The sequence below is a fragment of the Cucumis melo genome, chromosome 12 (assembly GCF_025177605.1).
Source record: "Cucumis melo cultivar AY chromosome 12, USDA_Cmelo_AY_1.0, whole genome shotgun sequence".
In the NCBI taxonomy this organism is placed as follows: domain Eukaryota; kingdom Viridiplantae; phylum Streptophyta; class Magnoliopsida; order Cucurbitales; family Cucurbitaceae; genus Cucumis; species Cucumis melo.
Window position 1 is genome coordinate 25,107,947 of NC_066868.1, and position 141,787 is coordinate 25,249,733.

General features: G+C 31.9%; 15 protein-coding genes, 1 long non-coding RNA gene and 1 pseudogene across 42 annotated transcripts; 15 read left to right on the top strand and 2 right to left on the bottom strand.

Annotated features, from left to right (window-relative positions):
- The first annotated feature begins 338 nt into the window (after positions 1-338).
- LOC103485032 (caffeoylshikimate esterase-like) lies at positions 339-3,053 on the top strand. Its single transcript, XM_008442474.3, has 8 exons — positions 339-814; positions 895-930; positions 1,388-1,514; positions 1,612-1,758; positions 1,853-1,983; positions 2,170-2,307; positions 2,403-2,501; positions 2,590-3,053. Exons 1-8 carry the CDS (start codon positions 812-814, stop codon positions 2,860-2,862), a joined length of 954 nt encoding a protein of 317 aa, XP_008440696.1. The 5' UTR covers positions 339-811; the 3' UTR covers positions 2,863-3,053.
- Positions 3,054-9,915: 6,862 nt separating this feature from the next.
- On the top strand, positions 9,916-10,877 carry LOC103485022 (dirigent protein 9-like). The gene has a single exon (XM_008442462.3). It carries the CDS (start codon positions 9,986-9,988, stop codon positions 10,760-10,762), a length of 777 nt encoding a protein of 258 aa, XP_008440684.2. The 5' UTR covers positions 9,916-9,985; the 3' UTR covers positions 10,763-10,877.
- A 3,335-nt stretch (positions 10,878-14,212) lies between these two features.
- On the top strand, positions 14,213-17,416 carry LOC103485007 (ankyrin repeat-containing protein ITN1-like). The gene is made up of 4 exons (XM_008442444.3): positions 14,213-14,445; positions 14,813-15,271; positions 16,027-16,185; positions 16,284-17,416. The coding sequence occupies exons 1-4, from the start codon at positions 14,229-14,231 to the stop codon at positions 17,399-17,401; spliced, it is 1,953 nt and encodes a 650-aa protein (XP_008440666.2). The 5' UTR covers positions 14,213-14,228; the 3' UTR covers positions 17,402-17,416.
- Positions 17,417-22,804: 5,388 nt separating this feature from the next.
- Positions 22,805-26,267, top strand: LOC103485002 (ankyrin repeat-containing protein ITN1-like). The gene is made up of 4 exons (XM_008442430.3): positions 22,805-23,164; positions 23,505-23,993; positions 24,820-24,978; positions 25,079-26,267. Exons 1-4 carry the CDS (start codon positions 22,891-22,893, stop codon positions 26,185-26,187), a joined length of 2,031 nt encoding a protein of 676 aa, XP_008440652.2. The 5' UTR covers positions 22,805-22,890; the 3' UTR covers positions 26,188-26,267.
- A 378-nt stretch (positions 26,268-26,645) lies between these two features.
- On the top strand, positions 26,646-31,240 carry LOC103484989 (uncharacterized). 2 transcript variants are annotated; one of them, XM_008442409.3, is made up of 4 exons: positions 26,646-27,078; positions 28,365-28,829; positions 29,573-30,246; positions 30,495-31,240. In XM_008442409.3, exons 1-4 carry the CDS (start codon positions 26,892-26,894, stop codon positions 31,128-31,130), a joined length of 1,962 nt encoding a protein of 653 aa, XP_008440631.2. In that variant the 5' UTR covers positions 26,646-26,891; the 3' UTR covers positions 31,131-31,240. The 2 variants fall into 2 exon arrangements, with proteins under 2 accessions (XP_008440631.2, XP_008440640.2); XM_008442418.3 differs by having other exon boundaries at positions 26,668-27,078; positions 28,409-28,829.
- Positions 31,241-44,988: 13,748 nt separating this feature from the next.
- LOC103484946 (ankyrin repeat-containing protein At5g02620-like) lies at positions 44,989-49,552 on the top strand. 2 transcript variants are annotated; one of them, XM_008442358.3, is made up of 4 exons: positions 44,989-45,640; positions 47,248-47,709; positions 47,968-48,123; positions 48,260-49,552. In XM_008442358.3, the coding sequence occupies exons 1-4, from the start codon at positions 45,160-45,162 to the stop codon at positions 49,420-49,422; spliced, it is 2,262 nt and encodes a 753-aa protein (XP_008440580.2). In that variant the 5' UTR covers positions 44,989-45,159; the 3' UTR covers positions 49,423-49,552. The 2 variants fall into 2 exon arrangements, with proteins under 2 accessions (XP_008440580.2, XP_008440571.2); XM_008442349.3 differs by having other exon boundaries at positions 45,187-45,640; positions 47,215-47,709.
- Positions 49,553-53,232: 3,680 nt separating this feature from the next.
- On the top strand, positions 53,233-55,171 carry LOC103484963 (uncharacterized; annotated as a pseudogene).
- Positions 55,172-55,498: 327 nt separating this feature from the next.
- LOC127144297 (uncharacterized) lies at positions 55,499-56,982 on the top strand. Of its 2 annotated transcripts, none has more exons than XR_007815929.1 (2): positions 55,499-55,819; positions 56,308-56,982. It is a non-coding gene; the product is annotated as an uncharacterized LOC127144297 (long non-coding RNA). The 2 variants fall into 2 exon arrangements; XR_007815930.1 differs by having other exon boundaries at positions 56,321-56,982.
- A 1,384-nt stretch (positions 56,983-58,366) lies between these two features.
- On the top strand, positions 58,367-63,199 carry LOC103484975 (ankyrin repeat-containing protein ITN1-like). Of its 2 annotated transcripts, XM_017045462.2 has the most exons (6): positions 58,367-58,928; positions 60,633-61,091; positions 61,475-61,633; positions 61,773-62,000; positions 62,122-62,218; positions 62,488-63,199. In XM_017045462.2, the coding sequence occupies exons 1-6, from the start codon at positions 58,478-58,480 to the stop codon at positions 62,501-62,503; spliced, it is 1,410 nt and encodes a 469-aa protein (XP_016900951.2). In that variant the 5' UTR covers positions 58,367-58,477; the 3' UTR covers positions 62,504-63,199. The 2 variants fall into 2 exon arrangements, with proteins under 2 accessions (XP_016900951.2, XP_008440605.3); XM_008442383.3 differs by having other exon boundaries at positions 58,405-58,928; positions 61,773-62,218.
- A 1,393-nt stretch (positions 63,200-64,592) lies between these two features.
- Positions 64,593-66,086, top strand: LOC103484985 (uncharacterized). The gene has a single exon (XM_008442396.3). The coding sequence runs from the start codon at positions 64,885-64,887 to the stop codon at positions 65,845-65,847; it is 963 nt and encodes a 320-aa protein (XP_008440618.1). The 5' UTR covers positions 64,593-64,884; the 3' UTR covers positions 65,848-66,086.
- Positions 66,087-77,924: 11,838 nt separating this feature from the next.
- LOC103484937 (potassium transporter 11-like) lies at positions 77,925-85,669 on the top strand. 2 transcript variants are annotated; one of them, XM_008442338.3, is made up of 9 exons: positions 77,925-78,696; positions 78,830-79,316; positions 79,631-79,856; positions 80,370-80,615; positions 82,068-82,118; positions 82,236-82,496; positions 82,605-82,772; positions 83,636-83,890; positions 84,534-85,669. In XM_008442338.3, exons 2-9 carry the CDS (start codon positions 79,191-79,193, stop codon positions 85,574-85,576), a joined length of 2,376 nt encoding a protein of 791 aa, XP_008440560.1. In that variant the 5' UTR covers positions 77,925-78,696; positions 78,830-79,190; the 3' UTR covers positions 85,577-85,669. The 2 variants fall into 2 exon arrangements, with proteins under 2 accessions (XP_008440560.1, XP_050936029.1); XM_051080072.1 differs by lacking the exon at positions 77,925-78,696 and having other exon boundaries at positions 78,746-79,316.
- Positions 85,670-87,076: 1,407 nt separating this feature from the next.
- On the top strand, positions 87,077-92,622 carry LOC103484925 (potassium transporter 11-like). 4 transcript variants are annotated; one of them, XM_008442310.3, is made up of 9 exons: positions 87,077-87,432; positions 88,254-88,474; positions 88,582-88,807; positions 89,331-89,576; positions 89,932-89,982; positions 90,068-90,328; positions 90,408-90,575; positions 90,853-91,107; positions 91,537-92,622. In XM_008442310.3, the coding sequence occupies exons 2-9, from the start codon at positions 88,346-88,348 to the stop codon at positions 92,571-92,573; spliced, it is 2,373 nt and encodes a 790-aa protein (XP_008440532.2). In that variant the 5' UTR covers positions 87,077-87,432; positions 88,254-88,345; the 3' UTR covers positions 92,574-92,622. The 4 variants fall into 4 exon arrangements, with proteins under 4 accessions (XP_008440532.2, XP_050936030.1, XP_008440539.2 ...); XM_008442326.3 differs by lacking the exons at positions 87,077-87,432; positions 88,254-88,474 and adding an exon at positions 89,041-89,136 and having other exon boundaries at positions 88,673-88,807; XM_051080073.1 differs by lacking the exons at positions 88,254-88,474; positions 88,582-88,807 and having other exon boundaries at positions 87,091-87,432.
- A 130-nt stretch (positions 92,623-92,752) lies between these two features.
- On the bottom strand, positions 92,753-103,112 carry LOC103484857 (uncharacterized). 2 transcript variants are annotated; one of them, XM_008442179.3, is made up of 9 exons: positions 102,938-103,112; positions 98,495-101,614; positions 98,322-98,402; positions 97,223-97,375; positions 96,675-96,838; positions 96,432-96,579; positions 96,205-96,327; positions 93,561-93,648; positions 92,753-93,273 (listed from the first exon to the last, which is right to left on the bottom strand). In XM_008442179.3, the coding sequence occupies exons 2-9, from the start codon at positions 101,441-101,443 to the stop codon at positions 93,083-93,085; spliced, it is 3,897 nt and encodes a 1,298-aa protein (XP_008440401.1). In that variant the 5' UTR covers positions 101,444-101,614; positions 102,938-103,112; the 3' UTR covers positions 92,753-93,082. The 2 variants fall into 2 exon arrangements, 1 of the variants encoding a protein (XP_008440401.1); XR_007815931.1 differs by lacking the exons at positions 92,753-93,273; positions 93,561-93,648 and having other exon boundaries at positions 96,432-96,587; positions 102,938-103,097.
- A 929-nt stretch (positions 103,113-104,041) lies between these two features.
- On the top strand, positions 104,042-108,415 carry LOC103484865 (protein FAR1-RELATED SEQUENCE 1). Of its 10 annotated transcripts, none has more exons than XM_008442193.3 (8): positions 104,042-104,183; positions 104,813-107,096; positions 107,187-107,243; positions 107,334-107,399; positions 107,476-107,547; positions 107,893-107,952; positions 108,066-108,134; positions 108,256-108,415. In XM_008442193.3, exons 2-8 carry the CDS (start codon positions 104,922-104,924, stop codon positions 108,313-108,315), a joined length of 2,559 nt encoding a protein of 852 aa, XP_008440415.2. In that variant the 5' UTR covers positions 104,042-104,183; positions 104,813-104,921; the 3' UTR covers positions 108,316-108,415. The 10 variants fall into 10 exon arrangements, 5 of the variants coding, with proteins under 5 accessions (XP_008440415.2, XP_050936032.1, XP_008440423.2 ...); XM_051080075.1 differs by having other exon boundaries at positions 104,818-107,096; positions 108,047-108,134; XM_008442201.3 differs by having other exon boundaries at positions 104,818-107,096.
- Positions 108,416-111,225: 2,810 nt separating this feature from the next.
- On the top strand, positions 111,226-118,338 carry LOC103484902 (uncharacterized). 6 transcript variants are annotated; one of them, XM_051080078.1, is made up of 15 exons: positions 111,229-111,441; positions 111,571-111,651; positions 111,820-111,930; positions 112,794-112,966; positions 113,068-113,191; positions 113,593-113,668; positions 113,898-113,994; positions 114,375-114,477; positions 114,631-114,764; positions 115,301-115,478; positions 115,730-115,884; positions 116,719-116,928; positions 117,272-117,619; positions 117,703-117,829; positions 117,941-118,338. In XM_051080078.1, exons 4-15 carry the CDS (start codon positions 112,856-112,858, stop codon positions 118,090-118,092), a joined length of 1,815 nt encoding a protein of 604 aa, XP_050936035.1. In that variant the 5' UTR covers positions 111,229-111,441; positions 111,571-111,651; positions 111,820-111,930; positions 112,794-112,855; the 3' UTR covers positions 118,093-118,338. The 6 variants fall into 6 exon arrangements, with proteins under 6 accessions (XP_008440494.2, XP_050936035.1, XP_050936034.1 ...); XM_008442272.3 differs by lacking the exon at positions 111,820-111,930 and having other exon boundaries at positions 111,226-111,441; XM_051080077.1 differs by lacking the exon at positions 111,820-111,930 and having other exon boundaries at positions 111,571-111,759.
- A 972-nt stretch (positions 118,339-119,310) lies between these two features.
- LOC103484849 (uncharacterized) lies at positions 119,311-121,321 on the bottom strand. Of its 4 annotated transcripts, XM_051080083.1 has the most exons (4): positions 120,944-121,160; positions 120,597-120,631; positions 120,231-120,315; positions 119,311-120,150 (listed from the first exon to the last, which is right to left on the bottom strand). In XM_051080083.1, exon 4 carries the CDS (start codon positions 120,057-120,059, stop codon positions 119,415-119,417), a length of 645 nt encoding a protein of 214 aa, XP_050936040.1. In that variant the 5' UTR covers positions 120,060-120,150; positions 120,231-120,315; positions 120,597-120,631; positions 120,944-121,160; the 3' UTR covers positions 119,311-119,414. The 4 variants fall into 4 exon arrangements, with proteins under 4 accessions (XP_050936040.1, XP_050936041.1, XP_050936038.1 ...); XM_051080084.1 differs by lacking the exon at positions 120,597-120,631 and having other exon boundaries at positions 120,944-121,321; XM_051080081.1 differs by lacking the exon at positions 120,597-120,631 and having other exon boundaries at positions 120,231-120,310; positions 120,944-121,165.
- A 6,371-nt stretch (positions 121,322-127,692) lies between these two features.
- Positions 127,693-130,156, top strand: LOC103484844 (protein RGF1 INDUCIBLE TRANSCRIPTION FACTOR 1-like). The gene is made up of 4 exons (XM_051080085.1): positions 127,693-128,218; positions 128,468-128,542; positions 128,634-128,780; positions 129,409-130,156. Exons 1-4 carry the CDS (start codon positions 128,012-128,014, stop codon positions 129,751-129,753), a joined length of 774 nt encoding a protein of 257 aa, XP_050936042.1. The 5' UTR covers positions 127,693-128,011; the 3' UTR covers positions 129,754-130,156.
- The last annotated feature ends 11,631 nt before the right edge of the window (positions 130,157-141,787 follow it).

Sequence of the window (141,787 nt, forward strand, 5' to 3'; positions counted from 1 at the left end):
TAGCCACAAACAGTATAAAATTAAGCAGAAAAAGAAAGATGTCGGTGAAATAGTTTCTGTGCAACTTAAACGTGCCCATTAGTCAGCTTCTTTTAGAAGGCCCGAGAACATATAAATCTAATCAAAATGACCAAATTTTCCAAATCTTCTTCACGACATTAAATCCCAAATTAAATTAATCACTACCTATTATCCAAGTCACTGTCAATGTTGGCGGGCAGAGGCAGCTACGATTATTTATTTTCTTCTATCAGATCGATCATAATCATCAAAATATATCCCTATTCCTTGCCAAATTTAACTTCTTGCCACACTATTATTTTTTTTTTTTTTTTTTTTTTTGTGTTTATATCAACAAATGTCCCAACCAAAAAAGAAACGTAAACACACCAAATTATTCATGTAATACATTAGAAAACAAAACGAAGCAATCTCAAACTTATCCTAAAAAAACAAAAGAAAGAGAAAACTACAAAAGGCTAAAATTCATCACGGGAAATTTGGCATTAGTTAGAGGGTTGACAATGAAATCAGTGGCTCCCCAACACAATACAAAGTCCAACAACACAACTTGACATGCAAACGCACTCGCCTGCTCTCTTTGAATTTTCGAAGCATTTAAAGCTTTCCCACCCAATTATTCATTTTTCATTTTGTTAATTTATTTTCTTCAAAATCGCCTTTAATTTAAATAAATATCCATTCTTCTTCTTCTTCTTCTTCTTCCCTTTTCCTACATAAATATCTTTCCACCATTTTTTTCTCACTTCCACTTTCTGTCATCTTTGCTTCCACAGAGATATCCTTCTCCATGGTTTCTCTCTCTTTTTTCTGTATTCTCTCTCTCTCTCTCTCTCGTTTTTCTCTTTATGATTTTCTTTTAATATCTTGCAGGCTGCTCAACAACTAGATGGCCTCACCTATGAAGAGGTTAGCCATTAATTTTGTTTCGAAACGTGTTGAATTTGTTGTTTTTCTTAGTTTTTATTTCGAAATTATTTGTGTTTAGGATTTAGGAAGAGTATTGCAAATATATCTTTGAATTATGTGGTTTGTTTCTTTTCTGTTGTTTTTTTCTTTCTTTTTTTTTTTAAGATAGGTTTTTGTCATTTCAGTAAGATTAGTCTTCACTTTTAATAATAAGATGGGTGAAACGTTTTGTGTTAAATTATTGACAAAATGTTATGTTTATCATATATAAAGGCATGTTTGAAAAATGACTTTTTAAACATTTAGTGAATCATTTGATACTATCTTAAGACTTTTAGTTTTGAAGTAATTTCTAAATTCAATGGTCACGTAATCTCGACTAAAGTTTCTCAGTTTAAGATTTTTTTATTGGATGAGCCAATGATTTTAACTATTGATTTATTTATTAAATTTGCAGGAATTTATATTGAACTCACGTGGGATGAATCTTTTCACGTGCAAATGGCTTCCAAAGGATAAGGAACCAAAGGCTTTGATCTTCATCTGCCATGGCTATGCAATGGAATGCAGCATCACCATGAATAGTTAATTCCACATAAACCTATATCTCCTTCCACCAATTCCAAATATTCATACCAAATTAAAAAACTCAACAATTCTGTTCTTTGATTTGAATTATAGGCACAGCAGTTCGGCTTGCAAAGGCAGGTTTTGCTGTTTATGGTATCGATTACGAAGGCCATGGAAAATCAGATGGCTTGCAAGGCTATATTACAAGCTTTGATTTCGTAGTGGATGATTGCTCCAATTTCTTCACAGACATTTCTGGTATCTTCTCTATTCAAAAGATTCGATTTGTATTCGTTTTTATTGAAAATTTTTATATGGGTTTTCATTAAAAACAATGGTTTTCAATACCCAGAAAGGAAAGAAAACAGGAACAAAATGAGGTACCTATTAGGAGAGTCAATGGGAGGAGCAGTGGCTTTGTTATTGCATAGAAAAAAACCAGATTATTGGGATGGTGCTGTCTTGGTTGCACCTATGTGTAAGGTATGACCCAAATTTTCTGTTTCTATTTCAGAATGAAACCTTTCTTTTTTAATTCAAGTAAGGGTGAGAGATTTGATCCTTGGACCTTGGTCCTTAGTACATATACATACCCTACGAGTTAAGGTCTTATAGGCAAATCAAAATGTTTCTTCAATTTGAAGTTCAAAATTCCCCTGTTTTTGGCAGATTGCAGATGATGTTAAACCAAGTCCACTAGTTGTAAGTATACTGACAAAGCTTTGCAATTTTATACCCACATGGAAAATTGTTCCAACCCAAGATATCATTGATGTAGCTTTCAAAGTTCCTGAGATTAGACATCAGGTAAAATATTTTAATCTCCTCTGTTTTTATAAGAAATATAAAACGTGTTTATTACAACTCAACTCATATTGATCAATTCATGGTGAAATCAACAGATCAGAACTAATCCTTACTGTTACAAAGGGAAGCCTCGTTTGAACACTGGCCATGAACTCCTCAGGATCAGCTTAGATCTCGAGCAAAGACTCGATGAGGTTGGCAGTTTGAAAATGAATGAATGTCCAAACTGTTAAGTCGTTGGGTACATGGTGGTTTAACTGATGAGATATTTTCATTAAGCAGGTTTCGTTACCGTTTATAATCCTCCATGGAGAGGAAGATCGAGTGACTGATATGTCGGCGAGTGAGCAACTTTACGAGAAGGCGTCGAGCTGGGATAAGAGCTTGAAGAGATATCCAGAGATGTGGCATGGATTGTTGTATGGAGAGACAGATGAAAACATTGACGTTGTATTTGGAGACATAATTGCTTGGTTGGATGAAAGATGTGCTTTGGGAAATTCAAGGATCGAAAAACAGCTCAAGGCTGAATATGATGATCTCCAAACCAAATGATCTCAGAAATTCTTTAGTTGTGTATATGTTGTTTCTGATTGAGACCAAAGGTTCTTTTCTTATGTTTTATTTGTAAAGTGTTTACATATAAGGTGAAAACAACATGTAAAAGTAAAATGTGTAGAAAAAGTGAATGTGTACTATAGATTAAAGGAAGCTCATAAAAATATACATTATATTTGAAGGAGTAATTGGTGTAACTTATATGACTAAAAACTTCCAATTTTATGCCTTATTTATTATCTTATATAATGTAAAAATGAACCTAACTTAATTGATATTCAAATTTGCATAGGCACAAAATAATAATCACATTCATTCAATTCCATGGTTGCAATTTTTTTTACTTCCACTTGAATAATATTTTTTTAAAATATATTTAAAAATTAAAGTATGTTCTTTCTAACCATTTTTTATAGTCGTAAATATAGTAAGTATATTTAAAATAATTAAGTACATAGTAACATTTTAAAAAAAATATAAAAAAATCTATTAAATCGTTGATAGACTATGTTGTAAATGTTGATATATTACTAATAGATCATAGAAGTTTATCACTAATAGATTTTGTTATATTTGTAGTTTTTTAAAAATGTTATTATGTACTTAATTATTATTCGTAAAATTGCCGTAAGTCATAGTTACTCCTTCGTTTGTTTAAAATAATGTGTCATTATACAACATAATTGTCTCTTCTCTTAGACTTGAAACCTAAAATTGCCTAACAGTGTGCTATACCGTCGGTGGCTCTACATGACAATGTTTTTATATTCATTTAATTTAACAAATATTTTTGCAGCTTTTAGATCTAAAAAAATAATGTTTGTAATTAGTTGGAAGTCTATCTAATTGGAGGACAATAGTGTTTGTGGCCTTAGAAGGGATGATGGTCACTGGTATTTTCATATGAAGCAGCTCAAATTAACTCAATGAATTTAAATATTCAAAATTAAAGTTGTAGGTATTTTAGGGATCTTTTTAAATATATAAATAAAAGCAGCAAAATATTTACATTATATAAAACAAATTTGAAATTGAAAAAAACCACAAGCTCATAGTGAAAAATACAAAAAATGCTTCGTCAACAATGGACGTAATATATTTGATATGATCGTTTAGATTTTGTTATTGTTTGGTACAACATCGTTTAAATGATTCTTTTAAATTTTTGATATACAATTATTTAAAATTTGGTTAAACGATCGTTTAGATTTGGTACACGATCGACAATCAAATTTGAAAAAAATTTAAAAAAAAATACATCTTTTATATTTGATATATGATTTTGAACCAAATAACAGTTTGAAAATAAAAAAATATTGCAGTAGAACAAAAGAAAGACGAGGAAAAGAAAAAAATCACAAGAAGAAAGACAATGAAAAAGGAGGGAAAAACTATAATATTTTAAAAAAATAGCCAATTTGATGATTTTTTTCATTTTATTACTCGGGCCATAAGTATTTTGTTTATTTGTTATATTTATAAAAGTTAATCTTGCTTTTAATTATATGAATTTTTTTCTTTTTTAGGAAATTTGAAGCTTAATATAATGTTCCATTTTATATTTAACATTGATTCTCTTCCAAATTTCATCTTTATATTGCAATAGTTCCCTTTTTTTAAGATTCCATTTTATGTTTTTTTTCAATGAAATTACTAGTGAGCAAATGTATTAAGGGAATAATGACACAAAACACAAATACATCTATCAACTTATTAACAAATACTATTTTTTTAGACAAAGAAATAGATACACATCTTGTTCATCTCGGATGAACATCCAAACAGAGCAGACGAGAATGGATCACAATTGCTCTTATCATGAGTAGAGTAACCTACAAGGCTACCCAGATAAATCGAGCATGAATAAGACCTACTGAGAATATGTAACTTGACTTTGATCAACTCAAGTCAACTCGCTTCTTTACTCGAGAAGATTATTACCAATCAACTAGTTTTTTTATTACTATCATTATTATCACCCCCATGATCTAAAAAATACAAGTAATTCGAATCACCACCCTGTTGATCGTAGCATTGTGTTTTAAAGTATCTGATCATTTTCCTCATCATTATACTGTGACAAAGCTACTAATTTCCTACGGTTCTCTTTACGAATTATTACAGAAAAAGCCGTATCCACGGTAGGAAATGGCCTCATAAAAAGTATTTTAGAACAGGTGGAGGAATAAGAATCATTTAATCCAACAAGAAATTGGATTACCTTTTCCCTTTCCATATGCTCACTCAGCATATTAATTGCATCAGATGAATATTGAGGCGCCAAATCATTGTAGGCTTTTGCAAGTTGATCCCATAATTCCTTGAGCTTTGTGAAGTAAGATGTAATAGATGAGTTACCTTGACGATGAAATGCAATTTCCCTGTAAATTTTATGTAATATTATTGGAGCGTTGCTTTGAGAAGAACCAAATTTTTGTTTGGGAGAACCATTTGGAGAACCAACATGTTTAGTTAAGTTCAACCCAGCTTTTAAATTGCTTCTTGAAGGCGGAGGTGAAGTTGTTTTTGTGGGGGTTTGAATTTTAGTGTCTGGATTCGGGGGTTGTTTTGTTTGATGGCCTGAGGTTGGGATGATCTTTAAATCGGGTTCTGGGAAGCAGATACCTGAAGAACCTGAAGAACTAAGGTCATTTCTTTGTTTTAAGCTGGTTGCTATTTCGGTGTCGTTTCCTCTTTGACGTTGTTGCTCCTCCGGATCAGGTGGTGCTGTCGTCTCATGTCCCTTTCGGCTTCTAGACCAGTGGGATATTCTGGGAGGCATAATTCCTCTTATTTCCGGCATTATTTCGTAACAAAGATTATTTCTTTGTTCTAAATTGGATGCTATTTCGGGTGTCATTTCTTCTAGACGTTGTTGTTGCTCCTCCGGATCGGGTGGCGCTGCTGTCGTCTCATGTCCCTTTCGGCCTCTGGACCAGTGGGATCTTCGGGGAAGCATAATTCCACTTATTTCCGTCATTATTTCGCTCTCGCACTCTAATTGGCTCAACTTACAAAGCTTTATGCGAAGAATTTTAGGAAATGGAATTATATATGGAAGGAAATGAAGAGGTTCATAAGTTGTTAAATTCTATATTGTAATCTCCCCAAATTTTAAATTTTATATAAAAGTGTTGACCTAAAATTCATTTGAAAATTAAAAAATTAGTTAAATTTTGAGAAGATTATATCTATTTAAAAGTAAATTCTATAGAATCTTAAGTGCTAATACTCATTCTCAAAACAATGATAACCTTGAAAAAAATTAAGCTTTCAAGATAAATCTCGACAGTTGATCTCATGCAAAAAAAACACCAATAAAAACTTTTGCTCAACTACTTTCAAGGGTGCTATTGTTCATTATTTGCAAATTAATTTTTGTAGCTTCAAAGTCAAAGCCGCGTGCTGTCCACTTTTATAATTTACGTCCACTTCTCGTAGTGAACATTAAATAAATTCAATTACTTATTGAAAAACCATTAAATAAATTAATTCCAACAAATATATACATATATATTTGGACAAATTCCAACACATGAATTCATCCATATAGCAACCCAAGATGAAAGGATTAGTAAATATAGTATATGATACAATTTTTTAACAGTATACTAAATTTTAGATTTAGTATTGATAATCTTTCAATTATAACAACGATCATATATATATACTAGTCTATCGATAACAAAATTAGGTTGTAAATGTTAGTAATTAGCTTCTTTTTTTTTTTTTTTTGGTTGATAAACTTCTAGGCTATGAAAAAGTTTTAAAGAACATATATAAAACATAGACTTTTGATTAAAGAAGTCAAAAGTTTAAATTTCATGAATATTGTGTTTAAAAGCATAAGAAAAAACACTAACAAATAAGAAAAGAGATTGGAGAATTGAACACGTAAAGAGGAGAGAAAAGTCAACTAAAACAAGAAATAACTGAAATTTTGAGAATATTTTATAAAATTGGGCATATAATAATCCTCCAATCTTTTAAGAGGGCATGTTTATTAATAGTGTGAAGTTTTATCTTAAAGATCATTGTATAGCATTGTAAGGAGTACGTGGTTTCTTTGGTTTTTCCAATTTAAAATTTTCAGCAAAAACTCCTAGCCGAAAGAGTTAAAATTACTCTCCCCCATATAGTGGCACAAAATCAAATGGCTTTCATTAGAGGTAAACAGATTATTGATGCCATCTTAGAAGTTGTAGATTTTTTGAGACTTAAGAAAAATAAAAGGCTTTGTAATAAAGCTCGACATTGAGAAAGCTTTCGATAAAATTAATTGGAGATTTATCCACTATATGCTTATGAAAAAAGGTTTCCCTAAAAAATGGAGATCGTGGATCAAGTCATCCATCAGTAGTGTTCAATACTCCATTATCATAAATGGGAGACCTAGAGGTAAAATTCAACCAAACTGTGGCATTCAACGAGGAGACCCCATTTCTCCTTTTTTATTTGTTCTAGCCATGGATTACCTCAGCCGTCTGCTTGAAGCTATTGAAAAAAATTATAAAATTAAGGGAGTCAGTTTCAGTGGCAGCCAAAATCTTACTCACCTACTGTTTGCGGACGACATTCTCTTATTTGTAGAAGACCATGACGAATCAATTGAAAATTTGAGGTATGTGATACACTTGTTTCAGCTAGCTTCAAGCCTCAGCATAAACTTGAACAAATCTACTATTTCTTCTATCAATGTTAATGCTGAAAAAGCTAACATAGTTGCCAATCTATGGGGTATTAACACACCATTCTTCCCTATCAACTACTTAGGTGTGCCTCTTGGTGGGAAAACTCTATGTAGAAATTTCTGGGCCAACATATCAGAAAAGATCCAAAAGAAACTTAGTTGCTGAAAATACTCTATGTTATCTAAAGGAGGAAAAATCACCCCGATCAATTCCTCGCTTTCTAGCCTCCCCACTTATCAAATGTCAGTCTTCAAAGCTCCATACTACATATACAAAGATATTGAGCAAAATTAGAGGAATTTTTTTTTGGAAACATCCAAAGGACAATCACAAACTGCATCTCATTAATTGGTCTGTTATTGCCTCGCCCAAGGAGAAAGGGGGGCTTGGGATAAGTCGCATATATCAAAGATACAAACTTCGCCTTGCTCAATAAATGGCTTTGGAGATTCATACATCAAGATAAATCTTTGTGGAAGAACATCATTTTGGCCAAATATGACGTTCAATATGTGGGAGATTTCCCTATTAAAGGCAAATACAGTAGCACTAGAGCACCCTGGCATTCTATCATCAAATGTATTGACCGGCTCCGTCCTTAAATCTCTTGGAACATTAGAAATGGGGAGAGTCTATCTTTTTGGCATAGTATGTGGCATCAAAACAGTCCCTTTTCAACACACTATCCAAGATTATATGCGATAACTACTAAGCAAAAGAACTTGATAAAAGATATGTGGAATCCGGACTCTCTGGATTGGGATCTCTTCCCTAGAAGACAACTCCGTAGCTGGGAATCTTCCCATTGGAACGAACTCAAAACATTTATATCATCCCCAATTAGTGCCTCGGCTGTGACACTCCAAGATGGAAGCTCAACACAAATGGTAGCTTTTCAGTTGCTTCGGTTAAAAAAGCTATCCACCATAGTGATCCTAGCAGTCGAAATATCTTTGAGCAAAGTATATACACAAACTTGTGGAAATCCAACATTCCAAAAAAGTGTAAATTCTTTATGTGGTCTCTTCTTCATGAATGTATTAACACAGCATAACAGCTTGTCAAGCGTCTCCCAAACCTTTGTTCGAAGCATAATTGGTGTGTTATGTGTAAGGGTGAAGAAGAAGACAAAAACCACTTTTTTATTACCTGCCCTTTTGCAGTCTCCATTTGGAAGAAGATAAACACTCTTTAATTGGAGCTTTCAATCTCAAAGCACCTCGGACCTTTGCAAGAATATATGTGAGTGGAACCAAAAATATGACAAAAACATTATCATCTTCAATACTGTGGCTATTTCTCTATGGAATATTTGGCTTGAGCGGAACAATAGGATCTTTAATGACAAAGCCAAATCCATTCAAACTTGCTGGGATGATATAAAAGCGTTGACTGGCCCCTGGACTACAAGATCAAAGAATTTTTCTAGTTACTCAGCTACGATCATAGCTTTAAATTTGAATGCTTTTGTGTAACTTTTCTTGGGTTGTTTGGGCTTATCTCTAGCCCTCTACTCTCCCCTTTACTTTGCTGATTATCATTAATTAATTAAAAAAAAAAGAAATATACATATATATAATTTTATCAAAATCTCTTAAATTTATAAAAATGAAATAAACTAAAGTGATTTGAGAAAATTTCTATATTGATAATTTTTTTTTAAATGGTCTCATACACTTAATTATTGCACCATCAATAGATTCCAATTACTCAAATTGTTTCTATTTCTTAAATTTATTTATTTAGTAAACTAAAATTTAGCTAGTTAAATTTAGATAGTACAAAATTTCATTTTTCAATAACAATAATTTACTACTTTATTGTTTTCTTAATAACCAAACAATTATTTATTGAGGTTAATTTTAATTTTATCCTTCACTGTAAACATATCATCAACGATCTTCATGCCTAATTTATCAACTCCAATTATAGCTATTTCACCTGAATCTTCTTCTCCCTCAAAATTTTTAAAAAATTAAATAACCAGCATCTCATGGCATAAGGGCAGCTGATGGGGACATGTTCGTTGAGCTTAGAACTGCACCCTCATAAGGCAATATTATTATTTGGAGGTTGAATAACCACATAATAATATGTAAAGCTTGAATAATTATTCAGGGTAAAAGGCACTTGATCATGATTTTTGAAGTTTTGAAATCACATACTTTTGGGCCATATTATGATCTGCAATGCTCTAATCTTTAACTTTGTATGAAAAGTTTTATTGACTCTTTCGTAAATGAGGTAGAGATTTGTGTATAATTAATATTACACAATAAATAATATATTGTTTCCATGAAAGGGTTTAGGTAATTATTCAACCAAATCACCATTATAAAACAACTCCATTTCATCCACTTCATTTTCATATTAACTGTGTATTAATACAACTCCTCTCTACGATCAATTTCCATTCAACCCAAACATTAATGGCCAATCCAACTAACCCCAAGTTTCCACTCTCTCTCTTCTTCATTCTCACTGCTTTATCATATTCCGACTCATCAACAACAATCCTCAACCAAGTGGCCGCCCCAAATCCTCTTGACCAAGTCAAAACAAATCTATCTTTTTTCATGCACAATATTCTCGGTGGGTCCCACCCAACTGCAAGAACGGTCACCGGAACCATACCCAACAAGGCGGAGCCCACCGCCGGCCTCCCCTTCTCCAAACCCAGAAAAACCATTTTCCCTATCCCTGGTGGGGTCCCACTCGTAGCCGCCAACAGAAATTCAAACGGCCGGGGAGGAATAACAAACAATAATAACAATAATAACCAACCGTTTGTCACAGCCGGTCAGCTCCCTTCTGGTGCCGTCCTCCAGCATGTCATGTTTGGGTCGCTCACGACGATCGACAACGAGTTGACGGAAGGTGAAGAGTTGGGATCGGGTGTAATGGGCAGAGGTCAAGGATTCTACTTTATTAGCTCATTGGACGGTTCTAGCCATACGGTAGCGTTGACCGTCATCTTACACCGATTCGACGAAGATGAGGAGAAGAAGAACGAAGATACAATAAGCTTCTTTGGAGTACACAGGAGAGGGTCGATGGAGTCGCCGATTGCAGTGGTTGGTGGGACCGGGAAGTATGAGAATGCCAGTGGGTTTGCGGTGATCGAGAACCTCCGGCGGAGGGAGAACCAATACATGACTGATGGAGATGATACGATTGTCCACTTTAGAGTTTATCTCTCCCAATAGTTTCTTTTTTTCTTTCTGTTCCAATTTTGTTATTTAACCAACTATTTTTATTTTTTACTAGGGATAGGAAATTAGGGGGACTATGAATAAAAGAATATTCCTTAACTTTATAGTACGTTTGAACTTTTGTGCGTCACATCGCCCCAAATTACCCTAAACCCAAACTTATGTTTTGATATGCCAACTACAGATTCCAATTAAACTATAGAATCCATTGGCAAACTGTAAAAACATTTTTGAAAATAAGTGGCTAAGAAAAACCCTACAAACCATGGGCAATATGATTTAAAGGCTTCAAGTTGTGATTGTTTTGATCCGGCCGGTGTTAATATATAAGGCCATTGGGTGTACAAATCTAACTCGAAACCAAGTGGGTAAATCTAACTTGTGTCGTCAATGACATCAAAGAGGATGAAATCGGTGCATGAGGTTTAAAAGCAATTTTAAAAGCCAAAAAGGGACCATCAGCTTCAACATTATTGCCGTTACTATGTGGTTAACTTGAAAGGAACAACAGGATATTCAAGAGTCTAGAAAGAAACGCTTCTGAGTTGTGGGATGATATAAAAGCGTTCACGGGTCTATAGACTAGTAGATCTAATCTTTTCTCAAATTATAATGTTAGTTTTATTGTCTTGAGTATCAATACTTTTGTATAATTTCTTTTTTGGACTTGTCTCTAGCCATACTCTTCTCGACTTCCTAAGTTTTTTGTTATATATTAATGAAGAGGGAGTGATAAGATACTAGGTAGTATCAACTTAGTAGAGAATCATTGTATTTAATTGATTTTAATTAACTTGGATAAACCAAACACACCCTAATTTACCCGTAATAAGAATCATTGTTAGGGAAGAAATAAAATATCAGCGGATGTTATTATATAAATTTTTTAAAAGTGGTGCAACATGCATGAAAACTTTCTAAGTGGTTGATCACCCAACCTAGCATCATTGATCTCTTCCGAGCACGCTTAACTGTGGAGTTTTGATAGGATCCAATGCATTAGTACCGGTAGGATTGCACATGGATGTTATTATATAAATTAAATTTGCAATAGATAATGAATTGTATTAAGAATGTGAATCTTTAAAGGATAAAGTACCAAAAGTGTACCAAAGCCCTATTAGCTTCTCTGGGTTAAGTATTATTCTTCCTAATGTGATGAGGAAGAGTTGTCTTCAAATATTGGCCAATTATGTGCTACTTTTAAAACTTAATTGTTGTTAATGAAACTTGCCATTTGGTTTTTCATAAAAAGGAAAAAGAAAAAGAAAAGGAAAAAGAAAAAGAAAAGGAAAAAGAAAAAGAAGCAGATTTGTGATAATATTTTGTTACTTGCTTTAGTAAAGATACATATATTTTATTTTAATATTCTTGTTCTTTCTGATACCTGGGGCATATTCTTTGTTATAAATATTCTATGTTTAATATACATATAAACTTCCTTTGTTCACAATTAACTCATGTATTAAAATATATATATATATATATATATATATATTTTTTTTCTTTAATTTGGCCACTACCATACCACAACGTCGTATTTCACATTTTTGTTATTATAATGTTATTAAGATTTCTGTTTGTTGTTATCGTTATGTGAACGAGAGCTTAATCCTACTAGTATTCAAGTGTACAATAGTAATTAACTTCGAATCCCCTATTTAAAAAGATAATTAAACTATATATATCTACAAAATTAAAAATAGTTTGACTCAATAATATTATCGTGGTTTTTTTATTTAATAAAAACATTCATACATCTGTATAATGAGTAAATTATAAATATCATCTAGACTAATTAATAAAAAAATTACAAATATGACAAAATTTGTAAGTGTTCTAGCTTAAGGTGATTGGCCTAGATCCATTGGGTTACGCTGGTAAAGCCATCTAATTACAGTCAAAGTATACAAGTGTTGCTCTATCATTGATATACCATAAGAGTACCAGCAATAAGAATATTTAATTTGTAATTTTTTTAAAATGTTGCTATACACTTGATTATTATCTCTACAACTACTACCACCCACTATAACTACTCGACTATTTAAGTAATAATTTGATTTTTTATTTTATTCTATAAATTTGACATGTTTGGATTGGCTTTATAAATGTTTGAAAAAATGTTTACAAATGAAAAAAAAGTATTTTTTTAAAAAAAATACATTGGGTCATTAGTGCTCCCAGGCATCTCCACTAGGTGGAACACCCGCTTTTAGCACCATCATCTACTTCATTAATGATAAGAGAAGGAATACACGAAGTCGGAAAAAAGAAAACAAAAGGGGATAGAGATAAGCCCAAACAACCCAAAAGCTCAAATTAATGGAAAACATTTAAATTAAGAGCTATGGTGCTAGCAGTGTAGTTGTAGAACTAGGGAGATCTACTAGTCCAAAGGTCAGTAAGCACTCGAATATCTTTCCAAACTTCAGCAAGTGATTTTTCTTTGTCATTGAAGATTCTACTATTTCTTTCTTTCCAAATAGACCAAAGAGATACAACGGCCAAGTTTAAGCGAAAAATATTCTTCTTTAATTTTTGGTTCAAAAGGCAAATGCATTTACAAAGAGCAGCAGTGCGTTGTAAATCGATGTTCCAATTCAGGGTCGATTTAAGAGATCCCTATATGTAATGACTAAAAGAGCAAGAGGTAAACATATGGTTTATATCTTCATCAGCTTCCTTACAAAGAATACACCACAATGGTTTTAGACTCATTTGGAAGCCTTTTTTGAAGAATATCCGTTGTATTGATGCATTCATAAAAAAGAGACCAGATGAAGAATTTACAAAAAAAAAAAAAAAAAAAAAAAAAAAAGTGTTTATTATAAGCACTTAAAAACTCAATAATTAAAAAAGTTAATTGAGAATCTTTACACAATGTATTGGGCGTTAAGGAATAAAGTTGCTGTTCTCCCTTTGGTCTTAAAAATTCTTAACCTATCTTCTCAAAAAGAATAAAAACATAAATCAATTTAGTCTCGTAACTATTTTGTTTCTAATTTTTAATTTTTAAAATTAAATCTATAGATACTACTCTTCCCACTTTCTTTTTTTTTTTTTTTTATCTATGTTTTACAGATGGTTTAAAAAACCAAGGCAAATTTTCAAAGGTAGGTTTTAAAAAATTATAAAAATTTCAACAATAATTGTCATTTAAAACAATTTTACAAAGTAATAAAAATATTTTTTTTAAAAGAAAAAAACACCGCACGTTTAAATTCCCAAAAAGCTATAACAATTAAACAAATAAGGAATACGTAAAGAAGCTGAAATGGTACTTCTTGTTGTTTCCATTTTTTGAACTGTCATTTGCCTTATTGTATGTATTGAGACCTGCTTTTTGGTTGCTTGCCGGGAGAAGGCTTTGGGGAGAGTTCCCACTATAAATTTTTGTACTTTCACCCACATATTACTTATTCCATCTTTCATCCTTCTCCATCGCTTGGGATTGAGAATGAACCCTTCCACAAAATCCCAGAACTTTTCAGATTTTGACCCATGTGACAATCGACATGATATGGTAGAGGTTGTTGTTGAAAATAACGTCATTCCTCCGCCACCCGACTCTCAGGATCCGTGTAATACTCAATGCAATACCACCACAGAGGAGGGCAAGGAAAAACAGGATGGAAGAGGTTGCGGGGATGAAATGGTTAAGTGGATGGTAAAATGTATGTAAGCTTTTAATTTCCAACTATCATCCTTTTTCTTTTTCTTTTTTCTTTGTACGTCTTTTAAAAGCAACTTTGGATTTTCCTGTGTGTTTATGTTTTTCTTATATATATACTTTGAAATTACTATTATTGTATTTAAGAAAATCCCAAGTCCATTCATTCATCTTTTTATATAGCTTTCTCAATTGTTCATAACTAATAAAGATGGGTGCAACCATTAGTATTCCGTCCAATTTAACTATTATTTAAAGTGTAACATATAATATTTAAATTAATTTTGAGTAATTCAATGCATGTTGTAGAATGATTTTGAGCATGACAGTTAAAATCGCTTATAAACATACTGTTGTAATAATGTTAACAGCTGCAATAAATACAAGTCTCCGTCACTCAGCACTGAACGGTGATTGGAAAACGGCAGAATCAATAATCAAAAAGTACTCATTGAAACTAAGTGATCCTATAACGAGAAACGAAGAAACCATTCTTCACATTTCTGCAGCAACCGAGCACATAGATTTCGTAAAGAAGTTGATCGGGAAAATGAGGCCAGATGAGTTGAGCTTAAAGAATAAAAATGGACATACAGCCCTTTGTTTCGCAGCTGAAGAAGGGAGTGAAAGAATTGCCAAGTTGTTAGTGGAAAAGAACGAAAATCTTCCACTTATTCGTGGAGATGAAAATATAACTCCACTTTACATTGCAGTATCGTATAGACGTGAAAAAATGGCTTCTTATCTCTTGTCTGTCACCAAACTCAATCAACTAAACGATGAAGAGAAGACTCTGCTTCTCATTGCTGCCATACACAGCGACTTTTACGGTAATCTATTACGAAAATTACAGCAAATAGCATTATTTAATAAATAAACTAAAAATCTAGAACAAGAATAAAATATTTTCAAGAATAGAAAAATGTTAAACCAATTCACTGGATTATTTTCTAAATGTCAAGTATGTATTTTAGTGCCTCTATCGCGGTTAAAAACTATCACTAATAGTAACTTATAGCAACTATTAATGGCTATTAACGATAACTATCAATTTGAGAAAATCGAGAGACTCGTAATAATAGTGACAAATAAAAAGTTATTGCAAATAGCAGTTATCAACGATAAACTTAATTAAGTTATAATACTAGAATAACACTATTAGTTATAACAATTGTTAGCAATTAATATCAGCTATTAGCGATGGTGGCTAGCTAGCTGCACTTGAGTGTTTTAGCCCTTTATTATTTTTTTGTGTTATATATATAATTATTTTATTATTTGCTGTGTATTTTATTTCATTTTTTTTGCTTAGATGTCATTTATTCCAAAGGTCTTAATTTCTATTAGGGCAATTGGAATGGATAACAATTTTAGGAAAATAAACAAGTGTATAAAAATATTTTTAAAAACATTTCAAATGATATATAGCAATAGTACTTTGGTATATTTGCAAAAAAAAAAATTAATGTTGTTCTGTATGTTTAATATTTTAAATTTGATTGCTATATAATCAAATAAACTTGTTCCAACTGATCAAATTTTGGTTAATGTTCTTGTTTTAACTTGAACTTTCTCTTTATTAAAGGTGTAGGTTTGAACATTCTGAAAGAAAATCCAAAGTTAGCAACTATGAGGAACGGGAAGAATAATGATGAGACTGCTTTGCATGTCTTAGCTAGAAAGCCATCGGAAATATTCCGAAGTCGACGTGAGATTAACTTTTGGAAAAAGTGCATCAGCTATGGTTAGTTTCAAATGATTTATGGTTAAGTTACAAATTTATTAATGATTATATATATTTATTCTTGCTTGACGCCTTTTAACCATCTGCATTATTTAAAGGAACCTGCAACAAAGATGATGCAAAAACATTAGCTCGTCAGTTAGTGATTTCTCTATGGGAACATGTTCTACGAGATTTGGATGAAAAGGAGACACTGGCCTTCATCAAACATCCCACAGGATTGCTTCATGATGCTGCAAGAGCAGGAAATGTGGAGTTTTTGATTTTACTTATTGGCTCATATCCTGATATTGTATGGGAAGAAGATGATGACAAAAAAAGCATATTTCACATAGCAGTCGAAAATCGACTCGAGAATGTCTTCAATCTAATCCATGAGATTAGTGGACCAAGAGATTTCTCAACAAGATATACAACAACTACCAAAGGAAATTACAACATGTTACATTTAGCTGCAAAACTGCCTGCTTTAAACCATCTTAATAGAGTTTCAGGACCTGCCCTTCAAATGCAACGTGAATTGCTTTGGTTTAAGGAAGTAGAAAAAATTGTTTTGCCTTGCCAACTTGAAGCCAAATGTAATGATGGCTCTATTCAGTTAACCCCACGTGAGTTATTCACCAAGGAACATGCGGAGCTTCGAAAACATGGCGAGGAATGGATGAAGAACACAGCAAATTCATGTATGCTTGTAGCAACTCTAATCGCGACAGTAGTTTTTGCAGCAGCATTTACAGTTCCTGGTGGAAATGATGATAAAACAGGGGATCCGACTTTGCAAACGAAGAGTTGGTTTGCTGTTTTCGTGATATCGGATGCGGTCGCTTTGCTATCGTCATCAACTTCTATTTTGATGTTCTTGTCGATCCTAACTTCGCGCTATGGAGAAGACGATTTCTTGAAGTCATTACCCTCGAAATTGCTGTCTGGACTTGTGTTATTGTTCATCTCCATTGTGTGCATGGTTGTGGCATTCAGTGCTACTTTCTTTTTGCTCTATCGTGACCCTTCTAATATTTGGCTTCCAATGACCATTGCTACAATGGCGATTATTCCAGTTAGCTGTTTTTGGGGACTTCAATTTAAACTCTCCATCGATACGTTTCACAACACCTACTTGTTTAGATCTATTTTCAAGCCACGTAGACGTAAATTGTCCTCATTGTTTACCTCTGAAATTGTGGATTACTATCGTGAGAGGAAAAAGAAAATGTAGACAAAATGCTATTTTGGGGAGGAGTTTTAAAGGTTGTGTTTTTAGTTTGTTTCATTAGTAAAATTTTGGTTGTGTTTTTAGTTTGTTTCATTTGTAAAATTTTAATCTTTCTATTGTAAGAGAGAGTTCTGATATTTGTGAGTTACTGCTTTTACTCTTCTTCTTGTATCGATCAAAATTGACCCACCTCGTCCCACTAAAAACTTTATTTGAATAATTATTAGAAATAAATTATACTATAAACCGTTGCAAATATAACAATCAAAATAAAAATTATATTAGCATATATATATCAACATTTTAAAACATTTGTAAATATAATAAAGTTTGTTCACGATAAACTTCTATCATTAATTGACGATATTGTTGTTGGTCTATCAACGATAAAAGTCTATATCATCGATAGACAACTTCGCTATATTTACAATTATGATTACTATCATTCATTACAAATATCCATTCTATTAAATAGAACTCCACACAAATTTTTTGCAGACTTTTCCTTCAAAAAAAGAAAAAGAACTTCTCAAATGAAAATATAGCAATTCTTTTGAATTTTATTGATGGATATGGGATTAACTTTTTCTTTTTTTCTTTTGTTGTGAAGTTGGGCAAAACCCAAGTTCTTCTGGAACCATTTTGTCAAAACATATCGTTTTTGGGTCAACAAATTTATCTTAGATTTCATTTTACCTTTCAAACTTTTTGATCATAAAGGATGCACTCATCTCTTTTCACCCCACTTTCATCACATACATAAATAAAAAGATGAAAAATTCTTTAAAATAGCAAAAAAAAAAAAAATAATAAAATTAAAATTATTTACAAAATATAGTAAAATTTTAAATTGTATCGATATCGATAATAAACACTAATAGACAAGACGTTGATAGAAGTAGATCAATATCTATCCGTGTATATCATTTATAAAATTCAAGATTTTGCTATATTTTTTAAATATTTTGATTCATTCTCCTACGTAATTTCCTACTTAATTTGAAGATTTTTCTGTTTAAATGGAATATGTGATCACCATTAATAAAACATGTTTGTTGTTTAAAAAATTAATATACCATGTTTTAAATTAGAAATATTGAAATTACACAATTATTTAATTAATCAGTTATTTAATATTGTACTAAGTATCATTGTCAATTCGGTGATAGACTCCTATCATTGATAGATTTTGAAAATTCTTGCTATATTTGTAATTTTTTTTTAAATGTTGCTTTATACTTAATTATTTTGAATATAATTGTTACATTTTCAACTATCCCATTCTTTTATTGTAAAGCAAAAGATTGAAAATTTCAAAACAAGAAAAAAAAGGGCCTATGGGGATATAGCATTGGGCTTTAAATTAATTAAGGATGCAGCAAAAGTTTAAAAAAATTGCAAATATGGCAAATTTTAACAACAAAGATGAAAATGCCCCTATAGATACACTTTAAGCTTATGTTGCTTCGTATTTCGATTTCAAGCAGACTTCTTCAAGTTTACCTTCCATTTTCTACTTTCTTCTCCTTTTTTTGTATTCTGATTTGGTTTTTCAGTGTCGATACTAGTGCCTTCCGCTTCGCTACGTTCTCCACTTCATCTTTATAGACTTCTTTGCTTTTCGTTATTCACTTCGCCACGTCCTCCACTCCACCTGTACAATCGTAAGTTATTTTCTTTTCGTTTGAAATAGTAAGTTATTTTCGTAAAGTATCTTTGTTTTCGTTTGGTCATAACCTATTTGAAGTAGATTTTCTTCTTTTTCTATTTGTTTGAAATTGATTCCTTCATTTTCTGTTTGGTTGTGCTTTGTTTTTAAGTTTGTGTGTTATTACTTAGGGTTAAGGTCATGATATGTTTATACATCACTGATAGATTTGAAGGATGTTTAACTTGCTTCTTTGGCATGTTGATCTGTTTTAGATTTGTGTTATTGCTTAGTGTTAGGGCCTATCAGTGATATGTTTGTATCACTAATAGGCTTGAGGGATGTTTTAGTTTGTTTGCATTGAGATTTTAGTAGATAATTTAGTTTAATATATATTTTTATGTGGTGTTGTTTATGTTTTATAGGTGATATGTTTCTATTAACTTGAAGGATGTTTTACTTGTTTGTGTTGGATTGTTACTAAATGTTTTAGTTTAATGTGTACTTTTTATAAACTCTAATTCAATATTATCATTTCAGGTTGTTCAAGAAAAGAAAAAAGTGAAAACGATGGAAATAGCGAAGAATGTTAAAAATGTTAGGCTGAAGAGACAACTTAACCGATCAAAGAAAATGTTGGAGAATGCAAAAGACTAGAATATTGCAAGAGACCGATTGATTTTTCCCTAGTTTTGATTTGCAACTCTCAATCTCATTGAGTAAATTTATATTCTACTATATTAGTTTTCTGGATATTTCATAATAGAAAAGATCAATACTTCACATTTTATTTGATTTTGTTCTATTGATACAGAAAAGTGTTGTGTTAGACCATATAGGTTGAATATTGCAAATTATGTCCCATTATATTCTTAAATAGTCATGACTCTTCAATGTATATATGTTGAAGTTTATTAATGATAATGGTGAAAAACTTCATAGTGACATTACCTCTTCACATTTAGTAATGTACCTTTGTGTTTCCATTGGGAAATTAGTATTATACATGTGGCTCACAGCTTGAATGCTTGCAAATTAGTATTAATTGGTGCATTTTATAGAGAAAAAAGTTTTGTTAATATAAGTCTATCATTGATAAAAGCTATTAACAATAGTTAACTAATATTAGTGATAAAAACTATCAACGATAAACTTCATAGTAAAGTCTATAATCGATAGAAACTATCAGCTAAAAATAAAACTCCAATATGACATTTGTTCATATTACTACTTAATAAAGTCATCTGAGTCAAACAAATAAAAAGTATTTATTGTTACACTCATAATATCGATTAATCATAATTCTGAATTATTGCAAAAAGAAAAATATACATTTATATATCATCATAGTGTTAAACTCATAGCATTGATAGAAGATAGAGTCCATCACTGATTGACTAATATTAGTGATGGACTAGGATACGAGTCTATCATTGATAGACTACTATCAGTGATAAACTAGGATTAATACAAGTTTATCACTGATAGACTAATATCACTATGTTCATATTAGCTATAGTCTATCAGTGATAGATTTGTATTTATCAATGTTTAAAAAAAAAAAAAAAAACTCAATTTCTTTTAACCTGAAAACGTAAAATGGATAGAAAAGTTCACAATATGCTCAATTTCGACGAAATCCAATACAAGTAAAATAAACACATTTTTTTTATAAAATTCTAGTAAAATCATCAAATTGAATATCAAACAAAATCAACCTCCGGAGATGAAAATCAAATTGTAAAAATAGGATGAAGTTAAATGAAAAATTTAAGGACAAATCACATCTAAAAACAAATATCAAACTGGGATGATAAACATAAATTGGATGAAAAAAACTAAGAAACAAATCTCATTTTTTTTAAAGAAAATTTGATTACATACCAATAAAATTGATATCAAAATCCTAACATTGATCTAAAGTAGAAGCAAATGAAAAATTACTGAACATTGAAAATTGTCGAATGCCGAAAATTGTTCAACGCAAGACGAATGGTTGGAGGAGAGAATTGAATGAAAAATCGACCAGTTGGAGGCAGAGAAAAAATCAAAAGGAAAAGAGAGAGGACGAATCATGAAAAAAAGAGAAAAAAAATTTAGGTTTGAGAAAATGAAGAAGATGATTTCAGAGAATGAGGAGAAGATCGTACAAAAAACAACTGTGGTAGAGAATGAAGAAGATCATCGTCAAAAGGGAGAAAATCGTGCAATGTATTTTCCATCTAAAATAAGAGGATTTTAGGAATATGTAAAAAAAAATAAAAAATTTACTATATTTACAAATTGTTTAAAAAGTTTGCTATACCAAAATGACATAAATGAAATTCAAACATTTACTATTCTAACCATCTTTTGTGTTAATGCCGTGGAAGTGTATGCACAAAATTAGAGACGCAGACAAAACGGGAAAAAAAACAAAACAAAACAATCATTTTCTCCTAAAGAATTTTAAAAGTAACATTATTATTATGACGTGGTTCCACTCTCTTTTTTTATTATATTGATTTATTAATTATATATTTAAATATAGGGTGGTTGAGACTTTTTTTTTTTTCCTAAGTTTGGATCTTTATTCTTTCATATTATTTGAAAGTTGGTTTTACCTAGAGAATTATTTGTAAAACAAGTCTTCGCCTTTTCACGACGGTTAGAATATATGTTCTGATAAGTGGTAAGCATTTGGGATGCACTCTCAAAAATTAATGTGTGACGACGATACAACATTTTGAACATAAGAGATCAATAAGCTATTCAAGGATGCTTGAAGCTAGGATTGCACTGTTGATCTATGTTTAGAGTGTTGTACCCTTAGTCATAACTATGTAACGGTCAATTACTACACAAGTAATATAATCTCTTATCATGAATCTAAGATCCCAGATGCAGATGTTGTGTCATCGAATTGAATTACTAAAGTTTGAAGTGTTCTGTGTACTTTATTAATGTGTTTTCATAGTCGTTCTTTTTGTTATTAACTCTCAGCAACTAAATATATTAACTCCTAGTAGTACAACAATAACTAAGTGTGTAAACTTTCTCAACTTTTACTCTAATTTCCTAATGAGAAGGCCTTCATTTTTGACTAGTCAAAATGGAAATAATAGATGAGATGAAGAGTCCACAGAATGTCACGAAATGGAAAAGTCATTGTCAAGCCAACTAATCAACCAGCAGCATCCAAAATAAATATGGCCAATTTGCAAATTTAGTTTCTCCCACTTGCAAACCCTGCGACAAAATAAAACCACGGTTGTCAAACAAATTGTTTTCAATGTCTAAAATCAAATATTAAGTAACAGTACTACAAATTGCATTCAATCATATATAATTTTAAATAATTTTTTATTAATTTTCATAAAAATAACAAACCACTAAAATATTTTATGGTCCGTGTAACAAACGTGAAGTTAGTCATTTTTTAAATATTTCAGATTTATCCTCCCGTTTTTATCTTCTCCTCACTACGACTTCTTTTCTTTCTTTTCTTTTTTATTCCAAACTATTATTTGGTTGTTCAATATTGTATAGACTTGAAAAAAAAAGTTGTTTAGATTTGGTGATCGTACAAAAATATAGCAAAATCTAAATGTTGTTTTGTTGACGGCGCGTTGACGAGATATTTTTGGTATTTTTCACTGTGGGCCTATAACTCTTTTCATTTTCCATATCATGTAAATATTTTATCGTTATAATTTTTAAAAGACCCTTCTTTATATATTTTTTTTTCTTTTCTTTTCTTTTAGAATTTTATACTTATCCGACAAACACAGTAATAATTGCTATATTATCTAATCTAACGAAGAGGAGTTTGCTGTAGGAGGAGAAAGCTGCTAAGAAAGAAGAGATGAGAAAGTCGAAGAGTTTCCCTTCAATTCCAATTCAAAGTGGTTTAAGCCTAACTACTACTACTACTACATCTTCACATCATGAGCAAGTAGAGATTGTTGTTGAAGGCCAACCCATTATTCCTCCCCTGTCTACAGCGGCTGACGACTCCCAATTTCCACCCACTGCTGCTGATCAGTTAACATTGTGCAATACCACGGAGCCGGATAGCCAGACAATAAATGGTGCAGTAGCAGATAATCCTGATCTAAAAGCCAAGGCTCCAAGTTTTGGTATTTGTTTCATACTCTGCCCTCAATTTTTAAAATGCGTTGCTATTGTCCACATAAAAATAATAGACATGCTCAATATCTTATCCTAAAATTGTTATTGGGAAAATACCTATCTTGGCATCTGCTTTTCCCATATATGGTTGTTTCTATTTGAATTCTTCATTTCAAAAAGTTACCATTTAAAAGTTTTGCCACTTACAATAATATTTCAACTATTTTTCTTCAAAATTTAAATTAATCTTAAAATATTATTACATCATAATTAATTATTTTAATTCAGTTTTTTTTTTCAAAGTATAACCCAAAGTAGTTTAAAATTATTAATAAGGAGAATTGGCAGGTAGTATTATATATCACGAATTCAGAAAAAGCTTACTACATCAAGCTGCATTGGGCGGAAATTGGGGAATGGTTGAATACTTGTTAACGAAACAAGAGTTATGGGGAACATTTAGTGTAATTGATTCAATAACAAGAGATAAGGAGAACCTTCTTCACATTTCTGCTGGATCAAAACATAGTGGTTTTGTAGAAAAGTTGATGGAGAAAATGAGTTCAGATGAGGTGACATTGAAAAACAAACATGGAAACACTGCCCTTTGCTTTGCTGCTACATCAGGAGTTGTCAGAAATGCTGAGTTAATGGTGAAAAAGAACTCTGATCTTCCACTTATTCATGGCTTTGAAAATAGAACTCCATTGTTCATGGCCATTTCTTGTAAACGTAGAGAGATGGCTTCTTACCTTCTTCAAGTCACTGACATCAATAAATTCAACATCCAAGAGCAAGTTGAGCTACTTATTGCCACCATACATAGCAACTTCTATGGTAATTAATCATTCACTTCACCACTTTTAATTCTTTTTTTGGTATCTTTTCCTTATTTTTTTTAATATTCCTTCCTTTAATTTGTTTCTGTAATTCGGTGTATTTAGATTAAGTTAATTCTTCAAAAAACTAACATGGTGTCAAAGCTCTTAAGGTTTTATTAGATATTCAACTCTAGTTGTCACCCCTACCTCTGTCTAATCTCTGTCTCGACCGATGTTATTTGTGGGTTTCTTTGTTTTTTTTGTTTCAAATCTTTAAAGATCTCTGTTCCATTTTCAAATCAGTCGTTTGTGGGTTCTATTTTTAGATCTTTATGTAGGTCGTCTTTGCCTCAAATCCAGATCAAGTTTGTGAGTTCCTGTTTCAAGTTTAGAAATTCTTTGTGTTTTAGTTCTTCCTAGCTTCTCTTTCTAGTCCAAGTCTGTGGTGATTTAATTCAGAAGTTTACTTTAATTTCTGTCATCTACCAACCTTCAATTTCATCGAGTCACTTTGTTCACAAACTCATGTTGATTGTTACTTTTAACGATTCACATTTTGAATTCATTACATGCTTTTGTCGAGATGGAATAAATTTATATATGTTTATCTAATATTGTATTAGAATTCATGAAGTTTAAACTAGTATTTCCGTCCGAAAACAAAATTGGAATCTTACCCCAGAACGGTGATCTGCTAAGAGCCACAATTCTATATTCTAAAGCGATGATGATCTATAATTCTGGGATATTTAATACCTTGGAACTTCGTCATGTTTATTTAATACCTTGCATTCTCCTAAATTTTTTATTTACCCTTAACTTGGATTGGATTTTCTTCACAGACATGAGTTTGAAGATTTTTGAAGAAAATTCGAACTTAGCAATTGTGGAAGACGAAAAGAACAACAATGAGCTTGCATTGCTTGTGCTAGCCAGAAAATCATCAGCAATCGGTGGCAGGAATACATTCAACATTTGGAAAAAGTGCATCAATAATCATTGTTAGTTTTTATTAATTTAATTCAAAAACTACTTAATTAGCTCTAATTGTCTAATTATTTTTCCATAAAACTTTGCTCTATTATCTTTTGACACTGTTAGGCTTCAAAGGAATCTACAGCAAAGATATGATGAAGAAGTTGGCTCGTAAATTAGTTAAACAATTATGGCTGGCTTTTCAGAAAAACTTCCCACGAGATGACAACTTCATTAAACTATCTACAAGACTACTACACGATGCTGCAAAAGCAGGAAACGTTGAGTTCATAGTTCTACTAATCGAATCAAATCCAGACATTGTATGGGAAGAAGATGATGATGGGAAGACCATTTTTCACATAGCTGTCGAAAATCGACTCGAGAATGTGTTCAATCTAATACATCACATTAGTGGAGTGAAGGACTTCTCAACAAAGTATAAAACTCTCAAGGGTAACTACAACATTTTACATTTGGCTGCAAAACTAGCTGCTTCAAACCATCTCAATAAGGTCTCAGGAGCTGCACTTCAAATGCAACGTGAATTACTTTGGTTTAAGGAAGTGGAGAAGATAGTTTTGCCTTCCCAATTGGAGGCCAAATGTGATACAGATGATGTTTCTATCAAGTTAACACCACGTGAATTATTCACAAAAGAACACGCTCATCTTCGCCGAAAAGGCGAGGAGTGGATGAAGAACACTGCAAACTCATGTATGCTTGTTGCCACTCTAATCGCCACCGTAGTTTTCGCCGCAGCCTTTACAGTACCCGGTGGTGGAGACAATAGTACTGGCACTCCTATTCATAGACGGGAAGTTTGGTTCACTGTTTTTGTAATGTCGGATGCAGCTGGTTTGATCACATCCTCAAGTTCTATTTTGATGTTTTTATCGATGCTAACTTCGCGTTATGCAGAAGACGACTTTTTGCACTCGCTGCCTTTAAGATTACTGTTTGGACTCACAATGCTATTCTTCTCCATCGTATGCATGGTCGTCGCCTTTACTGCAACCTTCTTTTTGCTCTACCATGAGGCTAAGATTGGTGTTCCCATCACTATTGCTGCAATGGCAATTATTCCAATTGGTTGTTGTGCACTTCAATTCAAACTGTGGATCGACACTTTTCACAACACTTTCTTGTCTAGATTTCTTTTTAAGCCTCGTCAACGAAAATTTCTCTCATCATTTTCAGTTCTTGTAAATATTGCACGTGATATAGCAAACTAGCTAGGGGTGTTGCATTGGTTATGTGAGAACACTACTCTTGTTGAAATAACAGAATTGAAATGTATATTGGGTTTCATTCATCGTTTGCTTTCTCATGTGTCGAGTAAGACCTTGATTGCAATGAAGACTTTTAAGTAGTCGCTTGACATATAACATTTTTTATTGAAAACTTGTGGATATTTGTTAGTGCATCAACGTATCTCAATTAGGTTCGCACATCTAGCATTCAACTTCTTTTAGGTAGAAACTAAATTATATCTTAAATCTTTTTTGTAATTTTAACTTTGATTAAAATAGAATAACTTTTCTCTAAGAACTAAAAAATCAAAAAGCAAAAAACAAATTAGTTAGTAATCACGTACTAAACGTCTAGGATTACTAATAAGAAATATCTACAACTTATAAAACTTTCCGCATCCAATAACCCAACACCCAAAAGCCTCCAAAACTGACCCCTTCCTCGAAAGTTGTCACAAAATAATGGGCTTCCAAGTTGATATCAAGCACACTGATTTTAGCCAGTAGGCCATTATTCAACTACCCATATCACTATTTTGTACTGCCATATGCTCAGTTTTGATCTGTCATTTTCTCTCTCTCTCTATCTCTCATTATCGTTGTCCTGAATTCATCAATTCTTGGCTAATTGAAAATGGAGTCGATTCTTGTTTCCAATCTTTTTCCAGCTCTTACCAATTAATTTTATGGAACAACACCGAGTAGAAGTTGTTGTTGAACACAACCTCATTTCTCCACCGTCATATACGGCTGACGATGCCAAATCGGAACCAACTTCCGCCGCCCACTTGTCCAATTGCACGACACCGGAAATTAGCCGCACAATAGCCTCCGATTATGAACTGGATTCGGACACCATGGAGAAAAATCGAGGTAATTAAAATTTGATACTCTCGTTTAATTTATATATAATTATCTAACTGATTTTCATAACATTTTGAGGTCTGAGATTTGAGTTAGATTAGTCATTTGGTTTCAAAATCAAATAATTAATTCTCAAGTATTCAGAACGGGCAGCCATGGTGGGTGGGGAAATGACGAAGGGACAATGGAAAGGGAAAGTGGTTAGGGGCCAAGAGAAAAAAGATTCTTCTTCTTTTTACGAATTACAAAGCATATTTTTTAAAAATAGCAAAATAAATTAAAATATTTACAAGATCGAAGCATATTCGTGTCTATAAATATTTAATTATTAATATAATATAAAATTTTACTATACGTTGTAAATATTTTGTCAAATTTGCTATTTTTTGACAATTTTCCTTACAACAACTACCATTTGAAATATACAGTATACGTGTAGTAGCAAATAAATATACATTCAAACTTTTAATTGAAAAAAATTGATTCATCCACCTTATTAAAATTAGACCTTTAAACTTAGTGTAGTAGCAAATAAATATAGAGTATGGTTTTTGCAATTTGCCATTATTTTTTAAAAATTTTAATATAGTTCTTTTTTTTTTTAATAAGAGTACAAATATAGGATCAGTAGATGCATTTCAAAATATTTCAACTAAGTTAATAAATAAGACTTACGTAGCACCATTAATATATTACTAATTATTGAAATCATTTTTCAAATGCAACATTAAACCGTAAGGGAAATATTTAGGTATCTTTTGGGTAACACCTAATTACGAATTTTTCTATGTGCATACAAATACTTAAGTATTTTTATGTAATTTTACATATTTTATGCACCTTGCTGAGATACAGATACAAATACTTAAGTGTATTCGGGTAACAACTAAGTAAGAATTTTTCCATGTGCATAGAAATACTTAGGTATTTTTATGTTAAATTATTTTACGTATTTTATGCAACTTGCTAGACTACAAATAGAAATACTATGTGTATTCTGGACAACATCTATATATAAAATATTTCTTAGTGAATTTGAAATATTTTAATAGATATTTTTTTTTGTGTGAGCCATGAGGGGAATTGCCATAGGAATGGATTACCCAAATATTACCCATTCATTTAAAATGCTACAATATTATTACCATTTCTTGAGTTGAAATTTATGAGACAAAAACTGAAATCTAAAATGAATTATGAACAATGGAATTTGAAAATTGAATGTGTCACTGTTACACAAAGAACAGTTTTTGAAATTTAATAGAAGTATGTATGAATATATATATATTGTTCAGTTGAGACATCAAGACGACTTCTTTTGTACAAATCGGCATTGAAGGGTGATTGGAAAAGAGCTGAATTCGTCCTAAATGATTACCCACATTACGTTCGTTGTGCAATAACGAGAAACAAAGAGACTGTTCTTCATGTTGCCGCCGGAGCGAAGCAGAGTGTGTTCGTGGAGGAGTTGGTGAGTCGAATGACCCGAAACGACATGGCTTTGCGAGACAAATATGGAAATACTGCCCTTTGCTTTGCTGCTACATCAAGAATTGTCAAAATTGCTAAACTAATGGTGGAAAAAAATCATGAACTTCCTCTTATTCGTACTTTCAGAGAAGGAACTCCACTTCTCATTGCAGTTTCTTATAAAAGCAGAGATATGATTTCTTACCTTTTGTCTGTCACTGATCTTAGCCAGCTAACTGCCCAAGAACGGATTGAACTTCTTATTGCCACTATCCATAGCGATTTTCATGGTAAGTCCTTCTATTCCTTCAACAACTTAACTTGCATTACTGTTTTTCACATATTGAAGACCCTGTTTGAATTATATATATATATATATATATATATATATATATATCAATGAAAAAGTTTTCTGAAAGATGTATTTTTTTAAGACTATTTTGGTTACATTTTCAAACGATATAATTTTTTTTGGTTTGCTCTATACTCAAAATTATTTAGTTAAAATCAATTTGTATTTGAAACAGTATGACCGACCCATGGTTTGGTTACATCATTGGTGGTCTCTGACAATGATCCAGGAGACGACTGTCATTAGCACTGTCATGGACTGGTTGCGGTGGCATATTCTGAGGATGATACATTGGAAAATCTAAGAGACCTCACAATGTTTATAGATAGGTTGCAATATTAATTCTCTAAAATTACCAATGGGATATATTGAGATGATCATAAAACCACATGCAATCTAATAGTGTCACCTGATGTTGGTGGCAACCATGGTGGAAGTTAAGGTGGAGAGATTTTTGGGGTAGTAGTTGAACATTTTGAGTGGATTCCAATTATACATTCAAGAACTTTGTCTTCTTCTTTTTTTTTTTTTTTCCTTAAGCGTTGATATCGAGTGTTACGCTCCATGATCTCGGTTCATGCACCTCCTGATCCCTCTCCTCTAGTTATCTAAAAGTGTTAAACTCATCATCACTCATATTCCAAATTCATTTTAATTAATTATTATGTCTTCTTTTTGCAGATTTAAGCTTGTGGATTTTGAAACTATATCCGGAGTTAGCGGTGATGAAAGATACAAAGAACAATAATGAAACTGCATTACATGTATTGGCCAGAAAACCATCTGCCATGGATAGCACAAAGCAGCTACAAAATTGGAAAATGCGCATCAACTCTTGGAGATCATTTAATTCCAAACTATTCATATCACCTTGGAAACTTATTGATGAAATTTTGGCTTCTTTAATTTTGCCTTCCAATAGTAATAAAGATGTGACCAAAACATTGGCTCATCAATTAGTTGAATTCCTATGGAGGTATGTTGTATATGAGCTTCCACAAAAAGAGATGCTTGAGTTCATTAGGCATCCCACAAGTTTGCTGAATGATGCTGCAGGGGCAGGTAATGTTGAGTTTTTGATTGTGCTCATTCGTGAATATCCAGATATTTTATGGGGTGATGACGACGACGACGATAGTAAGAGTATATTTCATGTAGCTGTTGAAAATCGACTTGAGAATGTGTTTAATCTCATAAATGAGATTGGTAAGCTCAATGAATTCTCAACTAAATATAGAACTTTCAAGGGAAAATATAGCATCCTGCATTTGGCTGGAAATCTAGCTGCTCCAAACCATCTTAATAGAGTATCAGGAGCTGCTCTTCAAATGCAACGTGAAATGCTTTGGTTCAAGGTATGTACTTAGCTTAATTAAACAAACCATTCCCATCTTTCAACTTTTTCTTATTTCTCTTCCTTGTGGGTCAAATTAAATGAACTTCATTCATTATTATTTTGAATCTAATTGTTACACTTATAACTAATAAGTAACTAAAATCGAAAGGAAGTTAAAATCTTCGACGACCATTAGAATTCTCTGTAACTTGTTAGATAGATATTTGTGTTTAAATTCTCATACAATGACATTTCAATTGAATGAAGGAAGTGGAGAAGATAGTTTTGCCTTCCCAACTTGAAGTAAAATCCAACGATCCAGATCCATCTATACCCAAGTTGACACCACGCCAATTATTCACTGAAAAACACAAACGTCTACGTAAAGAGGGCGAGGAGTGGATGAAAAACACAGCAAACTCATGCATGCTTGTCGCTACTTTGATATCCACTGTAGTTTTTGCTGCAGCCTTCACGGTTCCTGGTGGCAATGATGATAATACAGGAACTCCTATTTTCCAAAACAAGTTTTGGTTTGCAATGTTTGTAGTGTCAGATGCAATTGCCTTGTTTTCGTCTTCTACGTCTATTTTGATGTTCTTGTCGATATTAACTTCGCGCTATGCAGAAGAAGATTTCTTACACTCACTGCCCTCGAAATTGCTGTTTGGACTCGCATCGCTCTTCATCTCCATTGTGTTCATGGCTATAGCTTTTAGTTCTACCTTCTTTTTGATCTACCACAACGCTAATATCTCCATCCCAACCATGGTTACTGCAATGGCCATTATTCCCATTACTTGTTTTTGTTTACTTCAGTTTACATTGTGGATTGATATTTTTCACAACACTTACTCCTCTAGATTTCTTTTCAATCCCAATAATCCACGCAAATTGTTTTAATTATTGCCATCATCTCCTTTTTTTTTTTTTTTTTTTTTTTTCCTAATGTTGAAGAGCTTGATACATTTTGATATTGGTTTCTTCAATAAAAATTATGATGTGTGTTTTTATTTGTTGGGCTAACATGTATGTTTGAATCAGACCTCGCAAAGGTAAGAATGCATTATGTCCATATTACTACTATGTTAAGACAATAGCTTAACCTAAACCTATATTCAAGTAGTATTAGATAATATGAGTTTTTTTTATAATATAATCTCTCATAAAGACTCACTTACACAAGTGAGAATGATATTTGAAAAATTCAAGAGAATTGGGAGAGGTAATTCCAAAAATACAAAGAACATTGTTCGTTTCTTCTGTATTGCTGATAGGATTTTGAGAAGAGAAAGATGTGTTATGCTAAGCTTCAACTCACAATTACATATACATTCTGTATTTTACTAGAGAGGGGGACATGCGACCTCCCCACTATCTACGGTTACAATCTCACTCTTCTGTGAAATATTTTAATTTAAAAAATATATGTTTGGGTCAATAAGCGTATCCAAACATCGTCATTAGATAAACATTCTCTTAGCATCCCCATCATTTTCACTCCATTGATAAAAAAAGAAGTTAATACAAGAAGCAGAAACAAAGTAAAGGGTAGAGTTAAAGCCCATACAAAAGGAACCACAAACGAAATTATACAAAAGCTCTAAGATTTAAAGCTATGGAAGTTGGGATTATAGTTAACAAAGAGAGAGGATCTACTGGTCCAATAACCGTTGAGGGCACATAAATGTCTTCCCACAGCTAAGTGACAGATTTCCCATGATTTTTAACGATGTAAATCCTTTTTACCTAAAGTCAAAATATATTAAATTTTCCAAATAATATGTAGTACGTTTAAACTATAAATCATATATACACATTTTATTTTATTTAATCATATACATATCATATACCATTAATATATACTTTTCTAAGTAAATTTAAACAATTCTAAACGTTCTGGACAATTTTTACGGCAAATGTTTAGTATAAGTGAGATAAATAATGTTGAGTTTAATTTGATTTTTGGTTCAAAATGTATATTCTTCTGTGATTAATAATCAAGAAGACCTATGTTGTTTCTTAACTAGCCATGATGTGTCTCAAATGGCTCTTCTGCTATTCTAAGGGAAGTAGTAGTCCATAAATATTTCAACTTTATTGTTTTCACACATTTCCTTTTAGATTTTGTTTTTAACCATCAATTGTATGCACCATTTTTTTCATTTATAGTTATAAGGTACTATTTTTTTTTTAAATAATCCGGGTTAACATGTACGTTTGTAATTAAATGGTCGATAAGATAATTGACATAACCACCTTCCCTTCAAGTGGTGAGAGATTCAATCTTCATCTTCAACATTGTTGTATTAGTAGTCATAATACATCTATTTATTTAACTTAATTAATGATAACGTTAGAACTTAGAGGTTCAAATAAATCAAATCTTAATTCATTTAATTAATTTATATAATTTAGTAATGGTTGACTTTAATGTACATACGACTATATTTGATCCAACAGTTAGTATAAACAATTTGTTATGTACTTTCTATATTCTCAGTCACACACTTGGATATTATTTTTCATAAAGAATTTATACACTTTTTATTGGAAAAGATGTGAACGTGACAAGTAATTAATTAATAAAATTAATATTGGATGTTATAATTATATCATAAGAAAGATTTTTTGGAGTGGAGCCATAACATGACATAAAAGTCAAAAGTGGGATGATGACATACATTAAGAAACAAAATTAAAAGGAAAAATAAAGCAAAAGCAAAAGTAAAAAGAAAGTGTTTTTCCTTTCTCAAAAAGAAAAGAAAACGATTGTTTAATTCAATCATATTTTTATTGCTTTCACTAAGAAATTACAACAAATCTACGTGTTTTGTTTTGTCAAAAAATAGAAATGGCTACGTTCTTTTTTTAAAACAATGATTTAATCATTGTTTATTCTTATCCATACAAATGATTTTTTATATGTATTAAAAGATATTATAAATATACTTTGCTAAATTTTGTTGTAAATATTGATCTACAAACTCTATTATCAATATACTTTGCTAAATTTTTAATCTTTTTAAAATATTGTTATTACTTAATTATTGTTTCTAAAATTTCTACCCATTATTAATTAATACTTAAAATTAATAGTACAAATAGTATTTGAAAAACTTTATTATTTAATTAAAATAACTTCTTTAGTAATAATTAAGGTACCATTATACTTGGGAGTTACAAGTATATTTTGAATTTTATAGTTTTATTGATGAAGTGAAATTCAGTAAAATTAATTTTTTTAATAGGAAAATTGATAGAAGTGAATTGAAGAAGAATGTAAAGGTACAATTAAAATTTTTTAATGAATTAAAATTTGGGATATTTTTAAATATAGTAAAATAAATTAAAATATTTTTAAAATATAATAAAAATTTAGACTTTTTATTAATGATAGAAACTGATAAATTTTTATCACTATCTATCAATGTTACTAATAGAAGTATATTAGTGTCTATTAATGTTTATTATCGATAGATTCTGAAATTATGCTATATTTTGTAAATAGTTTGTCAAATTTACCACTTTTGATAATTTTTCTTCACATTTTCTAATTAATAACAATTAAAATGTTTATTAGATAGAATTATTTTGTATGGATTCCCTTTGACTTTATTCCCCACAAGAACACTTATAATAAGAAAACACTATTTGTCAGTTTCTTTTCTTCATGTATTAATTAGAAAAAATTAGTTTGTTCTCACCCTTATATAAAATGGGTGTTCTTGTACTCACCAAAATAAGAGTGAAAAGTACATATTGAAATAAAATAACTAAGTTTTTATCTATATTAATTAACATGCAGCGAAGGGATAAAACACATTGAGCTTAAGTGTGAAAATGCTCTGTCCTCTCTCCTCTCTCCAAATCCCCTTCAAGCAGTTATTCTTCTTGCCGGAAGTTACAGAGTCACTTGCTACAGCTACCCAAAATGGCGGCTCCTCTTATTATTCTAACTTCACCTGAATTCATCCACTGTATTAATTTCAAATCCAGCCTTTTACTTGCTGTTAAAAGGTCACTTTCACCTCCAGTTCTTTTCACTGCTTTTCACCTTCCTTCTTTGGCTTTTTCCTACAATCTCCCAAACAATGGCCTACTTCAAATCACTTCCTAGATCATGCAAGGTTGAAAGAAAGGAATTTGTCCTTCACCTTGACAAATATTCGAAGCATACTCACTATTGGTTAACCGAAACTGGAGCTCACAAGGCCTTCTCCATCGAAGTTTCCCCAAGAGACTTAGACTGGATAAGATGTACTCTGAAATCATTGATAGCAACTCCAAATACAAACCGTTTCTTCCTTGAGACCCGTGACTCTGAGCAACGCATCTGGATCAGGAAAACAAGAAACAGTAAAGGATGTACTGCAGAAATTTTTAGAGTTGATCAAAAAAACAGAAAATCATGTATTCTAGTTCTGGAAGGCCCTGATAAAAGTGGCTGGGTTTCCTTCCTGTCTATGATTACCCCAAAAGTGGAAGTGAAAGCAAAAACAAGACCAACCTTTTTGCCAAGGACCAGTCCTGATTGTCAACTATCTCCTCCCATTGACTACCACAAACGATCATATGCAAAAGCTGTCACTGAAGGAAGACCTTTTGCTACAAGTGACTCAAGTGACTCTTATGATTCAAGCGATTCAAGCCATTCATCAGGTAATAGCTTTTGCGACTCTCCCTCTTTTGACCTTCTTGAAAATACATTGGTGATAGTTAGACGTTTCTTTCATGATGACTGGCATAAAATCCTTCAAAACCTGAGGAAACAAACAGATGAATCTTTCACTTACAATGCTTTCCATGCTGAAAAGGCTTTAGTTCATTTTAGTTCAAACATACCCGCAAATCTCCTCTGCCAAAACAAAGGATGGTCCACTGTAGGGAAGTACTCGGTAAGATTTGAAAAATGGTCCCCTGCGTACCACGCCACTCCAAAACTCATTCCTAGTTATGGAGGATGGACAACTTTCAGAGGAATTCCACTACACTTGTGGAATATGATGACTTTTCAACAAATTGGGAAAGCCTGCGGAGGTTTGATTAAAGTGGCTGAGGAAACAAGATCAGCAAAAAACCTGATAGAAGCAAGGATAAAAGTCAGATACAATTACTCAGGTTTCTTACCAGCAAATGTAAGGATTTTTGATAATGAAGGAAACAAATTTTCCGTTCAAGTAGTTACTCATCCAGAAGAATGGTTAATAGAAAGGAGTGTCAGATTACATGGTACCTTCAAGAGACAAGCTGCAGCCTCCTTTGATGACTTCAATCCTGAATCAGAACAATTCTTCTTCGAAGGATCGGAGGCCATATCGCCGGACTTTCTTTCCACCAGCTCCGACGACCGTAAAAGCAGCACACCGGATCAGCCATCAGCATTAAAATCTGTTATCATTAAACCTGACAGAAATGCCACGTTGCCAAGCTTCTTAAATGAAGAGTTAGTTAATGATAGTAATTTGCATGCAATGGCTAATAAATCCAAGTTAGAGATTTTATCTGGGATATCAAATGATGGCGTATTGGACAAAGGAAAACAGAAGGTTGACATTCAGCTTCAACCCAATTCAGCATTAAATTTGGACAAATCCAAAAGGAAAGTCTCCTTTAATTCTCCCAGTAATAAAACCAACATCTTCAACCCGAATTCTGCCCCAGCCAATCATTCTCCATCATTGAATTCCCCTGAGAAAAAACAGAAAGTTAGTAGAGAGAGAAGTATCAAGAAGAAATCGTCTTTCACGCAGCCGAATTCAAAAGCCAATCAGAACAAAGGTGTATTCATTACTCAACCAATTCAAATTGTGGCACACGATCGGGATGCTGCTAAAAAAGGTCTCTCTCTCACTGTTGATCTGGGAGATCTGCCAGCTTTGGATCCAAATAAATCCCTTGAAGACCATCACAGCTCTGACAATGCAGAAGTTATTGATATAACAAACACTGAAGTGGTTACTGAGACACCTGAAATGAAAATGCCAGTTAATGAGAATTCAAATTCTTCTTCTGAAGCCAACTACAGGAAACCAAAACATGTTCATAAAAGAAAATATTACTACAGAAAAAAAGAAGAAAAGGAGAAGGATCCGGACTCAGAGGCCTTCAAAAAACAACTCGTTTCCTGGTTAAAGGAAAATGGTCTGAAACTCTCTACGGACACTGACTCTTCAGGTGCAACTACTTCAACAAATGTTTTGTTAAATCAAATGAATTCTGGGTTAGCTTCAAAGGGGATCGGGGCTTTGGGGACATCTATTGTAAAATGAAATTGCTTACTTGGAATGCAAGAGGTTTAGGCTCCCCTTCTAAAAGAGCCCTAATAAAAAATACAATAATTTCATACTCCCCTGATTTTGTGATTTTGACTGAAACTAGGCTTAAGATCACAAACAAGAGAATCATAAAGTCCCTTTGGCCCTCTAATAGCATTAATTGGATTGCGAAAAATGCTTCTGGTAGTTCTGGAGGGATCTTAATTCTTTGGGATGCCCAGAATCACTCTCTTTTAAGTCAAGAGGAAGGGCTCTTTAGCCTATCAGCAAATTTTTTGCTCAACAACAATTCGTCCTGGTGGTTAACAGGTCTTTATGGTCCAGTCAAAAGGAGGGAAAGAATTCATTTCTGGCGGAGTTACATAATCTTCAACATCTTAATTCCTTCCCCTGGATTTTAGGAGGTGATCTTAACGTCATCAGAATGAGAGAGGAATCAACGTCAGTCTTGAGCTCTTCTCACAGCTCCAGAATGTTAAACAATTTCATCTCCAACAATCTTCTGATAGATCCTCCTCTCACAAACAATAGATTCACTTGGTCAAACTTACGGAATCCTCCTACCTTTTCCCGAATTGATAGATTCCTTTACAATTCAAGTTGGAAAAATCTCTTCAGTCCCCATACTACAAGGACCCTTCCTAGATCTACTTCAGACCACTTTCCTCTGGTCTGTGAAGATTCCAACCCCAAACTTAGTTGGGGTCCTGTCCCGTTCCGTTTAAACTCCATAACTCTAAGTGACCCAGAATTCAAAAGAAACATGGGAAGATGGTGGGAAAACTTGATCCAAGCTGGTCACCCAAGATTCTCTTTCATTCAAAGGCTAAAGTCTTTAGCAAATTTTATCAAACCTTGGCAAAAGGAGAAATTACACTCTCTCACCTATGCTAAAGAAGCCATTATTAGGGAAGTGGACTCTATTGACAAAAAGGAATTGGATACTCCTCTGACACAGGAGGAAAGTAATCGCCGATTAGCTCTAAAAGCTGATCTCAGTGAGTTATCCCTAAAGGAGTCCCAATTCTGGTATCAAAGGGCTAAAAAGCTTTGGCTTAGGGAGGGAGATGAAAATTCCTCCTTCTTTCATAGAATTTGCTCATCAAGACAAAAGAGAAGTTTCATTCATGAAATCCAGGATGAAAAAGGCTCGATTCAGAATACAAACAACAGTATATCAATTGCTTTTATAAAATTCTTTTCAAGGATTTATAGAAGTTCTACAAAAAGTGATCCTCTGTTTATTGAAAATCTTGATTGGAACCCGATTGCGTCTTCTGAGTGGTCACACCTTTGTGCCCCTTTTTTGGAAGGAGAGATTAAAGGGGTTATCAACTCTTTTGATGGAAAAAAGACTCCTGGTCCAGACGGCTTCCCTATCTCCTTCTTTAAATCTCACTGGTATCTTCTAAAAGAGGACATCATGGATATATTCAAGGATTTTTATGACAAATGTGTCATCAACAAGAATATGAATAACACTTATATTGCGTTGATTTCAAAAAAAGGACTATTCTCACCCAAAAGACTTCAGACCAATCAGCCTAACAACGTCCATCTACAAGATCATTGCCAAAACTCTTTCAAACAGGTTAAAAACCACCCTTCCTGACACCATCTCAGGAAACCAGCTAGCTTTTGTCAAGAATCGCCAAATAACTGATGCTATCCTAATGGCGAACGAAGCTGTGGATTATTGGAAGGTGAAGAAGATTAAGGGCTTTATTTTGAAGCTTGACATCGAAAAGGCTTTTGACAATCTAAACTGGGATTTCATTGATAATGTTCTGGAGAAAAAGAATTTTCCAAATCCTTGGAGAAAGTGGATAAGAGGATGTATAAGCAACGTCACTTACTCTGTTATTATCAACGGAAGACCCCAAGGTCGAATCAAAGCTAACAGAGGTCTTAGACAAGGTGATCCCCTTTCCCCCTTCCTGTTTGTTATTGCCATGGATTACCTTAGTCGTCTCTTATCCCATCTGGAAAGTTCTGGTGCCATTAAAGGGGTCTCTCTCAACGGTAATTGCAACATCTCCCACATCCTTTTCGCTGATGATATTCTTCTTTTTATAGAAGATAATGATTGTTTCCTAAAAAACCTTAGAATGGCTTTATCTCTGTTTGAAAGAGCTTCGGGTCTCAAAATAAATTTATTGAAATCAGCTTTGGTACCAGTGAATGTGTCCTTGAATAGAGCTAAAGAATGTGCTTCTTTTTGGGGTATTTCTTGCCATTCTCTCCCCCTTTCCTATTTGGGAGTTCCTCTTGGTGGTAATCCAAAATCCAACCTTTTTTGGCGCAACGTTGAAGATAAGATCCAAAAAAAGCTCAATAATTGGAAATATGCACAGATATCAAAAGGTGGAAGACTCACTTTAATCAAGTCTACCCTTAGCAGTCTTCCTATATATCAACTATCTGTTTTCCAAGCTCCTTCCTTGACGTGCAAAAACATTGAAAAATTATGGAGAAAGTTCCTTTGGAAAGGTAATAACGGTTCAGAAGGGTCTCCTTTGGAAAGGTAATAACGGTTCAGAATGGTCTCACCTAATCAACTGGACTAAAGTCTCTAAATCTAAAGAGGAGGGTGGTCTGGGGATCTCAAGGCTCAATGTGACAAACAAAGCCCTCTTATCTAAATGGCTTTGGCGTTATCTCTCAGAACCTAATGCCCTTTGGAGGAGGCTAATTCAATGCAAATATAAAGGCAAATTTCCAGGGGACATTCCATCAAACATCTCCTCTAGTACTTCTAAAGCCCTGTGGAGATCTATCATCGACAGCACCGATTGGTTCAAAAGTAATCAAAGTTGGGATTTGAATAATGGAGACCAAATCTCCTTCTGGTATTCTAATTGGTCTCAAGAAGGACGCCTTTCAACTGCCTATCCTAGACTTTTTGCTCTTACTCTTGACAAAGAAATCTCAGTAAAAGATGCGTGGAACACATTCGACAACCAATGGAATATAATTTTTAGAAGAGAGCTGAACGATAGAGAAAGATGCAATTGGGAGAAAATTTTAGAGATTCTCCCTACTCCGAGATCTAACAGAGGGTCAAGTAAGCCTACCTGGATTCCTGACAGCAACAACTCTTTCTCCATTGCCTCCACAAAAGTCTTGATCTCTCGGCAGCTGGATCAAACCCCAGGGGACCCTCGAGCAAAGCTTCTTGAGATCATTTGGAAGTCCAGCATTCCAATGAAGATCAAATTCTTCATGTGGTGCCTGATACAAAGAAGAATAAATACGATGGAGGTTATTCAGCAAAAAATGCCCAACACTCTCCTTCAACCCAACTGGTGCGTGTTGTGCAACAAAGACAGTGAAACAGGAAATCACCTTTTTCTTCGATGCGAAGCTGTGAAACCCTTATGGTCCTTTCTCCAGCACTCCCTCAATTTCGCTCTTGGTTCCGATGAATTTGAGGATCTGTTCTCCTTCTTCCACTCTCTAAATTGCTCCTTCCCGAAACACAAGGTTATTTTTTGTGGAATTATAGCTTTATTTTGGGAAATTTGGTGTGAAAGGAACTTTAGAATTTTTGGAACCTCTAGCTCTCATAAAACAATTGCTAATATGTGGGAGGACTGTAAAATCCTTATAGGCAATTGGTGCAGTAGGGATCCCCATTTTAAAAATTATTCGGCTGCTACAATTGCTTTAAACCTTAGCACCTTCTGTAATTATATCTTGGACTTTTCTCTAGCCCCTCATTAATAAAATTGTGTGTCTAGTGCGGTCTTAGGCACAGTCCTAAGCCCCATCTAGCTGTTTCCTTTTCAAAAAAAAAAAACAAAAAAAAATTAACATGCAGTAAATTTGACATATTCCACATTATTATTGATATATGAGCATTTAAAACCAAAAATGTTGATACAATATCGAAATTTTAGTTTTATATATAAATATCATATACCAATCCTAACATAGATGGTTCAAATATTTTGATAATTTTGTTATTCAAAACAATTTGTTAAAGAAGTGAATATATCTTAAATTAATGTGTATGTGTGAAAGTTTTTATTGGCTGCAAATCATAGGGGAGACGACACTTCGCCCAAAAGAAAGATCAAAAGAATCTTGAAAAGTTGGTGGCAATTATTAATCATTTTTCTACTAAAATTTCAAATTTGAATGGGTCATCATGGGATGAGGTTGGAAGTACATTTTTGTCCTCCACTCCCACATATATAATTGTTGTTACATTAATCTTCTTATTATATTCGAATACTTTGGTATATTATTACTTTTATAAATTGAATTTTATTTTTGAAAAATATATGATCAATACAACAAACTATGGTATATGTGTTGGGAGTGTCATAGGTTTTGCTTAGGAGTTGTGCCTAACCATACTCCATCTTCCACTTTGAAATAAATGACAATCAGGCATTTGTATTAAATTGCACATATATCTTTTGAAATATACAAAAATTTCTAAATTTGAGTGGTATAATTAAAGTATGTCGTCTTTTAAGCTTTTTAATATATTATGTGTAACAAACATATGAACTTTACTTAATAAATAGTTAAATTTTATATTTTATGTTTAATAAGTCGTCTCTAATAAGTATTTTACTTTTAGTTTAGTACATATGAGATTTTAAACTTATCTCTCTAACCCTACCATGTGACTTTATAATATATTCGAAATGATGAATAATATTGATAATATTATTTAAAATATGGTTTAGAATCAATAACTTTTTATAATTTTTCTATCATAAAAAATTTGCCTTTAGGATATTTTTATAAAAGGAATTAATAAATATATTAAGTTTTCATTTACCTTTCGTCTTTGTTTTTAAAAAATAAAAAATTTCCAATCCTTTGATTAATGTTTAAAAGCTGCGAATACATGAAAATAAGTACTCTAGCAAACACAAATTAGTCCTAATCCTAATTAATTAAAAGCAACATAATCCTAATCTAAATAATAAAACAAACTAAAGATTTGACCATAACCTGAACCCAACATAAATCAAACACACAATCGTCTGATTTGGAGTCAAATGCACCGCCATTGCACCATGGATCCAAACATGATGTATCATTGTAGTAAGATCTTGAAATAATTTGTACATGTGAGAATATGTCTTATTTAAAGACAACGTTAAACTATAATGTGTCTCGATCTAAACTATATGCTTTTCTCAAACTCTTTATTACTAGGTAACTTTTGGTTGTTAATTTATTTGGCTTTAGAATTCCTTTTATTCATTAATAATAATCATCATCATCTAGAAAATATTAATTTATTCCAATTTATTCAACTTTTTTTTAAAAAAATACTTCCATAGCTATTGAAAATGAGAGAGTGACACAACTTTTAAGATTTTTATTCTCTTGATAGTCTTAATTAAATGTTAGAATCTTTAATTTAATATATATATAGGTAAATAAGGGGGGAACTTTCTTTCGACAATTATTATGTGTGACATTTGTAAATTTTTCTTTAATTAAAAAAATAACTAGAGGAGGAGGGATCTAAGGATGCACTTAGACATCTCAACTAGATTGTAGTAAGAAATAAATAGCAAGAGTTGCACTCTCATCACGTCCCGAACCAAGAGTATGAATTCATTCAAAAATATAAGAGATACAAAGAGTGTATGATGGTGAAATAAGTAGAACAAAAAAAATTGGCTAAAGAAAGGCCTTCTAATTAAGTAGAACAATTGAAGTAACATGATCATAATCAGAAAATATATGGAAGAGTTTGAGCACCAAAAGGCCATTAAGTATAAGATGTCATCTTCAAGTTGATAGAAGATTTCTCCAAAGAGTTAAATGTTCTATTGTTTCTTTCCCGCCATAAACACTAGAGGGAGGCACCAATGAGATTATTGCTACTAATAAGTCTTTTAGTCTATGTCTATGGGTAGTATGCAGAAGAGGATTTACGAAGAATTTCACGCTGAGTTAAGATTGGTCACCAAATTAAAGGTTGCAGGAAAAGGTGTTTCAGCGATTCTTATTGGTTTTTGCATAGAATACACCAACTTGGGTTAAGGTGCATTGAAGGATTCCGAATTTGGCATTTATTCATAGTATTTAGTCCATTATTAAGTATGGTCCAAATGAAAACTTTACGATTTTTAGACAGAGTGCAGACCAAATATTGCCTACGTACGGATATAATATTGTTTGGAGCATCAACCAACTGGATCTTTAGAGATTTAATAAAGAAAATACTGTTAGTGTTGAGAGACCATTGCGCATGCAATATCAATATCCCCCACCCAGCAACTGAGACCAAATCCCAATCAACAATCTCTCTTTCCCTCAATTGACAGAAAAGAAAAAGATTCCAGATTGCGTTTGGTGAAGACCAGGCTTCCTTAACAGTAATGAGCTTGTTGTCAGTGAGAACAAAGAAACGCCACTCCAATTGGTATAAAAGACCCATACCCGTCCAATTCTGATACCAGAAAAGGGTGTTACCCTCCACTAGAGATTTTCCAATTAGTATTGGAAAGAATTAAGTCCTAGAGTTTGGTAATGTTAAACCATATGGAGATCTTGCACTAGTATTATAGCATTTAAGAGGAAAAATTTCTGAAGGCTCTTTAACGTATTTGGAGGCAATAACATCCTTCCACAAACCATCTTTTTCTGTGATATATCTCCACAACCATTTAGTCAAGTTTCTCATCTTCTTTTCGATAGATGAAGGAGCTTTGAAAGTTGAGAGAAGCTACGTAGGAATATTGCTAAGCGCAGCCTTGATGAGTGTTAACCTCCCTCCTTTAGAAATGTGTGCATGTTTCCATAAAACAAATTTTCTTTCGATCAAACTCGATAACAGGCTCTCATAAGGATAATATTTTTGGATTACCGCCCAATGGCATGCAGAGGTAATTAGAAGGGAGCGAGGACGCTTGACAATCCCAAATTCTCAGTAATATTTGTCATATGTTTATAAATATAATAAATTAAATATAAAATTATATTTATAAAAAAATATATACAATGATCGAAAAAGGTATATCTCAATGTGTTTTCTTTATTATAAATTGTTGATTATTTTGTTACAAAGTTGTTTTTTTCTCAACTTTGAGACCCACAACCATTTAAATGTGGTTACTAGTTTCTAAGAAAACATCATAAAAAAGAGTGATTCTTATTCTTAATAATCGATCTTTCCATTGGTTGAACTTTTCACAAGCCTGACTTTTATTTATGGAGGAAAGGTTTATCTCACACCCAATGTCATAGGTTACACACAAAGTTACAACAATTCCAACAACGTGAAGAAAAAAAACATAAATAGTAAAACATATATAACAAGGCATAAAGTTTGATAGTCCAAACTCAGTGCAATACCACACCTATGTCTAAGGGTAGTATGTGTGAAGAAAAATATAACCGACAGTTGAGAGTTTACAATATTTTAATTATATTTAAATACAAAACTTATATGGTGAGACACAAATAACCTAAACTTGGTGAAGTATTACTTAAGCTCCCCTAAATATGAGATTCTTTTAATGATCCCGCCTTTCAAACGAAGATTATTGAAATGAATATCATAATCAGTCAAGTCTTAGAAAAGAAAAAAAATCCTTTCAAGAAAGAACTTTCAAACAAAAATTACATTGCTGTGTGCAAGACAGTGAAGAACAAGGTTATAAAACGTAACACATAAAAAAATAAAGTAAATCAATAACAATTTGAATTATTTGTGAATATGTGATTCGCACCCCAAAACTTGTCACAAGTAATAATGCTTTTTAATTTTATGAAAGTGTGATTGATGGATTTTTATTGCTTTAAATAATTTGATATTCTGATGGGTTTTGTCTGCCATTTGTTGTTTGATATTTTTCATGGGTTCCCTTACTATAAAAACTATTCCTTTTCTCATATTATTGTCCCATCATTCAATTTCTGTCCTCACATTTTTCTTTCTCCAATCCAATGTAACGTTAAATTTAAAATATACAAAAAGTTCATCATATAATAAAAAAAATAACTGTAAATAATCTTAAAGATATTATTTTAATTGATATGATATGACAATTTATTAACGATGAATTGGGTCATATTGCACAATTTTGTTGGGTGTGTCAACACGGTCGAGATATCTACGTACTTTTACTCATCCTTTTACTACTTGTTACGAAGAAAAAAAAATCCTCAAGGTTAAGATCTAAAATATATATTTTGGGCCCAATCTATTGATCTTTTGAATGACTTATACTTATTATACGTGCTAGATTTTTTTTTTTTTTTTTTTTTTTTTGATGAGTGAATTGGTTCAATATTGAGACATGATTTTAGAAGCACTGATGAAAAAAAATGCAATTTTAGAAGCACTTTACATATTAAGGTTCATCAAAATCACAGGTGTTTTTTTAAAACTGTCACTAAAGGTCATACATCATTATTTACAAATTACCAACGAACTTATAGATCTTTCTTAGAGTAATATCAATTCTACACGGTTTAATTTTGTAAATTATTTTTCTTGAACAAGATATCAAAGGTAGTGGTATTAATAGGGGTATTCAAACATCCCAACCTACAAAAGGTAACCTATCTTTGTAAATTTTCTCTCATACGTACATCTATTTTCAAGATCAAGAAAAAAAATATCTCCATTGTTGTGTGGTGGTCGAATAATTTATTTATTTATTTTAGTTTTAATGCTTTTTTTTCTTAACTCTTTTTATAGGACACTAAAGAGAAGAATATTTGAACTACGTCAACCTCAAACTCACATAAAGTTTCTTCATTTCTCTTCCTTTTTGTCATCTGAATTGAGAAGTAGAAGAAGGAGAATGAATCGTACGAAACAAATTGAGATTTCGAGTTCGATTACGGCGAAGGAATCAAATAAAAAAGACGACCCAGAATGTGGTTGTGATCATTCCATGATTAATAATCCTGAAAGCAAAAATAAGGGGGGATCAAAAAAAGAAAATGAAGATGAAGTTGAAGAAAGTTGTAGTGAGACAGTGGAGGTTGTTGTTGAACGCCAGCTCATTCTTGCGGCGTCTATGGGAGATGACTTTCAATTGGAAGTCACCGCCGATCAGATCAATAGCTCCTGCGCCGCCACCGTGGACAACCAAACCATAGACTCTGAAATTCCTCTTGATGAAGAAACCAAACAGCTAAGGATTAGTATGTTACGTTCTTAACTTTATTCTCTTTTTCTCGTCGTCTTTTAAATCTCTTTATTTTCTTTAAAACTTCCATTAACTTTGCTTTCGGTGTTGGATTTCAATATTGGTTTCGTTTTATTTCATGAGCTTTAAGAATTAAACAGTTTAGTTTAGGCTCTAAACTTCTAAGCAATATTAATTATTCTTTATCCTATACTATCTGGGAGAGGATTTGTAATTTTATGTTTTCTTTTTACGGTATGCAAAGTGAGAAATCAAACTTCTAACTTTAAATTTGACTGTACGAATATTATTTCAGTTAAGATATGTTTAGTTTGACTCACAATTTTGGTGTTATCGTTAGAACAATTAATTTCTTCAAATTATTTTGACAAAATTAGAGAGAAAATAATTATTTATTTGAAAGTTTTAGAATTAAAATGTTCTAAATTTAAAACACTAAAATAAAACATACTTAAAAAGATTGGAGGACCACGATGAAGTTTTTAAAAGAATTTTGAAAATAAATATTCATGATTTATTTAATTTCAACCTTTTAAAAAGAATTTTGAAAATAGGTATCCATATTTATTTAATTTCAACCCTTTTAAAAGACGTTTGAAAATACATATTCATATTTATTTAATTTCAACCTTTTAAAAAGAATTTTGAAAATATATATTCATATTGATATTTTGATCTTGAAGCGTGATGAAAGTGCTAGAGAGGTATCAACCTTATTAAAATGTATCGGTGCACCTCATGATTTTCGTCACCTTGTGAATATTGTTAAAAAATATTTATTTAATTTCAGCTTCTCAAATTATTTTAGAATTTTGAAAATTGAAACGTAAATTCATGGTTTTATTATCTACAATTTTTAACAAGAAACTAAAAGAGAAGGAAGGATTAGTAGAATCGTTTTACTGTCTACTTTCTACCGATGTTTTAGAAAACTCATCAACTTTTAAAAAACAAAAAAAAAAGGTTTGTTTCGCTTTTTTTTTTTTTTTAGATTTTGAAAGTTAAACTTATAAACAATACATTTCACATCTAAATTTCAAAAAAGTAAAATTTGGAATTTGAAATTCAGTTAAGAATTCAACTTTGTACTTAGAATATATATAAATTATTATAATTAGAAAATGAAATCAACTTAATTTTCAAACACAAAAAACTAAATTAAAAATAAAATAGTTACCCGGCTTTATGATATTTTTATTTAAAAAAGGGGAATTTGTTAAAGGTAAAAAATAGAACATTTGACATAATATTTATATGAAATATTGACATAATATTTATATAAAATATTTACGTTTCATAGAAATATTAAGTATAATAAATTTTTTATTTTAGTATAGTTTTATTAAATGCAGTATAAATAGGTTGTTGATTTTTTCTATTTTTGAAAACACCTTTTTAAAACCCTAGTTTTATTATTTTTGAAATTTAACTAAAATTTCAACTATTTTTAGTTAAAAAAAATATGAAAGTATTTGTAAAAATCTTAATAAAAAAAAAAAAAGGCTTAATTCTCAAAATCAAAATTAAGATCCGTTTTGATTAACAATTCTAGAAGTATTTTTCTCTAAGAACTCTATATATATACGACGACAATATGTTCAGCTGCGAAAAAGATTAGCCTATACCATGCTGCACTGAAAGGCGATTGGGAAAAGGCTGAATCAATCCTAAAGGCGGATACATCGTGGAGTGTAAGCAATTACATAACACGAGACAATGAGACAGCTCTTCACATAGCTGCTGGAGCCAAGCATGTGGAATTCGTAGAGAAGTTGATAGATATAATGACACTTGATGACATGGCTATAATAAACACCCATGGCAATACTGCCCTTTGTTTTGCTGCAACGTCAGGAGTGGTGAGAATTGCTGAGTTAATGGTGAAGAAGAATAAAGATCTTCCACTTATACGTGGTTTTGGAAATGCGACACCACTTTTCATGGCTATTTCGTATCAACGTAAACAAATGGCTTCTTATCTCTTCTCTGTCACCGATCGGAAGCAACTCACTTCTCAAGACCAGATTGAGCTTCTTATTGCCACTATACACAGCGACTTTTATGGTAATTTCCTACTTAGTCAAATTGTTTATGATACCTCGTTGGTAAAGTATGTAGAATTTTTAGTTTTTTTAGTTTGTCTACCTTTCTTTTATATTCTTGTTAGATTTGTCACAAACATAAAAAGCTTAGCTTGTGTGAAAAGGTTTCTTTTGTGAAAAGCTTTCGTGTCCTTTTATGTATTTAATATCATGTTCATGTATATATACGCTAACCAATGTCTCAAGGATTGTATTTTTTTTTTTTTTTTCCCTTCTGCAGACATAAGTTTGGAAATTCTTGAAAGGAATCCAAAATTAGCAATTATGAGAGACACTAAGAATAACAATGAGACAGCGTTACATGTCTTGGCTAGAAAACCATCGGCAATCAGTAGCAAATCAGAGATAAGCATTTGGAAAAAACCCATCAATTCTTGTTAGTCTTTTTTATTAACTTTCAAACTTACATATCTATTCCCTTAATTTATAACTTGGACTGTTTTCCATTAATATATCGAAACGGTTTATTTTATTTTATTGAACCTTAATATTGTTTCATATTTTGACTGAAGGGACCAAAGGTATAATCTATGGCAAAGAAGTGATGAAGACATTAGCTCATCAATTGGTTAAATCACTATGGGGACATGTTCTAAGAGAATTACCAGAAAAGAAAATGTTGAAGTTTATTAAATATCCCACAATACTATTGCATGATGCTGCAAGGGCAGGAAATGTTGAGTTTCTAATTTTGCTTATTCAATCATATCCAAATATTGCATGGGAAGATGATGACGATGGTAAGAACGTATTTCACGTAGCCGTCGAAAATCGACTCGAGAATGTGTTCAGTCTAATTCATGAGATTAGTGGCCTCAAGGACTTCTCAGCAAAGTATAGAACAACTGGTAAAGAAAAATACAACATGTTACATTTGGCTGCAAAATTAGCTGCTCCAAATCATCTCAATAGAGTCTCCGGAGCTGCCCTCCAAATGCAACGTGAATTACTTTGGTTTAAGGAAGTGGAGAAAATAGTTTTGCCTTCACAACGTGGGGCAAAATGTGAAGTTGATTCACTGACCAAGTTGACACCATGTGAATTGTTCACTAGAGAGCATAAAGATCTTCGTAAAGAGGGTGAGGAGTGGATGAAAAACACGGCGAATTCTTGCATGCTCGTCTCAACTTTAATCGCGACAGTAGTTTTTGCAGCGGCGTTCACTGTACCCGGTGGGAATGATGGTAATTCAGGCACACCTATTTTTCAACACGAGTTTTGGTTTACGATATTCGTGATATCGGATGCGTTTGCTTTGGTATCATCCTCGACATCTATCTTGATGTTCTTGTCGATTCTTACTTCACGCTACGCAGAAGGCGATTTCTTGCACTCGTTGCCGTCGAAACTGCTCGTTGGAATTGCGTCATTGTTCATCTCCATCGTGTGCATGGTTATTGCCTTTAGTGCGACGTTTTTTATGCTCTACAATAAGGAAAATATATGGATTCCAGCTACGGTTACCGCAATTGCAATTGTTCCGATTAGTTGTTTTTTTGCACTTCATTTTGGACTATGGATCGACACATTTCACAACACTTACTTGTCTAGACTTCTTTTCAGGCCTCATCAACAGAAGTTGTTCTCATCATCGGCTTCTCATGCTGTTGATTTGTTTCGTGAACTTAAGAAAAGAAGAAGTGAGAGAAAATATTATCGATGGGATCAATATTAATTAGAATGTGTTCTTCATTTGTTTGTTGTGATGATAATGTTGGTGTGACAACAATCTTTCGTTCAATGTTTGCTTGTGTAATTAATATTTGGCTTTTAATATCAAAATCTAAGGCTTAAATTGTCTTAAACTCTATTAAAATAGCACAATGTGGAGTGATAATATATATATATATATATATATCACACGTATTGAATATCAACAATTTTGTAAACATAATTTTTATCTCAATTCTTTGTACTATTTGGACTTAGATAAATAATAGAATTTTTTATGGCTAACCCAATCAAAAATCTCAGTTAAGTATGTGGGAGGATCGTAGAAATTTCATAAGCCATTGGTGCAGTCTAGAGATCCTTTTTTAAAAACTATTCGGTTACAACTATAGCCGTAAATCTTTAAGGCTATTTGTAATTAGCTTTTCGGGTTTTTAAAGTCCTAAGTCTTCGGCTTTCGCTGTTTCTCTTAAAAAAAAACCAATAATTTTTATTTTAAATAAATATCTTAATTTGATATACGTATTTCCACATATGTAATATAAAGTTAATAAAAATGAATGGATGGAGAAGAGTGGTTGGTGTTGTAGAGATATAAATAATCAGAAGTAATTTATATATCCAACAAATAAAGTCAGATTGTGACAAATGCACTAAAGAGACGTACGGAATCTTGATAAAAGAAAACCCAATATTTATTTTTCAACCCCTTTTCTTTCTCAGTGTTAATTTCGATGAATCTTTTAAAAAGTAGAAAATATTATAAAATATTAACGATTCATAAAACAAAACTATTAAAAGATAAAATTCATTACCTTTTGACCCTTTTTTTGGAAGTATAAATATTTTATTTGACAATTTTTTTAATTTTTTATATAAAATATTTTTTCTTTTTTTATCAAAGATATTTTTTAAACTTACAATGTTTCAAAAATTCACATTTAAACTTAGAATAAAAGTTTAAAAAATACTTTTACCATTAATTTTAGATGGAAATAGTTACTATTTTGTTAAAAGTTCTTGAAATAGTTACTATTTTGTTAAAAAAAAATTATCCTTAAACTTAAAACTTTTATGAATAAACTTGTTGCAAGTATATAAACAAAACTTCAGATTCTATCAATAATAGACATCGATATGTTTCTATTAGTGGCATTGATAGACAATGATAAAATATTGATAGAATCTAAATTTTGTTATAGTTTGTAAATATTTTAGTTTATTTTACTATATTTGAAAATGCCCCTAAGCACAATTCCTTACCCACTCATTTAAAAAAAGAATTTGAACTTTTTTCAAGAGTCCGGAGGAAAAAAGTTTAAAATGATCCTACTATTAGTATATATAGTGATAAAAATTGTTTGAACCTCTTTTGAGTTTCAAAAGCATTAATTTTAAAATGATAGCTATCATCCTCCTTTTTCTCATATAAACATTCACCGTTAGAAAAAGGGGACTCAATGACACATGAAATTAAGGGGAAAAAAAAAGGTATGGATAAAAAAGGATAAGGATAGATTAAAATGTGCCATTAAAATTTTGACCGAAAAAAAAACTACTTTTTTGACACAATTTTTACGTCATTACTTAACGTTGGAATTTAAATGTCATTAAAAAAATCTCAAATATTTTCATTAAAAAAACCATTAATCCCATTTTTCGATTCTTCGATCACAATTTACCCCTTCCAAAGAAACCCTTAACACCCAAAACCATCCATCTAAAAATCGAGATGAGCCCATTCTCATTTTTTCTTCTCAGGATTGTCACAATAAAATATAAACAAAACTTCAAGTTAAAACATAAAATTCCAGAAAATCTCAGAGTTCAAAAATCAAAATCCCACTTAAAACTTATGAAAACGATAAATAGCCAAAAACAAAAAAATGTACGTGAGATTATTAGTTATATTTATATATCTCAACTTAGTTGACATATCTTTAGCTCATCATCCTATCTCATCCAAATCAAAGTAGTTCACTGATTAAGGTAAATAAGTACGAGAGCTAAAAGAGAACACACTATTAACACATATTCAACTATTAACACTAAATCTCATAGGAGTTTATGGGAAGACGGTAGAAACCTCATCGAGTGGTGATGCAATAGGCATAATATTTTCAAAAACTACTCTTCTGTATCAATCGCTTTGAATCTTAATGCTTTTTGTAATTAGAATATTGGGCTTATCTCCAACCTTGTTTCTCTTTATATTATTAATAAATTGGTGCTCTATTCAGGCTTGGACTGCCTTGGGTAGTCTTTTTACCTGACAGTCGTGGTTTCTGTTAAAAAAAAAAACACATATTCAACTACTAGCATATGTACTTTGACCAGGTCTAGCGCCAAAGATCTATGTCTAAAACTCTTTGTGGGCACCAAAGCAATAACGCAAAAAACATTATAAAGTTTAACGCAATTATGGCTACTCTGTAGACAATATGGACGGACAGAAACAACCAAATTTTCTTGGAGAAAAGCTTGAACCTAGAGAATATGTGGGAAAATATTTGCAACCTAACAGACATCTGGTCTTCAAAAAGCAAACTCTTCAAGGATTATAGCCAAGCCACAATCTCTTTAAATATTAAAGTTTTTTTTTGTTTTAAGCTTGTGTACTCCCAACGGGCTTTCCTCTAACCTGTGTAACTTCTTATATATATATATAATAAAATAGGTGTTTTGGTTGCTATATTTTAGCTTCCATAATACCAGCATAAATACTTGTTATAACATTTATATAAGTTCTAAAAGGTCTCATCGGTGCTTCCATCAGTCTCTTTCTTTTTGTTATAATCTATGTACAAGTTCTAAAAGGTCCCATTGGTGCTTCCATCAGTCTCTTCCTTTTTGTTATAATCTATGTACGTACTTTAATTGGAAGGGATTTTTTTTTTCTTTTTTTAATAAGATAAACAAATGTCAAATAATCAACCAGAAGGACAGCAAGAGAAGTGTTAGGTCATATATGAAGTAGGGAAATGGAAGAAGGGAGAGTGACAATGGGGTGTAGATATATATATGGTAATAATATTTTTTAAAAACATTTTTTAAAAGATAAGATTACTGATGTAACCTTTTTTTTTTTTTTTGAAAGTTTAGACATATTTCTATACAATGATTTTGTTCATCTATTAGCAATAAGGGTACTTTTAAAAAAAATATTCCTTAAGTTTAAAACTTTTAAAAGTTGAGATTAATTTTTTTTACCCAAGATACAAAGTTTACCATTATTTTAAAGATGTTATACTAGTGTTGCTCAACTTTCACTTTCTTACATGAAAAAATGATTCATTCTTAAATAGAAAAATACACCAACACTTTTTTTTTTTACTAGCTACTCTAACTACACAATAGAAAAAATTTCATAAACATTTGGGAAGAAAAAAAAGTTATGATTGGACAACTGAATAGGTGTAACAGTTTCTTTTCTTCTTCTTCTTCTTTTATTTATTATTTATTATTATTATTTTTTTTTGGATTTGTTCTGTTGTGTGATTGGTAGTGAAGGGTAAAAACGTGATGGAGTACTGCAATGTAAGATATAGATTAGGGTGCGATCATATCAGTGCTAATGCATTGGATATCCCATAACTCCACAATTATGCGTGGAAGAGAGTAATATTAAATTAGATGACTATTTGAAAAGCACGAACCACTCCTTTGAAGATATATATTAACTAAAAAGTGAAACAATCACATGGGGCTTTTTCTTTTTAGCCCACTATGAAAAGTGGAGCTACAGTCCCATGGTCCCATCTATCTAATCAATATTAGCTCAATTTTGTTTTAATTACTTCAGAGTGAGAAAAGTAGAAGTCGAAGGGAGATCAAGATAAAGAAACATATGAGAAAATCAAAGAGTTTGCCTTCGATTATTCCAAATTATAATTCATTGTTTGAAGAAAATGAAGATGAGCGTACTTTACATACTGCTTGGAACCGACTTGCTGCCATGTTTAACGACACTCATTTGGAGACGCAGGCCATAGACACTGATCAACCCTCAGATCATAAATTACTCCAAATTGGTGGTAAAAATTATTTCAAGTACTCCTTTTTTATCTACTTCTCACTTCTTTATCTTTTCTAATTCTTACATTAAAAAGCGTTCTCTGTTCATCATCAAAATAAAAAAGTAGTCCAGCTTTTAAGCTTTTTTTTCTTTTTAATGATTATATTATGTTGTTCATTTTTTTATTTAATCTTATTTAAGAATTATTTCTTTTTCGATTTGGTGCACTTGTTGGGTTAAAATAATTGTTGCAAAAATGTCATGGCGCGGTCTCCATATCACTCAAGAACGTTGCCACCCCCTATATCAAATGGAGACTAAACCTCACATGATATTTGGACGAAACACCTGAAAAATGATGACAAAAAAAAAATTAACCAGTGGTAATAGTGCTAGAGGTCGCATAACTAGGTGAGCAAACGCACAAAGACATCACAACTAAGTTAACAAATCGGACATTCAACCATTATTTATAACTTAATTTTCCTAAATCAAAAACTAAAATAATCCCAATGTTCATCAAATGGAAGCTAAACTCATTGAATGAGGAGAGAATTAATGAGTTTATAATAACAATATATGCATTTATGGGTGTGTGTACATAATTATTGCATATGATATGATAATTTCAGCTGCTAACACAAGGATATTTCTGTATCAAAATGCACTCAAGGGTGAATGGGAATATGTGGAATTACTACTTGACGAGAGCCCACATATTGTTCGTAGTGCAATAACAAGAAACAAAGAGATTATTCTTCACATTGCAGCAGGGAGCCCAACAAATTGAATTCGTGGAGAAACTATTGGACAGAATGAGTGATGATGATATGATTTTTCAGAACAAATATGGAAATACAGCCCTTTTGTTTTGCTGCTGCATCAGGAGTTGTAAGAATTGCTGAATTAATGGTTGAAAAGAATCAAGATCTTCCACTTATCCGTGGCTTCAACAATGCTGTCACCCCACTTTTCATAGCTGTCTCAAATAAATGTACAGAAATGGTTCCCTATCTCTTGTCTATCACTGATCTTGATCAACTAGACTACCAAGAAGAGAATGAGCTTCTCATTGCCACCATACATAGGGACTTTTATGGTAAATATCAATCTCCCTTGAATTTGCATTTCTGTCTTTTGATCCATAAACTTTAGTACGTATTAGAATTGGAAGAAACTTTTGGAGGTTGAAAGTAATTTGAAAAATAGATTTTAGATAGAAATTACTTATAGTGTACTGATCACTTCTAGTTCTTTTGACTTGACGCAAATTCTAAGATATATATCACTCATGCTATTTGTATCTAGTTGACATCTCTAAATTTTATATATGGCCACCTATCCTAATTATCAAAGTTGTTTTATATTAGATCCTTCACTTGTTAAAATTTATTAACATTACCAAGCCTACTACCAGACACAAAATTGAAAATGCGAGAGTAGATTAACTTCATTAGATAAACAATATGAAAATTCAAAACTAATTGGAAAAGGAGAGCAATAACTGATCATCTACCTGAATTTGAGATTCCATTTTTCTCGATGTGGAAATCTAAACAAATGATATTTGGCCTTTCACTTAGATATAAGTTTGTGGATTCTGCAAAGATATCCATATTTAGCAATAATGAAGGACACGAATGAAGAGACAGCATTGCATGTGATGGCCAGAAAACCATCTGCCATGGATGTCACGAAGCAGCTAAGCAGTTGGACATTATTCATCGACTCAACTTAGTTACACTAAACACTACCCTCTAATTTTCCTTTTATCTTACAAAATATATATTTAATTATCCATCAAATAAAGAAATATAGCAAAATGGATCAAAATATTTTCAAATACAACGAAATATCATGAAAATTGCTATATTTATGAATATTTTCAACAGATTTTCCTTTAACTAAAACAATTTCTCTTGAGAATAAAACACTAACGGCCTCATGGTTTTTGTGGCCTTTGAAAGGGAACTATCGTAAACCTGTGACGAAGACACTAGCTCATGAACTAGTTGTTTTGCTATGGACCAACGTTCTTCGGAGTTGAGAAAGGAAGATGCTGCAATTCATTAAAACATCCCACAAGATTACTGAACGATGCAGCATGTACAGGAAATGTTGAGTTCTTAATTGTCCTCATTCGCAAGTATCCAGATATAATATGGGAAGTGATGATGATGGTAAACGCATTTTTCACGTCGAAATCGACTTGAGAATGTGTTCAATCTAATAAATGAGATTGGTAGGGTCAATGAGTTTACTGCAAAATATCGAACGTTCAAAGGACGAAATTATAACATACTCCATTTGGCTAGCTGCTCCAAACCATCTCAATAGAGTCTCTAAAGCTGCACTTCAAATGCAACGTGAATTGCTATAGTTCAAGGTATGTACGTGTTTAAACCTCAAACATTATACATAATAGTTTAATATGAGATTTCATCTTAAAACTAACCAAGACCATAAAAGAAGTAATAACACAGGTAATCAGCACTATCTTAAAGATAGTGTGAAATGCTAGGTACGTACTAGCTCAATTAAGCTTCATGGAATTTGATATCATATGATAGAGTACATGCATCCATATTATCTATCCATCTCACTCTTATCAAACACATAAAAATAAGTTTCAAAAAAAATAATTTAAAAATCTATGTAACATACTAGGATGAAAGAATCTGGTGAGACGTAAAAAATAAGTGCAACCTAGAATGTATCTAAGTTTTTTCCTCTCTAATAAAAATTGTAAGGTCTCTTGACCGAGTTTTTATCTTAAAATCAATTAGTTATTAAAAGTGCAACAACTCATATATCTTATAACGATTTGATCGGAAGCTTTTTCATCCTTGAACCTTATATTGATAATTTCTTAAGATTTTGAATTTAGGAAGTACAAAAGATAGTTTTGCCTTTCCAACTTGAAGCCAAAATCGAATGTTATGTCTTCCCAACGACTCGAGGCGAAATTCAATTATCCAGATGCTCCAAAGTTGACACCACGCCAAGTATTCACCCAAGAGCATAAAGATCTTCGCAAAGATGGGTTGAGGAGCGGATGAAAAACACAGCAAACTCAAGCATGCTCGTCGGAACTTTGATCTCCACAGTAGTTTTCGCAGCGGCTTTTTCACAGTTCCAGGTGGGAGTAATAACAATGAGGGCACTCCTGTTTTTCAGCAGAAGTTTTGGTTCACCGTGTTTGCAATGTCGGATGCAGTTGCTTTTGTTTTCATCCTCAACATCTATCCTAATGTTCGTGTCGATCCTTACTTCACGTTACGCGGAAGATGATTTTCTGCATTCATTGCCGTCAAGATTTCTCTTTGGACTGGCGACGTTATTCATATCCATCGTGTGGCCTTTAGTGCTACCTTTTATATTCTCTACCATAAGGCTAACATATGTATTCCCACCGTAGTGTCTGCCATGGCGATTCTTCCAGTTATTTGTTTTTGTGGCCTTCAGTTTAAACTGTGGGCTGATATTTTTCACGACACTTATTCGTCTACATGTCTTTTCAAATCTCGACCACGTAAATTGTTTTGACCATGTTGGATTGATTTTGCTATTTAGTATGTGAATTTGGCTAACAAGTACTAATGATTGGGTATCCCAGACTTTGTTTCATAACCATTTTATTTTTATTTTTAAAAATTAAAACTTGAATTTATACCCAACTTTCAAAAATAGAAAAAAAAAATGTTTTTAAAAGTTTCTTTCTTCAAAATTTGTCTGAAAAAGGTAAAGTTTGAGGTAAAAGATTGTTTATATGCTTAATTTTATAAAACAAAAAACAACAAAAAAAAAAATGGTTTCTATAAATACTATTTTAGAACATTTTGATAATTGTTCTTGGGTGAATATCTTTTTAAAATGTTGCTAATTCATAAAATTACCACCATTTATAATACCTAAAATTACCATCGATTATAATCATCGTTTTAGGTATTCACGTTTTACGATGTCAAACTAAAATTTTGAAAACTAAAGGGAAAAATTTGGTATGAATTCTTCCTTTCTTTATTGTTTTAAAGATTATTTTAGAATAATGATTTGCTTCGGCTTTAAAAATTAATAATATAAAAAATAAAAAAGTATAATATTAATTTTCCATCTAATCACATTATTATTCCCATGGTCTTTGTTTTATTCTAAATTATAATCTTTAATTCTCATCTCAAATTGAGGGACACTTTCCAAATATATATTCTCGTGGTTATTAATTAACATAGAAACTTCTCTCTTTATAAATAATTCTTTAACTGTATTGGATGATTGGAACTTACATTATTGGTAAAAATGACCATAGCACCATTAATATTCATTATTTCACAATATATATATATATATATATAGAATTGACTTAAAGTCTATATAAAACAATATAATATATGAACAGACCACTCTGATATGGTACTGTTTTTCTTTGTGTTCTGTCTGCCATTTACTTTATAAAAAATTGCTTACCAACCTTTAATGCAAATAGAATAACCTTAGCTTTTTGATCATGTTATACCAATCAATTATTTTTTACACTTTTCCTCTCCACACTCCAATGTAATAACTCTTCCATGTTTTCTTTTTTTAGACTGTATTTCTTTTTAGTTTCCAAATAAATGATTGTTTTCAAATTTATTTTTCAGAAATTTGTTTATGTAAAATGTAGTTTTAGTAATGGATGGTATGATTAACAACTAGTTAGGGATGTTTTGATCATGGGAGTTGAAAGAGTAGAAGTAGAGAAGTGTGAAGTTGAGTGTTCCGCTCTTAATTTACTTGAGTAAAGTTTGTGAGCTTCACGACTGAAAAAACATTAGTTATATTAACTCTTACACGATAAATTCAAAGATTTACAACTTCACCTTTTGTCTCAAACATTATTGAATGGACGAGAGGTCAAGTTCAAGTCCATTAAGATTGAAAGAGACTTTTCGTATAACCCGAAGATACCCTTCGAGTTATGGAAATGGGTGTAGTGTGACTGTGGGAGAGGTTTCAAATCACCATCGTCTCTTTCTAAGACCATTGATTTAGTAGTGAGAAAATGGCTCCCAGCTTCAAGAAGAAGAATGATATTAAAAGTAATAATGTGAGAATAAGAAAGAAGAGGGTGAACTTGAGGTACTGTATGAGAAAATCCCACCGCCACACAAAACTTCCATCTTCTTCGTCATCCACTTTTAATCATCCCATTAATAATAATATTCCTAATAACACCAATTTCATCCCCCGATCATCTCACCAATCTCCTTCACACGAAATTCAAGAGGAGCATTATGGTTCTAATTCTTTTCATGCCCACCTGTCGGAGGATACCATTTCTTCAATTATTCATTCGCAGTCTACGGCTGACGACGACGGCCAATTGGAAGCGGATGCCGCCGGTGGGCTCGGTAGCAGGGGATCGGACTGCCAAACAATAGACATTGCAGCAGTTTTGGAAAATCAACAACTACGGAACAGTTCGAATGCCAAGAACAGCGACGCTCCATCACGTACGTAATCCTAAAAATTTCCTTTTGGTTTTCATTGAAATTGAAACTACTTTTGCAACTTTTGCTCGGATTGATTTTTCACACCTAATAATTTTGACATAAAAAAAATAATAATATTTGTAAAAGTTTCTCAAAGTTCAATTGAAAAAAAAGAAAAAGAAACTCAACTCTCCCTAAAATAACTCAGCTGGCTAAATGTTGAAAATGGACCCAAGGAACAAACTCCTGGATCTGAGAGGTTCCAGTTCTGGGTTTTTTTTAAGTAGTAAATGTGGATGAAAGAGAAAAGAATGAAGAAAAATGGATGAGAGGACAGAGGAAGGAGAAGAGCAAGGCGGCGACGGGCGGAGGACGATTTTTTTTTTTTTTTAAGTCATTGAATTCTCAAAATTTAACAATTTATGTATTTATCTCTTGAAACTTTTACCTCTCTATCTTATCTATACATTTATTTTGTTTTCCATCATTTCTCTTTACATCTCTCTCACTTTTAAAACAAAAAACCAAAAATTCAAAATATAACAACATGTTTACATAATACATATCAAAGTTCTGGAATCCATCAATAATAAATACTAATACACTTCTATGAGTATAGATGTTAATCAGAGGAGAAGTTTATGAAGGTGAAGAACAATGTTAATGGAGGGGAAAAATTTATGAATTTTAGGTGTAATATTGTACAATGTTCAGCTGTTTAACAAGGATAACGGAACCTTTGTATATACTTTAAGCTTGAATTTTTATGATACTTTTTGAACAGTTAAAATGCCCCATATCAATACCAATGCATATAAATGTCTTTACTCCTATGTATTTGTTTCTATCATTCCTTTTCTTAACTAATTATGAAAATTTGTTACAATCATATACAACAATTCTCTCTCTCTCAATCTCAATTATAATAGCACTCTCTCACTTAAAGTGTTCTCTAGTGTTAACAGAATAGGGAGGTTAAATTCAAAGGCCCATTTTCTTTAAACTTAACCCATAAACGAGCTTTGAGATTAAGTGAAGTTTTTCATTTGTTTGCATGAAGATGGGTGATTAATTAAAAATAAATTAAGTTCATTGGTTAACTCGGGTGGTAGATTTCTCTAAGAGATTAAACAATAAGAGCATCAATTTGTAGGAATATTTTGTGTGTGTACCCAGAGCTTCCTAAGCTAAGCTGGTGAAGGAAAAAAAGGTAGTGGAGTTTTTTTTTTTTTCTTTTTTTTTTTTTTTTTGTAGTGTTCATCAAAGATTTTCTTTCAAATCATTGAGATTTTTTTTGTTAGTTTTGTAAGAGTGATTCGTGAGTAATTTTTTTGAGAGATTGTTTTTTAGCGTTGTAAACTCTTGTATCATTCTCCCTAATACTATTTTAGTGGGAAATGCATTGGTATTGGTAGCAAAAGTAAAGCTGATAAACCAGGTGTCATCTCTCTTTTTTGTTGCTTGAAAGATTAGGGTTGATTTTCTATTCTCTGAGATTGTTGGATAATATATGTTGTCTAAATTCTAGATTTATATTGATTCCATCATCTAATTAGAAAAACTTGAAATTTACTACCAAATTTACTAGAGGCAGTAAGCTCCTTCTATAAGTTTGGACCTCATTCTCATTCTTCAATGTAACCAAGGTTGGACAAAACTGCACTTCTTATACTTTTTTGCCAAAAACTCAACACTAATATGAGACTTTGTTTGCATGTAACACAGCTCGGGAGAAAACGTTTCTGTATCGATCTGCACTGAAGGGTGAATGGAGAAGGGTGGAATCACTAATTGAGAAATACCCACATTATGCTCGTTGTGCAGTTACAAAAAACCAAGAAACTGTTCTTCATGTAGCTGCTGGAGCCAAGCAAACAGGCTTTGTGAAGGAGCTGGTTCACAGAATGAGCCCCACTGATATGACCATGCAAAACAAATATGGAAATACGGCCCTATGTTTTGCTGCTACATCTGGAATCGTAAGAATTGCACAATTAATAGTTAACAAAAACGAAGATCTTCCACTCATTCGTGGCTTCAGCAATTTAACTCCACTTTTCATGGCTGTATCTTATAAACGGAAATTAATGGCTACTTATCTCTTCGCTGTTACTGATATCTTCCAACTCACTCCTGAAGATCAGATTGAGCTTCTTATTGCCTCCATACATAGCGACTTTTTTGGTAAGCTATCATCAAACTCAACAACTAACCATTTGGTTTTTAATGTCTTTTTAAAAAAAAAAAAAAAAAAAAAACTACATTTGGTGGTTGATGTTTTAAATTTGTCTCAAATTTGTTTTTAGATTTCAGAATTGAAATTAGTTTTTTAAAAAATTTATTTTAATTTTGAAAACATAGATAGAAAGTAGTTAATAACAAATGAATATTTTGAAGCAGTGTTTAATAAGTCATAAATTTTCAAAAATATTAAATGGGTTATTAAAGAGTGGGATTTTGACTATTATTTCATAATCTGATCATTAGTTTCTTGAAATGTTGTGGTATCCAAACTTTATGCCTCACCTTTTTTAATTATATATATGTTTTTTTTATCATATTTTCAGATATTAGTTTGCAAATTACAAGAATGAATCCAAATTTAGCAACGATGAAATGCTCAAAGAATAACAATGAGAGTGCATTGCATGTAATGGCTAGAAAGCCATTAGCAATCGGTAGCGCCACAAAGCAATTGAGCATTTGGAGAAAGTGCATAAAGTTTGGTTAGTAATTTTTAATTATTGTATATATATGTGTGTGTGTGTGTATGCGTTGGAGAGTTTGTTTTCCCTAACAACAACATATACATTATTATTTTAATTACTGAACTAACTTCTGATCTTTTGATCATCTCGAGTGCAGGTTTTAATGGAAAATTTTACGATAAAAATATGATGAATATATTTGCTCGTGAAGTAGTTAAATTTCTATGGGAATATATTGTTGAGGAGTTTGAAGAAAAGGAAATGTTGGAATTCATTAAATATCCCACAAGATTACTACATGATGCTACGAGAGCAGAAAATGTCGAGTTTTTGATTATACTCATTAACTTGTACCCTGATATAGTGTGGGAAGAAGATGATGAAGGTAAGACCATATTTGATGTGGCTATTGAAAATCGACTTGAAAATGTGTTCAATCTCATAGATGAAATTGGTGGGCTTAATGAATTTGCTATGAAACATAGATTAACTAATAGAAACTACAGCATGTTACATACCGTTGCAAACCTTGCTACACCAAACAATCTCAATAGGGTCACTGGAGCTGCCTTTCAAATGCAACGTGAATTGCTTTGGTTCAAGGTAACTTGTTTTCGTCAACTTTTTTTTTTTTATTCTTGTTAAATTACACATATTATAAAGTTAGCCTTAATAGTACAATTTAATCTCCAATACTATCGTACTTCTTGCCATCATAAGTCAACTTGTGTGGTTAAACATGTATAGCAAACCAGATAGATGTTAGTGAGCTTTTGATGGTAGGAACTACTACATTTATAAAGCTTTATCAAACTAAATTTGTAATTTAAGCTTTTTTTTTCATCCATTTACATGATATACTATCAATCAAGGAAGTGGAGAAGATAGTGTTGCCATCCCAACTCATGGCCAAATCTAATGATCCAAATCCACAATTATCCAAGTTAACACCACGTGAATTATTCACTGAAAATCACAAAGATCTTCGCAAAGCTGGTGAGGAATGGATGAAAAACACAGCAAACTCCTGCATGATCGTCGCAGCTCTAATCACCACAGTCGTTTTCGCGGCAGCCTTCACCGTTCCCGGCGGATGTGACGATAATACAGGCAATCCTATTTTTCAAAGCAAGCCTTGGTTCACTGTTTTTGTTATATCAGATGCAGCTGCTTTGGTTTCATCTTCAACCTCTATTCTTATGTTCATGTCAATCTTAACTTCGCGTTATGCAGAAGACGATTTCTTGCACTCGTTGCCCTCTCGGTTACTCATCGGACTCACATCCTTATTTGTGTCTATAGTTTGCATGGTTGTGACCTTCACTGCAACCTTCTTTTTGCTCTACCAAAATGCCAAATTATGGGTTCCACTCACTGTTGCTGTAATGACAATTCTTCCTGTTTGTTGCTTTTGTCGACTCCAATTTAAACTTTGGGTCGATACATTTCACAACACTTACTTGTCTAGATTTCTTTTCAGGTCTCGAGGCAGATTGTTCTCATTATGAACACCATAATTAACAACCCTACTCATTATTACTATTATTCAAGTATTGATTGAATATAATTCTAACCTTTCTTATATATTCCTTTTTTCTTTTATCAATTTGGCAAAGCAGAAATTGATTTTTTTTTCTTTAGAGAAAGAAAGGAAAAGAAAAGAAAAACGAAACAGCCTCAGCCACAGACATATAAAATATATCTCCTTTTCCTTTTTCTCTGTGATTTATTTTACGTTTTTGGATACCCATTTTGCGATTTGATTCTTATCGTCTATGATCACTACAATGATAAAAGCAATATATCAAGTGATAGAATGATAAATCATAGTAACTGGTAGCTTCGTTGTTGGTATTTTTTTTAGATCATGTTGTTATTGAAAATTTTGAATAATTTTAGATAGTTGTGATTAGTGATTAAAACCAGTATAGTTTATTAGTGTCAGGATAGAAATCGATAGTATCAAGTATTGTAACATAAAAAGTGACAAGTATATCAAAGTGATAGAAACTAATACAAACCTATTACTAATAGATATGGAAGAAAGTTTATCGGTTAGTTTGAACTCATATCGTAAATTTTTAGTTATAAAAGTTAGAGAACTTCTTTCTCGAAATATATAAAATTGCTTAGAATCGTTGTGAACTTGAGATGGATTGCATAATACGAAGAAGAAGACGATGAACTCCAATTGCGGAGGAGGGAGGAAAAGGAAAAGGAGCCAAGGAGGTAACTGTGCGTATCGTTATTAAGAAAATCGTCAAGGAAGCGTTTGCACTAACTTGAAATAAATAAATAAATAATGTAATTTGGGTATTTTATCAAACAATAAGACATTGGTTCTCCCAATTTTAAAAAAAAAAATCTAAGATTAATTTTTATATAAAAAAAACATCCAAATATTTAGGCCAAATAAAATAAAAAATTCCATGAATTCCGATCATTCCTTTAAATTTTTCAGATTTGCCATTCTTTTCATTCTTTGGTTCTCTTTTATTTTTGTCATTTTTGTTTTCTTTTCCATCGTTTTTTCTTAATTTTTCTTTTTTTTTTGTAATCATGATCTTTGTTTTCGATCAATAATAAATCTTGTATTATTTCTTTTCGAGATGTTATTTAGTTCAAAAAATATAAAAGATTCGTACGTGATTGTTTAAATTTGGCTACGACAATTAAAAAAAAATCGACCAAACCATCAAATCTATCCAATAATCTTGAAATGAAATGATGAACGTGGGTTCTTTTGGTTTTTGAAATTATTTGATTGGTCTTTTTTTTCTGTATTTTTTATTTTGAGTTTTCTCGGTGATTGAAATTATTGTAAATATTTGATTGATTTGTTATACCCTTTGAAAAATCCCGACAAAAAACTAACCGTTGTTCTTTTCTTTTTACTATAAGCGTAAATGGTTGATGTTTTTTCTATTTATAAAAATTCCCCTAACGAAAAACGTAAAACTAAGCTTAAAATATAGGATTAAAAGTTAAATTTTTTTTAATTATAATTATTAAAATGGAATAAAATCGAAGATAAACCAAAATGGTAATTTAGTTGAAAATAATAATAAAAATAAAATATGATCGTGGCGGTGAGCATCGTCGCTTTTCGCACTGTTGACTCTACCTCCTTCGTCTTCCCCCTTTCCCCTCTCTGTTCCTAAATTCCAACATCTCTCTCTTCCATGTCCGATCTGATCCTGTCCCATTCTTCTTACTAATTAGATCCCCTCTCCCTCCAAAAATCTCAATCCCCCCCATTGAAACAACCCATGGATCTAGCCCCAGAGGAGCTTCAATTCTTAACCATTCCCGACATTTTAAGAGAATCCATCCTCATCCCCAAACGCTCCCCCAAAACCTTCTATCTCATCACTCTTACCCTCATCTTCCCCCTCTCTTTCGCCATTTTAGCCCACTCCCTCTTCACCCACCCCCTTCTCGTCCAGCTCCAAAACCCTTTTGCCGATCCCATTCAAACCCGCCATAGATGGACCAAGCTCCTTACTTTTCAATTCTGTTACCTCATCTTCCTCTTTGCTTTCTCCCTTCTCTCCACCGCCGCGGTCGTTTTCACCGTCGCCTCCCTCTATACTTCCAAACCCGTCTCTTATTCCTCCACTCTCTCCGCCATTCCCAAAGTCTTCAAACGCCTCTTCGTCACTTTTCTCTGGGTGTCTCTCCTCATGATTATCTATAACTTCATCTTTCTTGCCTTCTTGGTACTCCTTGTTCTTGCAATCGATACCCAGAATTACTTTTTGTTCTTCTTCTCTGTTGTTGTCATCTTCATCCTCTTTCTAGTTGTTCATGTTTACATCACCGCCTTATGGCATTTGGCTAGCGTTGTGTCGGTGCTTGAACCGATTTATGGATTTTCTGCCATGAAAAAGAGCTACGAATTGCTTAAAGGTAAAACCCGATTTGCGGGTGTACTTGTATTTGCTTATTTAGCCATTTGTGCTACAATTAGTGTCATATTTGGAGCTGTGGTCGTGCACGGTGGGAATGGATATGGGGTTATAGTGAGGATTGTTGTTGGTGGCTTCTTGGTTGGCGTTTTGGTGATTGTGAATTTGGTGGGATTGCTTGTTCAGAGTGTGTTTTACTATGTTTGCAAGAGCTTCCATCATCAAGGAATTGATAAGCTGGCTTTACATGATCATTTGGGTGGATATCTTGGTGAGTATGTACCTCTCAAAAGTAGTATTCAGATGGATAGTTTAGATGCATGAGGTAGAGAAAAGAGCAATTTGTTATCTAATGTTGTTGTAAAAAGATAGTATTTAATCCTTTTCTCAAGTGAATTTGTGGAAGCTTTGTTCTCATTTTTATACCTACTACCACTTGCAATTGATCCTTAATAATTTCTAAGGATCAGTCAAGTCCTTGTCTTTGAATTGCTGGTGGGATTATACTGTACTGTGCCATGGATTATTTATATGTTGATGGGAAAGTTCTGATATTGTTTTTAGATGTTCATCGTTTCACATGATTCTGTCTCAAATGGGATTGATGATTGCAACATTGCATTACTCATTGGAGAATTAGTAGGGTCATCAGTTCTTGTTCTTTTTTATAGTTTATTTCTTCTGTTTTGTGCTTCTTTTCTACTCCAATGATATATTAGAATGTGGTTCCATTTAGATTGTTTAGAAGAGAATGTGCATCATTTTCCACTTGGTAATACCCTTTTGAGTTTTGATTAGCCATACCATACCCACTAGGCATGAGGATTTTTCTTTATATTCTTATCGAGTATTTTGGACTAGCCAAGATAGATTGTGTGGTAAATTTATGTTCAAACATTTTCATGGAATAACATCCCAACTCTCTCTTCTCTGCTCTGTTGTCAAAATGTTTGATGGTGCTACTATGAATCCTCATCAAAGTTTAGCTATGATCTTAAAGTTCTTGAAAATAAATTTTCTTCCCTAATGCTTAGTCCATTGAGTTTCTGCTATTAACTGTCTTTGTTCCCTGCATAAAGAACACTTCCAGTATTTGTATTTTAATTAGCAACGATAATGTCAAAGTGTTGGCTCTGTCCGATCTCCCAATCTGTAGTTTATTCAAAAAAGGTTGTCATTTTCTAACTTTTAACTTACAATGGTTAGAAATTAGACCGTACGCACCTTCAAATTTATACAAATTGTTATAATTTCTGTAATTATGTAAGTTTGAGACTCTAGTTTTAACCTTGTAAAATTGTGAGAGTTTAATTTTTACAATTGAAAGCCTGGATTTTTTATTTAGTATACAGAAGGTCTTTTGATACTTTGAATGAATGTCATTTGTCAATTACCACTTTAAGTTGTTTTGGTTCTTTGTTACTCGTTTACCTTTTGGCTCTCAGTTGTACTGTTATCGTATACAGTATAAACTCAAACTTTTAAAGCTAATTTCTCTACACAAAATTATACCTCTCCACTCCTATGCTATGCTTTTCTTTGAATTTGGTGTTAGTAGTAATTAATTTCTTCCGAGTTTTCTTGACATCTAAATGTTGTAGAGTTAGGTGGACTGTCTCCTCAGATTAGTCGAGTTGGGCATAAGCTGATTTGGATACTTACGAATATAAAAAATTAAAACAAATAAATAAGAAGTTATGTAAACAGAAACTTGATGATCAAGGATCATCTTGTGATGGCTTTTATCTAATAAGAAAGATAGAGCGTTCTTAAGTCAACAATAGGATCTAAGATAGGCTCTTAAAAAATAATAAACGTCATTGATGTTGGTGGTTACCAAACAAAATAACATATAAATATATGAATTTAATTCCTAAATGTTTAAGTTTTGATTTTAGTAGGTGTATCTGATCTCTCAAAACTTTTTAAACTTTTATTTTTAATAGGTTCTCAGAACTCTAAAAGTGATCAAGCTTATTCAAAATCCTTAAAACTTAGTTATTCATTAGATAAAACATTTAATTTTGGGTTTAACAAATGGATGACACACAAATTTGCTGTAGCACAATTGAGGGAGAAAATGAAAACGGGCTTGCTTTTTTAATTTGAGGTTCTTGACAATTTGTTTAACTGTTGCATTTTGAGTAAAATTACCAAAATGAAAACCTCAATACACATGAACTCACATTTGCTCTTCCTCTCCTCACTATATATCTGAACCTTCTCTTTCTCTTCATTTCCTTTCTCTCTCACTCTCTTCCCTCTTTGCCTTCCTCAATCTCCTTTCACACCACATCAGTCGTTCTGAGCAACGTTTCACTGATTAGCCACAGCATTTGTATGATTTGGATCTTACAATTCTTTATGTTTGAAAAGGGTGGAACAAAAACTATTTTTGGGTCTAAGATTTGATATTGTAATCATCTATTATCTTCACAAATTGTAGAAAGGGCGTTACCCAAATTCTTGAGGCATATACTTGGACTAAAATGTAAAGGAATAATAATGAAAGCAAGAGCAAGAGCAAGAGCAAGAGCAAGAGCCGGAGGAAATATCTAAATATAATACAAACCTCATCTAATATTATTCTTACATTTTTGGTCTCATTCAAAAGAATATCTTTGGCTAAATAATTTTCGAGTTGTTTCTTTCTTCTTCTTTGTGTACCACACAACACATAAATTGGAGCAGCAGAATTTCGTTTTTGGTAGGGAAATCAATTTACAATAATATATATTTTATGAATATTTTTTTAGTCTTGTGATTTACAATAATTTTTAATATTGAATGGGTGAATTATTTATTATCAAAGAAAAAAATGATGGATATATATATATAAATATATATCACAAATCTAGACTTTAATAAATTTTAACATGAAATTTTATATGATAACATGAAATTTTTTATCTATCACCATTCATAAGTTAGTTAGGCTTGTTTTTTATCAAATTATATGATTTGAATATCATATCAAAGTATTTAAGACTATATTTTGTAGGAACTGTGTATCGTAATTACTTAAATCTAAACCAACTTTGCTTTCTAAATATGGATTTTCTAACTCTAACATATTAATTTCAAACTTGAGAACTTAATTTTAGCATGCGCGGCAAACAACCTATATATTTCTATTTTAAATAATTATGCGAATAAAAAAGTTAAAATATCATTTTGGTTTAATTCGTATACTTTATAATACCAATGATGAACCCTAGTCTAGTATAATCTTTTTCAGAAAGAGGCATTGTTTACAACTTAACGTGAAGATAGTACAGATCACTTTTTCTCTTATCAAAATCGTTTTTTCTTTAAATGATGGTATTTGACATAAATGACATGAATTAAGATTTATTTTAGAAAAATATAAAATCATTTCACATTGATTCTACGTAAATTCAACCATAAATAATTTTTGTTAAGTGATTAACTAAAAACCACTCCCTCAAATAGTTATCTAATTTCGTGTTTTTTTTTTTTTTTAATATCATACCATAATTTGACTTCATCTAAGAATTATTAAAACAAAAAATAGTGAAAACGCATACATTTGTGCCTTTTTTTTCTTCTTTGAATTCAAATTTAAATTTATTAATTATTAATATAAAGTAAAGTATAGGGTTGGAAAACACATATATTTTATTATTGAAAAGTTAGGGGAAAAGTTTGCACATTACACATTTGCATTATTAGATAATCCAAAAAAGTCTAAGTGTTTTTTGTGATGATGAGAAGATCGGCCTCAATCTTACCCAACTCTATTATAAATTAAAGTACCTCAAATCTTACCCTATTTCTACACAAACCATACCATATATATTATTGATATTTAAATAGAAAAAACTAAAATATATCAATGTGCTTGTTGAAACACATTCAAATGTGGGTAAAACTAGAATAATAATAATGAACTTAGATTTAAAAAAAAAAGTTATGTTGGCAATTTCAAAAAATCATCGTCCAAAATATTTGTGTATTCTTGTTTCTCACCGTATGTTACAACTTTTTTCTGTTAATTTTTATAAATATAACAAAACATCATAATATTTATAGTCTGTCCGACAAAATCATAAAGCCAACGATGTTGGTCTTTTTTCTTAAATATTTCAGTTTGTTTTTCCTTTTCATCTTCTTTCTTCTATAATTTTTCTTTTCCTTTCTATCGTTTTTTCTTCTCAATTTTTCTTTTATATTCTTTTTAAATCATAATATTTATTTACAATCAATTATAAATCAAAGTGTTATTTGGTTCAAGACCGTGTATCAAATATAAAAAAATTGTAGATGTTGAAAAAAATTCATTGGATACAAAATTGTTACGATTTCGGTAGTCAAATTTAAACGATCGTCTAGTATCAAATATAAATCTATATTGGGATATTGGTACACGATCCCAAATCTAAATGATTGGTTATATCAAATGTACCCGTAACAAATATATTACGTGCGCCAAATCGCATGTGTGTATTTTTTATATTTTTATTATGGGTCTACCAACTTTTTTCGTTTCCGAAATTGTTTCCTATCCTAAAATATTTGAGCGGTTTGTTATATTTTTTATAAAACCCTATTTTTTTTTTAATTAATTTTATACTAAACATGTTTTCACTCTCTCTTTACTGTATCTAATTTTAACAAACACATAACATTTCATATCTTTTTCTTTTTTTTGTTATCTCATCTTTATACATTTTAACCTAATCTATAACAAAGCAAGAATTAATAACACAAGCAATATATAAGAGGTAGAGAGAGTAAATATGAGGATCATCATAATGAACATCAAAAGTGACTGCAATTGCTTCCAAGAGTTTGGTACGAAAATTATCTTACTATTGGATAATACAAAGAAAACTGAAAAAAAAAAAAAGTTAATCAAACATAACTAACGTAACTATTTGTACAAATCAAAGGCCTTTGTGTTTCTTTTTGTTGTTCCCTTCACTTTTACGCATTGTACGAAATTCCAAAGGAAAAATCAAAGTTAAATTTCACTGTGGGGAGTAGTGATCAATTGGTGTCATGTAGTGTCGGTCCTTCGCCAACTTATATGCTAATTATTATGCACTATTATTATTATCATCATCAATTACCCCCAAAAGTATAATGAAAATGGTGCCCACGTGTACCTCACTTTTAGTTTATTCTCAATTATTATTTCATCATCAAATCATACCCCCAACCTACGAATGCCAACTCCAATACAATTCTCACAACTTTTCATTTCCATTCACCTTTTTTTCTCCATACAAACATACGACTTGAACCTAGGTTTACGAGTTCATAAAATTTATTAACAAAGACTATATATTTTGATTAGAAATCAAAAATAAATTACATAAATAAGATTCAAACTTAAGTCGGACGAGTTAAGCGAGCTCAATCCCATTTGAATCTATACTAAATCTATCGATATTTAAAAGAAATCCGATGATGATTTTATTATTAGATTAGTTCCTAATATTTGTATAATTGTAGTGCTTTTATAAAGTTATTTAGTAGCTTAATCTACTATCGATCTATATTAAATCTGCAAGTGTTTTCACACTAAACAAAAATATATATTTTCGTGATATTGTTTTTTTTTTTTTTTAACTGGTCAATATATTAAATGTTGTTATTTGAAAAGAACATAGGGTTTTGGATTATTGTCTTTTACGTTCAATGTTACAAATGTTGTCAGGAGAATATTATATGTTATTTTTATTATTTTCAAATTGATGATTTGAAAATTAACCATTTCCATTTTCTTCTTCCTTTTTTCTTTTTTCTTTTTTTTTTTTTTTTCCAGTGCATGACCTGACAAATTTTGGAACCATGTATGATTTCAGTTGCAGTTTTCTATGAAGAGATCGATTATTTAATTAATTAGTTTAGAATTTGGTTGAATTTTAGTTCGTACCATTTACAAATTTTGTTGATCAACTTTCCATAAATCTTAGATTTGGTTTTTTAAGATTTTAACTTATATCAAACTTTATTAATAAATATTTAAAGGAGAAAATAATATTACATAAACATTTTTCCAAATGCAGCATTCCAATCGTAAATTTATAATATTTTAAATAAAAGTTATTTTTATATATTTAAAAATATTCCTAAATATTAATAAATAACAATTTTCGAAATTTTAAATTTACACTACTTCTCAATTTTAGGGGTGTTAAATTAATATTTAAAAATATTCCTAAATATTAATATTTTTGTTTGTTATTTAACAACTTTCAAATTAAATAATTACAAAATTAAAAACATTAGAACAATAATTTAGTCATTAATTAAACTTACCATTACTTAATTAAGGGGAATTGTTTATTAATAGATATAAATAAAAAAAATTGATATTTTATACTAAATGTTTATTAAAAACACAGAATAATTTATAATATAATTTATATAATTGTATTACTTCAACCTAGTGAGATAATTTAATGCGACTATTCGTCCACATCCTATCATTTTCCAAGAGAATATGTATTAGTTCAAATTTATTAATTCTAAATAATATATTTTTATTTAACAATTAATTAAAGTTAATAGTAATAGACATTTAATTTATTTATTAATTAAGCTATAGTAATTTTATTATTCAATACCTTAAACATGAAAATCTCATACTTATGCATATAGTATATATTAAAAAAATTCAAATCAAATGAATTCCTAAATTCTTGCCATTTTGTCATAAAGATAATGCCAGAAAGATTTTATAAGATTATCTTTTATGAATGAGTTATTTAATTTCAAAAAAATAAAACATCTTCCTTTATTTTAGGAATTTTGTATCAATATCTTTTTAAGATTATTCTTGATATATATATATATATATATATATACACTACGGTATTTTCGGTTCTGGTACGATTGATGAATGAAGAAAGCATTTGGTGTTGCTAATAAGAAGGTAGTACGATTAAGTATCTATGGTCTCAACGTGTTAGTCTGTGATGAACTTAATGATGAGTAATATGAAAGAAGAAGTAATGATCAAGAGATCATCTTAAACTCAGGGGAGTATGAAAACATCTTCAAGAAGATTTACTCATATTTTCATGGGAGCTTGAACTCTTAATACTTTAATATAGTCATATACTTGAGTTGAATATCACTTACTCTATTGATGTATATTGATTATTGTGAATCTTAATAATATTACTCATCAGAGCTGTATGCATATTCTTAGACGTAAGTGCTATTTACCGAACTAGGTTACTAGTTATTTACTTATATTGTTCCTCTAGTTAATACATCGGCTAATTACTTTAGAATTAACTAAAGGATATATTGATTATCTCATAATTTTTTAATTATAATTAATACTTAGATTTTAAAAAGTGAAATCTTATAATAGATATTAAATGTCATAAAAAATGACATAGAAAATGATCACAAACAAACAAGCCATTTACTTTAAATTGGAATCAAAATATTAAATACAATAATGGTATGAAGAATTGAATGATTGAATATTTAAAAATGAAGATCATGCAAATATCGTCCAAATAACTTAAATTATTTTTATATAGTTTTATTCTATTAAATTATTTTTTATAAAGTTTTATTCTACACCAGACATGATGTCATGTCCCACATCATCCACATTTATTTTTCATCGAAATAATATCATCTTTTGTAAAAAACGAAATTTGATTTTAATTTTTCTTTTACATATATCCTCTAATAAGAATAATAACCAACGTCTAATTAGAATTGTTACTTTTTTTAATTAATGATGTTTACGGTCCATGTACCATTATTACATAATAATCTATTATTTAAAAACATATATAATTTGGTATTGATACATCTATCATCTATAATTATCCTTGAAATATAAGGGCGATGGAGAGACGATGATTAAACTTCAGTACAAAAATTACATAGATTAGTAATTGAATCTTTGAATCATGGAGAAATTAAAGTATATATGTTCTTGCTGTCTATACAAAATTAATTTAAGAATGATTATAAAATAGAAACAATGTTTTAATACATAATGAAACATTATTCATATTACTTATTTACTTGTAGTAAACCTAATAAGACAAAATTTCAAAACCCAAGGGAGACACCTTATTTGACTGTCTTTAGACTTTATATATGTAATTATTTTCAATATTGGCTCTCCCAAAGACAGAATATATATCCTAATTATTACGTAGAAAATAATTATTAATATATATATATATACATTTAACATTAAATAAACTTCACCAACTATATGTAAAGTTTTAAATAATATGAAGAGAAAAATGGTACAAAATTAGATACAAAACATGAAAGGTTGCGTAACAGCTAATCTAAAATATTGCATTAATATTAAATGTCAATTTCATGAAAATAATGTCAAAGAAAAAGGAAAAACTACACCAAATAAAATCTCCCTATCTATCTATAGAAAATGAAATAATTAAAACCTCCAATTTTTATACAACGTGTTAAATAACCAATAATATTTAATATTTTAAATTCAATAGATTAAAAAAAAAATGAATTTTGTCAGAAATAATTTAGTTCCTCCTCATTAATTGGTAATTGAAATCAACATCAACTATTTATGAAATTTTATAAAACTATAATACCTAATTTTTTATTTCTTAAGTCCTATGAATTATTACTTCAAACTCTTATCAATTTGAATTTTTTTTTTTCATGATTAAAAGTTTTGATCATATTTGTATGACCTGTGTATGATTTGAAAATATTTATAATTGTGACAAAATATTTACAATTCATAGTAAAATTGGATAATTTTTTGTGAGAATGTACGGATTAAATAGTTTTCCAATAACATATATTATGAGAATATACAAATCAAACCTTAGTTTACGACTTAGTTTAATAATATATAGAGAAAATGTTAGGAGTCATTAAGAAAGGTACCATTAAATATATTAAGCAGCAAATTGTAAATTAGTAATGCTTAATTAAATTAATCAATGAGATCAATAGTGAGAGTCGTAGGGTTTTATTGATGACACAAAACGATTAAATTAAAAAGTCAACATAACACACACACACACACGTGCAATTAACACGTATTTAATCAAACCCAATGATTGAAACACATGTTGGTAAAGGTATCTTCCTTTTTATTATTACCTTTTTTTTTTTCCTTCTTCTTCTTTTTCTTTACACAAATTGCCCAATATCTTTTTCTTTTTTATTGTCTTTAAGAAAAAGATTTCAAATTAATGGCTGACCTTGATTTGTAATTTTGATCAATGATTAGTCAAGATTGCACAGCTTAATTTAATTTAGGGTTCAAGATCTAAGATCTAATCTTCACTTTTATTTATACTTTTATTTTCTTTGCAGAAAAATTAAACAATCTTAATTCACGTACTTTTATGTTAGTTTTTTTTAAGTATATTATTGTTTTATGTGTCACATTTTAATATGATTACTTTTAAGTATACTTACATTGTGCTAACCTTTATAGTTTATTCAATGTTTTTTCTTTAAAAATGTTCTTCATAGTCATGAGGTTCGATCAAATGATTAGAAAATAATAATAATAATAATAATAATAATAATAATAATAATAATAATAATAATAATAATAAGTAGGGCCTAATGTTGTATTTTTACCATTTTAATTCAAATAAAGAACTAGAGAAAGAAATTGATTTGAAGTTGGTGGGTAAACTAGTATGAATAATCAAATAGAGAGTACACAAAAAATCGAAATATTTAACTTAATTTGATCAGATCCAAGCGTTGATTAATTAATTTAAAGTTTTGGGTGTGAATGATCTATTTCGTATTGATATGTTTTAGGTAAATGAAAAGTTTGATATATCTTTGCGTTTATGGTAATGAAAAGAAATGAATACCATACACAAATTCAATGAAAAATATACATAAATATTTGGAAAATTGCATTATATGACAAAAAAATATATAAAAAAATAGCTTATAGCATCTTTTTTTTGTCTATGACAAATATGACAAGTAATTAGATATATCATATGGCTATTAGAGAGCTATCTGTTTTTAAATTTACTACTTTTATAATTTAAAAAATGTAATGACATATGTCATATTATCATTTTTTTTTTTTTTTGGTTATTTTTGCAAACGTCCTTTTTGGAGAGTTGGTTTAGTAAAAATGATCTAAAAACATAAATCTAAAACTAGTGAATGAATGAAAATAGAGAGTTATATCTAACGTTTTCTTATTATAGGTGTGTTTGATAATAGATTTAAAATGTTGATTTTAATTTAAATTATATATTTGTAAAATATATAACTAGTAATTATAATTACACACTAGATATTAGTGACAATAATTTCATGTTAAAAACATTGTATTGTTATTATTTTATAATATTATATAAATTGTTATATCATTACATAATACATATAATACATATTTTAATTGAAAAAAAAAGAATTAAGTAGCATTATATATCCCATTTCTATGGGAAATTATTTCTAAATTATTTTACATTAACATAAATACATTTTAAAATGTAAAATTTAAAATTTGATAGAAACATAGAATCGATGTTTCTAGAATTTGCATTATTTAAAATATAGAATTCAAAAAGTAGTTTTAAAAAGTAGAATTTTATTTAATTTATACGTCGAATACACATTTTTGATGATTCGATGAAACAAAACGATCAATCATACATGTTTTAAATTATTTTAAAAATTTCAAGTGACCATAATTAAAATTGTTAAACTGATTCAAAATTTGAGCATCAAATTTCTATTATTACATAGAAATAAAAATATTGTTTCACCTAAATAATTTTTTTTTTGTCTTAAAGGTTTGACTTCAATAATTATTTATACTTCTTTATTCAAAATTTGATTGGATGCATGAATGGGTGATAGTACTCTAAGTAATATATTACTTGTTTAATGAGAAGATAACCTAAATAAATTGATGTTTGTTTTTTTTTAAAAAAATAAGCATTAAATTGCAAACGAAAAGAAAATTTTATTGCCCAAAATTCAAAACACAAAGAAAAGAAAGACCACAACCATCTCCTATGGATTTGATGTGTATAATATTTTTCTAAGAAAAAACTATATCTAATTTAATGGTAATAATATAAATAATTATAATATTTTAGGTCAAATTTATAAACAATTTTTTAAACCTCTAAATTAATTAAGGTTAGATTCTTACTCCTCATTTATAATTTAGAGAATAAAAAAATTTTATTCTCATACTAAGATACGAACATTATAAATAAATACGTGAAAAATTATTATAAATGATAAAATTTCTAAAAATATTTATAAATATAACAAAATATCATAATCTATCTGAAATAGACCACGATAGATAATTACTGTATCTATCTATTATAATAGATAAACACTTGCAAAATATCAAGGTAGACTGTGATATTTTGCTATATTTTATAAATACCTTTTTGGAAAATTGCATCAGATGACAAAATAGTTTAGGAAAAAAATAGCTCATAGCACTTTTTTTCTGCATATTATAAATATGACAAATATGACAAGTAATTAATGATATCAGACGGTCATTAGACAGCTATCGAAGGGTTATTAGAGGATTGTCTGCTTTTAAATTTACTACTTTTGCAATTTAAAAAATGTAGTGACATTGACTCGATTACCATAATTTTTTTTTGTTATTTGTGACTTTTTTATTATTCATTTTACTATATTTAAAAATAACTGTGGTTTGTTATTAATTTATTGAATACAAAACAAATTAGCCACAATATCTATTATGTTATGCTTAAACCCATCCAAATACATTAATTTGAAATGTAGATATTGTGTTATGCTTAAACCCATCCAAATACATTAATTTGAAATGTTTTTGAGGAGGGAAAAGGAAAACACATTTATTATATTATTATACCATGGAATAAAACTTATATAAGAAAAGAAAATATTTTGATTTACACAATCATTAACCTAACCTTTTTACTTCTATAAACTAAACTACAACTACTCCTTAGTTCAATATAAATGGAATTAAATTAAATGAAAAGTTAATACAATAACTCAACCATAATTAATATGATACCCTCATATGGATTGATGATTTAAATTTAAAACAACAAGTCTTCATAATTCATATCACACATTTAAAAAAAAAAAAGTATTATTATTTTTTTAATGATTTTAGTAACAACAAAAATTAGCAACCACCAAAATCCCAAACTATGTTTTAAATTTAACAGATATAGAAATTCTTTTGGATGGAATATAAATGAAGAATTTGATTATGATTCGATGGGTCAATAATAGAGAGTATATGTATATATATATATATATATATTCTTAAATCTAAGAAAAGTTTTCCTTTGAGAAAATGAAAATTACAAAACTACCATTTTGAATGTTAAGTATTTTCTGTTTTGTATTTATTTGTTTATTTCCAGAATTGAATTGGAATATTCCGTTATTAGTTTTCTAATTTATGGAAGAAACGTAAATGATAGAACAAAAAAGCCTCCACTTTCATAATTACCTCGTTGACAATAATTCTTGAGAAAGTAAACTAAACAGATATTAATTGAAGTAATTAACGGCTAAAGAATCCAATTCTCATCTCCAACCAAACCAAACCAACCATTAACGACAGCGATACATTATAAGTTATAACAATATATATTATCAATTCAATTCAATTGACACGGGTTCTTGTTTGTTCTTCTAATTCTTCACAAACCCATCTTCAAAAAATCCTTCTTTCTTTCAAAAATTTGATTTGTTGACTGTCACTAATTTTGTTGTAATCAGGAGTTTGAAGACTTTGGGAAGAGACGTGCAGCTTTTTGCAATGGAATTTGGATCTTTCACTACGAGCAACATGAACTGATAAGGAATTAACAAAACAAGGAACAGTCGGCTTGTTCTTTATCTCTCTCTCTCTCTCTCTCTCTCTTTCATTTCCTTATTTGAAGAAATCGGTTGTCTATGGGAGTAATTGCAGAAATGGGTATTTTGTCTATACTCAACAAAGATCCAAAGGGGCTTTCGAAAGGGAGGACTCAATCGTTTTGGTTATAGCACGTCTTCTTCTTTTCTACTCTGTGAAAGGACATGGGCCTAGCTCTCCTCTGTGCTTTGTTTTTTGGGTCTGTTAGACTTTTGCTGGTTTTTGATTTTGTGGTGTAAAAGAAACCTGTCTGGAACCGACCCCACTTTGTGAATTTGCTGTCAAAGTGATAAGTACGAATTATTGTCTGTTTTCTTTTTTCTCATTAATTGTTTTGTTTAGGTGCAAGAGCCATGGATGGGGATGGGGGTGGGGGTGAGGAAAGCTTTGATTGATATTTGCTTCTTTTTGCTTTATCTGGTGTAGGTGTGTTCATCTTGAATTTGTATCTGTTTAAGTACCTGTTGAAGTGTTGATTATCTTGCTGCTTGGATTGCTCTGTTTACTCTGTTCATCGAAGCTTTGAAGCTGGAGATTCTGGGGTTTTGGAATTTAATTCGGTGCCCAATTCTCACTCAATCTTTCTCTCTTTGGCATGTCAACTTGCCAAATTGGAGAATCGGCAATGACCCATGTTTTTTATTGTATTCAATTAGTCGGCGTGCAGTTCATAGCTGGTGTTGAATATAGATTTTGAAGTAAAAACCAGGCTTCTGTTGTTGGATTTTACTGAGGATTTTTTTAGCTGCGCTTTCTTGATTGGGGATCTTTTCAAATTGAAACTAAGATGACTTCAAGAGTGGAAACCGATGATGATTGTGAAATGAAGGGAAGTATGTGGGTTCTGGATCAGAAGCTTGATCAGCCTATGGATGAAGAAGCTGGGAGACTTAGTAATATGTACAAAGAGAAGGTACCAACTGGTTCTTTTTTTAGTAGGTGTGAGAAATTTAAGTCGTCAGTTGAACTGTTCTGCAGTAAAGCAGTACTAGACTTTTTAATCTGTCAGCTGTCAGTTCATTAATGGATCTGAGTTTCCCAAAACTTCAACTCTCCGACTAGTTAGCATCCATTGTATAAGTTGCCTTGCAGTGTTCAATGATATCTTGCTAAGGTCTTCGAGATAACAAATATGTAGTGGTAACTAAAGTAAATGCGTGCGTTTATTAGGCTGTGAGGAACTTATATCTGGCATTCATTCATCTGATAAGATTTTACATTTTCCAGAAATTCTCGGTATTGTTGCTTCTTCGACTTGCATATCAAAGCCTTGGAGTGGTTTATGGAGATTTGGGGACTTCTCCCCTGTACGTATTCTACAATACATTTCCTCGTGGGATTTCTGATCCAGAGGATGTAGTTGGAGCACTTTCATTGATTATATACTCTCTCACTCTCATTCCACTCATAAAGTATGTATTTATCGTGTGTAAAGCAAATGACAATGGTCAAGGTAAGCCTGTTGCGTGTAAGCTGAATTTCAAAAAATTGTAACTGAATTGAGTAAATGCATAAAGAATCACATAGTTTCCTTTTTTCAATGTCATATGGCGTTTGAACAAAAGCACTCCCCTTGTTTTTTGCCGTCCTCTTTTGTTTTCTTGTGTCCACTTTGAGAATATATTCCTCAAACATGTCCCTGTATTTCAAGAGAAAGTTAAAGCTACTCGAGCAACATCGCATCACCTTTAATATTGTTATTGTTACGTATATGTTTTTCTCTGCAGAAAGAAGCATTTCTCTCTTTGTTTTGCACTTACTGAAGTAGGATCGATTTTAGTGGTGAAACTGCATACAACAGTATAAATTTTGGTGTCAAATGTGAAAGTTAAACTTCCGTTTTAATTTTTGATTGACTTGACCTTTACTATTGTGTTGTGCACAACGGACATGAGAATCTGTACTCCATACAAAAGATATACATTGCTATAGGTTACATTTACTTTAAGTTAACCTGTCTATGTAGGTGGAACATTTGCTCTCTACTCCTTGTTGTGTCGTCATGCAAAAGTTAAAACTATCCCAAACCAACATAGAACTGATGAGGAGCTAACAACATATAGCCGCTCTAAATTTCATGAGCAATCATTTGCTGCTAAGACTAAACGATGGCTTGAAAAACAGTCATCCAGGAAGAATGCTTTGCTCATTCTTGTCCTCGTTGGCACTTCCATGGTAGTTGGAGATGGAATTCTCACTCCGGCAATATCAGGTATTATTTCCTTTAAGCAATAACTCCAAAGGCCCTCTCACTAGGGGGTTGGGGCATGATTCATTGCTATTACTTCTTAGTCGGTGGTTGTATTTCTTCTACTTCTTAGGTAAAGCCATTATATGCATTCCTACTTATAATGCATCAAGTAGAAGCTAATAGATCTGATCATTAGGATTGCTGCTAATATTTACTTTTTTCCTCAACATCGATATCATGTCATCTCATACAAGGTTCAGGCTAGGGAGATGGTTGGATTCCTTTAACTTTTATTTCTTTAATATTACTAGGAAGAAACGTGTGTGACGCACATGGAATCTTGTGGGTAATAAAAAGAAATGTTACTTAAATTTATAAATCTTTTCGTTGAAGATTGTTCTAAAATATTAAAAAAAACATGTGTGCTCACACTCAATTTGAAAGGGCTAGAGGTTAGAGGTCACAATTAATTTTTCAATTAAAAGCCTTTTGGAAGTTGAAGTGTTAGCTTTGTTCGTTCAAGTCATTAATTGTTTGGAATGGAGACCGTATCTTGTAATATCTTCCTTGCATCTTGAGTGGCAGATTCAAATCTGACTCTTGAGTTTTCTTGATTGAGGTAAAATTGACACTAAAGAGGTAGGGGCAACATGAGGAGAGAAAAGTTTCTCCCCTATGGCCTCTCTTATATGGACTATAAATTACTTAATTTTTTTAATTCTTTTTCTCACACAATCTTTGTTCTACTTCTCAGACAATATTTCTCTCTTATGTTACACAGCTAGCTATTTCACTAGTGATTTGGCTAAAGCTTGTGGCCGGATCTGCACTTTCGGTTACCTTAAACATTAAAACTTAAGGTGGGAATTCCTATCCAAAAACTTATGGTGGGAATCTTACATAAGTGAAATAGGCACTTCATTCAATTGAAAATAAAAGTTTTCTAGGATTCAGAATTGGTGATCTAAACTGAAGGATTTGTATAAAATATTAATTACATCTTAGCTCCTTAGATTCAACTTTGTACTTTCGTAGTGGGGAATAGCAAATTAACTCAGAAGACATAGGTCTCAATATGTAGGAAGAAGCCTTTTGAAGAGCCAACTCTCTTTCGATCGCATTTGATGTTGGATTTCAGCTAAGCAGTAATGCATTAGATGAAATTGATCAAATCCATTCATATTGTAACCACTGAAAATAGATATAATTTTTCTCAATCTTGTTGCATCACATGTCATGATTAGAAACTTACTATTTCCTCTATTCACATTTTATCCTTTCACCAGAAAATTCTCATTTTTTGAAATTTAAATATTTATTAAGTCGGAGGCATGTTACTTTGGTTCCTCCTTGTTCCTATCTTCGGTGGAATAAAATATATAACCAACGAGTTTGTGTATGAATTATGTGATTTTTCTGGATTTTGTATTGCTTATGCAAACAAAAAATTAACGACCTTACTATCATCAACAGTTTTATCTGCAGCGGGAGGGATCAAAGTAAACCACCCCCATGTGAGCAGTGGTATTGAGCTGATTCTGAAATTAAATTTCTTTTCTTATACTGCTCTGTCCTGTTTCTAGGTTAAGTTATTTATTTCTATCAAAGTCTAAAAATTTTATCTTGTTTTACGTGGTGCAGATGTAGTTGTGCTTGTTGCTGTTGTGATACTAGTAGGATTATTCAGCTTGCAACGTTATGGTACTGATAGAGTTGGTTGGCTCTTTGCTCCAGTTGTCCTACTCTGGTTTCTTTTAATTGGAGGTATAGGCATGTTCAACATCTGGAAATATGATAAAACCATTCTAAGAGCCTTTTCACCTGTGTATATTGTTCGATATTTTAGAAGGCGAGGGATGGATGGTTGGACATCCCTCGGAGGTGTGCTGCTGAGTATAACAGGTATTTTTTTTTCCTTAAAAAATAGTTTCAAAAGATGATTTCTCCATAAGTGCACTTAGATATTGAACATTTTTTATTTTCATTTCTAATGATTGGTTGTAAATTCAGGCACAGAGGCTCTATTTGCCGATCTGGCTCATTTTCGTGTGGCAGCTGTTCAAATTGCTTTTACAGTAGTTGTTTTTCCTTGCCTTCTCTTGGCATATTCTGGACAGGCTGCCTACCTTATGAACAATACGGATCATGTGGTCGATGCCTTCTATCGTTCAATCCCAGGTTCTCTTTCTTTTTTTTTTTGGTATCTAAATGACACGTGCTCAAATGATACCTTCAGCATTGCTTGAGAACTTCATAATTTTTTACTATGAGAAAAAAAATTGGTTCATTAAAATAATTGTTAGAGAAAATGAAGACTAGATCTCTAGCTCACCTAGAAACGAGAAGAAAATGTGTCCTTATTAGAGAAAAAGAGGACTTGATTTAGCACTTCTCTGTAGCCCAAGTACTAGTGGACAACGTGGAATATTGGCCATCTCTCCTTCCAGGAAAAGAAACGTACTCTTTACTTTTAATAAGAATTAAGACAAATGAATGAATTAACTTCAACCTATTTTCTTTTATTTATTTTTTTAATAGAACTTCTGACATTCATTGAGAAAAACAAATGGAAGAATACACAAACCATCCAATAGAATAGCCCACAGAAGGGTGTCAAACTACAACAAAGTGCTCCAATTGAAAGAAATAAGACCCAACAACTCACCTCAACCTATTTTGGATTGTTGGTGATTATCATGGTGTCATACTTTGAGTTGAATACTCATAGCCTCCCTTGTTTCTTTCTTTCATTTCAGTGCTTGTATCCATTAAGTTTGATCAATCAAAGATTGTACTCACGTGTGAACAAAAAATTAAAAGCTTAATCAATGAATAACTTAGCTTTGACTAAGTATTTTAAGCATTTTCTATTACTGGTCCCCAATGATGAAAAATTTTAATGGTTGTTTGTATCTAAGTGTAAAAATGGATGTCAATGGCGTCCTTTTAATCTAAGAATAGAAAATCGTTGAATGATCAAAAGAATTCTAATGTACAATCGCACATTCTTGAAAATGACATGCTGACATCTCTTTTTGCAGAATCCATATACTGGCCCGTGTTTGTTGTTGCAACTGCTGCTGCTGTAGTTGCTAGTCAAGCCACTATATCTGCAACATTTTCAATTATCAAGCAGGCTCTTGCTCATGGCTGTTTTCCAAGAGTTAAAGTTGTTCATACCTCAAAGAATTTTCTTGGTCAGATATATGTTCCAGATATTAACTGGATTCTCATGATTCTTTGTATTGCTGTGACAGCAGGATTTAAGAATCAAAGTCAAATTGGAAATGCTTATGGTAAGTGGCTCTCTGTTGGCTGGTTCCGTTTGTCACATCCTCTGTTCTGTATGTTTCTCAGAAAATGTTCCAATGCGTATGTCCCCCCCCTTCTGAAAGATGTTTTCTATCAGCTGATTTATCTGACCGAATTAGGTTTCCAATTACCGTACTCAACTTGTTGTAAAATCTAAGGAAATTGGTCCTTCCATCCTCTAAGAACCTCCAATCTCAAGTAACCTGTTCTCCTATATCTAGTGTGGGAAAGACTCACCAGTCAATTTAGAATGAAGACATGCATGCAAAATGAGGATTAGATCTCGATTGCTTGTTTAATAGTGGAACATGAAATCCAATAGTTAAGTTCCCGCACCTTTCGGCCCAATTCAGTTGCTTACGTTGACTTGCATACGGGAGCAACAATTGAAATTAGTAGCTGATAGAATAGGTTGTCTCTGTTTGGATTACCGAAGTATCTAATTTGCTGCTAAGTCAGCATATTAACATTGCACAAGATAGTTATCGAAGCATGGGAAGTTAAAATTATTTTGGTTCTTATAGACACCATCTATATTAATGTATAACTGAATAGAATGCCATTCGTTCATTTAACTGTTAATGCATACAACTTCATCTAACGCCCCATCTCTCTTTCTTTCAACAGGGACAGCGGTTGTGGTAGTCATGCTTGTAACCACACTGCTCATGATTCTAATCATGATCTTGGTGTGGCGCTGTCATTGGGTCATCGCCTTGATTTTCACCGGACTGTCACTTGTTGTGGAGTGTAGTTACTTCTCTGCTGTTCTCTTCAAGGTTGATCAAGGTGGCTGGGTGCCCCTTGTGATTGCCGGAGCCTTTCTTATCATCATGTATGTGTGGCATTATGGAACTGTTAAACGATACGAATTTGAGCTGCACAGTAAAGTTTCAATGGCATGGGTTCTCGGGCTTGGTCCTAGTCTAGGACTAGTCCGTGTTCCAGGAATTGGACTTGTGTATACTGAGCTAGCAAGCGGTGTACCTCACATATTTTCCCATTTCATTACGAATCTTCCTGCCATCCATTCTGTTGTTGTGTTTGTCTGTGTGAAATATCTTCCGGTCTACACAGTGCCAGAGGAAGAACGGTTCCTTGTAAAGCGGATAGGACCGAAGAACTTCCACATGTTTCGATGTGTTGCTAGATATGGTTATAAAGACCTCCACAAAAAGGATGATGATTTTGAGAAAAAGCTTTTCGATAGCATCTTCCTTTTTGTCAGGCTTGAATCCATGATGGAAGGTTGTTCAGACTCTGATGAGTACAGTTTGTATGGCCAGCAAACTGAGCATTCTAGGGATGGCTTGTTGATTGGCAACCATGGAAATGAAGCTTCACTCAATGTGGACACATTCTCTTCAGTTGACTCAATCGTGCCCGTTAGATCTCCGATGCATATAAATAACACGGTAAGATCATCAGAGCGAGCAAGCAACCATACCGATAGCGATGAGATTGAATTCTTGATTAGGTGTAGAGATGCTGGGGTGGTGCACATACTGGGAAACACTGTAATTAGAGCAAGAAGGGAATCAAAATTCTACAAAAAGATAGCTGTGGATTACGTATATGCGTTTCTTAGGAAGATTTGCAGGGAGCATAGTGTGATTTTCAATGTTCCTCATGAGAGTCTATTAAACGTTGGCCAAATTTTCTATGTATAGTCCATTTAATTTAGTGATAGAATAGGGGAGTGTGAATCAAATCTGTTAAGTAAAACTTCGAAAAAGCTTCAATTTTAGCATCATTTTTTTGCATGATTTTGTTGTAAAGATAAGGGAACTATAGAAAATATATCAAATCAGGAATACACTCATTCTTAAGTCAAAAGGGGCATAAACATTCCATTGGCTGCTGCTAGAGACGTTTGTTCATGGGAGATTTTGTTGCCATACGTCTTCTCAGGCATGGAAGAAAAAGAGCAAGAAATAACCTTTGTCCTTTACTTGTCATCATTTTGATATTTGATCACTACAGTGATGTTCATGAAATGGTCTTTTTCATTTTCCAAGTTAAAGATTTGATGATTCGAATGTAATCAAATCCCACTAGGTACAAGAACCCATGACAGGGATTTCAAAAGTTGTTCTTGAGTGATAAATCTTTGCCAATCACAAATTCACTAGTCCTTAGAGAACTATAAGATCAACTTGGGGATGATAGAGAAGATAAGGGTTGATTCAAAATCCAAATAAATTCAACTAGTTCGAAGATTGGTCCAAGAAGATCAATAAATATGAAGTTGAAGATCCAAATGTGAGAACAACCGCTCCAGTCTTAAGTATATGTTCTGGAAAAAGAACCAAAAGAGAACGATATTGCACCAATATTATTCATTCAAATTCATGCTTATCTTTGCAAACCAAAATTTCTTAATCATTTGTTAGATAAGTTTCTTAAAATTAATCTCAGGATTTCTCACCATTTTGAGCTAAATTACTTAATCAACTTCGTTAAATAATATTTTAAATAAGTTTAGTTCAATTGTAAAGAAAATAAAAGATACGTACAAATATAACAATTAGATAAAAATATCATTGAAATTGCCTAAAAATTATAATAACAACAAGTTATTGAAAGCTTATATTAATATATAATATCAAATTTAAAATTATTTCAAATCAAATATAAAAAGAAAATAGTTAAATTTGATTTTTATGGTTTCAAAAGTTTTAATTTAGTCATAAATTGTCTTTACTCACAGTGATAATTATTGTGAAATGAATAATGTTTTCAATAACTCGAATATCAATTACTTAATTTTCAATAACAATGGAGAAAACCAATCACCTAATTTTTAACAACATTCGAGTCGAACACCTTTCACTATTCAATCAGATCGTTGGTTTTGATTATATACTTGAAAGTGGATCAATGAGATTATAAACAACATCAGAAGTAAATTGGATTTATTGCAATTTTGAGTGGGGTAAACCCTATGTTGAATTCACGAGACAGAGATCACATAATCTAAAAAGAATTCCAAATACAGATTTTCAGTTTGATGATATATACATACACGTAAGTTAAGATTATTTGCAAAATGATTTGATTTATGATTGAATGCGATGTTGAAATAGTAGAAGTTGATTTGAAGATAATGACTAGAGGCCTACTAAGCTTTATCTGAAAATAAGACAAAACAAAATCAATAAATTAGATGTAATGCCACAAAAGAGAAATATAATAAAGCTTATTATGATTCTCTTTCAATTCTTTCTTTCCTTTCGTCTTCAACCTCCCGATTTGTTCCGACAAGAAATGTATCCTACTGAAACTGACGGTATAGCCGTCTCTCGTGTAAACGGAAGCCGCTGATTGTGGTGTTTCCACCAAACTCCCGTCATCGGAATCAAACTAATTGAATTGAAATCACTTGAAACAGTGCAGTACTGAAAAGAGGAGAAATCAAATTTGAAACGTCTATGGAAATTTGTGATCAATGTGAAGAAAATAACTGATAAGAGAAGAAAACAAGGACAGCGAAGTTGATATGTCAGTTTCAAAGGAGTCGTTAGAGGTAAATTTCTCAGTCCTTCTCATCTCTCCACTTTCTAACACTGTGGTCAAGAAATTCCTTATTCGTCCATTGATGTTTCTGCCACTGCAAGACTAGAGATCCTTTCCGTATGCTCTTTTTGAACTTCTGAACTTCCAAAGGAAATTACGAACGAAAATTTGGGCGATATTTGCTCATTGCCCTACGCAATGTACGTGTTTTGTCAATATGTAGCGATCAGCAAAACAAATATATAATTGTTTTAATGATCTCGTTTATAATTCAATGCTGTCGTTCTGATTAGCCAGCGCTGTAGAAGAGAAATTAATCTGTCACCCTAATCTGTCACCCTCTTCTCCGTAGCTACCTGGGGACATTATTGATTATCAATGTAATAAATGGCCACGTTTGAGTTAATCAAGATCCGGATCGCAAATTGTTGATTTTTACTGTATATTCGATTCGCATGGTTAAGTCGAATTCACCTCAGTTTCATTCTGGTTGATGAACAAGTTCATCCTTTCGAATTTCTTCATTGTCGTTATCTTCTTCTTTCGCCTGATTTTTTATGTGGGTTTTACCTGTTTGCCTGTATTTGGAGTTCTGGGTTTTCGGAGGTTGTCTGCTAATTGATCAGTTGCTTTCTTAGCAATTACCCTGTTGGATTCAGGTTCTTCGAGCTCCAAATTCTTGTGTTTTCGTAGTTGAAACTTATTTGGTGGATTCCGTTTTCTTTTTCTACTCAGAGATTGGTACCAAATCACTCGTGAATTTTGTCTTTTGTTATACTTAGGAACCGGAATCTAGCCATGGTGCTTTCTCATAACATTTCTCTTTTACAGTCGCAACCTTTTGGAAATACCGTTGAGTTGTTGTGAAAAATGATATACAGAAGTTAATAAGCTTAGAAAAGAAAGGTTCCGCATTTTTAAAAATGGCGTCAGGATTCGAGACTGGTGATGATACAAACGATAAAGATAATAGTATCTGGGTTTTAGATCGCCAGATAGACCAGTCAATGGAGGAGGAGTCTAAGCGGCTAAGAAATGTGCATCAGGAAAAGGTTTGTTGCAAATCCCTTCCTCCCACTTCGTCTGTTGTTTGATAAGATCTATGGTTGAGGAGTGATTGCTTTTCCTTATTCTGATTCATTGCTCGTATTTTCTTCAGGATCATTCTGTGTATAAAATTCTACAATTTGCATTCCAAAGCCTTGGAATAGTGTTTGGAGATTTGGGGACTTCCCCTTTATATGTCTTCTATAACACATTCCCTGATGGAGTTGAAAATACGGAGGACTTGATAGGAGCTCTGTCATTGATTATATACTCTCTAACTCTCATAACCCTCATCAAGTACGTATTTATTGTCTGCAAGGCAAATGACAATGGTCAAGGTAATTTGATTCCAACCTCAAGTTGGCTCTACTTCAAGATCATTTTTACTCTTGCAGTTGTGAGGATATTAATAAAATATGCGTATTCTAAAAATTTCTAAGATTTGTTTTTGTCTCTTAGTAGCCGTTAGGGACTCCCAGCACTCTAGGGTCTTTCTTTTACATTCTTCAGGGGGCATTATCTATCAATGTTCCTTACAAATGCTATTAGAAGTTCTATCTGTTTGTTTTAGATCGAAGTACTTGTCCTGAGGATTTCGTTTCACGGATGGATAAATGAAGGATGCAACAAAACCAACTTGGGACGAAAAGACTTGAAGACAATTTAAGTATAAAGATCATGTTCTTTGGCATAACCTAGTTTATCCATCTTGGGAGTTAGTTATTTATAAGAAAATAAAATTTATTTAGATTCTTTGTGGATATTTTTCTTTACATTACTCGAAGAGGGTAAATATATTAAATGATGTCAAGGTTTCCTATTTGACATTGATGATGGATTCCTTTCTCTCCCTTGATGCAGGTGGAACATTTGCTCTGTATTCATTGCTGAGCCGTCATGCTAAAATATTGACTATTCCTAACCATGACCTCAGCGATGAGAAGCTTACAACTTATAGTTGTTCTGTGTTCCGGGAACAATCATTTGCTGCAAAAACTAAGAGATGGCTGGAAGGGCATCATGTTAAGAAACATGCAATTCTTGTTCTCGTTCTTGTTGGCTCTTGCATGGTGATTGGGGATGGAATTCTAACACCTGCTATTTCAGGTACTTGCTTCTCAGTTCTTGAACCTTGAAATGTATTAATAATTTCTCATGGAATCTTTTAGTGGCATCATATAAAAAGTAGAGAAATTGGAGAACTGGATGAAATAGGTATAGCATGGTGACATGTCAACAGTATTCGTGCTCCTTTTAGAAAAATCCGATTTCTGAGTGTGGCTAGTTCTATGCGTCAATTTCAAAACATAATGGCTGCTTTGCAAAAGAAGCCACGTACGGCACATAAGTGCCACATATTTGGAAGATTCTGATCCACCCCCAAGTACTTCCAACTTTAATTTGCTAGCATGAAATTTTGAGATTTAGTTTCATCAAAATGATTGACCTTATTAAAATGCAGTTCTTTCTGCTGTTGGGGGGATCAACGTTGGTCGTGCAAAAATAAGCGGTGGTATCTCCCTGGTCCTGAAACATTCATTCACTCGCTCTTTCAATGTTTTCATTTCAATAATTCATGTTCTCATTCCTTGTTCCAGATGTTGCTGTTCTTGTTGCCATTGTCATACTTATTTTCTTGTTTAGCATGCAACGTTATGGCACAGATAAAGTTGGTTGGCTTTTTGCCCCGGTAGTTTTTCTGTGGTTCATCTTAATAGGAGGCATCGGCATATTTAACATCTGCAAATATGATTACACTGTCTTGAGAGCCCTTTCGCCAGTACATATATATCGGTACTTCAAAAGGGGAGGGAAAGATGGATGGACATCTCTTGGAGGGATCATGCTTAGTATTACAGGTAGACGTTGCTATTAGCCAAGAATGTCACAGTGATCAAGTTGGAATTTTTTATTTTCTAACCTGAGAATATATTACAGGAACTGAAGCACTTTTTGCAGACCTGTCCCATTTTCCAGCTTCCTCCATACAAATTGCTTTTACAGTAGTCGTATTTCCTTGCCTTCTTTTAGCCTACACTGGACAAGTTGCCTATCTCATGAAACACCCACATTATGTTGTCGGTGCCTTCTACCATTCAATCCCAGGTTTGTTCTGATTTTAGTTTATGGGAATAATGATTTCGGCCTCTCTTCTCTCTCTCTCTCTCTCTCTCTCTCTCACACACACACACACACAAAAGACTTTCTCATGCACAGGTAGATTGGGGAAACAGAGTGAGGGAAGCTCATTATTAGTATTTTCACTAGAATTTAACCTTCCCAAAAGAGTTGTTCGATATTGTAACCATTCCTCACTAGTTCATATATCTTTCAAGGTGTGAATGTTGCCTTGGAACTGAGTATAAGGTATTGATTTCTGCAGAAAGTATATATTGGCCTGTATTTCTTGTTGCAACTACCGCCGCTATCGTTGCAAGCCAAGCCACCATATCTGCAACCTTTTCAGTAGTCAAGCAAGCCCTTGCACTTGGTTGCTTTCCAAGAGTTAAAGTTGTTCATACTTCTATGATGTTCCGTAATCAGATATATATTCCTGATATTAATTGGATCCTGATGGTTCTTTGCATTGCCGTGACAGCTGGGTTCAAAAATCAAACCCAAATTGGAAATGCTTCTGGTAAGTCTGACTCTTTTCAACCCGTGGTTTCCAACATAGTAATATGTTCAACTATTGAAGTCTACGATCACATATAAATTTTTTTGGGGTTGGTTATTTTCTTGGTCTATTCCTTTTCTCAGTCCTGCACGAACAATCAAATCTTGAGGGTCATCTTTGTTCCAATTAGACAAACACTCTTGTTGAATAAGTAGAAGCTGGAAGCTGTAAACTATACGTATCGGTTCTATTTGAAACTTCCTAAATGAGAGAATTGGTTCCTTTTCATCACTGTTTTAGCCTACCCTATTGTAGCACATGTAGCTTTGAATTAGAAAATATTCTTGTAAAATGGTGGATTGATTACATAGCTGATTGTGATAAGTATTAGGAGTGCCTACCAACTTCCATGATGGTTCTAATATTTTTCTATTTTCTCTGTCACAACAGGGACAGCAGTGATTATAGTGATGTTGGTAACCACATTCCTCATGACTTTAATAATGATATTAGTGTGGCATTCCCATTGGAGTCTAGTTCTGCTCTTCACTTGCTTATCACTGATTGTGGAGGGTTTCTACCTCTCCTCAGTTATTCAGAAGGTTTATCAAGGTGGCTGGGTTCCGCTGGTTATAGCAACGGCATTTTTCATCATCATGTACATTTGGCATTATGGTACGGCTAAACGTTATGAGATTGAGATGCACACTAAGGTTTCAATGGCATGGATTCTTAGCCTTGGCCCCAGTTTAGGACTTGTAAGGGTGCCTGGGATAGGACTTGTGTACACGGAACTAGCAAGCGGCGTCCCCCACATATTTTCACACTTCATCACAAACTTACCCGCCATTCATTCGGTTGTGGTTTTTGTGTGTTTGAAGTGTTTGCCTGTCCACACAGTCCCAGAAGAAGAGAGATTTCTAGTCAAACGGATTGGACCAAAGAATTTTCGCATGTTTCGATGTGTAGCTAGATTTGGTTACAAAGACCTCCACAAGAAAGATGATGACTTTGAGAAGAAACTCTTTGATAGCATTTTCTTGTTTGTTCGACTTGAGTCGTTGATGGATGGTGGATCTTCAGATTCGGACGTGTCTAGTCTACTTGATGAACAAAATGAAACAGTTATCGATTGCACATTGAAAGCCATTAATTCATCTGTGGAATCAACAGCCCTTCAAATGGCAGACTCAATTGAGATTTCCAATTCTCCATTGCATCAAAACGTATCCTTCATAACATCCGATCGAGAAAATGATCAGACCGAGGCAGATGAGCTAGAATTCTTGGTTAGCAGTAAAAACGTTGGAGTCGTACACTTTCTCGGAAATACAGTAATGAAAGCAAGGAGGGACTCTAGATTCTGTAAAAAGATAGCTATCGATTATATATATGCCTTTCTTAGAAAGATCTGCAGGGAGAACAGCGTGATGTTTAATGTTCCCCATGAGAGTTTGCTTAATGTTGGTCAAACATTCTATGTATGATTGTTTAGAATCTATAAGAGAATTTAATCTGAGTGGATTCCTTATCCAATTGATTTTCAAAAGTATGGTAAATCAAGGTTACTTATCTTAGTCATTTTATAAAAGTTGTTCACGCAAAAGAAAAATGTCTAATCAATTAACATCTACTAGAAGTTAAAAACTTAAGAAACGTACAAACAAAATCGCAATTGGTACACTTCAATTGGTTGGTACCGATGTTTTCTTTTTTGTATATATTCACTGTGGTCATAAATAATTGACTTTACATATAAATCAATTCCTCAGGTGTCGCACAAACCACAATCTCACATTGATTGATGATATTTGAAACCAACCTACAATTCCGTTTTTTCCAAAGGGAGACACCCTTATTTATATATTTTCTAAGTAGTACACTCGCCTAATACTTTAGTAACCGAGTACATCAAGGTAAACAGCTCTTATCCGTGCTAACTCAGGAAGCAAAGCAAAAGGAGGGTATGCATAAATCATCAAAGACGATTGATTGATTACTTGGGCATCTGATTCTGTGGTGATCTTGTCTGGGCAGCCGTAGACATCACACGCAAACGCCTTGCTATATCTGTGAAAGATGGTCGGGCTACTGGGTCAGGAGACCAGCATTGTTCCATCAGCAATCTCCAGTCAGGGTCGCAGAAGCTTGGGACGGGTGGTCTCAATGTGTTGTTTACTATGCCTCCTGAATGAAGAAGGAAATCGTCAAATTCAGATTTATTCATTTGAGATGAAAGTAAACAAAGTAAGGTACACTCAAATCCACCGTGATGTAATAAAATAAGACGTATGAAACTGAGCCTGGGAGGAAGGGAATTTTCAGTGATCATTTATACGTACGATCAAGCTTTTTTGGTTGCATAAACCAAGTAAGGGAGTTCCTAGACCCTTACCACCGACACTAACCAGAGAAAAATTTATAAGTCAAACACAACCCAAGGAAATATAAAAATATCCTTTTGTTTTTCACACCTATGATTGCTCCGTAGTGCATATTTGCATAAGGTTCCTCTCCAGTAAGGATCTCCCACAGGACAATACCAAAGGAGAATACATCAACCTGCCAAGCAGAAGTAAGCAAGAAATCAGAACTACATGAGCGATGGTTATACAATGGGTAGAACTTATAATAAACGAAATCCATTTATTCAACCTACTTTTACTCATTAAACCAAAAACGCACTCAGGGTACTTTCTGCTCTTTAATTATAAGTTGGATTTTTAAATTGAAATATTGTTTGGTAACTTTTTTTTATTTATTTAAGAAGTTAATAACAGATAAACTTATTTCATCAGCAATTCGGCTCTGAAAGAGATTTTGCACATGTGAAAGGTTGGGGGAGAATCCCACTACCCCATATGATATCTCGCCCTTGAAGATAGATAATAGGCACACGAGCAAACGAATTTCGCTAATTCTGAATCAGCAGAAATGTTGCTTTTTTTAGTGCGTTTCCTTGAATTCTTTTTTGCCAAAATCAATTGAAACCTCCTCAAATAGTATCAGAATTTTCTTTTGTTTATGTTGTCTTTCAGTTTTTATTACACTCCTTTAAGGTTTCGAGCATTCTCATTTTTAACAAACATCCATTTTCCATCCATGCCCTGAACTAGCAAACCTTAATTCTTTTCATGTCTTCTTATTCATCCATCACTCATACACATTACGTTTTCAACCTAAATTTTCCGCTCTTTTCTTTCTTTATGATATGTTCACACCCCAAAATTACGTATTACTCATTTCCCTTTTCCCTTTTTTCCCTTTTTCCCACACCATTCTTCCGCCTTTTTATTTCATTTTCCCCATATTCGTTCTCTTCATGCTTTTGCTTCCTTGTGCTCTTTTGTTTCTCCAGATGACTTCCACAGTAATTTTATTTAATATGAAACTATAAAATCAATGTAAAATATGCTTTGCAAATTACATAAACAAAAAGAAGTTCGTGTAATCAATCATATATGTCAATAAATAAATAAATTTAGTACAACTGCATTAGTAATTAATTTCTTCATAATCAGTAACCTATAGATTAGTTATTCACAATGAGACTAACTATAATTGTGATTATCGACAACAGTCGAATCAAAATCTTAAATACTTATTTGTGCCTAGTGTATATGCTTTTATATAGTTGTTAGGTACAGGTTCGTCTACTGAACTGTACTGTACTGAATATTGAGTTTAAGATCAAATATTCAACAATCTACTTTTGAAATTATTATTTATTGGTTATTGATAAACTTAATAATAATTTTTTGAAGTATTTCCAAGACGTTAATAAACATTTTACATATTTTAATGCCTGTTATTCCAAATTGTAATGCCCACAACACATATTTAATCATTTCAATAATCATTCAGTATTTCAATATGAAAGTAAGTTCAATACAATATATAAGATTCAATAACTATTGACCATTTATATTGACAGCCTCAATATATTAAAATTGTTTCCACTGTGTAGTTAAATTTCTTTTTTTTTTTTTTTTCTTTATAAGAAAGAGAAGTATGCAATTTTCTTTATTAATTCCAAGTTTGAATTTTGCATGTTTTAGATGTTTTGTAGAACAATCTTCATGTACCTTAACTCAAACTCTGTTATTTGTTTACATTTTGTTTCAAATTTTTCTTTTATGATGCCAACATTTTTCCTGTTGGTTATTGAATAGAGATGGGTTGCATGGTAGACAGGTTATTGCTTCTAAATACAGTAGAAAACAAGAAAATTTAGCAGCCTCTATATGAATATCCCGATTATCTAAAGGTCCTTGGTCCCAGATTATGAAAAGCATTTTTTTTATCTTAGAACTAAAATGGCCCAGTTGTGCAACATACAGAACAGATCTTGTTCAAGTAAGATCGTGAAAAACATTCTTCCTAGAACTCAAGGACACAGTTGTACAACCTATAGAACAAATCATGTTCAAGTAAAATTGTCATGAAAAGCATTATTTCGTATGACGAATGGTACAAACTAGAAATTAGTGGAGGAGATGAAACTTGCTTCAAGAAGGATAAATGACCGATGGAATATGGATAGATCCCTTATTCCCTATACCGTTTACAATTGTGGTTGACAAATATTCTAATTCCATGGTTAGTCACTTACAATTGTGGTTGACAAATATTCTAATTCCATGGTTAGTCACTTATAATTGTGGTTGACAAATATTCTAATTCCATGGTTAGTCACTTAGGGGGCACCGGTCCGTGGTAGTTTAATTGGTGTAGTATAAGAAGCTTGCGAGGATAGGAATATAGGGATTAGTGAGTTCTCGAAAGATTCAGCGTATGGCGCAAGGGGTTGGTTACTATAATCTTCGAAATAATTATAGTTCAGTTGTAATAGTTTGTGATTGAGGTGTAAATTATTTTAGTTTGAGTTATAATAGTATGTGTTTGAGATGTAAATTATTCTAGTTTGAGAAGGAAATAGAAAACATTGTAACAAAGAATAAAAAAATAATGAACGTAAAATAGTAAAAATTGTAGCAAACAAAGAGGTTTGAAATAGTGCTGACTGTAACTAATTGAAGAGTGCAAATAGTATTTATTTCTGTATTTACTTGTTCTCTTCTTCAGTGGTGATGGTAAAAATGAGTCTCGGTATCTTACCTTTTCTGAAACCTTGCTGCTGCTACCATTAAGTAGTTCAGGAGCCATCCACGGAAGGGTCCCTCTCACACCACCAGTGACTAAGGTATTCCTTTTTATTTTTGACAAACCAAAATCTCCAACCTTTATAACAAAACCAACAGAAAAGTAAACAATGCGGGTGAAAAAACTCATAAATCCACCAGCAACATAGAAATTCTCTCCAACTACAGTAGTGTATCAAATACCTTACAAATTGGCCGAAAAGGATCTTTCAAGTTGACAAGCAAGTTGTCACATTTCAAATCAAAGTGCACAATATTCTTTGAATGCAGATATTCCATTCCAAATGCTGCGTCCATTGCAATAATGAGCCTCTTCCGTCGATCCAAGTACCTGGAACACTTGCATCACATGCGAAAAATGAGAACAAACGAAGTTCTCTTGAACACTTTAAGTGTATGCAAGAGAACTTGAAACAAAGAGAATACCGTTCTTTGCTAAGTAAAACATTCCGCAAGGAGCCATTGACCATGAATTCAGTCACCGTAGCCAATGTCCCACCTGGTCCATCCTGCACCACACCATAAAAGGCCACCACATTTGGATGGTGAAGCTTTGAAAGAATCTCAGCTTCACGCCAAAACTCTATCGTCTGAAATTTTCAAATTCAATATGTGAAATTAGAGAAACATGATCATTCTAAAAATAATTATGACATAAATAGTAAAAAGAAAAACGATAATCTTATTTGTTCTAAGTTTTTTTAAAAGAAAAAAGAAAGGAAGGAAGAAAGAAGAAAAGAAATTATCAGTAAGATTCCTGCCACTACTCCAACACACATAAATTCCTCAGAGTACCAGTGAGGGGAATTGTTCATTGGTTCAACAGTTGGTAATGAAATTTTGAAACTGTAACTCGGTTTTCCCATCCCGCTTATCAGGAAATATTAAACCATCAAAGCATTGTCCAATTTACTACTAGAGATTAGAGAGATCTAATAACCTGTGAGAGATCATTCAAATGTCATTTAACTCACCAATCTTTCTTGCTCCGAGGATCTACAAGTGAAACAACTTTTCTTTATCCGCTTAATAGCTACATCTGTTCCTCGCCACTTCCCATGATACACTGTACCAAATGTGCCAGAACCCAATTCTCGTTGCTCCTCAAGATCTTCATTCTTAATTATCTGCCAGGCCATCCAGAGACACGGTCAACAATTTAATGGAGGGATTATAGTGGTAAGGTCTTAAATCCTATATGTCCACCCAAGATCAATAGAGGTAAATCAGCTGTCGGCTGACCCAAAAATAATATCAAACCAGTTTACATCTAACAAAACAATTGATAAAGCTTAAAAGGTTAGTAAGTGATGACAACAATGCAATCTCTCTCATATATTCCATACTGAATCAGACTTTTCCAGTAAAAATTCTGTGTTTCTCACTTTTTCACTTTTAAAATATACAAAATACATTTTTATAGAAGAAGACATAACTAACTCTACATCTCAAGAATCTGTTTGTTTCTAATCAAGGAAAAAAAAATAAACTTCATAAGAATTTTCGAAGAACATGTTCCTTTTCGAGTTCCCAACAAATGAGGTGACGTAGTGAATTCCAAAAGACCCAGCTAATGACTAGAAGTCAGCAAACAGACTTGAACTGACATGAAGTGGAAAACAAAAGATTATCCAGTTTCTCAGGTGCTCAATTTCTTAACTTCTATCTGTCCTTGTGGTAGAAGATTACAACTGGGGAACTTCTCATACAATAATCGAAGCAATGAGGATAAGATAACTGCAGAACCTCAGAAATGAAAAATAAATTCTTTTTTCTTCCTTTTCTTTTCTTTTTTCTTTTGTACCAAAAAATTTATCAGAATTTTTTTGGAGAAATCAAAGCTGCAAATCATCATTGTTTTGCGTAGAGGTGAAAATGGCATGGGTATTGGGTGGACTTCTCAAATACTTAAAGTAAATCAACTCACAACTGTTCAGTGCCCCAACTTGAGAGTACCGAACAAGAATTGACAATTTGCAGCAAATAATCTGATGAAATGTTACTATGCAACAATAAATGAATATCCATCTACTTAGTTGCATGTTTTTAGTGAATCAACCATGTGATTTGTACCTGCAATGTACTAATATCAAAATCTTCAAGATAAAAATCAACAAGAGGTACGCCAAGATCTTGGCCATCCAACTTTGCATCCTAAAACAAGAAGAAATATGAGAAACAAAGTGAGAGGAAAGAAACAAGCTGGAGTTTTAAATCTTAAATGAAAGAAGACAATTGACAAATACCACATTCTCAGCTTGTGGGGATTTAGAGCTAGGCTCATGCATGCTTTCATTGTCCTTGAGCTGTGAAGAATTATATTCTGTATACAGATTTGTGGTGCTGGGTCCAGTGAGGAGACGTGATTCCTGCTGAATGTTGTCGTCAAAATTATGAGAGTCTTTTTCATAAATGGCACCTACATCTGAATTTAAAAGGGGATACCTGTTCACGGTACCCCCTTCTTCAACATTTCCAAGTGAGGAAGAGAAGCCTAGGTGATCTTGATCCATAAGGGAAACATCTCTTCCAACAAACTCCTCCTGAGCCAAGTTTCTGAAGTATGACCAACGCTTAGGCTCGTGATTCTCCACATTCACGCTCAAGCCAGCTCCATTACCATGCAATGGATTGATACCAGAAATGTTTTCAGAGTTTCTGGCCTTTGAGAATATATCAGAAAGGAAATCACGTGGAAAGCGGTCATTAATATCAATAAGAATGTCCCCATGCTCTGAAGTGCCAATATCAACTCCAGGCTCTACTTGAGTAGCATTCTTACCAGGGTTCTCTGTCAATGATGAAGGCTCTACTTGCTCCTGAGTTTCATTTCCATGGTTATTATGTGTACTTCCTTCAATCCAGCCTGATTCTAGTGGTCCCATCAAAGATTCCTCCTTATGCTTGTCTGGAACTTCTTCACCTGCCGTAAGATGAGCCAAACCTTCTGCTTCCTTCCTACAGGCAGATGGACTTTTAATATTGGACATATCACTGACTTCGGACCCATCATGCTCACCTGAAATATTCATTGTTTTACTATTCTTATCTGCTGATGTTTTGTACTTTTCAAATGGTTCCAATCCATCTTCTATAGTTTGATGATTTCCACATGGTAACTTTGATGATGAAACAAATTGCTCAGACTCCAAAGTCATATTCCCATCCAGCAATGTTTCAGCTGATTCAATAATTGTCTGAGAATAATCAGAGTTTCCCTGAGTTCGCAGAAACTGAGAGCCAAAAGAATCATCAGACTTTGATAAACGGTTCAATTCAGCCTGCTCCCTTGGAATCCTTTCAGAATGAAAAACACGCTGAGGTAAAATTGGCTCGAGGTAGCTAAACCCTGTTTCATCAGCCTTGGAGGCACCAAACCCAGAAGTTGGAAGTTCATCAGATAAAAATTTATCTTCTTTAGTTCCCTTGTTCCCTTCATTACTCGCTTCCAAGGACACAGATTCTGGAGCCGGATCTTGATGCTTGTTGTTTTTCGTAAGCAGTAAACTTGACCCTACATCTGTGTCTGAATTAATTACTTGCATTCCTTTTGTGTTATAGTTCAAAACAGAAGCATCATTTAGGTTGGATGAAACTACACATTCATGATCAAAATTTGGACTTTCATTAGTTTCATCAATCTTATGGAGTGAGCTTTCCCTTTTCATTTGTGCATCCTTAAACGATACCTCCTTCTCCAACGATTGAAATTCATCAGGTTCACTCAGCTTTGAAGTTGAGATCTCTGTAATTTTCCCCTCCCTTGACGAAGCATCTGAATCTTGTGTGTGAAAACCACTGACCGGATAGGATGAGGCCAAGCCACCATGTTGATTCACATACCCTTTGCTGGGCATTGGAGGTACATTTTCTACAGGTTGTGCATTGGTATTAAGAACGTAATCATGTTGTGACTGAATAGATGAAGAGACTGACGTCTTTCCAATTTTTTCAGGAAAGCTCTGCATGGGGCGGAAAGAAGAGGGTTGGGAAGGCCCAAGCTCACCTTGCTGCAACTTTTGTCCTGACAATGGCTGCAAACTGGACTTAAAACCACCAGACGAATTTGTCCAAATGGTTTGAGAAGACTGAGGAAATGAAGGAGTAATGGTCAAAGATGATTTCATGTTATCAGACAATTGTGGCGCAACTTGACCACTCTCTAATCCAACATTAAGGGCAAGTAACTCATCCAAATTGTTTCCTGAAGTATTACCCAAGGGAGTTGAGTTCCTTCTTGAACTGAGGTCCATACCATTTACAGCAATCACATATTCAATCTCTGAACCACCCTCCGCACTCCCAACACCCATTTGAGAATCCTCCAAATCAGAAATAGAAAACAAGAACATTCTTGGTTTCGTTGAACCCCCATTTTCTGGTATATTACATTCCTCCATCATGTTCTGCAAATCCTCATCACAAGATACAGAAACCAATGCATCAAGATCCTCACCAGGTAGCTGATATTTAATAGTGTGAACTTGATCGTAAATTGTTGATGTTTTCTGCAGCAGGTTTGACCAAGAAATATCCTTGGTTATACGGATAATACGTGTTTCACCCCCAACATACCGAAGTTTACCATCACTAGGCCGCGGCATGACTTTACCACCAAAACTGCACAGGAATTTCACCTTTCTTGATGTGCTATCAGATGCTCCTGAAGATGTAAAACTGTGAAGCCGACTAACATCATTTCTCGATGAGGCTCTTGGGACAAACCTCATTGAATTATATGAACTTTTTTCTTCATGTGGCAAACTCCCTCTTTCAAAATGTTGGACATGATCTTTTTCTACAGGGTTGAGCATGGCAATGCTAGATCCACTTTCTGAACTTGCATGGGGAATTCCCAGCATGCCTTTTAAATCCATGTACCCAGTTGAAACACCTGGGTCAGGACTATTGGTGGGAACAAAGTGATGTTTGGCATTCACCCTTTCTCGCATAAATTCAAGTGCGAACTCCTCGCCAGTTTGAATGGAGTAGTTATGGCCAGGACTAGCTACACCTACAACTAGCATATTATATTCAGGGGGGCGAATGTTAGTGCTGATATTACTCGATGGATCATGGAAAGATCTTTGATTTGTAGACCCAAGTCCCTGATTTCTTCCTTCCATATTAGTAAGTCGAATTTGTTCATAATTACTTGGTTGATCTAGGGTACTTTTTTTCACATTTCTTTCCATCTAGTTAGACTTGATGGTGACAAACTCAACCGAAAATGCCATGAATCAGACACACTGCGTACTGGTTCAAACATGCACTTTAAGTTGCATTAAGCTTTCAGCGTTCAGATAACCATCTTGCAGATGGTAATCTTGTCCAGCAATGAAAAGCTTCAGTACTCAGCTGAAAACCTGGGATTCATGTATTCAACAGTTAGAAAAAGGTATGGTGGGATAATCAACAATTAGAGAGAATAGAAGAGAATCATAAATCGGCTTGCTTGATTCATACCAGAGGGCCATGCCCTAGACTTATACTGACTTCTGAAATAATAATTTGGGCTACAAATAACAATAACATGAAGAACAGCACACGTGTATGATGGAAACTGGCACCTATAATCGTATACATCTAAATTCTAATAGTATAAATAATACAGTGAACAAAAAGACATATAGTCTGATAAGAGTTTTATCTTAACTATGTTACTTTTTCATTTTATATGTGTTAACTCGGTCACCATTGGGCAATGACAATTGTGATAGTCATTCCACTTGAAAGTAGACTATAGTATATGTAATATAAGCAATGGCTCGAGAATGCCGAAGGCGCATTTAGGGACGTTGCTGAACTTTCCTTACCACCTGAAAATGCTAGCGCCGCCGACGTTTCGGTGAATAAAATGGTGAGATTCATTCTTATCATTAACAGGGATCGAGCTCGTGGCTCCTAGTTTAAGTGATGCAAATACATAATGCAGAACCAAAGTGTTCAGTGAGCGCCAACAATGCTACTAAGATGCCTTTCAGGGTAAAATTGAACTCTTAAACTCCCAAGTTTAGAAGGGAAAAGATGTATTTTAGCTACTGAACAGAGGTTCCATTTTCCTACCATCCTGCTCTCTTCACCTCGAGTGGAATTGTATATCCATCTCCAATAATTTACTGTATAAGAGAACTCTAGCATCAATATTTTTCTCGGTATAAATTTGTGTAGTACGTTAATGGGCAATAAGATGCATGAAAGAAAAACTCAAGATTTCATAACGCCCTTCGAATCTTTAGAAAACTGTAACAATAATATACGGAAGAACAGTATATATTAGACCGAGTAAGCCTTCACCCTCTCATAACCAATCAAAAAACCTGAAGGAAAACCCAATTAAGTAGGCTAATAAGATATTCCCAAAGCTGGCCGACGCTAACCCAGATTGCATAATATCAGCCGTCTCATCCAACGCCCGAAATACACATAAAATAGACTCGATTCTTCAACTGTTAGCTATCAACCAGCTCAATTGACCCAAGAAATGTATCAAATATCAACATCAAATGTCGAATCGCATGTCGGATTAGAGAACCGGACATCATAAATCGAATCACAAATCAGAATACGAAAATTTAATTAGTTTGCTTCGGAGAGGATCAAGCTAGCGTTTTTCAGTCATGAGCAACGGGAAGAAGAGGAAGAAGAGGAAGAAGAAGGAAAAAAAAAACGCCGTTTGGAGAACTTACCTGCAGATCCCAAAAACAACAATGGAGTGTGAGATTTGAATTTTGCTGGAAAACAAAGAAGGTCTGATTCAAGTAGGTGTCGTCCCTCTCTTTTCCACGAGAGTGTGTGCGCCTTGGTTTGTACTTTATCCTCCCAAACTCAAAGTCTCGACTTTCCTTATATTTTGGTCTATTTTTCCAATTTTACATTATACTTAATCTCTCTCTTTTCTTTTAAGAGGAAAATGGCATTCTACACATTTGGATTACATCTCCAATTTTAAAAATTTTTTAATTACCCCTTAATTTTTTTAAAAATAATTTTATTGCCCTTAAATTATGTAGTTTGTAATCTCTTAATTTTAAGAGAAAAATGACATTCTACGCGTAATTAATTGGTTGTAATAAAATATATTTTTTTATATTTGAAAACATCCTAAATACATTTTATAAGAACGTTACAAAAAATAGTAAGTTATCACAATCTTTTCATCATAATTGTTTGACAAATAAATAGTTAATATGTAGAAAAAAATAACAATATAATAAATACTAAATGAAGAATTTTGAAATTATATTTATAGTAACTGACTAGATAATTTTAAATAGTTTTTAATGTACTTATTACTATAATTTTAAACATTTTTGGGCTTAAACCATCACTAGAACTTATAATGTTGCTAAATTCAAATTTTGATTTTAATTAAGATTTTTATTTTCACAACCATTGATTTTAGTTAATCACATGCTTATATGAAATTACATTGACTAGAAATTTCCACACACGGTATATTCTTTGTGGTACAAATAAATTCTATTAAGAATAAACTTTATAACCACAAAAGTCATATAACATATGTTTACTCAATCAATTAGAGAGTGGTGGACTCTAAATCAAAGTTCAAATATGTTTAATTTTTTTTGAAAATATATTGTAATACAACTCAAGGTAGAAGAATTTGAATCCAAATTTTGTCATCGAATACAAATAGATATCAGTTGAATTAAATTCGTGGTAGCAAAGATAGTATATTCGACCCGGCAATAGAACAGCAGAAACTTGACACTTGTGACCAACCATAGTAGGCCCAAATAAATAAGCTTTTGGGCCAGTGGCGCTACAAGGCGAGTATGGAAAATTTCCAAATGCGATTATTTCATTGTCTTTCGTGCCCTAGTATCCAAATCTGCGAATTGGGAATTCCTATACTCGCTCCGAAACCATACTACCTTCCTTTGAGCTTTCGAGTAACCAATAAAATCAGTTGTGAGTTTCTTTAAGAACTGATTTTATCTTCATTACTGTCATTTTCAATGTCTGGATTAATTACTAGTGATTACTCTCCTCAGCTGCTACTTCCTATTACTTCATTTCTTGTCTTCTTCTTAGCTCTAGCTTGTGTATTTTCTCTTCTAAGTTTACACTAACTAATTAGAAACTCATGTTGAACAGTAATTTTTAAATAGTTAATTCACATTATTTTTGTAGCTTTTAATGGTATGAATGAATATGTTTTCAAAAGTGGAAAAATTAAAACTTAAATTAATTTTGAATGATTAAATTTATGTTTCCAAATGATCTTATATTTATATTGATTTCAACTGTTTCGAAATCAATATCAACCGAGACATGTTCAACATTTCATGTTTATACTTCAAAACGTTTTGTTATCAAAAATTTTGTTTGAGCTAAGATGCTTTGCATGTTTCTTTCTTTCACATTTTCAGCTCTGCACAACTAAATGACATTCTTTGTGGCTTTTGGTGTGAAATTTTGAATTTTTTCCATTGTATGTTGTTATTAAAGTGACCCAGTTGCCCATTGCTGAATTAGTCATGTACTCTATTGAAATGCCTTCATTTTCATTTCTTTTAACAAATACAATCATATATTAGTTCAGGTGTATTTTCAAAATAGTTAGACTCAAAAATGGGAAGTGTAGATTTCTGTAAGTTTAATGTTCTATCCATCAAGATAGATCTTGGGCAGCTGTGAGAGCTAAATATGGATAACAATTCAGCGCAATGTGGCATAGACAGTTCTTCTCACATGGTAGGAAGGGAGAAAACAGGACCAATTGTTAATATAGAGATGCCAGAATATATGAACATAGCATACTCTCAGAATGTTCTCAACTTGAGGTCTGTCAAAATCGTAGAGCCTCATGAAGGAATGGAATTTGAATCGAAGGAAAATGCTTTAACATTCTACAAGGAATATGCCAAATCAATCGGTTTTTCTGTCATTACAAAGGCTAGTCGTAGGTCTAGAATATCTGGAAAGTTTATTGATGCAAAATTTGCATGTACTAAATATGGAATTAAAAGGGAATCATCTAGTGTCGTTGAAGTTTCGGATCCTGTAACAAATTCAAAGAATGGCATGGGTATTGCTGGGAAGAAAAAACGGGGAAGAATCAATCGCTCTTGGGAAAAAACTGACTGTAAGGCTTGTATGCATGTCAAGAGATTGCAAAGCGGACGATGGGCAATTCGTAGTTTCATAAAGGAGCACAATCATGAAGTTTTTCCTAATGAATCCCATTACTTTCGTGGTCACAGAAACTTAGAAGTTGGTAGCAGTAATACCGATGTCTTGCAAGGCAATAGAGCCAGAAGAAAAAGTAAGCTTTGTATGAAATCCAGACAGTCTGGAGGTTGTACAATAGCAAACAAACAGAAGGTTGCTGTCACTGATCAAGTATATAAGTTGCAACATCTGGCTATAGACGAAGGAGATGTTCAAGTTATGCTAGACCATTTTGTTTGTATGCAAGATGAAAATCCTAACTTCTTTTACTCTATTGACCTGAATGAAAAGCAGAGTTTAAGGAATGTGTTCTGGGTTGATGCAAAAGGCAGACTTGATTATGCCAATTTTGCGGATGTGGTTTTCTTTGACACCACATTCATTAAGAATGAGTATAGATTACCATTTGCACCCTTTATAGGCGTTAATCATCATTTTCAGTTTGTTTTGCTTGGATGCTCATTGGTTGCTGATGAGACGAAGTCTACATATGCTTGGCTGATGCGGGCATGGCTTAGAGCGATGCAAAAGTGTTCCCCTAAAGTGATCCTTACTGTACAAGATGAAGCCCTTAAGGAAGCCATCGCAGAGGAATTGCCTGATTCTTGCCATTGTTATTGTTTGTGGGATATTTATGGCAAGATTCCAGAAAGGCTTAGCCATGTAATAAGACAAGATGAAAATTTTATGTTGATGTTTGATGAGTGTGTTTTCAGGTCTTGGTCTATTGAACTGTTCGAAAAACAGTGGCAAACGATTGTTGACAGATTTGAACTAAGTCACAACTCATGGTTTAAGTCGTTGTATGCAGATCGCAGTCGATGGATACCTGCATATATGAAAAACATTTTTTTGGCAGGGATTTCTACACGCCAAAGGCCAGAAGGTATCAACTCCTTTCTTGATAAATACATACAGAGAAAAACATCAGTCAGAGAATTATTGGACCGATATAGTACTTTAATACGAGATAAATTTGAAGAGGAAAGAAAAGCAGATTTTGAAACTTTTCATAAGCAGCCAGCATTAAAATCTCCATCTCCTTTTGGGAAGCAAATGGCTGCATTATACACGCAGACAGTATTTAAAAAATTCCAAGTGGAGGTTTTAGGAGTAGTTGCTTGTCATCCAAAAAAGGAAAGCGAAGATGGAGTGATAAAAGTTTTCAGGGTTCAAGATTTTGAAGAGAGCCAAGATTTTCTCGTGGAGTGGAATGAAGCAACTTCAGATATCTCTTGTTTATGCCGTTCATTTGAATTCAATGGTTACCTCTGTCGACATGTAATGATTGTTCTGCAAATCTCTGGCATACATAGTATCCCTTCCCAATATGTATTGACACGTTGGACAAGGAAGGCAAAGAGTATACAAAAAACAAGGAAAGGGTCTAATGTCGAGTCGAGAGTTCAACGGTATATCAATCTTTGTCAACAGGCATTTAGATTGAGCGATGAAGGGTCTTTATCCCATGAGAGTTATAACATTGCGTTCAATGCTTTGGAAGAAGCTTTGAGGAAATGTGAGAGTTTGAGTGGCTCAATCCAACCATCCCCTGTTGTGCATAGTAGTCATGAATCAGAGGAAGTAAACCAGGATAAGAAAACTAATAAGGCCCATAAAAAGAATACAACCACCAACGAAAGCAGACAGGTAATTCAGTTTTCAGGCATTTTAATTATTTAATAGATGGCCTTATTTTCTAATATCATTCCTTTCAGCATTCATCTTCTACTTGTTTAGGATCGTTTTGAGCCACATGCTATCACTAATGGTAATCATTTTGGCTGGCAACAATTGGTCAGTTTTTTTTTTTTCATTGAAAGCCTGCTCGTATATTAGTTCTGAATTATTGCATTGGACTAATCATTTGTAACTTCTTGCTTGCAGGGACAATCAAATTCACAAACACCAGCTCTTCACTGCCCTGATGAACAGGACGGTTTACAAGGGGCAGTATGGCTCACTCTATTAGTCCTTTGACTATCTAGAATATTTGATATTGTTTATAATTTAGGATTTATATTCCTAGGAACAAAGGAGCAGAAGAGCCCCGTCTCTTGAGAGCTATTTTGGCGATCAACAACAACTTATGCATGGAATGGTATGAGTAAGATTATGAGCTCTCTCTACTTTTCAATTTGAGATCTTTAACATGGCCCTCAAGAAAGTACTACCTCTTTGACTTCCGTTCTTGAATTAGACATATCTCTTTTTTTTCCGGCAAATACCCATATGGCAGTAGCAGTCATGTGTTTCAAGCAAGACTATTTTAATGTTTGTGTACAAGGATAGTTGTTTGTGTTGTAACAGGAAAAATTTAGCTCCACTGCAATTAGTCGTGGCGGTTATTTCGAAATTCAGACAGGGGCATGCAATTGATTCTTTTGATGCTTTCCCTCCATTTAGAATTTGTGCCTTCTAAATCTTTCTTTTATTTTTGTTGAAGGAACAATTTAACTCGATTACATCCGTCACCGACACTGGTTTCCAAGTGCAAAGAATGGAGGTAGTTGTAAGAGATGTTTGAAGTTTATCTGTTCCATAGACAATAATAATTATGATCTATCAACATTTTCAATGACATTATTAGTTGAACACAGACAAAATATCTACTTGTAGGGGCACTTGAACATCAGGCCAAACATCGTTTCAAATTGCTTTGACCTTCAAGTTGGTCCGCGAGATATGGTACAAACCTCGCCACTATCATCTCTCTGTCCGTGCTGTATGCTCTTCATTGTTTTTTCTCTTTCAAGGGTTTGTTCTTGATTGTTATGGTCTAATGTTCATGTGTGCACTTCTCTTGCAGAACCCATCTACTGCAGAATCCACGAAGGTTCATAGCATTTCATCCAAACAATTCAAGTGAAGATCCGTAGCCAATCATTCAAGGTAATAACCATCTTTGGTGTAGATAATCACAATGTGAAAAATATTCATATTAATAATAGGATGGTGATATTCCTTTCTTTGTTGCTTGTCACACGAGTATCTTTCCAAAAATGATGTGATTTCCACTAGCATTATAAAATATTTGTAGGACAGAACACGAGTCAAACAAAAAGGAGTATAGTACGGGTAGCAATAGAAATGTTATCACTGGTTTAATTAAATGATAATTGTATTTATATATTGGTTGATTTAAAAAGTTCTACATGCACATATGGTATTTACTCCTTTTCTTTATTGCTTGTAATGTTAGTCTATTTCTTTCAAATGATATTGGTTCCACGTAACAAAACACAAATATCATATATGGATATGGTACAATACTTATCCAGTAACATGACGTTTTAAAAAAGTTTAGGATGTGGACATGGGAAGGATACGTTTTTCTTTTTTAAATATGTATAATTTTTATATGACAAATATCAAAGTCAACCAACTTATACATTTATATGCTTTACAGACAAATAAGTTTGATGTATTTTGCTCACAATATTTATTAGTCTTATCGTTTACGTGTTTATTAAAAAGTGTTCATGTATGTCTAACAAAACGGTGGATCTCAATTGATATTGTATAACTATTGTCTAATACATCGACTGCTCTAACAAATTTGATTGTCGAATATAAACATGATTTCCAGACTAAGGTGACTTGTTCACCGACATTAAAAAATATTTATAAAGATAAAAATATAGTGCGGACAAAGTGAAAGAACATGTTGTATTAGTTATTTCTACTAGGTAAACGAAGAAACTGTTTTATTTGAGAGAATAATTTAGAATATAGAATAAAAATACATCTAGAGTCGGGGGTTTATAATACACCCCTCTAAGTCACATTACTAAAAATGTAATTAACATAGAAATGACAAGTACAAACCAGTAATACACTGTACATAGTTAGGCGTGCAAATTTGTTCACAAAACACTGACTTTTTATCTATAAACTTAAATAACAAAAGTTTAAGTAAACTATATTGATTTTCATGATTGAACATGCCTGAAAAAAATTATTTAAGAGATGGAAGGGAAAAAGAAGTGATTTTATTTCAAAACCCACCTAATGGTATAGGTTTAGGGTTTAAGCAATTTGATTTTAGTTGGCATTTGTTGAATTTCAAAATCTAAAAGGCCAATTTTGGTAATTTTGATTTCATTGGACCGTTGGTCGCATTCCCAACTACCACCGCCGTCGAAAGACGACAAAACAACAACAACTTTTGTAGAGCTCCATGCAGCTGCTGTCTCCATTGGTGCACCAATTTCAACTTTCAATGTGAAATTTATTTGTCCTTTCTCTTCTAAATTATTCCAAGTATTTTTCTACCATTTTGAATTTAATTTCATGTATATTATACAATTAAAATTAAAAATATATATAACAATATTTAACAAAATTATAAATATAGCAAAATCGATCGAATGTTGCAAAAATCGATCTAAGGTTATTAATAATAGAAATTTATTAATGATAACATTTACTCTATTTGTATTTTTTAATGTTATTACAGATTTAGTTATTAATCTTAAATTTGTTACTTATTTATTTTAGGATACCTATTGAAGTTTGTTTTATGACACTCTTATATATAAAAAGAATCAATATATCTAAATATGTGTTGTTTTCATCGATTTAAAAAAAAAGGAACAACTAGGTACATTTTAACATGCACCTATCTTATATGTTCCTCGTTTTTCCGTCATATAAAAATAAAATTATTAATACTTAAAAAGATTATTTTTGTATGGTGAAGAGATGAAGAACATATAAAGATGCACATAATCACTGTCTTTAAAACAGGAAGAGTAATTAGTAATTTAGAAAGAAATATCAAATTATACCCTTAAATTATGAGATTATATCAATTTAGACCTTGAACTTTTAGAGTGGTATCAATTTAAACTTCATAATAGTAGTTGTATTAATTCGAACCCTAAACTTTCATAAGTGTATAAATTTACGCCTCAAACTTCCATAAATGTATTAGTTTAAACTATCAATTTTCATAAGTGTATCAAAACAAAACAAATGTATGTGAAAGTTAAAATTAATGCAATCGTGTAATTCCAGTGTTTAACTTAATATAAAAGTTGAGAGTTTAAATTGATACAATTATTAGTTTGAGGTTCAAATTAAATGACTCCCAAAGTTTAGGGTCTAGATTGATATAATTATTAGATCAATGTCTAAATTGATATAACCTCGTATTTAAATTGATATCTTCTTTGACATTAATTTTGCAACCTTAAAAAACCATCCTAACCGATTCCCGAAAAAAAATCCAAAATGGTTATTTTTAAATATGGGCAAATAAACAAAATATTTACAAAATACAAGGAAACTACATATTATATTAACGATACATATTAATAAACAAATGGTGTCAATCTATTACTTACATCGATAAACTATTATAATAGAATATAAAACTTTGTTACATTTATAAACATTTTCTACAGTTTTGTTATTTACAATATTTTGTTTAATAAACTTCTTTTACGATAAAAAGATATAGGATAGAACAATAAAATATTTTAACGTTATAAATACTATGTCATTAAAAATTAGGGGTGGACATTGAATCGAATGTTAAAATAAAATCGAACCGATGTATGCACAAAATCAAAAAATTGGTTCGATGCAAGTTAAATTACTTAAACCAAATTTGAACAGCTCGATTTCGGTCACGATAACTAGTACAACTTTTTGAGAGGTTGGATTGCTCGTAACTATTGTTGTACCACAAAGGAAAATATCGTTACTCTAACCCCCCAACGTCAAAATATTTGTGGTACGTAGTAAAATGAATCTATGCCAGGGGGTTTATTTTAGCCCTAATTTTCATCTCCCCGCCCGCGCCCCTACGTTTTCATCTTCTTCTCAAAGGAGTTGCAGCCGCCGGCGGTCACTTCCCGTCTCCATCTCCATCCAAGCGTCGATCCTCGGCCGCAAAAGCCACGCTTTTTTGTTCGGGTTCAGCCGGAAGTCAGTCGCGCCTCCTCCTCTATCACGCATGCTGTCCGCTCCTCCGCCAGTTGACTGCCACGTAGGATTGACATTATTTTTAAAAATTACATTACTTAAACAAAGATTCGGTTTTATTTTGAAATGTCTTTGAAAATCGTGAAATGGCGAATTTATATCATCTGCGTATATAAAACTTCATTTTTTGTAGACACTACTGAAGATAACCTAACTCCGCGGCCCCGCCTTACTGAAAGTGAAGTAGACAGTGGAAGAGTTTTCAACTTCCAGGGTTCGTTTCAACACAACTCAACGTTGTAGCTAATCTTTTATTGTTTATCTTCAATCTCCCTGTCTCATTTTCGTTCATGTTCTTGCTTTCTTCCTTCGGCGGTTCTTTGTATGTGTGTTTTGGTTTGCTGATTTATTTATTTATTTATTTACTTTTTGTTCGATTAAGGGTGAGGTTTCAACATCATGGAGGTCATCGATGACGTTCTAATCTGACTTTAAAACTATTTCTAAAAGGAACTGTTTGGGGGTGTGTTCTGGAACGACTTGAAAAATCTGTGTAAGATTGATGCAAATTTGCGAGCTTTGAACTGAGAACAACAATAATGAAGTACTCAACTAATTTTCCAGTGATGCTGTACCTCCCCACCTCAACTTTTTTATTTGCGTATTTTTAAATACTGTTCATTTATGAATCCCCCTCTCCCCCCTTTTGCACCTCAAACTTTCTGCAATTCTGTGGAATACGATCTATGGTTGGTGGTTTTTTTTTTTTTTTTTTTCTTTTTCGATCTTAATCTATGTTCCCATATCAGTTATTTTTAAGTTTACTGGATAAGAGTCAGGTCGACATAGTCTTTTCTCTGTTTTTTGTGTTCTTTTTTTTTTTTTTTTTTATATGAACCTCTGGTTGTAGGATAAGCTTGCCAAGTGGCTTTTATCAATTATTGTTGAAAATATTGGAACAATACTGAGCGTTAATGATTCATTGGTCAAGGTTTAAACTGTAAACAATTTTGATGATAAATTTCTCATTGGTAATATATTGAAGGCGAAATGAGTCCGATTGTATTGGTATTATTTTTTAGGTTGATATCTTGGAAATTGCGGTTTATGTGTTGGGTACAAACGTCAATCCACATCCTGTCTATGTGAATTTTCTTGATATGTCTAAGGGTAAAGTAGACAAATGATTAATTACACTTAGTTGTCCAAGTTGTTAATTTGTTCAAAACAGAGTAATTTGTATTTTGTTAATTATGTTATAGTTGTTAATTTTTCTCCTATTTATACAAGAGGAGAGTATTGTAATTGGTGAGACGAATGAGTTTTAGGAATAATATTCTAAACCTCTCATACTTGTTGCCTATGTATTAGTAATGCGGTATATAGATGATGTTTCTGACACTAGCGGTTTGACAGGCTGAGGGAAGAGAACCGTTGGTGTCAAGAAACCAAGCAACAAAAGCGAAGAAGTGACAGTGATGTTTAGGTCTGTTGTTGCTCATTCTCCTGCCACACCTATCACTGCTATTTCGTCTGGAGAACCCCGTGCTCGGCTTTTTCTTAAGGAAGCCAATCCTTTGCCTCTTATTGTAATGTGCAATTCACCCATTTTTCTGTTTTATTTTCTATTTAAATTTTGGTAGCAACAATCCCATATTCTGGGTTTTTTACTCTTCCCTTTTTTTAACAGTCTTTATTCACACGTGTCTCTCTCCATCATTGTCTGCTACGGCAGCGGTGCTCTACTCTCAAAGCCATGGCTGATGGTGAAACCATCACTTTTTCTTCAAAGCTCACAATACCATCTGCTTCTGGTAATATCCTCTTGTTCTTTTATATTAAACATTACATTTTCTTTTGAAGGCTTTGAATTTTGTCTGTATGTTTCTAGTATGTTTGAGAGATGGACTTTGGTGGATAAAGGACATGAAGGGAAATGTTGGTTGTTTCCTATAGGTAGTTAGCTGAGTTGTTAATCTCTAAAAAACTAAAGGCTACCATCAATCATTAACTCTGAGGTTTAAATTTTTTTTCCATTTGGAGCTTAGGTTTCAGTTTCTTTTGCTTTATGATGTAACTTGACTCAAGTGGAAACGCTTTTGTATCAGTCATGGTTCCATAGGAAGTGCTATCTTTGATATTTTTTCTATATAGGATCTTTTTATAGCAATTTGGGCATATCAATTTGACAGTTGTTTCCTATTATGTTCTTCAGGAAAAAAACTAGCTCTGATATCGTTGTCAGACAAGAAAAATCTTGCATTTCTAGGAAATGGGCTTCAAGAATTGGGGTGAACTCTTCTTTTCTTATTTTGCAATTTGGTTTAAGTTCTTTGCTTAAAGATTGATCACCTCATTTTGAAATCATTAACATGTAATCAATGGATTTTCTTATAATTTTTTTTGGTGACTTCTTAGTTATGACACATACTATGTATGTTTTGTACCTTCTCTAGATTGTGCCTTGGGCATTAAAACATTCAAAACATATATTATACAATGTATCTTATGAACTTGCAGCTATACAATTGTTTCAACTGGAGGAACAGCATCTACGTTGGAAAGTTCTGGGGTTCATGTTACTAAGGTGGAGGAGGTTACTTGTTTTCCTGAAATGGTATGCTGCATTTCTTGTCTTTGTTCAGATTCTGAATGGAAAAAGTTCCCCAAAGCTTCCGGAAATGCATTGCTGTGTGCAGTTCACCATTTTGCTTAGATTCTAAAAACGTATTTTAAAGTCATACATGGCATGAAAGGTTGGCAGTATTTTCCTTTGCATAGATTCTTGAAGCACTCTTGTATGAAGTTAAGAGGCAGATGCAGTATATTTTTACACAATCAAATGCCACCGTTCTTGCTCATCTTATACATTTATTGACAAGTTTTTTTTTGGCTTGACTTTTCATCATTATCCTCGTATGAAGTTAGCATATAATTAGGTGGAGACTTAGCTGACCATTTTGTATGTCAATCATAATTTTTATTTTGTGGTTGCAGCTTGATGGCCGTGTAAAAACTTTGCATCCTTCTATACATGGGGGCATTCTTGCTAGAAGAGATCAAGGGCATCATATGGATGCCTTAAAAAAGCATGGAATTGGTGAGCTCTATGCTTGTGTTTTATTCATGTACATCTTTGCAATCAATCTCCGGAATTCTTATATGGGTCCTTCCTAAGTTCTAATGGCATTTCAACTGCAATGCATGGCCTTCTGAGCTTTACTTCCTGTTTTCTAAAATAGTCTCTCTGCAGGCACATTTGATGTTGTTGTGGTAAACTTGTATCCTTTCTATGAAAAAGTAACCTCATCTCAAGGAATTAACTTTGAAGATGGAATCGAGAACATTGATATTGGTGGCCCAGCTATGATCAGAGCTGCTGCAAAGGTAGGAAAGTGGAGAACTGTGTGGGTAAATTATTGCCAAAGTTGTCTTGGGATTTGTATTAGCTTCTTCCCGAATTCCTATGGAAGTCGGATAGAAACACGAGATCTGTTATTGATTTGTCAAATGGTACTAGGTTTCTCTTACAAATATGGAAGTGAAATTAATGAACTAGCTCAAAGCCATTTTGGCTTAGTGGCATCAGAATGTGTGAAAAAAAGTAGAGGAATTTCAAGGAATGAGTTCAAATCCATGGTAACTATACACCTAAAATAATAAAATCCTTTATGATTTTTAACTATTAAATATTATCCTATGAAGTTAGTTATGGTGTGTATAAGCGGGTTTGAGGACTCAAAAACTTTTTAAGGAAAAAGATCGGTGTAATGGCTTGAAGACCATTTCTCTAATGTGAGGATGCATATCATGCTTTAATTTTTAGTTTAGATTACTTTCATTTCGTGATGTACAATTTAGCATTGTTTTTAGTTTATTGTCTAGGATGTTTTATTGATACGTGGACGAACATGCACATGCAGAATCACAAAGATGTTTTGGTGGTCGTAGATACTGAAGACTATCCTGCACTGCTTGAATTTTTGAAAGGAAGTGAAGATGATCAACAATTCCGCAGGAAGCTTGCTTGGAAGGCATTTCAACACGTAGCTTCTTATGATTCTGCAGTCTCAGAATGGCTGTGGAAGCAGACTGTTGGAGGTAAATTCCACGTTTCATCTCTGCTGTGTGTATAAGTACTAGGATTGGTTCAATCATCTTTACTATGCCCACTCATTTTGTCATTTGGTCCAAAGATAAAGTAAAGCATACACTTGTCAAAACTAAGAAAAGAATTAATTTGCATATTTATTTTTACTATTATATTCTCGATGAAAAAATATATATATATATATATATTTTGTTAATCTTGTGGAATTTTAGATTAAGCAGTCTTCTGTGTTTGTTCGTAGATAAATTTCCTCCCAGCTTTACTGTGCCTCTTTCCCTCAAAAGTTCTCTTCGCTATGGGGAAAATCCTCATCAGAAGGCTGCGTTTTATGTTGATAAGAGTCTTTCTGAGGTCAATGCTGGTGGTATTGCTACAGCAGTTCAGCACCATGGAAAGGTGAGCAAGTGCCTCTCTTCATCAATTCATTTGTGGGTTGAAGCTACGAGAAATACACACTTGTCAATTGTTGCCTTTCTGCAGTTATTTCTGTTTGCTAACAAAGATCCATGGTATAAAGGATTAATTTTATCTATTATGTTTGTGCCTTCAAATTTTCTGAAACAATTACAGTAAGCCTTGGCCTGATGAGAACATGGAGATGTTTGGAATTTATGATTATGATAATGATTTATTGGAAGTCGGTTGTTGCATTTTGGTTGATTTACTGTTCTTGATCACTTTCCCAAGTAAGTTCTTAGATAAGATGGGCCAGACTTAGTTATCTAATCATTTTTAAGGAGTAATATGATTCATTTCCACTTTACAGAGAGAAGGAAATTTTAATTTGTGAGTAATAGTTAAATGCTTACTTGTGAATCGTAGCTTTATGCTTGTTGTTTCCTTTGTACTTTGAGCATTAGTCTCATATCATTGTCTTAATGAAGAGGTTTGTTTCTTGTTAAAAAAAATATTTCTCAACTCAGGAAGGCAGTATATGTAAACTGTTTCAATTTCATTGTGGAGCCTTCTCTGTTTGTTTACCAAGATGATCATGGAAATGCATCATTAATATCCAAAAAGTAAGGCTTCTCCTAAGTATGCACTGAGATTTGCGATATTACATTATTTAGCCTTCTATTGCATGCCTTCATTCTTGCTCAAAAGTTCCTTTGATGTATGAAAATTGTTATTGGCATAAGATTATCTGAATGTGCCGCATTACATTTCATTCTCTTTAATCTCATATGCCATTTTAGTTTCATTTGTCTTGGAAATTTTTGATTTATGCAGGAGATGTCATATAATAACTACTTAGATGCCGATGCAGCTTGGAATTGTGTATCGGAGTTTAGCAATCCTACCTGTGTAATTGTGAAGCACACTAATCCATGTGGTGTAGCTTCACGTGATGATATTCTGGAAGCATATAGGCTGGCTGTGAAAGCTGATCCCGTGAGTGCATTTGGTGGCATTGTCGCCTTCAACATAGAAGTTGATGAGGTTGGTATTTTTTGTTCCTTAAAACATGTTTTGGGGACCAGCATTCTGCCTCATTTAAGGAATTAATCCTCTATCAAGACATGAGATCGTTAAGACAATTGATTGGACTTGAAACTTTGATAATTTTATGGTAACTTTTGGAGCACTTAATTTCAAGTAGATGGTTGCCAGACTTCCTACAGCTTCCAAAACATTGAAGCACTGTCATGGAACACCATACAAAATTTTCATCTACCAAGATATATTTGTGCTTTTGTCATGTATTGACGTTTGGTTGCTATTTGATAAATTAGATGAATGAAGAAGCCAAATAGATTCAATTCTTTACTTTTACTGTATTTAGACTCTTGCAAGGGAACTTAGGGAGTTCAGAAGCCCAACAGATGGTGAAACGCGGATGTTTTATGAGATTGTTGTTGCACCCAAGTACACAGAGAAAGGGCTTGAGATCTTGCGTGGGAAATCGAAGACATTACGAATTCTCGAGGCAGGCAAAAACGAGAAAGGAAAACTATCACTCAGGCAAGTTGGTGGTGGATGGTTAGCACAGGATTCTGATGACTTGGTTCCACAAGATATAAAATTTAACGTAGTTTCTGGAAAGGCTCCTCAAGAAAGTGAGCTTCGGGATGCAGAGTTTGCATGGCTATGCGTTAAGCATGTTAAGAGTAATGCCATTGTGATAGCAAAGGTTAGTATAATTCTAACTCTGAATTTTTCTTGACATGTTTGTTTTCTGTTGGAATATTTCTGATGCTGACTCTTTTTTGGCAGAATAACTGCATGTTGGGTATGGGAAGCGGGCAACCAAATCGTCTTGAGAGTTTGCGGATAGCCTTGAGGAAAGCAGGGGATGAGGTGAAAGGAGCTGCTTTGGCTAGTGATGCATTCTTCCCATTTGGTAAATTCTGGAAATCAAATTAGTGGTTTTAAAGCATCCTATGTTAGCTACATGTGTGGTATGACAGTAATAGTGAATTTGTTCTTATGTGCTTGCAACTTCGGTTGGCAGCTTGGAATGATGCAGTGGAAGAAGCATGTCAAAGTGGAGTAGGTATTATTGCAGAGCCAGGGGGCAGCATCCGAGATCCCGATGCCATCGACTGCTGCAACAAGTACGGCGTGTCTCTCGTCTTCACCAACGTGAGGCATTTCAGGCATTGACATTGAAGATGCTTGTAAACCACCCTCCCCAGATTCTTCGTCATCCCCTGAAATCTTTTAAAACTTTGCTGGGACACCACAAAAAATGAAGATGTGTTTTTCTTTTTCCAAATCTTAATGCAGAGGTTTGACGTGGGTGTAAAATAAGTAAATTCAAGTCGTCGCTTGAAGTAGGTTTAACATGTAATCCTTCAACTCTAAATAATAATGAAACGCCTCGGAGTACCTTCAAATTATTGTTCTCAATTCAGGATTGTTTGTTTCTAGATTGACGCCCCTTTCACTCTAAGAAGAAGAACTACATTTCAAATGGATGTCATCCGATTGAAACGTTTTATGTCATTCTTCTTTTTTAAAAATACATATTTTCTATTAAAAAAATTATTTGTGATTAAAAAGCAAAGAGTATAGTCGGTTAGATGTGGGATGCACTTCATCATTACTTTTTATTTTATTAACATGCTTAAGAATGACGGTAGGGTAGATTTTTTGAACGAAACTTGTAAAACTAGTTTTTGAGATTTAGAGATTGCTATTTAGTCCATAAAAAAAGAAAAAGAATATGTTATGTTTTTTTTTTTTTTTTTTTTTTTTTTTTTGCAAGTATGAGGTCTTAATTTTGGGTTTAAATTCAATTCGATGCGTAATAGCTTTTTAACCTATTCATTTTTAAAAGAAAAAAAGTCACATACCCAAACTGTTTAGAATCTTTAATTTAAGTTTAAATCTAATCGAACTATCTTTAGAACTTTTTAAACATATTGGCGACATTCCTCAATCAGAATGCTAACAAAACTGGAATAAGATTTAGATCTTGTTTATTTATTAAACCCTTTCCAACAGTTTTTAGGAAATAGTCTTTTTATATTTTCAATGAGAATTTCTCCGAACATAAAATTTGTATGAAACCTGCAAAAAATTGAATAGATATAAAAAAGAAGAGGAAAAATCCCAATAACATCCTCACTTCCTTTTAACAAAATTAAAAGAAAATGCCTAAAAAACACAATCTAATCCAAATATTTCAAAATTAAAAAAAAAAATTAAATGAAACCTTCAGCCTTCTTGAGTTCTAAAAAAGATGCCCCTTAAAAAAGTAGGGAAAAAGCAGCAATACAGGTGTCGTTTCGTTTGACTATTAAGACAGAAATGGAACAGAAGATGTTGCTCCTCTTGCATTCGTTTGAAGATGAGTAAATGCTATCTTGCTAGAAAATGAAGACACTGAAAAATGCAAGATATTATTATAGAAAAACATCGAGTCTAACGAAGCCAAGAACAAAATACATGGAGACAGTGGATGACTAAAAGCATACATTCATTCATTCCAAGATCACTTTTGCACCAAGTGCTTTCATCTTTTCAATTATTTGTTCACCCTCTTCCTTTGATAGTCCCTTCTTCAACACCGATGGGGCTTTATCCACTAAATCCTTTGCCTCTTTGAGACCTAAATCAGTGAGACTTCTTACCTCCTTGATAATTTTAATCTTTGCAGACGCTTCGTAAGACTCTAGTTTCAACTCATAAACAGTCTTTTCTGCTTTCTTCTCCTCCTTAGCAGTTGCTGATGACACCTTCTTCACCATTCCAGCCAACCCCACAGCTCCTGGCTTCATATATCCAGCAACTGGCATCTCTGTCATTCCCAATTTTTTCATCAAAATGGAAGATAATTCAGCAACTTCAACTAATGTGAGTCCAGATATTTCATCTACTAGCCTAAAAACACGATCTGTTGGAGGACTACGATGCTCTGTTGGATCAAAATTAGCAGGATCGTAGTCAGCTGGAAGCCTTCTCTGATCAATTTCCACCTCTTCCTCTTCCTCCTCTATCCGAGAAGGTTGAGCATAATTTCTATGCACTCCATTTCTGTTGAGAGGATTGAGGGCAACTGTAGAAGAGCGAATGGTGTTTGCAAACACATTGGGTAGAAGATGACTTATTCTTGAAACTAAGCGCATTTCTCAAGTTACCAAATTTAACTTTCCCCCTGAAGTAGCAATCTACTTAAATCGAACCCATTTTTGAGTTTCGGAAGAACAATTCAGTGGCCTGGATATAAAAGAAAACTAAGTCAACAAACTAATCAACATTAAACACCCATTAAGAACAAAGAGCTATAGACAAGATACCGGTCAAGAAGACAGGTATTTCTTTTCTCTGTTTCTCAAAGTCCACGCCCACCTCAGGTCCCTAAACCCCCAACTTAAGGCTTTTCTTCATTAAGATTAACCAAAAATTCGAACACACGACTCTAGTTAGGTTTAATTCAAAAAACTGTGCTATGGGGCATCAAGAAAACAAGTGATTAGTTTTCTTATAGGCCTTAAGTTACAAGTAAAAATCCCAATACAAATTATCCAGAAAAATGAAGAGAGAAACTTCACTGTGAAAATTTTGACATAAGCTTTCAACACTCTTTAAGCATGCCTATTTTAAGCTATCTATACAACTCTTTAGTTAGTCTTGAGCTCACAGGCATATCAGGCAAATCTTACCATGTTTATAACGAACTAATAAGTGCTCCAAATTCCTATACGAATAAAACACTAATGTTCAGATTCATAGAAGAACCCTTGTTTCTACACTATCAAATACTTCGTATTTGATAATCACAAATCAAAGCTAATCACAGCACAACAAGCAAACTGAAACAGAGAAATGCCAAGATTCGCAACCAAAACAGCTAACCAGATAACCTTTTACTGCGATAAATCAAATAGTGCACTCAAACAACTGATCTTACCCAATATTGACTACAAACAAAACATCACAAGAAGACTGAATCGAAGATCAATAAATCGAATAACAGACTCGCAGAAAGCACGAGAACATAAAAACTCACGCTGAGAGATGACAATTAGGCGCTGAGGGAGGGTGAATGAATGCAACCCAGAAATGAGAGCGAAACGCTGAAGCAGGGAGCGTGGTGGGTTACAGTGAGCCGTGAGGATATTGGTGGATTGCCGGCGATAATGGCCGAAGAAGCTTCAATGTCGTCGAGACAGGGTGGTGGGTAAGCTCCAGATAGACAGTGGTGCAGATCAAAGGCAGTGTGAAATTAGGGCTCCCAAAGCTAAAGAGCTGGGCTAGAGCTAAAGATAAGAAATGGGCTAGGCCTATATGGTGACGTTTGGCCCAATCAAGGTGAGTCTGGGGCCCAAGCCAGGCCCAGGTTTTGGCAATAGGCCCAACCCATGTTTCACACCGAACAATCTCCTCACGAACTAACCTGGGCATTAGGTCCCCAAAATGGCATAGCCTAACAAATTTGTGGCACTACAAGAACATTACTGATTCTGAAATCATGAAAGAGTTTAAGCTCTAAGATACTTCCTTTTTTTTCTCCTATCATCCAAAGCAATCATAATAGGATTTGGACACATTCTTCAACCAAATAAAATTCGATCGAGTGAAAAGACATTTTAAAGTTGAATTTATGATCATGAAAAATTGACACATCTAAAGTTTCTAGTTGTAATTTAATTTCATCCTAACATAAAATGAAAAAATATAGATGTATATAGAACATAGAGTTTAAATATTTAATTCTACGATGCACGACAAAAATAAACATACCATAACATTTTTTTTAGTTTACTAGCTCCTAACTTTTAAGTACTTTATATTAAATCAATCTAACTTAAATTCTAAATATTGCGTCAAATGGATCACAGCAAAATTATAAATAAAAAATGTAAGTGACGCCCACAAAAATCTACCTATGATATTTAAACCTTAAGCCTAAAAAGTAAATATACATATTATTTTACCTTTGCAAATTTTGAAAATTTATCATCGTGATAAATATAAATTCATTTTTTACCTTCCAAATATATAATTTCATTTTTTTTTACTTATTTAATGAATCTAACTCAACAATAATTATCGTTTATTCTCTCTTAAATTTATGGCAAAAAAAATTATATTCACATTTATTGTAAAAGAAAATATTTGTGTAACATTAACTAATAATATTAAATCTTTAATCTGCATGTACAAACTTTATATTGATCAAATAAATATAACGTAACTAATAATAATAATAATATACATACATACATGCACATATTATAAATTTTAAAACAGAATCATACATAATAACTACAAATTTTTTATGTATTAAAAAACTTAAAGAGAATCTGATTTCTCGAATTAGATGGAAGGACAATATTAAATAATAGTAAGAAAACCTTTTAAGGTTTAAATTAATAATTGTATAGTCTAAACTTCAAACTTTGAGTTGTATCAACTTAAACTCTCTATTATGTTTTATTGGATGTATTTATGAAAATTAACAATTTAAATTAGTACATTAATAAAAGTAGAAGATCAAATTGATACACCTCTAAAAGTTTACCATCTAATTTGATATAATGATTAGTTCTAAGTTCTAATACGATTCTAAATTAATAGAATAGTTAGTTTTAAGATTTAAATTGATATTTGTATGAAGGGTGAGTTGAGAAAGAAAGAAAGGGTGTGGGAGAGATAAAAGAGGGAATTGGTAATTCCAAACAAAGAGGCGCATTTTCCCAAAAATAGTAGACAAGATGACTACAATTAGGTATTATTGATTCTACCGATGTGAATTAAACTATTAATTATAGGTTTTAACTTTATAAAATCGATGAGCTTACACAAAAATACTTTTAAACTAAAACAATCCCACTTTGCACTTCCTTTCACAACACACACACATATATTTATTTCTACCTTATATTATATAATTATATATAACTATTGTCTCAAATATTTGTTGCTTCTGTTTATTTATATATATATATATATATATATATTTTTTAATTAATTTTAATATTACGACTTAATTGGGACAAGAAAAATAAATAAATTTTAGAGCCAACTAATTGGTTGCCCTTGCAAATTTAATTATTCCCACTTCTTGTCATAGAAAGAAAAAACCCACATAAAAATAATTACAATGAAACCTATGTTAATTTTTTTTCTTTTTATGTTATTAACTTACTGATTTCATCCTATATGTTTCCTTTTTTTGGTAGAAAAGCATGTATTCTATTCTTGGAAATTGTTTTTCAAATTCTATGATTATAAAACAGCAATACAAATTCTAAAGTTAGCATGAAACCCTTAAATTTTGAAATACACGACCGATTTAGTATAGATTTAAGGATGATGAATATCTTCTTAATTTTATGTTTTTATATAACATATAAATATAAAAGAATCGTAATCAAACCAATTTCAGTTCAATGTTAAAATTGTTCTCCAATCTTCTCTATATTCAAGTTTACACCTCATCAAGAGAGCTTATGAATCTACCATTTGATTCGTTTCAATTTTAAATTTTTTCATCAAATAGGTTTGTGAATTGTCTGCTATTTATTTCCTTCTTAAATATAACAAACCAACGGAATATTTACAAACTCCATAAATTTAGGCATTTTTAAATATTAAAATTTTGGTTAGGCATTTAAATTAGAATAACAAAAATTAAAAGATCGTGATAAAGAATATTGAAAAAAATCGTTTATACCAAATCTAAATGATCGTGTACCAAACTAATTATATTTAGATTTGGAACTCCAAATAATCTAACGATTGTATATCATATTTTGAAAAAAAAAAAAAAGTTTAGATTTGGGGTAGCCAAATCTAACGATCGCATAGGCAAATCTAAACAATCGTGTATCCAATTAATTAAACGATCATATACCAAATCGCGTTACCAAATATATAAGGTATTTTTGATATTTTACATGATGGGCAGCTTTTTCTATTTTCGAAATTGTTATATACAATGTAAATATTTTATTTTTATATTTGGAAAAACACCTATGTATTTATTTGATATATATTATTCTAATTACAAATTCACTATAGTTGAAAAGTACATGCATTCCACTTTCTCGATTTTGTTATTAAAGTTTTTTTTAATATGTTGTATACATGTCTAGTAGCCTTTTTACATCAGCTTTGTGTTTGATAAAGTTTCGACACTTTTATGTTTAAAGAACAGTTTATTTTAATTAAATTTGAATTTTATGCATTTATAATTTGACTATGAAACGTAACCTCGTTAATACAAAACCAAGTTTGAGATGAGCATATGATTATTATTACTTGATTATATAATTAAATTCATCATTAAACATGCCTCTCTGATGATGAATTATCTCGAGTTTATTATTATTATTATTATTTTATAGATATATTTTAGACTACATATGTATAATATAAAATAAGATATAAAAAATAAAAAAGGAATTAGAAAATAATTAATTAAGTGGGAAAGAGAAAGGAGTTGAAAAGGGGACACATCAGAGTGCAGATGAAGGACGATTAACTTTCAGCTGACAACATGAGAAGAGGGGTTTGATTTTTCGAGGGAAATTAGCTTTGTAATTCGTGCTTAAACTCCTTAATTACCATTATTATTCTTTCATTACTACTATTTTAGTTCATAATTAGTACACCTGTTTATGCTTTTTGCATTTTTATGGCACATTCATTTGGTTTTTTTCTAAGAATTTTTATTTCCCAAACCCAAAAAGAATATATAGCACAGTCTTTCTTTTTTCTTTTTTCTTTTGTTTTCTCAGTAATTCTTTAACTCCATTGTTTATTTATTAAAATAGTTTATTGTTTATTTTGATTTAATTAATTTATAAATTTGATCTAATCTCTGACCTCTAAAGAGTATCTAATGACATTTTTAAATTTTTAATTTTTACGTCTATTTGAGGTTAGGGTTCTTGGAATGTTTTAATATATTCTTCAACTTTTAATTTTGTTTTTATAAGTATTTTAATTATGTATTATGGAAAAGTGAATTTCGTTGGTCACTTTACACAAAAAATGAAAATCTATAAATCTTATCAACACAAAATATTAGAAATTTAAACCCTATCATAACACCGCTTCTAAATTTGATATAAAATTAGTTAAGTTAAGGATTAAAATTGATCATCGTTAAAATCTCGCAAATAAAAATATATTTAATTTTAAAATGTAGAGACTAAATAGAAACTAAACTTCACATATCGAATGACCGTAATATATTAAAAAATATTTATAAATGAACTTGTTTTATTTTTTATCAAATAAATACAATTTTAAATATGAGATACCAAACTTCATTTTAATTTTGTTTCCTTTATGGGCCTAATCAACCCCTTATCTTCTTATTTTAGTTCATCATTTTATTAATCATAGTAAATTCTCTCTTTTTTTTTTTTTTAAAAAAAAACTTTAATCAGCTTAGAAGTTTATATAAGCTCATCAACATAGAGGACCAAATTTGACCTAAGTTTAATCGATAGATAAAATAAAAACTATTAGCGAATATAAAAAGAAAAAACAAAGTAATTTAAATTATGAAGTGTGGATAAATTATCTATTTACTCGTACCAATATTTTTAAAGTATAATAAAGAAATGAAAAAATTTCGAAAGACATATTTGTCTGGATCATTAATATATTTGTACGTCAGTTGCATTCTATTCGCTTTAACAATTATATCGATATTTTAATACGTTTATTGAATTATATTATCATCCAAAATGTTATGGTTTGAACTTCCTCGTTTTTTAATAATAATAAAGAAAACTTATCATACATTTCTTAAATTTTTTAAAAAATTAAATTAAATTTTGAAAGACAAACAAAATTTGGGGGACCATGGCCCTGTAGTTTCCTAAAAAAAAGTACACAGTCATGTTATTTTTATGACCATATTTATTTATTTGCTTTTAGAATTCAAAAAATATGTGTTCGGGATGAAACCATAAAAAGGAATTGATGTTTTTTAGTGAACGGTAAGAATGAAAGGTCAAATCCCAAATCTTTAACGTAGTAAAACAACAATGATTGACGTGTAAATTTAGTCCATATGTATATATTAATTACAAATATTTTCAAAATTTACGTCTACATTTAAATTATTAGCAAAGTAGTTGTTAAAAAGTTGAGAAAATTACCAAAACCACGTATAAAAAGTATGTTCTTGTAACTATACCAAAAACCTTTTAAATTTTACGAGTCTTAAAACCAAACTCTCAAACTTAATAAATTTAAACGTAATGTTAGGATCATTTTTTTTTTTTGGGTTGATTGATATGAATTAGGATGAGGATAAGATAGGGTTGTGGTTGGGGTAAATAATCCAAATATGAGTTATTGAGTAGAATTACTTTTCACCTCTATACCATTTGTTTTTTAACCACAATCAAGTCAAAATTTGTCTTCTTCCAAACATGATATAAGGAATCAAAAAACTATTATCTGACAGGTGCAAAATTAGGTCATAAAAAAAGACATTGACTCTATTGTGTTTTATTTGTCATCACATATCATCATACTTTCAAATCATTAGCCTCACAATAATACATTTTTATTGTTTTCTCAAATAAACTCAAGGGCCTAAAACCAATTTTCTTTCTTTTTGTGATAATAAAACCACCACATTGAATCAAACCTAAATTGTATTGCCACAAATAATAACCAACCCAAATTAGATAACAAATAGTGATAATAGGGTTAAAGTTGCATGTTTCACTCATGAACCTTTAATATCACTATAAACTAATTTTTAAGTTCGTATTTGGAAAGTTCAAATAATTTATTTATACAAAGAGTTCGAAAGTTTAGAATTTTACGTTAAACATATAATTTAAAATTTTAAGGATATATTATTTTAGGATTTATAAAAATCACAAACCTATAATCACGAAGTTAAAATTTCAAGCTCTCGTAATTTCATCAAATATAAATTCAAATTCAAATGCATACCTCGTAAACCTATTAAGTTTTAAAATATCTTAAATGTGCCAAAGGCTTGATTATACATGAAACTAGTTTTTATTTTATTTTCATAGTTCAAATACTAAAGTATATTTCAATTGATTTGAGAGGTTGTTTTTTTTTTTGAAAACTTTATTTTTATTTAATTTATTTTGTTAAATACAGTTTAAAATACACTGTTTTTTTTAAAGCAACTTAACTTTTTTTTTTTTTCATTTTTCTATAATAACATATTTTTAAAATTAATTATGTAAAAATATATTTCAAACCCACTTAAATAAATCAATTCAACATTAATAGACTAAGTTTGTAATTTAACAATTGAGTAGAGAGTAATCCATAGATTCAAGGATTCACTAATTTTTTTCTCATCACTCACATTAAACAAGTAAATAAGACATTTCACAAAAAAATAAGAAGAATTTGTGACATGACAAAACTTAATTGAACAATTTGATAGAATGCATGAGAATATTTTTGGATACACCTAATTAATTAATGACGAATTTGATGAATTGTTACGAATTAAATGGATTTATACTATAATGTAATACAAGAACGCATATTTTAACTAAGCTCGGTTTGTAAACTAAAAGATTTAGTTTTAATAAATTTTATTTAATTTAATTTATATATTATCGTTTTCACATTTTACGATTTCATTGTCATGTATTTTGTTTCGTATTTTCCTTGTGTGAATATTAGGGTGAGAAGACAATAGAAAAGAAAAGGTGGAAATACCAAAAGGGGTAGCGTAATCAAAATGGATGGAGAGGGAAGAGGGGAGAAAGCGGGGCAATTATGAGATTAAAAGAAAAGAATTCTCGGGTTGCTAAAGTCTGCAATACAACAGAGAGAAAGTATAGTAATAATAAGCAGAACCAAAGAGAAAAAAGAAAAGGAAAAAAAAAGAAAAAAAAAGGAAAAAAAAGAATTGGTTTATTGGTGGGCAGTATAGCACCATTAACACAACTCCCTAAGTTCCCCAACCCCAATTTCCCCCCTCTACTTAACTTTGCAATAAAACGACAACCTGACGGTCAAGAAAAACAAACCTCTCCTTCGGTGCTTCCCCTTCCCTCACTCATCACCATTATAACAATTTGTTTTCGTTTTGTTTAGATGTATAGAAATGGCGAACTTGATGACCATGATGAACATGAACCAGTGTGGGTCTAAACCTGCATGGCTCCAAGCCCTTATGGCCGACACTTTCTTTGGAACTTGCTTGCTTCATGAGAACCGCCGCAAGTCCGAGAAGAACGTTTTTTGCTTGCATTGTTGTCTTAGTATTTGCCCTCACTGTCTTCCTTCTCACCGTTCTCATCCTCTTCTTCAGGTTCCATTTCTCTCATTTTCATTTTTATTTTATCTAAATATCCCCCCCCCCCCCCCCCCAAAAAAAAAAAAAAAAAACTTTATCTTACTTTTGGGATTTGGTTGGTTTCCTATTCGTAGACGACTCCATTTTTATCCATCTTTCCTGCCAGACTCTTCTCTCTTGTTGCTTTCACTCAATATCAACCTTTTTACTCCTTTATCCTTAATTATCTCTTTTATTTTTAATTAATTAAATTTAATTAATCAGGTCAGACGATATGTTTATCATGATGTAATTCGATTGGGGGATCTTGAGAAGCTTATTGACTGTTCTCATATTCAGGTTTTTTTTTTTGTTTTTTTTTTAAATTTTGTTGGTGTTGTTAATTAAGGGGATATGTTGATTTGAATTTGAATTTCTTAAATTTTTGCAGCCGTACACTATAAACGGAGCCAAAGTGATATTCTTGAATTACAGGCCACAATCTAGGCCATGCAAGGCAGGCTCTTCCACCAATGCTTGTTTCACTTGTGATAGAATTCTTCAAGAACCCTTCCATTTCTGCTCTCTCTCCTGCAAGGTTTTTTTCTCCCTTTAATTTAACCCCTTTTTATTTTTAAATTTACCTCTACTTATTGTTTCTTGAAAAAAAATTCAATTTATATAATCTAGCTATTTGGTTATATTTTTGGATTAGTTAGTTAATGATTAATCTGTAAATAAATATAGGGTTGTGATGTACCATTATATAACACATGTTATTTCAGCTTAATAATAATTGACTTAATTATTAATTAGAGGAGTCTTTTTGTGTATCTCATAGTAATTATTGTCCAGTAATATATTTTTACTATTTTTTTTGCATCGAATATAGTAAAATTGGCAAATGATATAATATTAAACGTTTGTTTATTGTTCTAAGTTTTTAATTTTAAAAATAAGTCGTTTTAAGAAATAAAAACTAAACAATTAACTTTTGAATCATTCCCTAATTTTTATTTCAAATAGATTTCATCAATTTTAATACGAATAAAATTAGCTTTCCTAAAAATATTTTTTCTCCGGTTAATCTAAATTAAACTTAGCATGTGACATGAAACTCCTCATTTTATCATATATTGAGCACAGTATTTACGGCAGAAAAAAGAGAAATTTCCTTAATGGTATAGAGTTTAATTTGAATTGACTGATGATTTAACAACGATCAGGTGGATCACATGGTGTATCAAGGAGAAGATCTATACAGTATTCTTCACAGGTTCGACGAATCGGATTTCTCGTACTCTCAATTCGAAGGGCTTCGAGTTGATGGACTCGAAGGAATGGAGGAAGATGGTCAAATAACACCAAATTCCGTCGTAGAAGATTCATCGCAACAATTCAACAAATCCTCATCTTGTTCCAGTATAAACGACTCAGCTCCTACTAATGTGTCATCAGGAACTCACATATTCAAGAGAAAAAACAAAGGCACCGATTTTCTTCCCGCCGGCATCGTTCTATCTCTCAGCAGCCGGAGAAAAGGCGCCCCTCAAAGGGCTCCTCTTTCTTAACCCCCACCCTCATAATTTAGATACCATATTATTATTATTATTATTAACCATTAAAAAAAGTAGATTAAAATAAATTATTTAAGGTTCGGTTTTTTTTTTCTTTCTTTATTTTATAAATGATTCGGATAATTGTGTTGTGTTGTGTTGCGTCGGTTTATATTTTATATTTTATATAGATGGGCATATTCTCCGGTCAGGGTTGGGTTTTTGGCAAGTGAATTATGCGGCGGTGGGGGCGGGTTTTCCCGATGACTTTACCGGCTTATTCCCGGTGGGGTTGTTTTGGAGATATTAGTTGATTATTTGTATTATGTACCCACCAATTTTGTATTAATTCGTGTAATTTTATGGGAACTTGCACGTAAATTATATATTCTGTGAGCCTGGGTTGTTCGCTGTGCCATATTTTTTAGTTGTTGGATGTTGTGTTTTGCTTTAAATCTCTATTGCTTTTTTTTTCTTCCCTTATTTATTAATGTAATTGCAACTAAATAAATGGGTATTTTTAAGAGTAAAAGATATTGAAACTTTTTACAAACTCTATACATTTCATTTAAATTTGATTTCTGTTATCTTTTTAATTTTAAATGGTGAATTATTCTGTCATCTCTTGTCAACTAGGTTAAATTTGGTCATTTCTATTTTGAAAAGCAAAGTCAATCATCATTTTATATAATTATATAAATAAGTTATCCACCTTAGTTATAGTAAAATATAACATAATACACAAGTTTTATTCAATATTTTTCATAATTGCATGCGTTTAATTCCGACATAAAATATGAATCGATATCTTTAGGTACAATGTAAGGAAATAAGAAAGAAAAAAAAATAAAAATAAAAGATTACTGTTATTAATATGGTATAAAAAATAATCTCGTTAGAAATTATTTGTATTTGTTGAAATTTTTCTAGTTGTATGTATCGAGATCAATATTTTACTAGAGATCAATATTTTAGTTGATGTATTTTCGGTAGAAATAAAAAAGAAAAAGATTACGTGCTGTAATTATAACGAACATACAAAGAAAAAAAGAAATAATTTGTAAAATATAATTAAAAAATTAAACAGATGTTGATATATTTTGTGATGGAATTTCAATTTTTATTAATTTGAATTTCACAGTGAGAAAGAATATATTATATAAATAGTACGGTTTTAAGCAATGTTTGGATAAGATTTCCGAGACATTTGAAAGATACAAATTGAAGCAACTATCAAACTTCAAAGATTGTGCCATTGTATTGTATTGAACTATTTTTAGCAAAATTTACTTTAAATATACAAAATATTTTCAAATATATATATATATATATATATATAATAGACTAAAAGAATAGTCTTTGTCTTTTGGATGTAGTGCTTTCCCAAAAACTCATTTTTCAAAAAGCACTATATATAAATATAAATGCATACAACAAAAGATATATTTATTACAAAGATCATACCGCATAAACACAAATGGGGAAATTCAAATCTAAATCATTGTAAAAAAGTTCCAAAATACTATTCAACCATTCAAAAGTAATTTAATGTTTAATTTTACATTTGCAAATACGATTTTTATATCATTAAAATATATTTTTGATAAATAATTTTTAGCTATTAAAAACATATTCCGACATTCATTTCAAAATTACTCTTAAATAGGAAAATAATTATTCAATTGCCATAATACATATATCTTTAACAAAGAATTATGTAGAAATTTCAAAACCCTAACTCAAAAAGTTTGTACTATTACGGTATTCTCTTCTTTTATAAACAACTTATTTAAGAAAAAGAATAAATTAAGAAAGACCCAAACATGGACAAGAAAAGGAAAGAAAGAAAAAGATATGTAGTTAGGTAATAGATTGGTTCATTTTAATATAACTCATTTTTGTGCTCTCTTTTTCATCACTCACATACAAAGTTTTAAAATAAGTGATATATACCACACATTATATTTAAGTACACATATTATGTAGTGTTACGAAGAATGATGAGTTGACGTTAAGATGAGATTGAAGGAGGAGGAGAGAGAGAGAGAGAGGGAGGAATTGCAATTTGTAGGTAAGTTCTCAAGAGGATGGCAGAAGAGAAACAAAGGTTTTAAAAAGGGGGATTTTGGATAGGAAAGCACTTAACATTACATGTCACTTGTCAATTGGGAAACTCTTTTCTTTATGCTTTTGCTGTCACACTGCCTCCCCATCAATATCCCTTTCTCTTTCCCCTATACATTAATACAATACAACCCTATTATCCTCCTCATGACTATATTTTAATTAAACAGTATATATATATATATATATATATATATATATACAATTTTCGTGTTTAAAATCTTAAATCACGTATTGTTAATTAACCCCATATTGGCATATTATTGTTACTAAAATGATAATAATGGAAATTTAATGATGAATTTTGTTGGATTGGTTGGGGAGAGGGTGCATGTTAGGGCAAATGGAGAATGGGGAAGTCAGAGGAATCACGTGGACATGCCAGCTGGCGGCAGGTATTGGGGAATAGTTCATACTCTAGTCTACGTAGCTATTAAATCCTAGTAACTAAGTGTCTACCTGGCATGTATGGGGTTCTTACACGTGTCCCTTTACTCCATCTAGAAGTAAGTCATAACTCGATTGGACACTTGAAAATTCGATACGGCGTTTATACTTTATTGTCTCCAGTCGACGTGTCGTCCTGCCATTAGCACTTTCAACTATATATAATCCATTTTATTTCATTCCATTCTTAAAAGAAAAAAGAAAAAAAACAAAGAAAAACCTTTCGTACTTTATTCACACAATCGTTATTCTGTGAAAATGATGTGATCTTATGAGTCCTTTTTATTTTGCAAGAATATTGGATGCTTTAATTTTTAAATATATATATATATATGTGGGTGTTTTTAATTTTTGTTGATGGAAATTATCTTCATCTACTCATTTTAAGTTTTTAGGATAATAGGTGATTTAAGAAACTTAAAAAATTAGGTAAACTTAAGTTCGTAAAATAATCCAACTCAAAGAGTTAAAATTAAAAACTCAACTATTTATTTATTTTACGAGACTTCACAACTCCACCTTTTGTTCAATGTTAGAGGAGAATTGTCAATTTGAATTCTTGTTGGCCTCAAAAAAAACTTTTTAGCCTAAATCAAATCAACTTATTAAATGTGAGTAAAGTTCTTAAAGAGAGAAACTGCTTAAATTTTAATTATAATAATTATAAAGTCCATCGATATAAATTGATACCTTTTACAAAGCTCAATCCCAAATTGATGATTTTAAAACACTGAAATCAAACATAGAGGTTTGATTTTCTTTTAACATGGATTAAAAAGTGTCGGGTATAAAACGAAGGAAAACTTATGATAGATGAGTTATACCTATATTGGTATTTAATTTTAAGATGATATTTGATACTATTTAGTATGATATCAAAGTCTATAAAACTTAGATAGGTATTCGGTTTAATAAAAGGAAATTGATATCTAGTCAATAGTGGTAAACACATCATCTTAAAAAGACATGTTAAGAATAGAACTAAATAAATTCAAACTACTCATCAAACCTTATACAATCAAATAGTAAGTACTTAAGAGGACCGAAACAATATTTGAAAATCAACATAACGTATTAGTAATTGTCATATACTATGTATGATACAATAAGTTTGAATCTTGAAATTCTCAAATATCTTTTGCATAATGTTAACGCATTGGTTGCCTGATTGTATTAAAGGCAAAATTTGAGCAACGTACTCGATAACATGTCAACGACGACAAACATTGATGCCCTTGCATCAACAAAATATTATTTCCATATATGAAAGTTTGATTTGCATATTTCGTGGATCTTGTTTTCTTAACCACATATACTTTCCTTAATTATCTTGCAATTGATATTTATTATCTCTAAAATATATTTTCAAATTAAGTCATATTTATATGATGCTCTTATTTAATTTTAGGGATTAGTCACCTCATTAATTAGAATAGTGTGTGCATTGAACATTTTGAGCTCAAGGTTTTTCTATGCCTCAAACCTTCATGTATTGATATTGAAAATCCTTGTGTCTATCCCCGAAACTATTGATTTGGTGGTAACAGTAGAACTTGGGAAGAGTTCGATATTGATTTTCTATTTAGGAGAGTCTATATATGGTGAATGTGAGTGAATTTCACACTTAAGAAGAGCCTAAGTATATAATATTAAGAGGATCTCATACAAAGCTTGAAGAAGCATATTGTGGAAGTAGGAGGAGCTCAAACTTAAAGAGAGCCTAAATTGAAACGTCGAAGAGAAAAGTACACATGAGTTATTAAAGAGGAAGTTAGTTAGATAAGTATTTTCGCTATAATTGTTAATTAAACTCTTTATATGGTAAACTTCGTTCCACCAGACACACTATCCCCAAAACCTAGGTGATTTTGCACCGAACTAGATTATCGACTCTTGTATTATTATTTTTCAACAAGTTTTTTTATAACTGTCATATTGTCCGATATATTGTTGTGATATCATGTTCGACAATATATCTGTTGTCAAATCCACGTATAATAATTTAAGTGAAATATAATATATATAAATGGAACATCACGGATGTAAAAATGGGTATCCAACACTTGATGCTCTCTGAGTAGTATTAAAATGTACAGAATAATTGTACGGTGTGGTGGACAAATATGTGGAATCACTATTCTTATATCGGACAATATGCATCAAATGATTATAACTTTCAATCTCTCTATGCTTTTATTCTTTTATTTATTTCTTTTACCTTTCATTTATTATATATTCATATACTCTCAACCTACCACATAACCATATATAAAACTTTGCACATAAATATTCTATAACAAATTTTTTCTTTTTTTTTTTTTATAACTAAATTCAGGCCACACTCACAAACAACTCAAAGAAAGAAAATAAGTTTTCTTTTTTTCTTCGCATATTAAATTTTTATAAAGATTTGAGTCAACGTTCTCTCTCACTTATATACAATCAGTAAAAAAATAGAAAATTTGCATTTTAATCGAATTATTGTACTTTATCGTATTCATACTAAATTTGCGTTTTAAAGATGATAATTCAAGTAAGTCGTGTATTGAAACATCTACTTACTATTTTGTTAAAAGATGATCTTAAACACGCAAGGGAAGATAAATTTAATATTATAATTAAACAATAAATTTTTTTAAAAAATGATTGATTTGACTACTCTTGCATTGACTGCATAGTTATTCGACTGAAGCAACATATCATTGCGACGGTACAATCTTGGCATCCAAAGTTTATACCAAAGTTTTGGAATGGAACATTTTCTTTTTTCTTTGAGGCGACTTCCTATTATACCCATTGTGTTTATTACTATCATATTTACTACTTCTTTTTTCCATAGCTTAAAACTAGATATATCGTCTCAATATAATTTTAAAAGTTTCTATTTATGCTCAAACTTTCAACTCTAAAAACAAACTTAACTAAAAAAATGCACAAGTAGACATAATTTAACTAACTTATAATATGTAGTAGAAAACTTTGAGTGAATTTAGAATTGTACCCAATTAAATATTGTCTCGTGGTAATTTGATTTTTCTAATTTATTTTACAAATTATTTATGTGGTAAGGAAAGGAGAGCATGGTAGTTAGGTATAGCCTAGGCCTAATCATTATGGCTTTGATATACCTTAGTGACTAATAGGGATGTGGATTGAACTGGACCTGGTCCCTGTGTTAGGTTAATCTATTGGTTCATTGACATTGACACGGAGAACTGGGTTTGAAATAATCAAAACAGTCCACCGATTTCTATACTTATTCTTTGTAATACTTTCATCTTCCACTCTAGTTTTATATATTCTTAGATCGCCCTACTTTTGTAATTTCTTTAGTCAACAACATTGCATGAAAAATTAGTTCCTAAAGTCATGTTTTGTTAACCATTTCATTTCTTACTTTCGTTTTTTTGAAAATTGTGTTTTTTTTCTCTCACAATTTCGTATTAACATATTTCATATTTTCGATACAGAGATTTGGAATTCTTAACTCATTTCCGAAAGCCAAAAGTAAGTTTTTAGAAAACACTCTAAAAATGTATAAAACATACTTCTTTCCTTGTATGGTTTTAAGTCTACTATTTTTCCTAATTCCTTATCATGGTTTGACTTGCATTTTTCTTGAACAAAAGAGTTTAATTCTCGACTAAATTTAAAAAATAACCTTTTTTTTTAGTTTTCAAATTTGACTTTTTTTAGAAAAAAACATTGTAAAAGGTAGATATCAAACTGAAAAACTCATACATAAAATGAACTATTATATCCACCTAATTATTAAAATTAAAAAAATAAAATAATTAACAAACTGTATATATCTAAAATTTAAACTAAATTAAGGTAGCACTCCAAGAAAGATATAATATCACATATATGAAAATGAAAAGTGGAAATTAAACTAGAAATAGTAAAAGATCAGTGATAATGATCAAAGGGTTGTTAAGAAAATAAAAAAAAAATAAAAAAAAAAAAAAGAAGAAGAAGAAGAAGAAAAGTTTATGAGTAAGTAGAAGAAAGGAATGATGAAGATGAAGAAGTGGGTTTTGTCAGGGTTGAGTTTGGCATTAAGCAGTAGTGACCTATGGGTCAAAGGAAAGGCATAAATGGGGAAGCCAAACACTGTGAAAACAAACAATGAAGAATGCCAGAATTAGGCTAAAAGATATAGAGAAATTTTGGTTTTAGAGAAATGGAAAGAAGAAACAAAAAAACCAAATATACATATTTGGAGTTGAGAGAGAGATCTTATATTTATTATTATTATTATTATTATTATTATTTATTATTTATACAAACTTAATTGTCAGAATTGATAAGGACCCCACAAGAACCCACTTGAAGTAATTGGTTGACAGAGGCTATAATTGTCTTAAAACCTTTGACCAAAACCCTAGCTTGGTTGACCCCTGCTATCCCCTCTTCCCCCCCTATACTGCCCTAAAGCTATAGGGGCTACTCTTTTTTCTTTTGTTTGAAAGCTAACAACATGCAAAAACCAATAACCAAAGTTGGGCAGTGGGGAAAGAGATTGAGAGTGAGAGGTGTTTTTTGTTTTGGTATCATTAAAGGAAACCCCAACCCCCCTCCCCAAAAACCCAACACAAATATCACACCATTTTCGAACTCCCCAACACCAACCCATTAGTTAAACTTAATCTATCAATACTTTAACCACACGTTTGTGTTATGTTTATGTAACAATGTATAGTTCATCTGCCTGTAGATCTCAGTGAGGTATGTACTAAACATGCATGTAAGACTTATTAAATCAGGTTCTTTGGTTAGAAACCCTATTAATCTAAGGCGTACCACTTTGACAAAAATCACATGCTTGTCATATTGGGCATATACCTGACAAGGCAAATGGAGAACTCTATAAATACTAAAATGTACTTTATTAATTATGAAAGTGTATATACATAGGATAGTATCCTAACTTTGCTCAAACACATAGATAGTCTAACCACTAAATTTAGCACTGTAGTGTTGTGTGTACGAAACAAGATCAATGTGTGTATTTTCCTTGCAAGCCAGCTTCATAACTTAGCTGTGGACCCATGTGCACTTGTGACCTAATTTTTACACTAACTTTAATGTTTTGACGTTCAATCTTTGATAATAATGTAATAAGTTCAATATCTATAGCTTTAAATTTATAATAATCTAGTCTTTAGCATGAAAAATATTTGTTAATTAAGCTGCAAATGAAGAACTGTGTATCTAGGTTATTGGAGTGAGAAACTTGCACACATGGATCTCTCCTCGGGCTTTAGCCTTTTCTCTTGACTACTCTATCAACTTGCTCATCGTATCTAGCCTCGTTGTTTGAGTAGACCCTTCATGAGAGTCCGCTCACCCAATATGGTGTAATATCGAACATAATTCATTGCTTATGTTAGAACATATTGAGTATTTAGTTCAACACATGATAGTTACAACCCACGAAGTTGAAAGCTGTAAAGTGCCGATACTAAGTCCAACTCAATTATTTTGTGTTACCGGTATGGTGTTTTTGACTCAACTGATTAATCTAGTACTATACCCGATGGTGTTTTATTCATCCCCTTCTGAAACCCATGTTCTTCAATGCAGTCTCACGATTTTTGTTGGGTCTGGATCAACCCATGAGCTTGGGAATTGCCTGGGGTAATAATCCATCAACATATGTTATTGAATTCTTACACAAACTAAATGTGAATTTTTAATTTTGACATGTCTCATAACTATTTTTTGTTTAATCATTTCTTTGATCACTTTTCTTTTTCTGTTTTTCAAACAAAAAATGTGAATAGCACAATAAGAATGTTTAGAAGAAACGCAAACACAAATTTTAAATAGAAAACTAAAACTAAAATTATTTTAAATTGACATAAATATCCATGGATTCTAAATAACTCATCACACTAGCTGGTGGACTTAAAATTTTGTAGAAAGCCTGATTAGTAAAATTGAAGAGAAAATGACATTACAAGATCATTTCATCAATCAATCTACAAACCAATATTCTTGACTCGTAGTGAATTTCATTATAAAAATAATTGAGATCACATATTTTAGTAAGATTTTTAAATATATTAATATGAAATAATAAATCTATCAAACGTAATAAATTTCATATTCTATAGATAATAAATACTGATACATAATGCTATTGATAGAAAATGATAGATATGTGTATATGTATCATCGATGGATTGAAATTTTTTTATATTGTATAAATTATTACAAATGATAAAACCACTACAATCATTTTTACCTATAACAAAAAGAGAGTCATTTAGATGGGTCAATTTAAAAAAAAAAAATTTATTTTTAAAGTTAAATTTGCTAAACACAAAAACACACATCTTGTTTCAGATATTTAACCGTTGATTAGGGGGTAATTAAGGTGATATTACTATCATCCCTAGCTCTCTGAAAATGAATGTTTTTAGAAAGAAAGAAAGAAAGGAAAATGGTTATTCATTAACTAGATTCCCCAACTATTTTTGAGCAGATGAATTGGAATTGGACTAGATCGAATGGACAATTTAATTTAATTTTGTTGATATATTAAATCAAAGGTTTAATTTTTAGAGTGAGAAAAAATGGATAAAGTTTGGAGTAAAGTGTGCAGAAATGGCGATGCTTCCATTCGCCAACATCCTCTTGTTTCAGTCTTATCACAACTCAAAATTAGCTCTTTTGTTTCTCATCACAACTCATAACGTCATCCCATAAATAATATAACTAATTTCACCACCACTACTATATATATATATATATATATATATATCACATCCTAATAATACACATTCTTTGATTTGTCCAATCAACCTTCAATCTCTATACTCATCTCTATCTCTAAGGAAACAAGAAAAAAAAGTTAGGATAAAAACAAAGTTCAAAATTTTGATAGTCAAAGAAAATGTGTGGACGAAAGTGTTATACTCCAGAAGAAAAAATTAAGTTTAAAATTACTTTTCTCCTCTCTCTCAAATTTTTTACTACAACAAATTATATTATATTCACATACATATTTAAAAATCTTGTACAACAAATATTCAAATACAAACAATAATATATGTATACATGTATATGCCTTGAAATTATGTACTTCTTACCATCTTTACTTCATCAAAGCTTTGCAGCAACTCATACTTCTGTAATTTTTAATTTGTAGCTTTATTACAATTCTTAGAGTTCTTTAGAAATTTTTTTGAAACATTCTTTAAAATATATTATGGATAGCTATATATTTGGAGAGAATTATATTGTAACTCTCAATTGAATGATATAATTTATTTATTTATGGTAGTATAATCTAAAGTTAATATATCAAGAAATTGGTGTTTTTTTTTTTTTTTTGAGAAAAAATAAATAAATAGATTGTAGGTTTTGGATATTATGTATAACAAATAAATGAATGTCCAAAAATGGGAATATCTGTGTGCCGGCAAGAAAAGATACGAAGCCGAAATAGACAATAATGTTTGATTATTTTTCTTTGCAGTAGGAGAGATATATCAAAGGAATGGAAATATTAAACAAAACAAAACCCTATTTTCAACTGTTTGTATGTTGGATTGTTCTATATTCAACTTTTAAGAAGAGACTACAACACCCTTCCATTCTTTGTTTGGACTCATCGCAAAACTCACTTCTAAAATAGGGTGATAATTAGTAATAACATCCTTTTAAACTTTCAATAATGATCAAACTTATGATAGTTGTAAAGTCTATTTGAAAATTTTAAAAGTTTTAAGAATATAATTTAAATTATTTGGGTTTATGCAATTTTCTTTATATAGAAAAAGAGGAAAAGAAAAAGAGGAAGCAGGAAGATGTTGATGTATAAAGTTGGTTATCTTTTCTATGCATGTTTTCAGTAGATAAGTTTGAGAAAGTTAGGAAGCCAAAAAAATGAAAAATAATAAAACGAAAACCCTAGAAAGAGGGAGGGACCCGATGAACTTTGGAAATTAATGCCGACACACATTCTCAAACAAATTTTATAAATACTGTTCGTATTAATACTCGAGAATAACAGATCATAGGTTCAAATCACAATCAGTTTCAAAATGTTATAATTTAAGCTTGGTTGTGAATTTGATAATAACTAAAGATATAATAACTCTTTTTAGAAATTAATAAACATACTAAAAATTAATAAACATAATAGTAGTGATGACAATTGTTAACAATATAACGTGTCATTTTAATTTTAACTTAAATTATTATATCGATTTCTATCAATACTTTATATTACTATATTTGTTATCGTAAATTTTTCCGGAGTTTGTGACCATATTTAAGAGTTTAAATTTTTAATATAAATTTAAAAGAAATTTAAGATCCTTTTGATGCAACTTTAAATTTTCATTATGCTAAATTTTTAATTTAATTAACTAAAATGTATTTTGAATGTAGTTAAATTTGGTATTATCTTTTATTTATGACTTGGTTTTATTTGTATTAAATTTGGTATTAAGTGGTGCCTAAGTATTTCTTAATAATTAATAAAGAAAGTTTATGGAGGAGTTATAGATAAAATATAAAGTCTAAAAATGTAATTGATGATTCTATATAGGTTTTATTGAACTTACCATTTATAGAGTGTTTACTAAACGTTACAATAATTTTAGAAGAAAAAACTACAATAGTTATTGGCAAAATTTTCAGATCTAAAGTACTATAGTTTGTTTTTGTATGTTTAGTGACAGTGTCGTAACCTATGGTTGTGGAAGAAAATGAGAAAAAGATCATATAATAATTTAAGCAATGAATGAAGCGGACATAGTGGGACGTACCTTACCCAATGTCCACGTACCATAATTTCAAGATTAGCTATAAACTTTAAATTAGTATTCTTTTCTTCTAATTTTTTGTACGTCTACTTAATACTCACTCAATGCATATTTTAAAATTTCATTAAACATAAAATTTACGTTTATATCTAATAAAGTAGAAAAGATTTCATTAATGACTACAAAAATTTGAGAAAAAAATGTGAGTAGACCGATCGTTGGTTAAATTGAAATGAAATTGACAAAATATACTTGAGTGCACGAGAAGAAGACGTAGGAAACGAAAAAAAAAAAAAAAAAAGGCAATATCATAACTTAATAGGATCATGAAATTAGCGAAGTGACATTTTACTTTTATTTTATTTTTTAAAATCTCGGTCTTTTGTTATTTTAAGGCTTTTATATAATTAATTCATTTCAAAATCCAAGTCAAATCAAAGAAGTAACGTTGGGAAGAGTTTTGTTCTACTCTCTAGAGATTTAATTAAACGTATTAAGAATGCGTCCTTGTAGATAGACCAAAAGCCTTTCTTCAAAAAACTTCAAACAAACTAGGGTAAGAAAGGTTCAACAATTTAAGGAGTTGATTTGACATAAAAAATTTAGGGCATTTGGGGATGGATATTGAATAGTTTTAATAGATCAAATTAAGGATAAAACACTCAAACGAACAAACAAACGGTCAAAGAAAGAGAGAA

Coding starts and splice junctions, on each gene's coding strand:
- LOC103485032 (XM_008442474.3), top strand. Junction 931..1,387: donor ATGGCCTCACCTATGAAGAG/GTTAGCCATTAA, acceptor TTAAATTTGCAG/GAATTTATATTGAACTCACG. Junction 2,308..2,402: donor TTCCTGAGATTAGACATCAG/GTAAAATATTTT, acceptor TGAAATCAACAG/ATCAGAACTAATCCTTACTG.
- LOC103485022 (XM_008442462.3), top strand. CDS start 9,986: ATGGCCAATCCAACTAACCCCAAGTTTCCACTCTCTCTCTTCTTCATT.
- LOC103485007 (XM_008442444.3), top strand. CDS start 14,229: ATGAACCCTTCCACAAAATCCCAGAACTTTTCAGATTTTGACCCATGT. Junction 15,272..16,026: donor CATACACAGCGACTTTTACG/GTAATCTATTAC, acceptor TCTTTATTAAAG/GTGTAGGTTTGAACATTCTG. Junction 16,186..16,283: donor GAAAAAGTGCATCAGCTATG/GTTAGTTTCAAA, acceptor CATTATTTAAAG/GAACCTGCAACAAAGATGAT.
- LOC103485002 (XM_008442430.3), top strand. CDS start 22,891: ATGAGAAAGTCGAAGAGTTTCCCTTCAATTCCAATTCAAAGTGGTTTA. Junction 23,994..24,819: donor CATACATAGCAACTTCTATG/GTAATTAATCAT, acceptor TTTTCTTCACAG/ACATGAGTTTGAAGATTTTT. Junction 24,979..25,078: donor AAAGTGCATCAATAATCATT/GTTAGTTTTTAT, acceptor TGACACTGTTAG/GCTTCAAAGGAATCTACAGC.
- LOC103484989 (XM_008442409.3), top strand. CDS start 26,892: ATGGAACAACACCGAGTAGAAGTTGTTGTTGAACACAACCTCATTTCT. Junction 28,830..29,572: donor TATCCATAGCGATTTTCATG/GTAAGTCCTTCT, acceptor TTCTTTTTGCAG/ATTTAAGCTTGTGGATTTTG. Junction 30,247..30,494: donor GTGAAATGCTTTGGTTCAAG/GTATGTACTTAG, acceptor AATTGAATGAAG/GAAGTGGAGAAGATAGTTTT.
- LOC103484946 (XM_008442358.3), top strand. CDS start 45,160: ATGCTTTTTTTTCTTAACTCTTTTTATAGGACACTAAAGAGAAGAATA. Junction 47,710..47,967: donor TATACACAGCGACTTTTATG/GTAATTTCCTAC, acceptor TCCCTTCTGCAG/ACATAAGTTTGGAAATTCTT. Junction 48,124..48,259: donor GAAAAAACCCATCAATTCTT/GTTAGTCTTTTT, acceptor TTTTGACTGAAG/GGACCAAAGGTATAATCTAT.
- LOC103484975 (XM_008442383.3), top strand. CDS start 58,478: ATGGCTCCCAGCTTCAAGAAGAAGAATGATATTAAAAGTAATAATGTG. Junction 61,634..61,772: donor GAGAAAGTGCATAAAGTTTG/GTTAGTAATTTT, acceptor TCTCGAGTGCAG/GTTTTAATGGAAAATTTTAC. Junction 62,219..62,487: donor GTGAATTGCTTTGGTTCAAG/GTAACTTGTTTT, acceptor CTATCAATCAAG/GAAGTGGAGAAGATAGTGTT.
- LOC103484985 (XM_008442396.3), top strand. CDS start 64,885: ATGGATCTAGCCCCAGAGGAGCTTCAATTCTTAACCATTCCCGACATT.
- LOC103484937 (XM_008442338.3), top strand. CDS start 79,191: ATGACTTCAAGAGTGGAAACCGATGATGATTGTGAAATGAAGGGAAGT. Junction 80,616..82,067: donor TCTCACTCCGGCAATATCAG/GTATTATTTCCT, acceptor TATCATCAACAG/TTTTATCTGCAGCGGGAGGG. Junction 82,119..82,235: donor CCACCCCCATGTGAGCAGTG/GTATTGAGCTGA, acceptor TACGTGGTGCAG/ATGTAGTTGTGCTTGTTGCT.
- LOC103484925 (XM_008442310.3), top strand. CDS start 88,346: ATGGCGTCAGGATTCGAGACTGGTGATGATACAAACGATAAAGATAAT. Junction 88,475..88,581: donor GAAATGTGCATCAGGAAAAG/GTTTGTTGCAAA, acceptor TATTTTCTTCAG/GATCATTCTGTGTATAAAAT. Junction 89,983..90,067: donor TCGTGCAAAAATAAGCGGTG/GTATCTCCCTGG, acceptor TCCTTGTTCCAG/ATGTTGCTGTTCTTGTTGCC.
- LOC103484857 (XM_008442179.3), bottom strand. CDS start 101,443: ATGGAAAGAAATGTGAAAAAAAGTACCCTAGATCAACCAAGTAATTAT. Junction 98,403..98,494: donor CCCCACAAGCTGAGAATGTG/GTATTTGTCAAT, acceptor TTCTTGTTTTAG/GATGCAAAGTTGGATGGCCA. Junction 93,649..96,204: donor GCAGCAAGGTTTCAGAAAAG/GTAAGATACCGA, acceptor TCTGCTTGGCAG/GTTGATGTATTCTCCTTTGG.
- LOC103484865 (XM_008442193.3), top strand. CDS start 104,922: ATGGATAACAATTCAGCGCAATGTGGCATAGACAGTTCTTCTCACATG. Junction 107,244..107,333: donor ATTTTGGCTGGCAACAATTG/GTCAGTTTTTTT, acceptor TCTTGCTTGCAG/GGACAATCAAATTCACAAAC. Junction 107,953..108,065: donor TCCAAGTGCAAAGAATGGAG/GTAGTTGTAAGA, acceptor ATCTACTTGTAG/GGGCACTTGAACATCAGGCC.
- LOC103484902 (XM_008442272.3), top strand. CDS start 112,856: ATGTTTAGGTCTGTTGTTGCTCATTCTCCTGCCACACCTATCACTGCT. Junction 115,479..115,729: donor GTGGAAGCAGACTGTTGGAG/GTAAATTCCACG, acceptor GTTTGTTCGTAG/ATAAATTTCCTCCCAGCTTT. Junction 117,620..117,702: donor ATGCCATTGTGATAGCAAAG/GTTAGTATAATT, acceptor CTTTTTTGGCAG/AATAACTGCATGTTGGGTAT.
- LOC103484849 (XM_051080084.1), bottom strand. CDS start 120,059: ATGCGCTTAGTTTCAAGAATAAGTCATCTTCTACCCAATGTGTTTGCA.
- LOC103484844 (XM_051080085.1), top strand. CDS start 128,012: ATGGCGAACTTGATGACCATGATGAACATGAACCAGTGTGGGTCTAAA. Junction 128,543..128,633: donor TTGACTGTTCTCATATTCAG/GTTTTTTTTTTT, acceptor AAATTTTTGCAG/CCGTACACTATAAACGGAGC. Junction 128,781..129,408: donor TCTGCTCTCTCTCCTGCAAG/GTTTTTTTCTCC, acceptor AACAACGATCAG/GTGGATCACATGGTGTATCA.